The sequence below is a fragment of the Cuculus canorus genome, chromosome 22 (assembly GCF_017976375.1).
Source record: "Cuculus canorus isolate bCucCan1 chromosome 22, bCucCan1.pri, whole genome shotgun sequence".
NCBI classification, from domain to species: domain Eukaryota; kingdom Metazoa; phylum Chordata; class Aves; order Cuculiformes; family Cuculidae; genus Cuculus; species Cuculus canorus.
Window position 1 is genome coordinate 2,722,440 of NC_071422.1, and position 141,027 is coordinate 2,863,466.

The 141,027-nt window shown below is 55.5% G+C and overlaps 2 protein-coding genes and 2 long non-coding RNA genes across 4 annotated transcripts in view; all 4 read right to left on the reverse strand.

Moving 5' to 3' along the window:
• Positions 1-7,229, reverse strand: part of LOC128854297 (uncharacterized) — a 10,458-nt gene extending 3,229 nt beyond the window's left edge. The window contains exons 1-2 of the long non-coding RNA XR_008453322.1: positions 7,013-7,229; positions 2,794-2,920 (exon numbers count right to left, since the gene is read on the reverse strand). This is a non-coding gene — a long non-coding RNA (uncharacterized LOC128854297). The remainder of the gene's footprint in view (positions 1-2,793; positions 2,921-7,012) is intronic.
• A 7,537-nt stretch (positions 7,230-14,766) lies between these two features.
• Positions 14,767-33,616, reverse strand: LOC128854319 (uncharacterized). The gene is made up of 3 exons (XR_008453355.1): positions 33,443-33,616; positions 31,891-31,954; positions 14,767-17,911 (listed from the first exon to the last, which is right to left on the reverse strand). It is a non-coding gene; the product is annotated as an uncharacterized LOC128854319 (long non-coding RNA).
• An 18,007-nt stretch (positions 33,617-51,623) lies between these two features.
• On the reverse strand, positions 51,624-94,940 carry FOXO6 (forkhead box O6). The gene is made up of 2 exons (XM_009565770.2): positions 94,435-94,940; positions 51,624-54,954 (listed from the first exon to the last, which is right to left on the reverse strand). Exons 1-2 carry the CDS (start codon positions 94,876-94,878, stop codon positions 53,542-53,544), a joined length of 1,857 nt encoding a protein of 618 aa, XP_009564065.1. The 5' UTR covers positions 94,879-94,940; the 3' UTR covers positions 51,624-53,541.
• A 956-nt stretch (positions 94,941-95,896) lies between these two features.
• On the reverse strand, positions 95,897-96,546 carry LOC128854298 (homeobox protein engrailed-1-like). Its single transcript, XM_054086494.1, has 2 exons — positions 96,183-96,546; positions 95,897-96,048 (listed from the first exon to the last, which is right to left on the reverse strand). The coding sequence occupies exons 1-2, from the start codon at positions 96,535-96,537 to the stop codon at positions 95,897-95,899; spliced, it is 507 nt and encodes a 168-aa protein (XP_053942469.1). The 5' UTR covers positions 96,538-96,546.
• Between the last annotated feature and the right edge of the window lie 44,481 nt (positions 96,547-141,027).

Below are 141,027 nucleotides of genomic sequence, written 5' to 3' on the forward strand. Positions count from 1 at the left end.
ATCAGCCCCAGGTGCTGAGGCTGTTGTGGGAACACAGCCAAACATAGCCACACATGTACATTCTCATGCACACACATACGACTCCCCTTTGCCTTTGAGTCACCAGCGTTTGAAACCTTCTCTGCCAAGAGCCTCCTGAGACATATTCCCCCTTCTCTCTCTCTCTGCTTCTCCCTCTCTTTCTTTCATACAGGCTAATTTTATCTTCTGTCTTTCATCTGTCTGTGCATCTACGACTCCTGACAAAAAAAAAGGAGGTTTTCACAGATTTTGCTAGTGCTCACCAGCTTTAAAAGCTTTCATCTCCCTCTGACGAGGAGTGCATGTCATCTGCTCGCTCCAAATTACAGCATAGGCCTTCACACTCAATCGGAGCATTTTCTGCCTAATTTCCCAGGCAGAGAGATTAAGTGCGGGCTTGAGGCTTGCCTGGCGTGATCCGCAGAGCAACCCGGCCCTGGGGAAGCCAGGAGCACACCTCACACTGCCTTCGCCAAAGCACAGCCCAGAGAGAAGATGTGCAAAAGTGGAATTTCCAGCAGGCAATTCCTGACCTCACACAGCGCAGGGGGATGCCTGAGCAGGCGGTTGAGCCCTAAGGTTTGATGGTTGGACTGGATGCTCTTTGAGGTCTTTTCCAACCTTGCAACTCTGATTCTAGAAGCTGTGTCCATGCACATGAGGGGCCCAGGAGTAAGAGGAGCTCTGAGCACTGCAGGTTCAGAAAAGCCTCTCTGCACCAAACCCACCCTAGGGCAAGTCCAGTGGGCAATGACAGCTTTTCCGTATGTGCTGGTTTGGGCTGGAATATGGTTAATTTTCTCATAGTACCTGCTTTTGGGCGGGGGTTTGGGTTTGTGCTAAAAACAGTGTAGATAATACAGAAATGTTTTCATTCCTGATGAGCAGTCCTTACACAGAATCAAGCAGGGGACACAGCTGGGACAGCTGACCCCAACTGCCCCAAGGGATATTCAACACCCTCAAATACATGGGGTAAATGTTGGAGTTGTATGCAGAGACAGTTGGACTCAATGATCCTTTCTAAGGATCATTGTATGTTTTTATGATTCCATCATACGTCATCATCTCAGCATATAAACCTGGCGGAAGACGACAGAAGCGGAGATATTTGGAGTGATGGCATTCGTCTTCCCAAGTCACTGTTGCACGTGACAGAACCCTGCTTTCCTGCAGATGGCTGAGCACCCGCCTGCTGATGGGCAGTGGTGAATAAATTCCTTGTTTTTCTTTGCATGCATGGCTTTTCTTTTTCCCATTAAACTGTCTTTATCTCAACCCATGAGCGTCTCACTTTCACCCTGCCAATTCTCTCCGTCAGCTCACCAGGGGGAGTGAGCAGTGCAGTGTTTCATTGCTGGGGTTAAGCCCTGACACTACAACGCTCAGACTGTCTCAGAAGCAGCAGAGAGAGCAGAGCAGCAGATGTGGGTTTAACTCCCAGTCATCTCTGTGAGGTTCTCATAGGGAACAGCTGGATCAGCAGGTCCCAGGTGGCAGTTAAGTGCCACTCTGCCCTTATCACAGAGTACCTTCCCTCTGTCTAATTTATTCAGGGCTTGGTAAGGCAGGAGAGAGGATGCTTGGGGCAAGCAGAGCCTTCAGCTGTGATACCAGTACTGAGGGCATCATTGTGGATCTCCAAAGCCCACCAGCTCTTTCCCACTTCTGGAATGCATCCCATGCTGCAGGCAGCTGCCAGGCCAGTCCCCACCCTTTCTGCCTCCCTGTAGCACCACGGAGCATCTTTTCAGTGCAGGCACACTGTGACCTGGCACTGCCCAGGCAGAGTCCATGGACAACGGAGCAGGTGGCTCATGCTGTCCCTGTGACCCACCACCAAGCAGGAAGGACGCTGTGGTCATCGTGCCCAGTCTTTCTTCTGGCAGAGGGGGCTGGGTGGGTTTAGAGTATATTCATCAGTGTTTATGGCACTAGAAGATGTGCCAAGGTCTCATCATAACAAAATTGCACCAGGGCACGGGTTGCAGAGCTGGCTGAGGACCAGGAGGACTAAGATGACCTTTCCTACTCCCCATCAGCAAACTGTACATGGCCAAGGTCTGACTTTACTCCCAGTGTCCCCATGGTCAGGGGTTGAATTTGGGCATCCCTTTGCAGCCTCAGGGCATTCCATCCTGCCACCTCCACACCTCCCCCAGCTCTCCCTGATAGCTGGGTTAAACTGAGGTGAAACCAATCCTCTATTTTGCAGCCCCTCCTCCATTCAGCTGTGCCATTGGCAAAGACACCTCTCACAGGCAAGGAATTTGGCCCAAATCCCCTTTTTTCTGACACAGCCAGATCTGACAGCAGATTCCAGGCTGTTGATGTTGTCTCTGGGTGCTCTGCAGCTGCACCTCTGGTTTCTACAAGGGTGAGAGCTGTGTTGTCCACACCAGGATGTGCCACCCTTCCCAACAGCCGTTCCTCTCCTTCCAGGGCTGGGTCTCCATGGGACAGGGCTCCAGGTGCCACCTGAGCGTGGGGGTGGAGGCACTCTTTTTTATCTTGGAAGTGATGCTGGTTTTGAGCAAGGCAGAAAAAAACAACATGGGGAGGTCAGTTTAACATGGTCAGATACCTCCAGCCCAGGGACAACACAGCCTCCCAACCATACAACGCCCCACCCAATAACTTTCATCCTGCCCCATGGGTGAGAAGATCTGATCCCATCGCTTTAGGACTTCGATTTGCATCTGCCCCCAGAGCACAGAGATGAGGCTGTGAGACAAGCGGTGGGGTGAGGGCACACACCTAGTGTTCACTCACCTCTCCCAGGCAAGGAGCCTTCTCCTCCCATGGTTTGGTGTCGTGGGGAGACAGCAGCTCCTCCCTCAGCTCCCGACAGGCAGAGCACAAGCTGAGATGGAGTGAGGAGCAGACGGCACGATTAGCTCTGCTCAAAAAGGTCAAAACACTTATCAGACACGAACAGCAAAGCTAAAAATACACTCAGCACCTCCCTGACAATTCTCTCCCAGGGAAGTGACAGCCGTGGTGGGTGGGGAAGGAGGGTGGGACGTGAGTAAGGCTGCTGTGCTCCTGGATGGGTGCCTGGATCAGCAAGGGGGGTCTTCCCCCTTCTCCCATCCCTCTGTGTGTCTAGGGAAGGGCAGGATGATACCACCAGCAGAGGCATTGGAGATGCTCTGAATGGGATGGGTGGGATGAGGCAGGAGCGCACTGATGCTGCAACCTGGAAAGCCAGGCTGAAAGTCAGGCAGTGGAGAAGTTAGAGGGAAATCTTCACTGGAGCTGAGACATCAGGAACCAACAGGACAGAGGGAAGAACAAGGAGATAACAAGATGCCACAGATCATAGAACCATGAAATGGTTTGGGCTGGAAGGGACCTTACAGCCCATCTGGTTCCAACCCACTGCCATGGGCAGGGACACCTCCCACTGGCTCAGGGGCTCCAAGCCCCATCCAACCTGGCCTGGAACCCCTCCAGGGATGGGGCAGCCACCACTGCTCTGGGCAACCTGGGCCAGGGCCTCCCCACCCTCACAGCAAAACATTTCTTCCTGAGATCTCATCTCAATCTCCCCTCTTTCAGCTGAAAATCATTCCTCCTCATCCTGTCCCTGAACCCCCGGATCAGGAGCTCCTCCCCAGCTTCCCTGGAGCCCCTTTCAGCACTGGAAGCTGCTCTAAGTTTCCCTGGAGCCTTCTCCAGGCTGAACAACCCCAACTCTCTCAGCCTGTCCTTGTACAGGCGGTGTTCAGGGCCAGGTTGGATGGGGCTTGGAGCCCCTGATCCAGGGGGAGGTGTCCCTGCCCATGGCAGGGGGTGGAACTGGATGGCCTTTGAGTTCCCTCCTGACCCGAACCATTCTATTATTCTATGCATTTTGATGCTTTTCATCACGGTGCTGCAAACACATCTGCTCACACCTCTGGAGCTCCCCTGCCTCTGTAGTGCTCAAAGCTGTTATGGGAAGGGTATTAGGATATTCTCAGTGTTGTTGCAACTCTTGGCCCTATTTTTTTCTTGAGGTAGGAGCATGTTCTTTCATGTCTCCCTATGCCCCTGTTGTGCCTTAGAACGCAACTTTTCTACCTCAGCTCCTCCCTCAGCTCAGCACTGGGAAGAGCCCCAGAAACAAATGACTCCTCTGGGACTCTCGGGCAACTTGGCCTTCCTGTCCTAGCGAAGAGGATGTACAACCTGCTGGCCTCACGGGTAAAACACAGTTGTGCCTCTTGGGTTTCATATTTAAGGGTTTTTTTTGCTGGCAGAGGATGAGAAGAGGCTGTGTAAGTTGTGGTCAGAGGGTTCTGGGGTTGTTCTGGGCTCGCACATTCCTCTCTGGCTCCTGTGGTCACAGGGAGCCCAGCCCAAGACCCAAAGCCATCCCTCCATCACTGATTCCCGTGGTGGAGATGCCTTGAGTGGGACTGAGGGATGAGAAAGTGGCACTTTCCAACAAAAACTGTTCCAGCTCAGCATGTGGGAACACACAGAGTGGGAAAGCCCTGGGATGCTGGTGTGACACGAGGGATGGGGACCCAGCTGGGATGTGGGCAGCTTCTCCGCATGAATCGGGGCTGCACCAGCACAGTCTGCAGTGACAATGAGGAGAAATGACAGTGCCAATTTGCAGCAGGGCTCCCGAACGCTGTCACTGCCAATCGCTGTCACCGCATAGCCCCAAACACCTCACCTGGGCGATGGTTAAGCTCCTGGTCTCCTGGCCTCATTAGGAGTGGTTACCATCATTATTGCAGCATTTACTCCTGCCCTGCACTGTGCACTGTGCTGGCCCTGCAGCAGCCCGTGCTGCCCCTGCGGGGATGAGAGCCTGGAGGAGATGAGCTGCAGGGTCTCCAGCCATCTCAGGCTTTCCTGGGGTGCTCAGCTGACCAGGACCAACCCCCAAGAGCTCTTTACTGTCCTGGGTTACAATGCAGTGAAGTGGGACCAGCAGCCCTTGTCCTGCTCTCCTCCACGCTGGCACCAAGCGCATCGGTTCCTCCTGCACACAACCTGAAATGACCCAGAGGGTTACGTGTGTCTCGTAGAGAGTAGCACAGCCTCCACGTTCCTCTGACACAGGGTTCACTGGTGTCCCTGAAAGTGCACCCTGGGCTGCCTGAGTCCCTGACACTGTGTTCTGTCCACCTGCAGCTCCAAGGTAGGCATCACTGCTCCCTCCTCCATCAAGGATCTCCATCTCCTAGGAACTGTGGAGCGCTGATCCTGCTGGGAGAAGCATTCCTCAGGGACCAGAAACCAGCCCTCAAACCCTGCTGTCCCCAAGGCCAGGTTCTTGTGTCCTTGTGCTTTAGAATAAATCTTATTCCCACTTACACTCACAACCTTCCTTGTGCCCCGGTTGTGGAGGGGACACAAGGACCTCACTGTGCCATCCCTCTGCTCCTCTCCAGGGACAAAAGCAGGAAGGGAAGCAGTATTTACTGCTTCACCTCCACTTTACCCTTCCTTTAGGCGAGGGCTTTTAATTTCCTTTCAGGGCCAGAGCAGCAAGCATTAAATGATGTCAGATCCCTCAGTGCAAAGCCAGGGGATCCCCCAGCCTCCGGCTAAGCCCTGTTTGAGCGACAACCCAGTACCTGCAGGTCAGAGACCTCCCTGGTGCTGCTGACAGCTCTGCTAAAAGCTCTTTGTTCCTCAGCCCCTAAGGCCCTGCTAAGTGGTGAACAGCACAGAGAGCATCTGTGGAGCCCATGAGGAGGGTGCCCTGGCGGAGAGATGGTCTCTGGGCTGTTTTTCCTGCTCCTCTGAGCAGCGCTGGGCAGCATCACGGCTCACCCTGCCTGCTTGTGGAGCGGTGGCTTCTCCAGAAGCAGGCTGGGCCCTTAGATCAGGGATGGCTTCTCTCCCATGGATGCGATGCTTCTGTGTGGTACTTTCCACGGACGGGTACGCAGAGGAGATGGAGATACCACAGCTAGCAGTTCCTCACCCCACCTTGTCTTCTCTACCCCTCTGCTCCTCTCCCATCACCTCCATGCCCACCAAACCTGTTGATTACGGACATGAGTGCTGCAGTTCCCTCTCTGCAATCACCTGCTTAGTGCTACCCCTCGTGGAGGAGCCACTTGAGAGGAGGTGTGATCAGCCACCAAGCCAGGGCTCCTTTGGTGGGTGTCTACACCTTTAAATCAGGGAAAAAAAAAAAAAATTAAAAAAAAAGAAAAAAAAAATCCTTCGCCTAGAGGGCAGTGGAACAATTTTGACTTTAAAAAGAGAGCGAGACAGAGAGCGAAGTGAGCGTTAACAACTCCTGATCCAGTCCCTGGGCATTCATTAATGTTTCATGGCGCTTTCAATTATTGCCTCCTCTGCCACTGCCGTCATCTGTCTCTTCAAATCGACGGTATAATAACCACTCAAGCAGAAATCCACTCTGCTGTCTGCCCGCCGCTCCCCTCCCAGCCTCTGCAACTCCCTCTCTCCAAGCTTTTCATCTGCGCCTCTCACAGCTCACCCTGGAAATGCCTTTGCCCCTTCCCCATACGTCGCGGGTGGCCTCGGCTGAGGACAGTGCTGTGGGGGGACACAGGGAAACAAGGGTGTCAGACCCCCCTCTTTTGGAGTCAAGCTTTTACCAATTACCTCCCATCTCACATTGTGGGGTCTGTGCAGTTTTGGACCCACGTTCTGGGGCACAGGGGGCATCGGGCATCTCTGGGTGAGCTGCGTGCACCCCAGAGCATCCCTCTCAGCGCAGGGCACATCCCACCCACCAGCTCGAAGGACCCCATGTTCCTGGTCAGGAGACACACAAGGGCGTGCAGGGACCGTGTGTACCACACGCCACGCACACACCCAGCCCTCTGCACCCACACACACGAGAGCAAAGCGCCGTGGAGCAAAGCGGCTCTGCCTGCACAGGCAGCGACAGGCAGGCTGACTGCCTGCTGCGTGCACAGCCTCGGGCTCAAACCCCAGCACATGATTGCACGTCAACAGATGTGTCGCACATCCGTCCTTCCCCTGCAAAATAGCCCCGTGACGCTACCTGAGCCCTTCCAGGAGAGCCCCAAGGTGAGTGTGGGCTCCTCCAGCCACGGCGTGGGAGCCTCTGGGTGCTTGAGGCAGGGGTAGATCGGTTCTGGAGGGGGTTGGCAGAGACTATGAAGCCTCGTCTGTCTGTGCACTCCTCTGCAGGGTGTCCTGGCCCAGCCAGGGGAGGCCCGCAGTGGGCTGGAGATGGGTGAGGAGCACCTGAAGCACCTACTGCTCATTGTAGGTTGTGTGGATTCACAGAGCTCAGCTCAGCCTTTCAGTGCCTGGGTAGTCTCAGATCTGCCAGCATCAAGGCTGCAGACCTTACACAAGCCTCATAAATTTTACTTTTGCCTTGCCTGGTCTTCAGTGCTCACAAACTCAGTGTCCCTGGGACTCCGCACTTTGGCTGAAGGAGCTACAGCCTTCAACTCGGGGCAAGGATCCATGAAGGACCAAAAACTGAGTTCCCAACTACTCTGCCCAGCGCCCACCAGCCTGTCTGGACACATCGTCTCTATCTGGGGTGGGAGGAAGAGCTTGTGGCTTCCACCGCAGACTGCGATGAACTCAAACCACCCTGTTTTGATGTCAGTGTTTCTGCTCAGGAAGACAAAAGCATTTGGCTGAGATGAAGTCATGTCCTTCAATCCCACCCATACATTCACACCTCACAGAGGTGTTGGGACTCTGCATTTTTTACCATTTATCATTTTCCCAGAATGGAAACAGTGTTATGTCGTGGTTGAAATGTCAACATTTCCAGTGGGACATTCCCTATTTAACTGTCCTCTCTGGGCTGGGATTTATTGCTGACAACTGAATCACCCACATCTTTTTGCTATTACCATAAAGCCCTTCTCGCCCCTGGGGTCCTCCCCAGCTCTGGTGTCCAAGTGCTTTCCAAGAGGAATAGGATGCTTGGAGGTGTACCGAGGCCACCTGAGGGATCTGGTGGCAGATGGGCATGTGGAGGATGGTGGCCAGGCTCTGCTTCCTGCAGGAATGTGCTGCCACTCCTCCCCAGGACAGGTTTGCAAAGCAGGCTCCCAGCCCCCTCCCTGATCGCCTGCCACCAGCATTCCCAGCCGCTCCAGCTCTGCAGGGAGGCTGGGAGCACACAGCTCCTTGAAAACTCTCGCTGCTCCTCCCTTCCTCCTCCTCGTCGTGCTGGTTTTCCTTTTGAATCTCGCTTCTCCCTTTCCTGGAACCCTTCTGGCTGGAAGAGGCAAGTGGGGACTTGGCCCGGAGTAGTGGCTGGACCCAGTGCGAGGTGCTGGGATGCACAGGAATGCCCCAGCAGGAGTTTTACTCTCTCTTTTCTTTCTCTCACTCTTCTAAAGAGATTCCGGAGTCCCTCTGATGGGAGCCAGATGTGCCCCAGATGTTTCCACTTAGCAGAGTGCTGGCCTGCCTCCTGCGTGCTCTTGAAAGCTCTGTGTGTGTGTGTTTCGGTGACGTCGGTGCAGCCCTGCTCGCCACGGCGCTCCCACGCACACGCACCGCTCACCCCGCGGGTGCACGGAGCTGCCGGGGGGCTGCACAGACCACCAACGACAAACAGGCAGGGGCAGGTGGGCACAGGGGCGCATTCCCTGGCTTTACTTGTGCACATCTGCATGTGTTCTCATGTGCACATGGCATGGGGAAGCATTCCAACAGGCGTATGTGCTTGCAAACGCACCTTTCGCACCTCCAGAGCCGCTCTCTGTATCATTTCTCATTCTCCACATGCTCATTTCTCTTTCTCCACATGCTCCCTGCACCAGTGTGATCCCTCGGAATCAGAGTGGGCCAAATCATAGAATCCTAGAATAGTTACGGTTGGAATGCACTTTAAAGATCGTCTCGTTCCAACACTTCTGCCATGGGCAGGGACATCCCACTGGATCAGGCTGCCCAAGGCCCATCCAACCTGGCCTGGAACATCTCCAGGGATGGGGCAGCCACAATTTCCGTGGGCAATCTGTTCTGTTCTGGTGTCTCACCACTCTCATGGTGAAGAAATTCTTCCTAATGTCCAGTCTAAATCTGCCCCTCTCCAGTTTGTACCCACTCCCTCACATCCTATCCCCACAATAGGGGAATAGTGAACAGCCCCTCTCCAGCTTTCCTGTAGCCTCTTTCAGGTACTGGAAGGTCACTATAAGATTTCCTCTGAGCCTCCTCTTCTCCAGGCTGAACAACCCCAACTCTTTCAGTCTGTCCTCATAGGGAAGGTGCTCCAGCCCTCTGATCATCTTTGTAGTCTCCTCTGGACCCGTTCCAAAGGCTCCATATCCTTCTTACATTGAGGATTCCCCTGTGACACCACAGACATACCAGCCACGGACACTTTGCTCCATCACTCACCTGCCTCAGAGCATCGTCCAGCCTTCTCTCCCTCCTAACTCCCATGTGCACACAGGATGTCCGTTATTGCAGTCTTTTCCCCATGTGCTCCAGCGATGCCCTCGTGCATTCCCTGGGTGATGAGGGATCAGTTCCCCCAGCCCAGTTCCAGCACTTCCAGCGCTCACTGGGCTGGATTGCCCGACCCTGGGCTTCCCCCCACAGTGCTGCAGAGTTGGGTGGGTTGGAGAGAGGCACAGATGTGGCCTTGCGGTCCCAATACATCAGGGTTGTGACTGCCAGGTGCCGGGGGCTGTTTCCTGGCTGGACCCGTGGTGTGACAAGGAGGGATGGCTCAGTGCCCTGGATCCAGCCCTGCCACCATCAGCATCCAGCCCCAGGACCAATCTCCTTGTTAGGGCTCCAGTTTTCTTCCCTATTTATGGGCTCGTGTTGCCATTCGCAGCTCATTGTGCAGCATAAATTTCAGCGACGCTGGGTGACATTTAAGAGCAGGTGGGTGGGGATGGGGGGGGACAGCGGTGCGGTGGGAGGTGGAATACAAACCCGTCCAGTGATGCTAAACCTCAGATGAACCTGGAGCAACACGCCCAACCCAGGAGCTGAAAGTGACCCTCCGCTTGCCAAGCCAAAGAGCCAGTGTCGATGCCCAGGGGCAAGCGGGAGGTCCCAGCTGGGCATCCCTGTGCGGAGCTGTGTGCACGGGAGGGGGTGGCACTGCCTGTTCCCCACCACCCCCTCCTCCGCTTCTCCCTGCTCACACTCCCCCCCCCTTCCTAATCCCCACAAATGCTAAGATATTTAAATGTGGTATTTTCAAATCTAATCAGCGTTCCAAAGCTGTGCTGCCGCCACTCAAATTTAATTTGATCCATTTACCAGCTTTGTGGTGCATCTAATCAAAGAGAGGGAACAATTAGGTTAATGTCAGGGGTCACCTCGCAGGCTCCTGCGCCGCTCAGCAACAGGAGGCATCCGTGGCGAGGCCAGCCCTGAGGAACAAAAGCATGAGTCAGGGGTCTCTGGGGCCTGGGCTGGAGATGCCCACGGAGATGGAGGTCATCCCGGGTCATGCGGGTGGCTCGGAGGGAGGCAGCCTGGCCAGAAGTGTGGGATGCTTCACCCTTCTTAGCTTCAGTGTGAGTAGAGATGTAGGCTGCACAGGCCAGTATTGAGTGTGGGTCTGCATCCTGCTCCAGACATCTCTTGACCCATCCATTCCTGAGACAAGCTGACTTGGGATGTGCTTGACCTCGGCCAACTGCTGCTACTATTACAACTCCTGACACAATAATCTGGATAAGACAAACTTTGTGTCTCTCCCAGTGTCTCCTCGGATCCTGGTCAGGGCTGGGAGAGGGTCAAGTAGGTAAACCTCAGCCAAACTGTCTCCTACCTTAACCAAAGATGGAGTACAATATTATGCGTGGGGTGAGAGCGCTCCAGGTCAGACTTGGCCATCATGTTTGCCAGCTGGTGATGGGCAAACCAGAGAAGGACCAACCAGGTTCTCAGTGTCAGCAAACCAGACCAACCTTGTGACCAAGCAGTGTCATGAAGCCAGGGCAGAGCACAGAGCCCCTGGGGGCTGGGTACCATTCCCTTGCCTTATTTGGGGTTATAACTCTAAGACAGAACTTCTCCTCCATGGTAGAGTTCATATCACAGGCTTTCTGTGCTCTTCGCTCATGCTAGGATGGGGCTCAGCCCTTCTCGGAAAGGTCACTGGAAAGAGGGAGGGATGTGGCATTTACCCTCCTCAGGTGTAGTCTCCAGTTTGGTGCCAGGCAGCTCTGAAGTGCTGCATATTCCTGAGCCCGGACACATCCAGGAAGAGATGAAGATGAAAGTTAAACGTCTTTGGTGTTGCATTTTATACTCCAAATAATGGCAGAGCAAGGAATGCCTCTCCCCTCCTCCCTGCTGCTGAGCAGCATGCTTTGCCTCACTCCTGAAGCTTCAGCCCATCCCTCACCCGTGGAGATGTCCCGCTGTGTGTGCTTGTTGGGTTTGGCTTCAGCCCCTGCTCCATTCCTGAACCCTGATCTTCCTGCAGGTTCTTTGTGGGGTGGAGGCGATGGACTGTTCGGAGCAAGGTTATGGGGCGGCGAGTGCGATAGGGGCAGGGCAGCAGGACCACCAGCTGCAGCGCTTGGGGAGGGGTGGAAAGAAAAAGGAGGAGGGAAAAATAAACAAACTTCGGGTAGATTTAGTGTTTCTTTTTTTTTAATACATTCTTTAAAAGGCTGAATGAAGAAATGTAGGGGAGGCAGGCGTGGGGGAAGGTAGCACTTGTGATGCCTCCTCTACCCCACTCCTGCTACAGACCTGAGCCCAGAGGGATCCACGCTGGAGCGGCAGCAGCTCAGGAGGTGTCAGGAAGGTTCAGGGCACTCTTGGGGTGTAGGGCTGCCATCCCAACAAGTTTCTGTACTCACAGTCCTCATCACCACCAGAACCTCTCAGAAGCCAGATGTGCATCGCCCTCCTGCTGCAGGGTTGGCAAAGTCTGCTGGGTTGAAGGTTTGGGAGCATCAGGTCTTGAACTTGAAACGGACTGAACAGAAAAACAAGTTTTTTCCCCACTACCCATGGAATTCCTAACCCAAACTTTAATTGCTGTCGTAGAAAAGCCTCGATCCCTCAAAACCATGGGAAGGATGAGAAAAAAAAAAAAGAGCAAATAGAAGAATTGTGAAAAGCTGGGGCAGAAAACAAACCATACCTACAGAAATGGAAGCAAAACTCATCCAGTTTGCTTGCTACAAAATCTGTTATTATTTCAGGATTTTCTTTTTCCCCACAAGAAATCCTCTGTCGCTCCATGAGCAGCTCCAGCACCCTGACATGTGTACCGTGCCAGGGCTTCCTAGCATCCCCTTCCCTAAGCCAAAGCCAAGGAGTTGTCACTCCACTGCTCCTTGCCCAGGGAGCTGTCGCTCTGGAGACGGGCTTGGACCAACTGATCAAGCATCGCTCCTCCGCCCTGGTGCTGGAAGGGTGAGAAGAGGGACAGTAAAACTCAGAGCTGGGATGGAGAGGGGCTCAGCCTGGTGATGCCAGTCCCAAGGAGATGTGTTATCCCTGAGGAGGGAAGGCAGCTGAGTGTGCTCCCATGGAGCTCCAGGATGTAAAGAGCAGATCCAGCATTACCTGTGCTAAATGGGTGTCGGACGGGGAGCTTGCGAGTGTGTCCACACACATCTGGGTGCACCTGGGTGTATTTTGTGTTATCTCTGCCTGTTTTGGATGTCACAGTCCCGTATCAGTACTTGTTGCTCCCATAGGACCAAGCCCACTGAGAAGAAGAGGAGGAGTCAGAGTGGAGGCTCAGGGCTTTAGCACTGTGCCTTGTGACTTTCCAGTCCCCTCATGCCCCAAGGATGGGCACCTGGAGGTTTGAAGCATCTGCATGTGCCCTCCCTTCTCCACCCCATTTAGAATCATAGAATGGTTTGGATCGGAAGGGACCTTAAAGCCCATCCAGTTCCAGCCCCAGCCATGGGAAGGGACACCTCCCACTGGATCAGGGGCTCAAAGCCTCACCCAGCCTGGCCTTGAACACCTCCAGTGAGGGAGCATCCGCATTCTCTAGGCAACCTGTTCCCAGGTCTCACCACCCTCACACGCCCTCCCTCCCCAATGCCCTAAAATCCCTTTTCCCTAGGGTTGTTACAGCCTTTCCTACTGATTCCCTGCTTCCCGACAGCAGCAGGATCTCGGGGACCGGAGCACACGTGCCACCACCCATGGCCCCGGTCCCACATCACCGCTGACCGCCCTGTGCCTGTGCTCCCCAGGGCAGCAGTGTGGCACCTCTCAAAGATGTCCCACCCTGTGGTGGCTTTTCACTCCCCAAACGGGTTGTAAGGATGTTTCTGCAGTGTGTGATTTAAATACACATGCTTTGCAATCTGTTGCAGAGTAGGGTTACTTGGCAAGGCTCCCCTGCCCAGGCTGTTCAGGGACTCTCGGGCTCAGACACAGCTGGGGTTTTCCAGCACAGACCAGGCTTAATGTAAGAGTAAGTGGAGGCAGAGATGTGTCTCGTGTCCTCAGCGTGCTCAGCTGGATGAGGTCCTGCCCAGCACCCCCTCCAGAAACCTGCCACTGCTCCCCAGCTTGTGGGCACCCAGCGGGGTTTGGTGCCTCACCCCACACCCAGAGCGCTGGTGAGGTATGGGAGGTGAGGGAGGTTTGCCCTGGGAAAAGGGGGATTAAAGGCAAACCGGTCACATTTATTCCTCTCGTGGACAGGAGTATGGGGAAGAAACAGTGGCAGGTTGGTGCCAGAGGTTCTGCCAGGACCTCCAGGCTCCTCACTCTCATAGCAGGGCTGGCCAGACCCCATGGTGGAAGCAGGGAAATGTTACTCCAGGCCCTCTCCAATGCGTTCCCTGGATTCTGTGCCCAACAAAACTGGCATTTACCCATGCCAGCACAGCCCACAGGCTTGCCCTGAGCTCTCTCCATCCCCAGTGGGACGCAGCATGGACTTGGGATATCGCATTTAGCAGCCCAGCTCCTCCAGAGAGCATCTCCTTCCCTGAAAAGAGCTGCTCCTCTGAGTCTACACAGCCCCATGCACAGTGCACCCAGGCTGATAACAAGAGCTGGATCTTTAGCCCATTTGCCAGCATGCAGGTCATGGGCCGACTGAGCTGCTCATTTCCTTATGGGCTATAACGGAGCTGGAGCCTCTTCATCCTAGAGAAAGGGGAAACATGGAACTTAGATGCTTGCTAGGGCCACTTGTTATTTAGGGCAGGCATTTTCTCCTTGCTTGTAGCCTCCTTCCACTCCCTCTGCTACCCAGCGGCTCTCTCTACCTCCCCTTCAACCATGGTCTGTGAGTCCAGCTCAAGGCTGCAGTCTCCTTCTTCTTCCCCACCATGAAGATGCCTCTCTCTCAGCACTTCTCACACCCCTGAAGCGAGTGGGTGCTCTATAGATCCACTCAGGGAGCAGTTTCTCACAGGAGGACAGAAAGGAGAAAAGCCAAGGGATTGGAGAGACTGGACTGTCAGGCTGTTGGAAAGACCTGCAGGGACAGGGAGCCACAGGGGTGACTTCCCCAGTAGGATATCTCATGGATCTGGGGACTTGAGAGAAGGTAGCACACACTGGTGGCACAAGGGACCCTCTTCTCTTGTGCCCCAATCCTCTTCTCATCATCTCCCACATCCTCTCCCTGTTGTTTCTCCTGCATGCATCCCTCTCTGACATCCTCTTCCCTCTCCCATCTCCGCAGCTGATCCCTGCCAGGGTGTGCAGCCCTCTCCCACGACACACTCCTCTCCAGCAGGAAGGAATATGGTGAGGGGCCAAGGAGTGCCGCACCACTGAGGAGCACACATAAAATCACAGAATTGTTTGGTTGGAAAAGACTTTTGAGATCACTGAGTCCAACCATACCTGTCCACAACTAACCAGATCCCTGAACGCCTCGTCTGCTCATCTCTTGAACAACTCCAGGTATGGAGAGTCCACGACAGCCCTGGGCAGCACCTGCCAGGGCTTCACCATTCTTTTGGTAAAGAAATTTTTCCTAATATCCACCTGAACCTCCCCTGGTGCAACTTGAGGCCATTCTCTCTTGTCCCATCACTTGTTACTTGGGAGAAGAGACCAACATCCTCCTCTCCACAACTTCCTTTCAGGCAGTTGAAGACAGTGATGAGGTCTCCCCTCAGCCTCCTTTTCTCCAGGCTAAACAAGCCCAGGTCCCTCAGCCGCTCCGCATAACCCTTGTTCTCCAGCCCCTTCCCACCTTCATTGCCCTCCTCTGGATGTGTTCCAGCCCCTCATCCAGTGAAGAGTTCTCCCCTCAGTCTCCTCCTCTCCAGGCACTGGAGGGTGCATCTGTTCACTGTGAGGACATGGGAACAGCATCAGAGAGGTGACACCGAGGGAACGAGGAACACAGAAGGAGTTTAAAAAGCCTGCCCCTCCCTGTTTGGTTGCAAGGAGTTAATACTGTGATCTGTTGCGTGAGTTCTGATGAGAAGCTGGTTGACATGCAGTGCTGGAATAATGAAACGTAATACACATTAATAGGACCTCCCTCTGTGTGATTGCTTCTGCTCCACTAGCCCCATTGAAGATTTCACTTTTCTTTTAACAGTCAGAATAACAGAATGTGACATTAAGTCTTTTACATGCAGCAATTTATTTTAAAATATTGGGGCACTCAAAACAGTATCCAGAATGTTAAATAAGATATGCATGAGATGGAAATCAGAGCAGCACTGCAGCAAGGAGACAGGAGTCAGACAGAGCCTTGTGCAGGCAGAGGCAGCTCCACTTTTATTCTTAATTGCTCTTTAAGGCACAAAGAAATAGCCAAGTTGGGGAGAGCTCTGAGGTACCGAGCATCCAAGCCTCTTAGCTCACAGGTCCAGATGGGAAATGAATGTCCAGTGTGGATCCCACCTCCCCAGCCATCACTGAGGTCGCTTGTGTCACCTGCCTGACCTTGGGGTTGGCTGGGAAGGCTACAGGGTTTGCAGGCACACAAAACCTGGACCAGTGATCTGAGTCCACGGAGTGTCCAGTGCTGCTGGGAGCCTGCGGTTGTGCTTGCAATGAGAGGATCCCTCCTGCTTTGCAAATGCATGCCTTTTATAGAATCATAGGATTGTTTGGTTGGAAAAAAACCTTGGAGATCATTGAGTCCAACCGTACTTGTCCACTACTAAACCATCCCCGAGTACCTTGTCTGTTCTCCTTTTAAACCCCTCTAGGTATGGGGACTCCACCAACCTCCCTGGGAAGCCTCTGCCAGTGCCTGAGAATCCTTTCAGTGAAGAAAGTTTTCTTAAGACCCGATCTAAACCTCCCCTGGTGCAACTTGAGGCCATTTCCTCTCATCCCGTTGCTTGTTACTTGACAGAAGAGACCAACACCCACCTTTCTACAACCGCCTTTCACGGCGTTTGAGGGAGCGATGAGGTCAGCCTCCTCTTCCTCAGGCTAAACAACCCGAGGTCCTTCAACTGTTCCTCATAAGGTGAGCTTCATCGTTTTCTTCATCTTGGAAATGTGGTCACTTCAGTCATGGAGCACATCAAAGCTAACAACCCCACGGAGTGTTGTGAGGCTCCTCAGGTTGGCGTCAGCTGCGAGTGGTGTGCCCTGGCTTTGCTGGTGTTCTTGCCACACTGATCCCACCCTCCAAGGACAAAGCTGGCTCAGCAATGGCACTGAAGCACTGCGAAAAGTCAAAGACACTTTTGCCTAAAGCAGGAACCTTTGGAATCTGCAGGGTTTGGGCAGTACCTCTTAATGTGCCAGATCACATCTTTAGCCCTGGAGACTCTGCCCCATACAGCTCGGTCCCACCCCGTGAGCACTCGGCAGGGTGGTCTCACACCATTGCTTTTACGCTCTCCACGTAGTCTCCCTTTGCTTCTCCATGCAAGCAGCTCTGCCCTGTGGAGCCTTCATCCATCCATCCTCTCACAGGCACCACGCTGGGCTAAGCCCGTTGCTGATTCACCACCAAAGTCTAACACCAACCTGACAAGCAGCAGCTGTTCATGGGGACAAAGACTCCTATCAGCAGTGGTCTGTCCCTCGTTCATCATCTCTGAAGGTGTTTAAAACACAGGTAGATGAGGTTCTCAGGGTTTAGTGGTGGACAGGTGTGGTTGAATTCAATGAGTTCTAAGTTTTTTCCAACCAAACAATTGTATGATTCTATGAAGGCAGAGGGAGTGCAGGGCCCTGGGAAGAGGAGCTGGAGTGTCAGGATGCCTATCAGATCTTCCGAGAGCCGGAGTACATGCTCCCGGTGAGCTTCCCAGAGGCCAATGCACTGGCTGGATCCTGCTCCTCATCCTTCCCTGACACACCAGTCCATGCTCACCCCACACTGCCGGAACGGGTGGGCTGTGCTGAGCATTGCCGGTGCAGCACAGCTGGGTGCATGGAGGGCTGGGGTCCTCAATCCCATTTTTGGGAGCCCTGAGGCAAAAGGGGTCTTCTCCTTCCAGTGTGGTGATGGGTGACAGATGAGCCCATGGAGGAAGGGTTGGGTTTCTGCAGGTCCCAGTGCTGCAGGAAAGGCAGCTTCATGAGTTGTGCGTGATGGCATCACCAGCATGATGCTCTCCAGAGCAATTAGGGGGCTCCTGAGGGAAATACAAGGCACCCACAACCCTGTGCTAGGGTTTAGATCTGAGCTGCTCGCATCCCAGTGCACAACTGCAGCAGGGATTGAACCTTATGTGTCTCTGCCTGCTCCTACCTCCATCCTCAGCTGCTCCTGTAGAGCATTTATTTGCCCCACAGCCTTGCTGGAGCATCTGCAGCTCACAGAATGAGGAGACTGGGGACAGCAGCTACCAGCATCTCTCCCACCATCACTGGTTCCCGGCTTACACAGCCCGGTGAATCCTTTGAAGGACAAGTCCTTCAAAAGCCTCTTTGGCTTCTGAGCTTTCTGCCACGTCTTCAGGTTTATCTCCGGGAGTTTGAGCATCACAAAAAATATTCATTCACCTCTACCTCATCCCTGCCAGACTGAGCAGCAGACACAAGCGAAGCTGGGTGTGATCCCCTGTGGAAGAAGGGCAGAATCAGGAGCTTAGCTGTTTCATTGTGGTTTTTTTTCAAGCAGTACACATACAGTAAAATCATCTTGAATACCTATGGGAGAAAGCCTTGAAGGACACATGAGTTGGACTTCAGCATCCTTTGAACCCCCCATAGGATGCCCATTGATGTCTGCAGGGATCAATGGGGAAATCTCATGCTCTGTTCCACCAGGAGGCCAATTTCCCTAATGCGACTCCAGAGAAAAATGACGATGACATCCCTAAAGCAGACAGCAATTTGCATGTCATCATCTGGCACTGCCCTGCTGAGAGGGGCTGGTGCCACGGGGGGCTGAGTGGCAGGTGCCCCCCTCCCCACTGCTCCATCTGCCCCGCACACAGCATCGGGAATGGCAGCACCTGCTGCCGTGGGTGACGATGGCTTCTTGGCTTCTTTTCCAACACCAAAACATTTCTGCAGGGAGAACTGCCTGCTGATGTCGTTTTTTTCTCCAGAGGCACAAGATTGCAATGATGCTGCGAGTACAGGCTGGGAGAGTTGGGATTGTTCAGCCTGGAGAAGAGAAGGCTCTGGGGAGACCTTAAAGCAGTTTCCAGGACTGAAAGGGGCTCCAGGAAAGCTGGGGAGGGGCTTTTTATAAGGGCATGGAGTGACAGGATGAGGTGGAATGACTTTAAATTGGAAAGGGGAATATTTAGATTAGATCTTAGGAAGAAATTCTTCATGATGAGAGTGGGGAGGCCCTGGCCCAGGTTGCCCAGAAGTGGTGGCTGCCCCATCCCTGGAGGCGTTCAAGGCCAGATTGGATGGGGCTTGGAGCCCCTGATCCAGTGGGAGGTGTCCCTGTCCATGGCAGGGGTGGGACTGGATGGGCTTTGAGGTTCCTTCCAACCCAAACCATTCTGTGATTCTATGCTGCCCAGTCCCTGTCTCCAGGGACCCAGCCCCCACCCATGCATGCAGAGGTCTCCATTCAGCCAGGCTGGAATTTCCCTGGAAATCTTTTCCTGCCAAAACCTTCACATTTTGCATTTGTCCTCACTTGGCCTGAACCCCTGCTTCAAAGCCAGGGCATTTTTCCAGGGAGGGGACTGGCATTCCGCAGCTGGCTCTCATCACCCTGAGAGCTGGGAGGTCCCCAGAGTTTCCACCCCAGCGTGGCAGGACCGCGCATCGAATTAGCTGAGTACCCTCTGCTGCTCCCGGAGCCCAAACCCGGCTCTCATTTGCTCCTGGCCTTTACAGTCCCTCAGCTACTGCCCAGGTGGAGCCTTTCAAGACATCTTACCTGGCTGTGCGTGGTGCCATCACCAGCATGACGCTCTCGAGGGCAATTAGATTGGTCTTGAGGGAAACCAAGAGCACCCACAACCCTGTGTTAGGGCTTGGCTCTGCTCCCACCCCGGTGCATTGCACCAGCGAGACTGCAGCAGGGATTGAACCCCACACGTCTCTGCCTGCTCCTGCCTCCATCCACCTCCTGCCACAAAAAGCACCCAAGCAGCCTCCATGGCTCCAGCCGTGGTAGAGCCCTTCCAAGCACGTTTGGTTTGTGCTAACATGCATCCTCGCTGCCACGCTGTGCCCGTGGCCTTGCTCTTGGCAGACATTGCTCATCCTGCTGGGGTGCATGCAAAGGATCTCACACCATCCCAACTGCTCTGTGCAATCACAAAGAGGCAATGACAGTGTGATGTCCATCATCCAGCCTTTCTCGGAGCGACAGCGGGGCTCCAAGCAGACCCCTATCAGATGGGAAGGAAAGGAGGAAACCAAGACATCTTCCAGGTGGAAGATGGAAACACAAAGATCCTGATACACCCATCTCCCTCTTCCTAGCTCTGGGAGGAGACAACGCAGGGACTCTCAGAACTCGGACCACAGGCCAAACTGCATTTCCCCCTAAACTCCACTATGAAGCCCTGGGACTGTGGTCACGGACACCTGAAGCAAAGCTGAGTTGCTGAGGATGGAGTGGGTGCTCCCTGCCTGGAGCATCCCCTTCATGGGACGGTGGTGAGCTCTGCCCCCCTGATCTGGGGGACATCCCTGCTTGGCTTCAAGTCCTGCAGATTCCAGAGGCAGGCAGCACCTCCCCACTCCTGCAGACCATGTGAAGAGCTGTCCCCATGTGCCCTTTCCTGGGTTAAAGCGTTGCAGGGAACACAGATTGTTCCCAGGCCAGACCCTTCACTCAGGGGTCATGCAGGGCAGTGCTGAGATGGGGCGCCCTGACACCTCCTCCAGCCCCTCACCACAGTCAGCAGGACCATCCCCTCCTGCCAGCACTGACCACACACCTTGCAGGGGGTCAGTGATGTATTTGGATGAGGATCTCTCACGAGATTCCACCCAAAATCTGGTGTCCAGTTCTGGAATCCCCTGTACAGGAAAGACATGGATCGGTTGGAACTGGTCCAGAAGAGGCCACAGAGACCACCAGGGAGTTGGAGCACCTTCTGTAAGAGGACAGGCTGAGAGAGTTGGGGTTGTTCAGCCTGGAGAAGAGAAGGTTCTGGGGAGACCTTAGAGCAGCTTCCAGTACTGAAAGGGGCTCCAGGAAAGCTGGGGAGGGGTTCTTGATCAGGGAGGGCAGGGACAGGATGAGAGGGAGTGGTTTTCAGCTGAAAGAGGGGAGATTGAGATGAGATCTCAGGAAGAAATGTTTTGCTGTGAGGGTGGGGAGGCCCTGGCCCAGGTTGCCCAGAGCAGTAGTGGCTGCCCCATCCCTGGAGGGGTTCAAGGACAAGTTAGATGGGGCTTGGAGCCCCTGATCCAGTGGGTGGTGTCCCTGGCAGGGGATTGGAATTGGATGGGCTTTGAGGTCTCTTCCAACCCAAACCATTCTATGATCTCCTCCCAGTTGCACCCACATTGACGGAGGACTCAGTGCAGCCCCACCATGTGCATGTCAGGCTTCAGCATTCCATTCCCTACTCAACGTGGGAATAAAAGAGGCAGCACCCAACAGGATTGCTCCTGAGTAAGACTCACCTCTGCTGGTACTCCTGTCCTTTCTACCTGCAAGCTGGCAGGTCCAGAGCAGGCGGCTGCCCTCGGGCTACGCATCTGGGAGAGGGGCTGGTGGATGCTGAGCAGTGGGGTTGTCAGCCGTGCCACAGCCCTGACTTCTGTCCCTTGGCTCCAGGGCTCTGGAGCCTCTTCATTTCAGAGGAAAGCCAATCCACCACTGCTAAAGGGGCCTGGGAATTTGTTGGTGTCCTTCCTGCCTCCCCCGCCAGGCTTGTCCCCATGCCAGCTTCACTTCAGTATTATTCTAATTTAGGGAACTGATGCAAAAGGCTGTCCTGGCAGTTCGACTTGGCCAGGACTGGGGTTATTTTAGTTTAGTTTCAGTCATCTGAGGACAGGTCATTCTTTATCCAAGTCTATCTCCACACAGTGAGGGATTGCAGGGGGTCACAGACATCCACGGAGTGCCTTAAAGATAATTCCTTGTCTGAGCCCTGCATTTAGGCTGCACAAAGCCCCTGAGGTGCAGCACAGGAAAACTCCACAGCTGTGATTTTGGAATATTCTCAGTTGTGCATGGACACCCGTGCTTCCTGGGGATGCTCTAGAGCACGTTCCTGAGCCGGGAACTGGCTGACACAAGCCCAGCTAGTGACAGTGCGTCCTAAGCTATGGTTGTGGTCAGCTGCCCACGGTAACGCTGGGCTGCAACTCCTCCATCAGTGCTGCTTTTATTGCCCAAAGTCCTGGCAGGTCTTGCTGGGGGAGGATCACCTTCTGGATGGGTTGGACAGACCTCACTCTCTCCTATCCTTGTGGCTGGGTGCAGCTGGCAGCAGCATGACTGCCCTCCTCTGCTGTTGCCACCCAGCACACGCACGGCCCGGGGTTAAACAGGGGAGCACTATCTCATCCTGTCCTCATACAGGAGGTGCTCCAGCCCTTGGATCATCTCTGTGGCCTCCTCTGGACTTGCTCCAACACACCCACATCCTCCCTGTGCTGAGGCCTCCAAAGCTGGACACAGGGCTCCAGGTGGGGTCTCACAGAGCAGAGCAGAGGGGCAGAATCCCCTCAGTCTGCTGGCCCCACTTCTTTGGATGCAGCCCAGAACGCATTTGCCATCCACAGCACAGTGGCCAAAGGATCCTAAGGGTGATGTTTTGCTACTGGGAAACCAGGTGGCTGCAAGGGAATCAAGACTCAGTTTCAAGAAACATGCTTTTCTCTTGGATTTGAGCATGAGGGTTCTTCCTTCACACACTGTCACATTGTCCTCTTGGAGCAAGCAACCTTGCTCAGCCCTGCTTTTACTGAGCTGAAGCCACAGTTCCCTGAGAGTCTCTGCAGAAAAGGGAAGGAACCCATAGGGTTTGACACCTGCACCCTCCTATTTGTTTCAGGAAGACCTTTGAGAAGGTTCAAAGGACAAGTTTCCTAGCTGAGGAAAGGAGAAAGAATAATGTCATTGCATCCGGGAGGTGCAAACACTGTGGTTTCCTGCAGAGGAAAATTGCACCCACATCTGCAGACATCCAGGCAAGATCTCATGTTGAATGGGGAGAGGCCATAGGAGGTAAAGGCTGAAGCTGCCCAGGGGGACAGAAACATCCCTGCGTATTTGTAATCCTCCAAGGTCCCAACAGTGGCAAGAGAAGATCATGAACTACTGGCTGAAGGTGAACCTGTTTTAGCGAGGTGATTCCCAGGGCGATGGGATGTAACAGCACCACATCCATCTCACCTTAAGGATGACGGAGCCCAGGATGGCTCCCAGGTTTAACACTGCCTGCCCGCACCCAGCGTGTTCTGCAAAGCTCTGCTCTGAAACACCAGGGAACCTGGGAGCAAAGAGGAGGAAATCCCTTAGCACCCACCGTGGGGAACAGGGTGTTTGGGGGCAATTGGGAGCCTGGAGAGCACAACATCCTATAGAGACCTCCTGGAGCTTGAGGGCAACTGGAAACAGGAAGGCACAGCATCCTACAGAGAACCCCTGGAGGTGGTGAGTCCGGGGCTCATGCTGATGTCAAGCACATGGCATCCCCAACTGCAGGCTGGGCACACAACCCAGCCAATGGAGCTCACTGGCACAGGCCCCGTGGCTGCATTCCCTGTCCACTGCAGTCGAGCAGAGCCAAGGTCCAGCCTGGCATCCTATTAGTTGTTAGTGGTGCACAGGCAGCAGCCTAAAAAGGAGCCTCAGCCCAGTCCTGCTTGTTTCACCGGAGCTGGGTGACAGCAGGGCTCCATCGCTCCACGCCTGTGCAGTGCACTCCTGGCCAGGCCCACTTCACCGTGTCCCACAAAAGCGAGTTTTACCCTGAGAAAGCACTGCAGCAATCACAGCTCTGCAGGGGTGGCTGACACCAACCAACAGGACCAAAGAGGTGTCATGCCCTCTCCACCTGCCCTCTCTGGCATGGGGAGCTGCTAGCCTGGTTATGACCATTAGCCTGGGCTGGAGATGCTTTCTCCTGCTCTCTGTGCAGGAACGTGTTACCCTCAGACTTGGGTGGCTGGTGGGGGCATTGCCCTGTGTGTATATGCCCTGACTGCTTTAAATGCCTGCTCCGTGCAGTCATTAGATTATATTTATGGTCCTTGTTAAGCAGCAAGAAAAAAAAAATATCAGATACATGCAGTGAGAACTTGAACTCACTTGGCAATGCAGACAGCAGGCGCCATCTGAACTCGGATCCTTGAACCCACAGCAGCCCTGTGAGGAGCTCTGTGTCTTTAATGGCTGTGCAGGACAGCAGCGGGAGTAAGCTGGGAATGTTCCTGGCAGGGCTGCACAGCCCAGCAGCAGAGCAGCAGTGGGGATAAAGCACAGTCTTGTTCAGCTGACGGAGAAAATGCCTCTCTCTGTGCCCATTCACCATGTCCAGTGTCAGGGTCCACAGCAGGGACAGAGCACGTGTTCCCATCTCAAATGTCTCTCCTTGATTCGGTGCCACGCAGCCTCTGAGCTGCTGGAGGGGTTGATGCACATGAGCCCTACACGGAACACGTCTTGTGTCCTGGCATTCCCTCCTCCAGCCCAGTCGAGGGCGAGGACACCGAGTCCCAAAGGTGCTGTGACTCCTCAAGCTCACAGGAAGGACTGGGCAAGAGCCAGGAGCAATGCTCAGCCCCACAGCTCATAGAAAAATCCCTCTCTTGTCTCTACGCCCACTTGCAACCCAGCAACTCAGTCTGTGGCCGCAGCACAAGCACCGAGGTGGCAGTGCCCACCTCCCTCCAGGAGCTCTTGCAGCGGGAACAGACGTAGCCTCCCCCAGGTCCTGAGCTCCTCAGCGCTGGCTGCAGCCTCCTTGGAGTCTCTCTCTCCCTCAAGTCGTGATGGTACCAAGGAGCAGTGATGCCAGCGTGTGCGGGCGACCTCCCTGTGCCGCTGGGACTTTGTAGCTGTGGATTTGTAGCCTGCTGCTTTCTAGCTCAGCATGGAAGACACTCTACATTTTTTAATTTGCAAAAAAAAAAAAAGCCCTCTTTTTAGTTTACAGGGACAGAAGGGGGACTTTTATGTGCAATCTGCACAGCTCTCCAGAAAGCACTTACATTTATGATGTTCATGAAATTTATAGCCAGTTGGCAGTGCTGCTCTCTACTCTCCTCTCCTCTCCACCAGCCACCCTGGCAGGATGGCAGACTATAATAAGCAAGCCACACATTCAAGTGGCATAAAAGGCATTTCTACAAGTTAGCCTCCTGCCCAGTCTTATAAACTCTAACAAGTCTCTAACAAGTAGGCAGGATCTCTTTATACCCAGGGAGAAAAACCCCTTTCAGAAATGGCCTTTTCACAAAGCCCACACCTATCTTCTAATTAAGGTTAAATAGCTCCATGTTTTCTGGCCAATTTCATTCTTTCCCCTTATTCCCCTCTTAACAAGGCAGCCTTTAAAAAGACATCACTAATTGGTGTCTGCTTCTCACATACCATGCGTGCTTTGATAGTCAGTTAGAAAGCCTTCCTCATCGATCAAACTTCCACTGAAAGGCTGCTAATGTGCTCCATGTGTCTGCCACAGGACAAAGCCAAGTGGCGGGTCCCCAGTTCCCTTCTCCTCCCGTTCCCAGACTCCCTCCTGGGAGCAGGGGGTCCCCAGCCAGGTCTGTCCCCAGTACCCCCAGCCCCAGCCTCCCTGGGAATAGCCCGGCACCAAGAGCGATGCAGGGAAGAAATGACTCGGCGATGTGTGTGGCAATTCGGAAATTAATGGGGAGTGGTTAAATGTTAAGGGTAGGATGGAAACCAGAGCGGGTGAGAGAGCAATTGTCATGCTGATGAGGCTGGAGGGAGGCCAGGGAGCAGTTCTGGGAATCCCAGTCTCCCCAGTGCTTTCTGGACTATTAATTGAAATGTTCCTGGAGAGAGAGATGGAGATGGCGAGGGGCACCGATCCCCTTCTCTGCCCCGGAATGGGTTTGGGAAGGAGTCGGCAGGCTTCCTGGGTGAGCTGTTCCCCCTTCCCTAGTCACTGAAGGACACAGGCTGCGTCTGCAACTGGAATCATAGAATCATTGAAGCATTAAGTTTGGAAAAGACCTCTGAGCTCATCCAGTCCAACCATCAACACAATACCAATATGTCTACAAAATCATATCCCCAGGTGTCATGTCTACATGTTTTTTTAACCCCTCCAGGGATGGAAACTTCACCACTGCCCTGGGCAGCCTCTGCCAAGGCTTCACCACTCTGTCACTAAAACCAGTTCTCCTAATATCCTATCTAAACCTCCCCTTGTGCAATGCAAGGCCATTTCCTCCTATCTTTTGTTACTTGGGAGAAGAGCCCAGCACCCTCCTCACCATAACCTCCTTTATGGGAGCTGCAGAGAGTAATGAGATCCTCCCTCAGTCTCCTTTTCACTGTGCTGAACAGCCCCAGGTCCCTCTTCCACCTCCAGAACCCCTGGGCTCTAGATCCTTCGTAAGCTCAGTTCCCTTCTCCAGATGCGCTCCAGCCCCTCAATGTCTTTCTTGCAGTGAGGCCCCCGGAACAGAACCCAGGAGCTGAGGTGTGGCTTCACCAGTGCCAAGTCCGGAGGACGATCCCTTCCCTGTTCCTGCTGACCACACCATGGCTGATCCAAGCCAGGATGCTCTTGGCCTTGTTGGCCACCTGGGCCACCGCTGGCTCATGTTCAGATGCTGTTGACCAGAACCTCAGGGCCTTTTCCACCAGGCAGATTTCCAGCTGCTCTTCCCCATGCCTGCAGCGCAGCCAAGAATTGTTGTGACCCAAATACAAAACCCAGCACTTGGCCTTGTTGAACCTCATACAACTGGCCTTGGTCCATCAATCCATCCTGTCCAGACCCCTCTGCAGCTGGTGCAGTCTGCAGCTGATCAGCCCTGCTCCAGCCAGGAGGTCAGAGCCACCACAGGATCCACGGGGAAAGCCAGAAGAGATGGTTGTCACTGCAAGCCAGATCCTTCCCCGTGCCTGCTCCTTCACACCCATGCTCCTTCGCCCTGGCCCTGCTCTTGCAGTCCCCTTCCTCACCTCCACTCACTCTTCCAAGGAAGATGCTCTGCCCTGTCCCAGCTCCGCTGTGGCTGTCACCGTGCCGGCTGCATGCTGAATTCCCAGCTTTGGGCAGAACAATGCTCCCATCCCATGCTGCTCCATGAGGTCTCAAGGTGGTTTAACTCTGAGTGGCTGCAGGAGATGTCACCTATTTGTGCTCCTGAGCGAGGGGCCATACTGGTGGGCTCACGTTTGGAGTGACTCATTGCCTTTTCGGAGGAGATGGGAAAGAAGCCCTTAGCAGTGACCCAGGCACTTCTCTCTGGGGAAGGCACCAAACACCCACCTGAGAGAGAAGGCAGCAGGTGGACACCTTCCAGGAGGAGACCGGGCGTGCAGGATCACGCAAGGGCTTTGCCATGGTGCTGTTCTGGCTGCAAACATCTCTTCCCTTTCCCAGCTGTAACTCAACGCTGGCTGCTGTACCTTCCCCTAGAGTGGACTCCTCACTGCAGGTTGAGAGGTCTGTGGTGGGGCTGTTAAGTTAAGCCTGGAAGTGTTGTCTTCCAGCCTGGGCACAGGGGCTTTTTCCTGGGGCAGGAGCCAAGGATTCCCAGGGGAGGCTCAGGAGGGTGGCAGCCAAAACCAGGCACCTCTTTGGCATTGCTATGTGACAGGCACATGCTTGGCGCAAGATGAAGCAACCTCTGACCGTACTGCAGCGACGAGGTGACGGGGTCCCAGAGGACACTCAAGCGCACCAAGTGGTTTTTAGCTTCAATTTGCAACCCTTTGTGCTGCTGGAGCCAAGGAGGAGAGAGATGATTGGCGGCCAGACACTGGCTTCCCTCCCAATGCTCAGTGGGGCTTGTCAACACCATAGGTTGTGCAGATGGAGACTTGCCAGGAAACGGCGTCCCCAAGCCTCCCGGGCAGGCTGGCAGGTGGCTTCCCAGCTCCACAGCCAGAGATGAGGCTGGTGAGATGTGCAGAGCCCTGACACAGTTTTAGAAAGCGTGCTGCATGCTTGCGGCCTCCCTGGACCCCTGCAAGGGATTACCTGGATATTTACAGCTTCATCCCCATTTTTCTGCTCCAAGGCAGCACAGGAGCAGGATCTGCTCTCTCTATCGGGTTTGCCACGAATCTCGCTCCTCTGGCCGGCACAGCCGCCCCAGCAGGTCCCATTCCTGGGCACAGCAGCCATTGCCCAGGCTGATGTGTCTCCACAGAGGGCATCTCCCAGCTCCCCTCGGCAGCCAGCTGAGGTGCAGACAGTTCCATAGGAAGGCTGCCAGGGCAGAGATGCCTTGCGTGCATTTTGGTGGCTCTAGACAACGGATAAACGGCACACCTGCTTGCACAGAGTTCATTGAAATGGCACTGCTGGTGCTGCCGGCGGCCACTCACAGCGGTTAACAGGTGTGAATTGGTAGCTGCAAGCACACATTTTCCACTGCACAGCCCTTTGTTCAGCTCCTGCTGTTACCCTGGCTCCATTCCGGCTGCTAAGCTCACAAATCTCCCCTTAATAGAGAAAGTTAAAGTCTTTCCAGGGTTCAGCTTCCTCAAACAGATTGCACAGCCCCATGGTTCGCCTGAGCCCTTCTGTATCAGCCGGGATCTCCAGTGGCATGAACTGAAGTGGGACTGGCACGTTGCTCTGTCCCCTAAAATGAACAGAGCCCTGAAGCACAGCCAGCTTGGCTCGCCTCCCTCGTGCCCTCCACAGAGGCCAGTACTTTGTTTGCAGCACGTTGCCCACAGAGGAGATAAAGCCATGGCTGAGTTGAAGTTCTAACCTCTGCCTTCCCCTCTCTGCTCTGGGGAGGACAACAGCAGCCAGGTTGCATGGTCTTTGGCTGAGTAGCACAAGCAGATGTTTTGGGGTGCCCTCATACAGACTGGCAGCTCTTGGGGATCTTCTCAAGCTTGATCAATCTGATCAGGAAAACAGGTTCTCACTCAGCTGCCCAGGATTCCGGCAGGACAACTGACATCAGGGCTGGGGATGCCTTTTCCCGCTAATCTCTGCTGATAGAAAGGTGCTTCAGGTAACCTTTACTCTGCTCTTGTGAGACCTCATCTGGAGCCCTGTGTCCAGTTCTGGAGTCCTCAGCACAGGGAGGACATGAAGTTGTTGGAATGAGCCCAGAGGAGGCCACAGAGATGATCTGAGGGCTGGAGAACCTCCCACACAAGGACAGGCTGAGAGAGTTGGGGTTGTTCACCTTGGAGAAGAGAAGGTTCCAGGGAGAACTTAGAGCACCTTCCAGTACTGAAAGGGGTTCCAGGAAAGCTGGGAAAGGGCTCTTGATCAGGGAGTGCAGAGAGAGGATGTGGAACAAAGGTTTTCAGCTGAAAGAGGGGAGATTGAGATGAGATCTTAGGGACAAATGTTTTGCTGTGAGGGTGGGGAGGCCCTGGCCCAGGTTGCCCAGAGGAGTGGTGGCTGCCCCATCCCTGGGGGTGCTCAAGGCCAGGTTGGATGGGGCTTGGAGCAACCGGATCCAGTGGGAGGTGTCCCTGCCCATGGCAGAGGGTGGAACTGGATGGGCTCTGAGGTCCCATAATTATTGGATCTGGACCTTCCCCCCAGCAACCACGTTTCCCCCCTGAACTGTGGGGACCCTGTAGGGCTCAGATCTCAGACTAACTCAGGGGCCAGGGCTACCTGGGTACTTAAGCACCTCATTACATGGCTGAACTAATCCTTCAGTATCAGATGTCCCCCCCTTAAACATCTGTGCTTTAGCAGAGTGGCCACCTTTGTGATACATGCACCACGTCGCAGCAGCTCTGTGGAGGCAAGAGGGAGGCTGCCAGGGGGAGTTTGGATCAAAGGGGTGCTCGTGTTGGACTGTTATTAATGAAGTGCCCGGGGAGAGGTACATGAAACGCAGTGTAGCCCGTCTGCACGGTGCTGGGAGTTTCCATGCAGAGTAATTAAGCTGCCAATAGCAGGGATTTTGAACAAGGGATGCAATTCAGCCGCTCGGCAGAGGTGCCTGATGCAATCCAAGAAGCTCTGGGGGCCCCAAGACATCTCCACAGGGCTGGCAGATGTGACACAGGATCTACGGGAAACCTGTGACCTTCTGGCATGACAGATGGTGGCCAGGTGGGCTACCCCTGGGTGTCTCAGATGGCACTGGGTAACAGCAGAGTGACGCTAAGGGACACACCTGAATACAGAGATACCTGATATGTGTGAGCGTACACCCAGCCCTCTCAAACCCACATTCATTGGAGACATCTGTCCCTCCATGCCTCAGTTTCCCCAGCACTGTTATGTGGCTACGTGCAGTGGTCAGACCACACCATATAGTGACTCAGCCCTCAGCCTCCAGCCCCTCTGCACTCTCTGCCCCACACTCTGCTAAGCTCCTCTGCCAGGGGTGCCCAGCCCTGCTCCGAGCCACCCCTGGGCACTCAATGGCCTCTCTGCCTCCATTAACAATGAGCCTCCTTTCTAAATAGAGGAGCTCCTGCCTCCAGCTGCTGGTTCGTGGTCTGTCTTTCACAGGTAGATTGAAGAGCCCTTTAGTGCCTGGGATTTCATCCCGCTGAAGGCACTTAGATGCTGCAATCAAAACACTTCACGGCATGGCCACTGATGAGCCAAGTGGACTGGGCACCACACGCCTTGCTGCAAGGCTTTCTCCTGCCCTCCAGCTGCACATGGGGCTCATCTCAGCTCTTCCTTCATCCCAGCAATGGGCTTGCCCCTGCTCCGTGGTGATGACTCCTTCACTGTGAGCATTCTGTGCAGCTCATGGACCTCCCTGTCTCACCCATTCTTCCCCAGCATTGACTTCTTTCATCACATAAACGTGGTTCTTGTAGCTCTGTGTGGGACAAGGACTTCACAGCTAAAGATACCACCATCCTCATTCCCCTCTACCTCAGGACTGTTCATGCCCTGCATCATGCAGACGAGGAAACTGAAGCACAAGGAGACCAAAGGGAGCCAATAAGCTTATCGGGAAACTGTGAAGAGCTCCCGATGCCCTAGATCCTTTTCAGAGTCAGCGCAAGTTGCTGTCATCATGCTGAGCTAGAAGGATGTGGCCAACCCACTCGAATCCTGCCCCAAAGCCCTCAGGACATCCCAAAAGTGAAAAAGTAACCCATGAAGGGCACCAAACAAAGTGGGAGAAGGACCTCCTGAAGTGTCACATTCACATGCGCACTGGGTTTCTACCAGCCTCCTGGCCCCACAGTTGCACCAAGGAGGTTCCACCCCTCCTTCATGGGGAAGGAAGCTCTGAGCAGGCCCTAAGATCCCCAGATATGGTCCCCAGCTCACCCTCCTGCACTCCATCTGGTGCGGGACTGCTGGGGGGGTCTGTCTGGGCAGTGCCATCCCCCTGCCCTCCTCCTCCCTTGCCTCCCCACCACTGGAAGAGGAGTGCAGAGTGCTAAGCTCCAGCCTCGCTGCCTCCTTTGCGGAGCCTCCCAAAGTCCTCTCCACCCCTGCTAGTGCAGACACCTCTCCCACCTCCTCACAGACTCAGCTCCACCCCAAGTCTCCCCAACTTCTGGTGTTTGGCTGCCCCAGCTGAGGATGAGGAGGGCCATGAAGCCACCCTGTCATCTCACCCCTGATTGCTCCATTTGCTCTCTACTCTGCATAGATTGCATCATTGTTGTTGACAAGAGCCAGATTTGTTGGTGGACGTGAGACCAGTCTAGCGTCCATCTGTCCTGCCCAGCTCACTGTGTGCTGCAGAAGACACCTGCCTTCACACAGAAGCTCTCTATTTGTGTGGTTTCGATGGTACCACCCACTCGACCAAGGGCTTTTGGGATTTCTAAGGGGAACCTGGGGTTCTGATGGTGGCTCAGCAGAAACCTGCTTTCCCTCTTCCTATATGCACCGAGATCCCAGGAGGTGGGAGAAGGCACAACGGAAAAGGAGGCTTTTGTATCCAAACAGATGCCTTGGGGTGTCCAGGGGCAGCTGAAGCAGAGTGAAGCTCCTTCTGGTGTGACCGTCCTTCATGGTCCAGACAGCAATGGGGAAAGCTCTCACGCTCACACAGGGGCAGAAGCCAGTCTGGGAGTCTGGGAGGAGATCAGAACTGGGGCAAGGTTATCCTGGGGCTGCAACCAGCCGTGATGAGGAGTTCCTGGGGTCAGGAAAGGGCAAACTCAGCAAAAATAAAGAAAGCTGGGACTTCCCTACCAGTCATCTTAACTCCAATTCCCTGCAAAGCACTGGAACAATTAATCACATGAGCTGTTGCAAGCCTGTGGTTGATAACGAGGAAATGAGTAACAACCAGCCCGAGTTTGTCAGGAGCAAAGAGTGTCACACAATCTCATTTCCTTGTACAGCGGAGCAGCATGCCTGGCAGCGGGGGAAGGAGGAGGTGTCACATATCCAGGGATGCACAAGGATTTTGACAGGGTTTCTCAAGCTGTTCTCCCAGGCAGGTTCCGTAAACGTAGATGGGAGAGAAGTCAGACTTCAGGCAGCACAATGTGTTCAGGAAGCTCTGCAGGAGATGCACAAGCTCTTTTACCTGGGGTGCCTGGGGGGTGGAGAGGTCCTCCTGGCTCTGGTATGATTTTCTCTTCATTAGCAGCCTGGGAATGAGACAGGGAAGGGGCTACATGAAAGCAAACCCAACAGTGAACTGAAGCAGGACAGCATGGCCAAGCATTTCCTGGGGTGTTTATGCAGGAGCACAGCCCGTGAGATGCACCAGCTCAGCCCCGGGCTCTGCTGGGGAGGGCTGTCGGCTTTGGGAGCCACTTGTCAGGCAAACGGTGACCTAAATGGACAGACACCAAAGAAGAAAGGGGACATGATGATGCCATGGGCAGCTGATGGACCTGGGGATCTTGATCCAGCCTTGAATACCATGTTCAGTTTTGGGCCCCTCACTACAAAAAGGACAATGAGCTGCTGGAGCTCATCTGGAGAAGGGGAACAGAGCTGGTGAAGGGTCTGGAGCCCAGAGGTTCTGGGAGAGGCTGGAGGAACTGGGATTGTTTAACCTGGAGGAGGCTGAGGAAAGACCTCATCACTGTCTACAACTCCCTGAAGGGAGGTTGTAGTGAGGTGGGTGCTGGTGTCTTGTCCCAAGTGACAAGGCCAAGAATGAGAGGAAAGGGCTGCAAAGAGGAAAAGGCTTCAAGTTGCACCAGGGAAGGTTTAGGTTGGATATTAGGAAAGATTTCATCACAGACAGAGTGGTGAAGCACTGGCAGAGGCTGCCCAGGGCAGGGGTGGAGTCTCCATCCCTAGAGGGGTTAAAAAATTCTGTAGATGTGGACCTTTGGGACATAGTTTAGTAGGCACAGTGGGGTTGGACTGATGGTTGGACTGGATGAACTTAGAGATCTTTTGCGACCCTAATGACTCTGTGATTCAATTGAGACAGCCCACTCAAACAGCCACTTTAGGGACTACCTCTGGTCTCTCTGCACCCAGAAGCACCCACCAGCCCTGCCTTCAGGACCCCAGCCTGGACACTGGTGGCTACTTCTTTTCCTGACAGGGAGAGGCCAGATTCACCCCTGTACAACAGCAAGAGAGCAGGCATTTAGGCAGGGGCTGCTGGTTAAAGCAGTGCTCCCTTGCAGACCTCCAGCCACTCCTAAATCAGCATCTTTCTCCGCCTGAACAACTTCACTTTTGAGCTGTGGGTGCATGAGGTGGAAAGGAGCACACCCATAGTAGTGTTACGAGTGTTGGGTTCCCAGCTCTTCGCAGAGAAAACAAGACAGTTTTAGAAACTCAAATGTGTGTTTGCTCATTGCACCAATGAGCAAAAGGTTTGAAAAAGGATTTCATGGAGGAGGGAGGCTGGGGAGCATCCGTCTCTGCCAGCTGCAAACCCAGGAGAGGCACAGGCGGTGATGGGGGATGTCTCTGGCTGAAGGAGGAGATGCTGGCCAGCCCTGGGATGAGAGCAGCAGCTGCTGCGCGGGGCTGGGAGGAGGCAGCCACCCCGCAGCCCTTCCATCCCAACAGGGCTAAGGGAGCAGAGCTCCTCCACAGCTCTTCATTCCCTCCCCCCAGCTCCTCCGAGGCCATTAGGGCTCTGCGGGAGGGCAGCCATCACCCACCTTGTCAGATACATTTCAGTGCCTCTCTTCCTCCTCATTCCGGTGAAGGGTGCCTGGCACGCAGCCGCATGATTGACTCTAAATATAAGAAGGCAAAACAACCGAAGGCCACCCATGGAAAGCCGCGTGCCAGCTCCTGACAGCACACACATCCTCCTCCCTGCTCATCAGCCCGGCTGACATGACACTTCTCTTTCTCTGTCAGATGGAGGAAGTCAACTCACCGAGGTCCCCGACCGGGATGCAAACGAGTTTGTGCCACGCCAGGTTGCTGCTTCGCAGATGAGCATCTAGATTCCAAGGTGCGGTGAAGGGGAGCATAGCCCCCGAGGAGAGTGTGCACCAGCACCTCAGCGTTTGATGGGTGGTTGGGGACGTGCCACCTTGGATGGAGACATGAAAATGTGTGCTGCTGTCACACAAGGGGGAAAAAGAATGATGGGAGATGAGGGAATGTGGGTATCTCCTATATGAACATCCCAGGAGCTGCAGCCTGCGAGGTAGAAAGGCGCCCAGGGAAGCGGTGGAGTCCCCATCCCTGGAGGTGTTTAAAAGATGAGTAGAAGAGGTGCTTAGGGGTGGTTTAGTAGTGAACAGGTACAGTTGGACTTGATGAGCTGAAAGTTCTTTTCCAACCAAATGTTTCTATGCTGAGAGGGAAACTTGCATGGATCCTCAAGTTTGGTGATGCTGGAGCTTGCAGCGTGGGGACGGGGAATTGGTGGGAATTCAGGAGATATCAACAGAGTGAAATCCACTACTTCTGGAAAGGAAGATCATCCAAAGCCATGGGGTGACCTTAACTGTGCCCCCAGGCCATTGTGGCACAGCTGTGGTTGTGGCTGGTTGCCTGTAGATAGATCGTGCTCACCGTGGCAGAACACGGCAGGGGAGCCGCAGGGTCCAGGTAGTTGTGATGAGAGTGTGTCTGTGCGGTGTCACTGCCTGCACACAGGTGACCCCTGTCACAGAAAAAAAATTCTTCACAGAAAGAGTCATCGGGCACTGGAACAGCTGCCCAGGGAGGTGGTCGAGTCACCTTCCCTGGAGGCGTTTAAGGAACGGGTGGATGAAGTGCTGAGGGACATGGTTTAAGGGAGTGTTAGGAATGGTTGGACTCAATGATCCCGTGGGTCCTTTCCGACCTGGTGATTCTATGACCCCACTGGGCACGGGGGAAGGAGGGGGGAGTGGGGTGGATTACACAGAGAAGAAAGAAATGGGAGCTGATGGGCATCTCTGATCTCACATCTGCTGATACCAACAGCCCTTGGACAACAAAGCGCTGCTGCCTGGTCACCTCACCCAGCAGACACAGGCATACAGCAGCAGGATTTTTGCCCTGGGGACATCCCTGACGTCCCCTAATAAACCCTTCTTCTTGCAGATTGCTGGAGCAACTGGGGCTTGTGGGGTGACTTTGGAGAAGCTGAGTTCTTCGTATCTCACTCAGGTCCAGATGACCACCCAGTATCCAACTAGAGCAGAACATGGGCAGTATTGCCGAGTGAGGCGAAGCTTCTGCAGGAACAAGGAGGACTCATCCCTGCTGTCTGCAAAGAGGAGTTCTTGCTTTGACTGCAGGTTCTTCTGGATGGTCATCCCTGGCCACATGGGTCTGTCCAGCACAGGACTCCATGGGATCTTATGTGCCATGGGCAGATTTTTATCCTTATCTCAAGCAGTTGGAGATTAGAGCATAGAAATAATGGCAGAGCAGTTACTGTGGGGAAACACCTACCAGACACTCGCCAGGCAGAGATGTGTATGTCCTGTTTGTACCCTCAACCTGGGGCAAATGAGGGAGCAAGATGTTCACAGCAGGATTTGAAGGAAGGTTTGGGTATGCTGGAGCAGGATTCGCAGCTTCTCCATTCTTTATTCTGCTTCTGTATCAGCCATGGCATGGGGTTGTCAGGCGGGGGGTGACTATCTTGAAGGGTCCTTGAGGTGCAGTAATGACCCTCTGAAGACACAGAGAAAACATCCAGCATCTTCAGAGCCGCCAGAGCAAGGAGCACTCCCCTTAAATAACATTGACTGGGGCCAAGAGCATGCACAGGTTTTTGTGCATAGTCAAGAACTGAGAAGCATTTTGGCCACCACCCTCACACCACCTGGGCAAACAAGAAGAGTGTGTCTGTGGAGAACCAGAACCTACCCAACCAGAGAGGCCAGACCTTGCTGAGGAAGGTGTTCAGTGATCTCCTGTGTAAGAATTTTATCTGGAGAACTCTTGGCAGATCAGCTGGAGTCTCCAGTAGGTTGGAGTTGGATTGGGAACTGCAGGAGCACACCCCAGCACCAGGCACCACTGGACTGCCTTGCTTGCTGCTCCACATACCCGTGTCCCTGGCCAGCTTGTCCTCCTTCTGCTAATACCCGAGTCAGGTCAGGACTCAAATGGTCACTTGGTGGAGGGGAGAATGACCAAGTCTGTAGAAGAAGGCATTTCTGAGCTGCTCAGATATGGGTGATTGAGTGAACTCCCTGAAAAGGCTCATTGGCTCTGGCTTATAGGGGTTTATTTTCTCACTTGTGTGTGTATATGCAGCAAATGTGAATGCAAGCAGGCATTTAAAGATAAAACTGGTGTTAATAATAACAATTATGATAATGCTGCCACCAAGAATAACAGTGCAAACACTGACAGAGGGAGGGCAGGAGATGCCTGGTTCTAACAAATGTGTGTGCTTGGAGAGCTGCAGCTGGCCAACGGTTCACGCAGGGGCTGGCTGGGTAACCAGGATGCTGCCACCCAAAGCTGTGGTCCTGGGGATCCACGCATGCCCACCACAGCCATCCAATAGTCACAGCACTGATACAAGGCTGGAAACAGGCAGAAATTGTGTCAGCATCCCTGGAAAACTCTGGGATGGATTAGGGCCGTGGAGATGATCCAAGGGCTGGAGCACCTCCCATACGAGGGCAGGCTAAAAAAGTTGGGGTTGTTCATCCTGGAGAAGAGAAGGCTCCAGAGAGACCTTAGAGCAGCTTCCAGTACTGAAAGGGGCTCCTGGAAAGCTGGAGAGGGGCTCTGGATCAGGGATTGTAGGGAGAGGATGAGGTGGAACAGTTTTCAGCTGAAAGAGGGGAGATTGAGATGAGATCTCAGGAAGAAATGTTTTGCTGTGAGGGTGGGGAGGCCCTGGCCCAGGCTGCCCAGAGCAGTGGTGGCTGCCCCATCCCTGGAGGGGTTCCAGGCCAGGTTGGATGGGGCTTGGAGCAACCGAATCCAGTGGGAGGTGTTCCTGGCATGGCAGGGGTTGGAACTGGATGGGCTTTTAGATCCCTTCCAACCCAAACCATTCCATGATTCTAGGATTTCGGGGTGTTGGTGCAGGTCCTGAATTGGAGATGGCCATGAAGGCAGGAGTTGTGCTTGGTCACTCCTGGCTGCGAGGGGCTTTGTTGCAGGGAGGGATGAGCGTGTGTGTGTGTGTGTGTGTGTGTGTGTGCACCAATGAGGGCAAAGCTGGGTCTCAGGCCATTTCTCTTCCCGGAACCAAACCTGCCCTGTCCCTCCCCATCCCAGGTGACTATGTGATCACTCTACAGTTGTTTCCCTTCTGTCTTTTGTCAGCAAGCTCTGTCCTCCCCTGTTGCGTAAGTTCTGGTTCTCCATGGGCACACTATTCTTGTTTACCAGGATGGAGTGAGGGTGGTGGGTCCAAAGCACTTTGCAGTCCTTGACTGTGAACTGAAAGTGTTCTCAGGCCCTGGCAGAGGCTGCCCAGGAGGTGACTGAGTCCCCATCCTTGGAGGGGTTTAAAAGATGGGCAGATGAAGTGCTCGGGGATCTAGTTTAAGAATGGACAGGTACAGTTGAACTTGATGATCTCAAAGGTCTTTTCCAATCTAGAGACTCTGTATGATTCTATATATGAAAACCCAGCACAGGAGATGGAGTTTTACCATCACTTCGGAGCAACTGCGCTTTTAGGTTTCTTCCAAGACTCACACCAGGGCTGCCTCTCTGCATGTGTGGTCTCTTGGACTGTGGAGCACTCATAAATAAATAAGGGGAAAAGTTCTTAATCTTCATTCGAAAGCTCCTGGTATCACAATGAAGCAGCACAAAAGCCATCTTATTAGCCCCAAGTGCAAAATGCTGCCTTTTCTTGCAGAAGCTCATTAATTGCAGGTCACCATTCAACAAGAAAGATGAGGCACTTGAGTTCTTCAGGCTCTCATTAGCCACAGAGCTGAACAGTATGTGTGAAATTAACAGTCACCTGAGTACCTCTATAATTTCATAATTATTAGGCCTAATGGGTTAGTCTCTGCCAAATGGGTTTAACTCCTTCCTCGCCAAAGCAGGGAACCGCACGAGATGCCAAGGTTGGCGTCTTTCATCGGTTTGAGAACCATTTCACAGCTTTCTTGGGGAAATAATAATAAGAAGGGGAACTTTCCAGGATCATGTACTGTTTGCATTTTTTAACATATGTTTAGTTTTTAATTATTCATATCCAGCGCGCCAAGGAAGCCGATAGCCTGCATCCCGGCGAGTGGGTGAAAGAGCTTTCTCTGCAAAGGGATTTTAATTGGTTTTAAAATGTGTTCCACGTGTGTGTTTATATTTGCCTGTATGTGTGAGAGTTGAGCCTTTGGTTTCTCTTCTCCTAGATGATTACATTACATTATTTCCCGTCTCTTACATTTTTATTTATCTTAGGCTTAAAAAGCAAAATCAGAGCTGAGATTTCTGTCTCTGCTTTTGAACTCAAGGATCTTGGAAATGGCTCTGCCTTTTAATGGGGATTTTCTCCTACTTGAAACCAGCTCAGACAAGAAGCCTGAGGGGAAGGCTGCCTCTCACCTCCAAGTAGCTAATTGTTTTCCTTGCCTTTTGTCTCCTATTCAGAGTGTGAGTGCCTCGTGCCAGGTGGGAACATGCACAGCACCACCATCCCCAGTTTGGAGCTCCTTTATTTGGGGAGCTCCATCTCCTCAGCCACACATTGTACCATGTGAGAGATGCACCAGGCATCCCTCTCTACCCCTACAACCTGGGGAAACAGCCCCTTCCCTCACCGGTGCTGCTCATACTGTGAGGATGTCCCTCTCCCCTTATTTCATCCTTGCAAAGACTGGATCCAGGCAGAGGGTGGCTACTCAGACCAGCCCCAAACACACAGCACATTTGGGACCTGTGAATTAAAGCTGTTTCTTTAAAACACCTCTGCATTCACCCCAGAACGGGTCATGCTGGGAATCACAGAGTCGTAGAATTGTTTGGGTTGGAAGAGACCTCAAAGCCCATCCTGTCCTAACCTTCCTGCCATGGGCAGGGACACCTCCCACTGGATCAGGGGCTCCAAGCTCCATCCAACCTGGTCTTGAACCCCTCCAGGGATGGGGCAGCCACCACTGCTCTGGGCAACCTGGGCCAGGGCCTCCCCACCCTCACAGCAAAACATTTCTTCCTAAGATCTTATCTCAATCTCCCGTCTCACAGTTCAAAACCCTTCCCCCTCATCCTACCCCTGCAAACCCCTCCCCAGCTTTCCTGGAGCCCCTTTCAGCACTGAAAGCTGCTCTAAGGTCTCCTCGGAGCCTTCTCTTCTCCAGACTGAACAACCCCAACTCTCTCAGCCTGTCCTTATTAGGGAGGTACTCCAACCCTTGCATCATCTCTGTGGCCTCTTCTGCAACTGTTCCAACAGATTTATGTCCTGAGGACTCCAGAACTGACTTATGGCTCCAGGTGAGGTCTCACCTGAGCAGAGTAAGGAGGCATAGAGAATGCTGTGGTGTCCTCCAAACCCAGGTTATAATCCCCTTTTCCGCTGCTTTCAACCTCAATGGGACCTTTGGCAGTGATGTGAGAACGCAGGCTACATAAAATCCAGGAAGATGTTTAAAGTCCTCCTTAGTGCCTTGTTTTGTATGTGGTATCTCAGCTCTGGAGACTGAAGGTTGTGCTGGTTCTGGCATTTCTTGCTGCATGGCTGGGGATGATGGCAGAAATAGTGAAGGAGAACTCTGGCTTGAAGGGACCCATCCAACAGGGTCCAACATGCTCTCGGCTGCAGGATTAAACCCTGAGAGCTCCTGTTCATCAGTCTTTGTGGCCCAAATGGCTGCAAATGTCTTAACAGAAGACAGCCAAGACCCGCAAGGAGTGACTGTCCATGAGCCAGCTCTGTGTGCACATCTTCCCTTCTCTGAAGGCTTCCAGTATCACCCCAAAGAGGTACGAGATGTCATAGCATGCTGCTGTAGAGAGTATCCACTCCCTGCCTGGAGAAGGGCAGCACCAGCCCCACGTTCTGCCCAACTCCGGCCCACAGTCCCCACTGGCTCTTTCATGGTATCACATTTTAGAAGTCGTGGGGTTTTTGGACTGATACTGCCCTGAAACGTGTTTCATTGCACAAGGGCTAAGTAAAGAGGGCTTGGGGTTTGAATTCCAGGACTGCACTGAAGGTGAGCAGTTGGTAGGACCACACAATGTCTGTGACACAACAAGTTCATGGGGTGCCCCAGGGCTGGGAATCCCGTGGCCGGGTGGTCACGGCACCAGCAGGGGAGAACCCCGGAATGCTGGTTCCCAGTGGGTTTCACAGGACCCTATTTGAGAAGGGAACCAGCTGGGATACCTGCGGGCCATCGAAAAAGAGACCCTGGGAGCCGAACACTTGGATGGACACCAGCATCAGAGCCTGTGAGCTAATACCTTCCTGGCGGCGTTTAATTCCCTGTGCTGCCTGTGCTGGGAGATCAAGGCTGGGAGAAGGGAGGGTCTTGCTTCACTTAGGTGCTGGAGAAATGTCTCCTTCGATGATATTTCACCTTACCTCTCCTTGCCACATCTGTCAACTTCTGCTAATTACTGAGTTTGCTATCACCCTCTGCACTGATGTGAAGGGTAGGAAAAAGAGAAAAAGGAGGTTAAGGGATTCTACAATTATAAATGATGTCTGGCAGGCTAAGGTACCATATAATGCATTATAAGCACTTAAAAAGCTAACCCATTCTGTCTTCTTTCTTTGGCATAAATAATGGCTTTTTTATGAATAAATCATGCAGCCAAGGTCTCTGAAAATAGCAGGAACCTGGAGCAGAATGTCTCCATCCTCATTTTTGCTAGGACAGCAGAGAAGTCAGCAATCCACTCCATCACCCTTGATAAACCAGGGCGAGCGCAACTCTCAGTAATGAAATAGGGAGATAAAGTTTCGGGAGGGCGAGCGGGGCAGGGGGATATTTCTGCCAAAGCACCGATTGCACCCGGGCTCCAAATGAAACATAATGGACTCGGAGGAGATAAGCATTTTTTTTCTGCCCCATGAATAAAGCAAGACCTCATAACTCATAGACAGGCAAAGCTGCCAGCAACTTAAAAGTGCTTCCTTCTGCTTCTGGTTTGTATTTCCTTTTAATGAAGCTCCTCCGAAGCCGAGGGGGGGCTCAGAAGTGGGGCTGGAAGCACGCCCTGCCTTTGCGTGTGTGGAGCCGGACTCGCCGCAGGCGGTGGGGAGGGCTGGGGGGTAGTGGGAGCCACCCAGACCTCGGCACAAAGGGCTTGCAGCTGCGCTGCGTGCGGGAGAGGCTGCCCGGCAGAGAGGGAGGTCTTCCTGCACTCCGAGATGAAGGTTCGAGGGGCGCATGGGGCCTCTGCTCAGCCCTTGCACCTCCTGCACCCTGCTTTGTATCCTCCTGCTTGGTCTCTCCTCTCCGGGGAGGTGGACACCCAACTGTCCCCCCTGCAAAAGATCCTTTCTGGCTCCCAGGTCCAGCAGGAGATGTCTCGCTCTGTCCATCCAAAGGGTGGAGATTTGGAGGATGCCTTGGAGGTCACACGTGGTCTGAGCATCACAGGTCAGACTCCACATCCCAGCCCTGGGTGCTGGGCTCTGCTGGATGCCAGGTTTCCCCTCCAAGTACAACTTACGCTCTGGCTTGTGAGAAGCCAGTGAGGAAAAGCTCATCCTGTAAAAGTACTTCTCCAGAGGGTGCAGGGGTAGGAGTTCCTGCCCGTACTCACCCTGGAATCCTCAACATAAGGAGGAGATGGAGCTGTTGGAACAGGTCCAGGGGAAGCTACAAAGATGATCAGAGGGCTGGAGCACCTCCCATACTACTTGAGGTTGTTCAGCCTGGAGAAGAGAAGGCTCGGAGGAGACCTTACAGTGACCTTCCAGTACCTGAAGGGGGCTAAGAAAGCTGGGGAGGGGCTGTTAACAAAGGCTTGTGGTGGTAGGACGAGGGGCAATGGGTATAAACTGGAGAGGGGCAGATTTAGGCTGGACATAGGGAGGAATTTCTTCACCATGAAAGTGGTGAGACATTGAAACAGGTTGCCCAGGGAGGTTGTGGCTGCCCCATCCCTGGGGGTGTTCAAGGCCAGGTTGGATGGGGCCTTGGGCAGCCTGAGCCACTGGGATGTCCCTGCCCATGGCAGGGGGGTTGGAACTGGATGATCTTTAATGTTCCTTCCAACTCAAACTGTTCTATGATTCTATAATTCTATGACTCTGTAACTCTATGCATCATTCAATGAGGTTGGGATTCACGTCCACCCCAGATCCCCCACGGATCTCCTGCAGGATGGAGGTTGCAGACCAGATCCAGGCTCTCAGCCCACAGCCGTCTGTTCCCCGGCACAAGTCATGACTGTCAGAACCTGTGAAGCACTTTTGGGCCTCCAGGCCTCCCACATCTCTCCGTCATCTCCTGACCTGCAGCACCACAACTCATGATGTGTTCCCCGACAGAGGGACTCCCCGTCACTGCTCCTGCCTCATGCCTGGAGGAAAGCAACACAGGGTTGAGGGCACTGCCCCGAGAATGCTGGATGGAATCGGGGTGCTGGGTGTCACCCCTCAGCTCACGCTCAGAGGGAAGCAGCCCTTTTTCCTCAGTAGGCCACATTTTCATTGCAGCCTTCAATTTCCTCAGGCCAACGGACAGATTTGCAGTCAAATCCTTTCCAAGCACAAGCAGATCCAAGTGACCTCCTTCAAGAGGGGCTGGAGCTCAAGGTAGAGATGAGATTTGTATTTACAAGAGCTTAGCACCTGCCAGCTGTAGCACAGTCACATGGTCTGCACTCCAGAGCAGCAAGTTGGGACCAAACATCCAGTGGTGACAGGGGCAAAGGTGTTTGCTACCAGAGAGCTCTGCCTTGACCAGCGGGTTGTGGCCCCAGAGTTTCAGAGAACTGCAGAATCAAGGAATGGTTTGGGTTGGAAGGGACTTCAAAGCCCATCCAGTTCTACCCCCTGCCATGGGCAGGGACACCTCCCACTGGATCAGGGGCTCCAAGCCCCATCCAACCTGGCCTGGAACCCCTCCAGGGATGGGGCAGCCACCACTGCTCTGGGCAACCTGGGCCAGGGCCTCCCTACCCTCATAGGAAAAAAATTTCTTGCTAAGATCTCATCTCAATCTCCCCTCTTTCAGCTGAAAACTGTTCCACTTCATCCCATCTCTGCACCCCCTGTTCAAGAGCCCCTCCCCATTTTTTCTGGAGTCCCTTTCAGTCCTGAAAGCTGCTCTAAGGTCTCCTCGAAGTCTTCTCTTCTCCAGGATGAACAACCCCAACTCTCTCAGCCTCTCCTCATACGGGAGGTGCTCCAGCCGTCGGATCACCTCCAAGGCCTCCTCTGGACTCGCTCCTACAGCTCCATGTCCTTCGTGTGCTGAGGACTCCAGGTACAATTTTTTGGGGCCCAGCCCAGGGTGCTGGAAGGATTGGAATGAGGATGCAGTGATCATCGCCCACGCTGGGCTCCACAGTCCTGCCCAGGCAGTGCTCTCTGCAGCTCTGCACCAAACCCTCCGCAGCGGCAGCAGCACAGGGCAGGCAGGAAGGCCAGGAGCCCGCAGACTCACTGACTATTAATCAGCCCACCACAAGCCCTGAAACCCTCCTCTCGGGGCCATGGATTGAATTATGGCTGCAAGAGGAGCTGCAGGGCTTGGGCTCTCCAGAGCCGACCGGGAGCTGCAGGGGCTGGGATTGGTGCTTGGGGTGCACAGGTCAGGTCTGGGCAGCTCCCAGCAGCCTGGAAAGGCAGAACTCCAGCCTGTCCTTGGAGGAGGATTAAGTGTAGATGGTGGGGAACACAGAGCAGGAAAAATCTAGGGGGGTTAGGGAGAATGGCTCTAAGAGCAGGGGGAATGGCTATTGGAAAGGGGAAGATTTAGACTAGGCATGATGAGGAATTTATTCACAATGAGGATGGTGAGACACTGGAACAGGTTGCCCAGAGAAATGGTGGCTGCGGAAAGGGGCTCCGGGAAAGCTGGGGAGGGGCTCCTGATGAGGAAGTGCAGGGATGGGACAAGAGGGAATGGTTTTCAACTGAAAGAGGGGAGACTGGGATGAGATCTTAGGCAGAAATGTTTTGCTGTGAGGGTGGGGAGGCCCTGGCCCAGGTTGCCCAGAGCAGTGGTGGCTGCCCCATCCCTGGAGGGGTTCCAGGTCAGGTTGGATGGGGCTTGGAGCCCCTGATCCAGTGGGAGGTGTCCCTGCCCATGGCAGGGGGTGGGACTGGATGGGCTTTGAGGTCCCTTCCAACCTAAACTGTTCTATGGTTCTATGATTCTATGAAAAAACAGTTAGTGAAGTGGTCAGGGCTGTGCTGAGCAGGGCGGATGCTGGGGCGTATTTGCAGAGCAGACCCCTGGCACAACACTCTGCCATCGGGGTCACAGCTGCCCTATTCCCTTGGAGGGAGCTTTGGGAGGCAGCACTGCACCTTTGCACCCCAGGGACACACCTGAGTCTCTCTCTGGTCACTGAGGACCTGACCTCTGGGGACATTATGGGCAGCTTCCCAAGGGGGATCAATCATAGAATCACTCAGTGGGAAAAGACCTTTGAGAACATCAAATCCACCCATACCCATCCACTACAAAAAGGGTAAACAGCAGCTCCCCATGCGTGCACTTACCTGTGCATGCACACACTGCTCAGAGGGCCTCTCTCCAATTATTCTGGATGGTGAGATGTGGGCACAGCCCCAAAGCCACCTCTGTGCGGCTGTGGCACACACAGTCACCAGCACCTTGGTGCCCGTGGGCTCCACTGGAAGTTTGATTCACTTTGAGCTGTGTCCTGCCTTGGCTGCTCAGCAAAACACCCTCAGGGGGCTGCGAGGTGCAACACAGCTGATGTAAAAGAGTCTGTGTCGTGTGCATGTGGGTGCAGGCTCGCCCACAGCCTGTGAGAAGTGTGCACCCCTCCTCCTGCAGCCTCCGCAGGGCGACAGCCTTTGCACAATCTGTGCTCCCGCAATGTGCCTTGCACGTCCCACCGGTACCCGACCCCCGCACACACACGCACACACACACAGAGTCCTGTCCTGCACTCACAGGCTGTGGACAGAAGCTTTTCATGCTTTCCTAAAGCTCCCTGATGCTTTCCCAGCAGATCCTTCCCTCTCTCCCCTTGCTTTTGCTGCAGGGAAATTAAGGTTTCCTGGGGTCAGCACAAATGGCATCATAGGATCCTGGAATGGTTTGGGTTGGAAAGGACCTCAAAGCCCATCCAGTTCCACCCCCTGCCATGGGCAGGGACACCTCCCACTGGATCAGGGGCTCCAAGCCCCATCCAACCTGGCCTTGAACCCCTCCAGGGATGGGGCAGCCACCACTGCTCTGGGCAACTTTGGCCAGGGCCTCACTCATCATGAAGAATTTCATCCTAATGTCTAATCTAAATCTTACCCCGTCCAATTTAAAGCCATCCCCCTCATCCTATCACCTCGTGCCATTGTAAAAAGTCCCTCCTCAGCTTTCCTGGAGTCCCTTTCAGCACTGGAAGCTGCTCTAAGGTCTCCTCAGAACCTTCTCTTCTCTAAGCCTGTCCTCATAGCAGAGGTGCTCCAGTCCTCGGATCATCGTCATGTCCTCCTCTGGACCCGTTCCAACAACTCCATCTCCTTCTTATGTTGGGGATTCCAGAACTGGACACAGGACTCCAGGTGGGTTGGGGAGGCTCTTCCCTCCTCCTCCAGGTCTCCCAGCCTGGTTACAGGCACCACGTCCCATCCAAGAAGGCACAGCGGAGGATGCAGAGGAGGGAGAAGCTCCCACTGCCCTCGTGCTGTCTCATCTGTCCTGCCTGTGCCGGCAGCCCCCAGGCCAGGTGGTTGGTTTGATTCCTTGGGCTTAATTCAGCAAAAGCAGCTTGTGATGTTCCTCCTCCTCCCTGGGGTGGGCTGCTCATTTTTGCCCCACAAGACAATGCCCTCTTTCAAAAACAAAGAAATTATAAAGTACATATGAACATATGGTAACATATATTCTAGGCTGCCTATGTGGCCAATTTTCTGTATGTTACCATATGGTGCAGCGTATTTAGCAAAAATATAACTTGACTGTTTCTCTTTCCATATGGGGATTCTTTTGCCTTAATTAATAACATTGAGCAAAAACTCTTTCTAAGGTTTCCAAGATTTCTGCAAGGGAATATCTTATGACAGACACATGCTCCTCAAGGCTTTCCTCCTTATTTGTCTCTAGCCTTCTGTCCTCATCCTCTTCCGCATGCTCCAAGGGCTTCTGGGGATGCATCTGGGATGGCGGGGAGGGGGCTGCTGCACCCCGGCTTGGCTCTCATCCTGCCAGCACTCATGGGAGCCCTTGTCCTTTCCCAGGACCTGACCTTGAGCTCCAGGGGTGAAGTAGCAATGCGCCTGCAGGCTGGATCCCTCCAGCTCATCCAGGAGCTTTGAGGAGCCCAGATAACAAACCGCAGGGGCAGTGGGGAAGCTGCTGGTGCAGCGGAGAGAGCATTCACTGCCACGCAGGGACTGCTGTCTTCAAAGGAGTGGGAAGCAGCACACTTGCAGCTCTCCAATTAAGCTTCTCAAGTGCCAGCTATCTCATTTAGTAGTAAAATATGTGAAAGCATCCTCCCAGGACAAGCCTGCAGCCAATGGCAGTGAGGTGAAACCAGCCCTGGTTCTGTCGAGGTGGGATGGGGTGGGAAGGGTCAGAGGTGGAGCCCCAGCTGCTGGATACCCTCCTGCTTTCCCTGTCCGAGCCTGTAAACGAAGACAAATCTCTCTGAAGCTCCAGATGTGCCCCTATGCCCCATGGAGCCAGCCCTGACTCACAGGCAGCAGGCAGAACAGAGCTGGTTTGGGTGGGAGTTGGGAGCAGCAGGAGAGATGCTGGATTTCCACCTCCCCACATTCCCTGAGTCTCGGGGGGGGCGGGGGTGGGGGTGTTGCTGCTCTCTCTTTCCTCCCCCTGCACACTCTGAGGGGTGGGAAGGGACATAGGCAGTGCATGGGGTGACTCAGCTTTGCTGGAGGGCTGGAGGGATGATCCCGTCTCTCCTGCTCAGCAGGAGCACCTTCCAGCCAGACACCACTTCCCATGGAGCTGCCCCTGTTCCACCTCCCACCAGCGTGGAGATCTCTGGTGATGCTTTGCTGGAATGGTCTCAGCCTTCTTTGTTTCCCAAGCCCTCTTTCCTACTCCTGGGATGGACAAGGGCAGCGGTGGCTTGCAGCTGGGCGTGAAGGTGGTGGGTGCTTGGCTTTCCCTGCTCTTCACTGAGTGCACCCAGGGCAGCCCCAGTGAAAACCCTTTTGGGGACAGAATCAAGACTTCAAGGTTCATTTAACCAGGACCTCCTCGCTGGGCTGCCTTGGGCGCTCTGGCTCCTCACAACTCAGAGTTCCCCATGACAGAACATTTCTCTCCTGAGGAGGTCAACAGGGATTCTACCAAACCCCCTCTGCCCCTACCCAGCCCATTCATAGAATCATAGAATCACTAGGTTGGAAGGGACCCACTGGATCATCGAGTCCATTCCCTATCCTGCTCCTCCCCATCACCACCTGCCTTCCTGCATCCCTCCCTGCAGCTCTGCACGGATGCTCAAAGGTCCACACTTCTCCTGCTCCTTTGGCAGACCCCCCTCTCTTGGACGTTTTGAGCGTCCTTTGGAGGACAGGTCTCAGGCAGCGCTCTGTGGTGGAGTCTCCATCCCTGGAGGGGTTCAAAACCGTGTAGATGTAGCACTTAGGGGCATGGTTTTAGAAGGCACGGTGGTGTTGAGCTGACGGTTGGGATGAGCTTAGAGGTCTTTTCCAACCTTAATAATTCCATAGTGCAAAGCACATGGGAATTTCCAGGGCCCTGGGAGAGAAGTGAAGGTTGGCCTCATATTTTAAAAGGGGAAGCAGGACGACGTGGGTAATTACAAGTCTGTCAGCCTGACATTGATCCCAGGCAAAATAATGGAACGGCTGATACGGAATGCAATGAATAAAGAATCAGAAAGGGTGATATAATTAATGCCAATCAACAGGGATTTATGGAAAATAGATCCTGTCAAACCGCCTTGACGTCTTTCTTCCTGTTGTTTTGGGTTTCTTTTTTTCTCTTTAAATCCAGGATTACCCAGCAAGAGAGAGGGGTTTGCTGAGGACACGGAGAACAGCAACCGGTCACCTGGTGCCATGTGATGTTTTCTTACAAAACCAGGAAAATCCAACCTCCGCTGTAAGGTGGGTTTGTGCTGGAGATGTCATGGGCTTGGCTGCACAGCAGCAGGCACAAAGTGCCATAGCAGGGTTCCGCAGGGGAGTCTTCTCCTGGCAGATGCAACCAGTGACGGGGAAGATCTGCTGGGATGCTCAAGGTCAGGTTGGATGAGGCTCAGAGCAACCTGATCGAGTTGAAGGTGTCCCTGCTCGCCGCAGGGGGGGTGGTCTGAATGATCTGTAGAGATCCCTTCCAACACAAATCATTCTATGATTCTATGGTATCTGTGTCCCAGCAGGGAGGTCCTTCTAGGAAGTCACCCGTGGGTCCAGGGATGGGTACCAGGGGGGGATTTGTAGAGGACTTCACACCCAGCTGCTGCAGAAAGGACAAAGAACACCAGTGGAAATGGGTAATGTGAATAAAATCTATGTTCCCTCTGTTTTGTGCTCCGGAGTTGCTCCTCCAGAGCCCATGTCTTGTGCTGGGTAGTGTAAGATCTGGGCAGGGATTCTGCAGAACACAGCTGGAGAGTGAAGAGCCTTCTCTTGGTAGAAGTCCATCCTGGTTTCACTCCAGTGAGACAGAAGCCTGCGTGGCACAGACAATACAGAGGAGCGAGGGGCTCTGTGGTCCCCTTTGCCTCCTGGCCCAGCAGTCTAGGAAACCTGCATGATGCACCCACCTCTGTGCTGTGTGCTGAGGGGGTCTCTGCTCCTCCAGACCCCACTGAAGCTGCTGTATCCTCCTCTGCCTCGCAGTGGTAGCTCATGCAACGGTATTCAAGTCATAAACCCCTTTCTGGTGTCTTCTACTCCAGGTCCGATTGCACCAGCCTCAGTTCTGCCTTGCTCCTACAAAATGCTGAGCTAACCCCAGTGTGGAGCCGACCCCTCATCTGCTGGTTTGCTGTGACCACCGCAGCTTTGCCAGCCCAGTAACCTCTGCCAATGCTGCCAGCAGGGATTCTGTGTTGCGTTGCAGGTTTCCTTGCAGCAAAGTGTGTGTTGCTTCATGTCAAGTACATGGAAACACACATGAAGATCCTGGATCCTGGCGTCCTTCCCCAGATAACACCTTGGTCATGCTCCTCTGCCCCTTTGAGCCCCATGGGATTTGTGCAGTGACATCCTGGTGGGCTTTGGAGCTTGCCATGGCACGTTCAGGTTGCTCCCACCTCTTGTGGGCTTAGAACTCAACTGGCACACCCCACCCCAGCCACCCTCCTGTCCCAGGGAGCTCAGCCACCAAAGAGGGACCCCCCCTGGGTGCCCCCCACCTGGCAGCACCCCTGCTCCAGCCCCAGGCTGTGAACTTGTTGGCTCTGCGGCAGCTCCTGGTGCAGGACACACAGCACCATGCCAGGTCTCCCTGTGCCTCAAGGCAGGATGGTGCCCTCCTGCACCCAGCCGGGTTCACTGCAGGGCTGAAACCCCTCTTCCACTGAGCCGCAGCAATTAGATTCTGCACTAACTGAGTTTTCTGATATGCAAGTCTTTAGTAGTTGAACTCCTCCTTCTCCTTTCATCATTTTGTTGAGGTCTGACTGTAGGGACCACCTTACAGGGATGTGCCAGGCCTTTGGGAGCCCCTCCAAGGCATGACCACCCTGCCACACTAACAACGTATTCTCCAAGTCACCGAAAGGGGATGGTCCCGCTCTGCTCTGCACTGGTGCAGCCTCACCTTGAGCACTGGGTGCAGTTCTGGGCGCCACAGGGTAAAAGAGGGAGGCAAAGGAGGAGCAGCTGAAGTCACTGGGTCTGTTCAGTCTGGAGGAGACTGAAGGGACACCTCGTTGCACTCTGCAGCTTCTTCACAAGGGGAGGAGGAGAAGCAGGCGCTGAGCTCTTCTCTTTGGCAACCAAAGACAGGACCAGAGGGAATGGCAGGAGGATCCCAGGGGAGGGTTAGGTTGGACATTAGGAGAAGGTTCTTCCCCCAGAGGGTGGTGGAGCCCTGGAACAGCTCCCAGGGAAGCAGTCACGGCTCTAAGCCTGACAAGATTCCAGCAGCGTTTGGCCAACGCCCTCAGCCCCACGGTGTGAATGTTGGGGTTATCCTGTGCAGGGACAGGAGTTGAACTCAATGATTCTTGTGGGTCCCTTCCAGCTCAGGACATGTTATGATTCTATGAAAAGTCCACCAGTGGTCAAAAACCGGGTGCCTCGAGCCTCCTCACCAGGACTCCTCATGCCTGCACTTCACTACATGGCAGAGACATGGGGGCAATGCCAGACTCAGAAGAGCAGAAAGATACTTCGCCTGCCACACCAGCGAGTGGAGGTGGCTGAACTGGTCCCAGCGGGAGTTGTCCCTGCCCATGGCAGGGGGTTAGAACTGGATGGGCTTTGAGGTCCCTTCCAACCCAACCCATTCCAGGATTCTATGAACCCAGGCTCACGCAGGCACTGAAAGGCAGCAATCCCGCCTTGTAATATTTAAAACGATTTTATTCATGAAAATATGCTGTACAATGCACTATACACAGTTCTTTACATTGCCACATACACAAACTCTAATAGCACGATCAAGAAAGTTACCATTGCCTACGATAGATGCGTGGTGAGAGATGACGCCTGTCAGAGACCCTCCCCCCAAGTCTGTACAGTTATAAATACGAGGGAAAGGACGGACCGCAAACCGCCCAACGAAGCAAACCGGTGGGGCCCCCTCTATGCCATCTCCTCGCTCCGGGCAGGGCTGGGGGGGAGCAGGGCTGGGAGCAGAGGACACTCCTCCCCAAAGGCTGTCCCTGTAGGGTTGAGGGGGGCAGGAGGGAGACAGGGGATGGAGCGGGAGGCTGAAGCCGATCAAGGTGGGTTGAGGTGAGCTGGGGTGGCTCTTTCCTAAAAGACAACCCAAAACTTCGAAGATGGGTGAAGAAAGCCCCGGTTTCCCTTTCTCCATGCTCACAGTGGTGGGAGCCTCCAGGGGCACTGCCTGACCACCCCCAGCCCCGGCACTCCCGTGTCACCACCCAGCACCCCTCGATCCCTCACCTCCGCTCCCCTCTGTCACGGCGGGGCCAGCCCGTCTCGCCTCCCCCTCCAGTCACCCCCCGTTTCCCTGGGGTCCCAGCCGCTTTGGGGGGGTCTCGGTGCCCGCCTGCCGCTGCCCTGCCGTCCCTCGCACCGCACGACGACTGTACACACGACGCTTACCAACACGACTCCACCGCACACACGACAACCCCACGGTCACGAACCACAAAGACAGCTTCGCAATGGGACGTGATGCCCGGGGTGGGGAGGGGGATGCCCGGGGGCACCACGCAGCGGGGCAGGGGACGCGAGCAGGGTGGCGAGGGGGGACAAGGAGGGGGCTTTGCCCTTACTGCTGGTGCGACTTCCCCTCTGTGACATTGGTCAACCCAGATCTGCGACACCAAAGGGGGCTTTTAGAGGGGTCCCTGTACACGAGCATCCCATCTGCAAATGTCCCTGCCTGGAGTGCTGCTGGATGTGTGTCTGGATGCCTGGAAGAACCACTATCCCTTCCCTTTCTCTGTGCTTGGGGGGCAGAGCCCCCCTTTCTCCCATGGGTGCCCTCCCTGCCTCTCCTCCCTCGCAGCGCCTGTGCAGAGCTGGGGTGCTGGGTATTAAATAGAATAACCATTTGCAATCAGTTTTCAACGATTTAAATAGGCCCATAAGGAGAGGTGGGGTATAAAACGAACGCGGTAATGATCCTGACCAAAGAATAATCCTTTTTCTTTAAAAAAAAAAAAAAAAAAGCATTCAAAAAAGATTATATATAATAGAATATATTAAATTCTGTACATGATCAAATAATGTAAACATAATTAATTAACCTGTAAGAATGTCTTGTAGAGACTCTGCCCAGGGCGAAGGTGAACAGTGGCACAAGGGGCTCCTCTGTCACATTTCACCGTGGACACATGGGTCAGGAGAGGAGCAGGAGGTGCCCAACCCGGGGTCCCATCCTGCCCTGGCTTCCCCTGTGGCACGGTGGGACCCAGTGCCCACACCATGGTGGAGGAGGTGGTGCTGAGGCAAGAAGGGAAGAGGTGGGCTGGGAAAAAGGGCTGCTTCAGTGGACTGACCCTTGCTGCAACCCAGGGGCATGGGTGTTAGAGAAAGTCTGTGGCACAGAGCCCTGTGGGACAGAGCAGCAGCTCCCACTGTCTCCTCCCAGCCCTGCCATCTCCTCTGGACCAGCCGTTCATCAGTCCGCCTACCTGCGCCACTCCAAAACCCCGCAGTGGGCAGCTGTGCAGGATGGCAGAGGGTCCCTGGCTCACTCCTGCCCAGCAGAGCACAATGCTCTCGTCCGAGCTGTGCAGGACGGCAGAGGATCTGAGGCGGGTGTAGCTCCCAACGCACGCCAGGACCGCATGTGAAAGGTGATCCCCATCCCCATGAAGCTTCGGGGCGGGTGGGTGTACCAGACTGACTCCTCTTACTGCCACCCCTCCAGACCAGCTCTCCTGTCATCTTGGGGACAGGCAGTGATCCTCTAGGTGCATGCTGGCTGCTCCTGGAGTCACTCCTGAAACAACCTGCAGCCCCCCAGGAGCCCCCCAGCCCCAGCTGTGAACCGCGCAACACCTCTCTGAGCTCTGCATGCAGGGGAAGCAGCGTGTGTCAACTGTGGCCATCGCACCCCTCCCTTCTTCACACACACACATCCCCTGCCTGAAGACATCCCCCCATCATCCAACACCAAGACAAGATGCACAATGGGCAGCCCTCAGCATTGCCCACAACCTCTCTCCTTCCCTCCTTAAGCTCAACTTCGTCTTCCTTCTGATGCAAAAACTTAACGGCAAAAGAGTGCATGAAATCAAATAAATACGCCCCCCCCTCCCTGACCTTGTGAGCTTCCCGGGAGCCTCTGGCATGGGGGACCCATCCCAGCAGCACATCCCTGCAGCAGGACCTCCCAAGCCAAAGCATGTGCACACCCACTTCAGGCAGAGTGACCGTAGCACTTCCAGGCACCTGTGGGCACGCGGGCTGTGGAGATGCTGTCCCCGGGGCTGCAGATTGCATCCCTCCATCACCAGCTCCGCTTGGTAAGAAAACCCACCTGCACTCATGCAAGGAGACCTGCAACGGAGGTGGCTCAGGCGTGTGGGCTTGGCAGAGCTCCGGTCTCCACCAGGATTTAGGGGTACCAAGTCCCCTCTTGCCCTGGGCACAGTCTCCGCTCCTGATACTTTTACTCAGAGGACTCATTTCCTGAGGTGGCTCAGAGCAAAGGGTCCCTTTCCAGTAAGGGATGCCCAGCAGGGGATTCCTACACCACCAGCCGTCACCGCTTTGTCACCCAGCTCAAGGACGAATCAAACCAGCACCATCACAGCAGGGCACTGGGACTGCCTGGAAAGGCTTTCCCTTCCCACTCCCTGCCCTGGACCCGCCTGGCTCCAGCTCCCTCTCCCACCCTCTATCCTCCAGAGGATGCTCAGAGGAGGACTCAGCAGATCGGGCACGCATGGGGGCTGAGGGCCCTACCCCGTCCCAGTAGTTGACCCTATGGTTTGTGTTTCGTGTTTGACCTCAAGCTCAGACCGATGGCTCTGGCCCATCTTAACAAACAAAGGCAGAAGAGAAAGGAAAAAAAAAAGTTAGTCTCAACGTTCCCCTCGTGGCTTCAATGTTCCCCTGGGGCGGGCGTCACCCAGGCACCCAGCTCTGGTTCGTGGGCTGCGGACCCCCTGGCAGCGCGGGCACGTTGAGCCCGTTCTGCGGCGGGAGAGCCGAGTCGAAGTTGAAGTCCATCTCATCACTGTCCATAAAGTCATTCAGGATGATGGACTCCACGTCGCACTCCAAGCTCCCGTTGAACATGTCCAGGTCCAGGTCTGCTGGGAACCTGTCTTGACCCAACACGGGGGGGTGGACGGCCCCCGGGTAGGGGCCCTGCAGCGAATCCAGCAAGCTCATGTGTGCCCCTTGGTTATTAGCGTAGGAATGCAGGTGCCCGTGGTGCGGCATGGCTGTCACGCTGCACGTGTCACTGGGCAAGCTCATAAGGCTGACAGGATTAGCTAAGGCACTGGTGTTGACCGCAGGGTGGTGACCGGCTGGTGACGGGTGGTACAAAGCGTTGCTCTTCATGAGAGAGCCCGAGTGGGACGGGTAGGAGGACAAACCCTGCTCCCCATTCCCGCAGAGCAGCGGGTTGTGTCTGTGGCCACGGGCCGGCACCATGGGGCTGGCCTGCGGCAGGGGCAGGTCCCCCGGGACCATGCTCTCCTTGTGCGCGTAGGAGATGGAGGAGAGCAGGTCCTGCAGCGAGGCGTTCCTGTAGGAGCTGACGGGCGAGAAGGTGGCTTGCTTGTTCTCCTGGATGGTCTGCATGGGCAGGCGACGCATGAGGCTCATGGCCGGTTGGCTGTAGATAGTCCCACAGTAGGTGTTGGTGGCAGCCCCCATGCTGGAGCACTTGGAGTTGAAAGTGAAACTGGAGCTCCGTTGCCGCAGGGCGGCCGGAGGGAGCTGCTGTGAAGGGCTCATGGTGTAGCCATCCTGCAGATCCTCCAGCATGCTCTCCCCAAGGCTCTCGTTCAGGCTGATGGTGCCTGTCAGGTCGGTCAGCCGGGGCAGCTCCACGGAGCAGCGGGCGTTGAGGGAAGGAGACATGGTGCTGGAGGGGCTGGGGTACATCAGCGGAGAGGAGGGCGTTCCGTCATCCTCCTCTAGCTCGTCCGGCTCATGGTTGGACATGATAGGCGACAGGCGCCCACTCAGCGTGCTGGTCGTAGAGTTGGCCCGTGTCCTGAAGTCCGCCCAGGCATCGTATTCGTCGCTGGCGTGGGACGCGGGGCTCTCTGACCACTTGGCTTGCTGGGAGGAAGGGCTGTCCTCCCCACGCTCCTGTGTAACCTGCAGCTGCTTCTTCTTGCTGGCCTTGCCCTTGATCCGCAGGAACTTGCTGTTGTTGTCCATTGAGACTGCCCGCCGGCGGGGCGTCTTCCCCGTCTTGCCCCCCTCGGGGTTCAGCATCCACCAGGAGCTCTTGCCAGTGCCCTCGTTCTGCACGCGGATGAAGCGGGTGTGCAGGGAGAGGTTGTGCCGGATGGAGTTCTGAGGAGACAGCAAGGACAGAAGGGATGGTCAGCAGCCACCACAGGCAGGAGAAGGATGACAGTGCGACTAGAAGGGTACAGGGCATCACAGGGGACCTGGGCTCCATCACCTGGGGCGCAGCTGGAGGGGTTGGGGCTCAGAAGGCTCAGCTGGTGGGTCCCTCCCGCAGCACTGCTGGGCATTTGGGCTCCGGGACCCCATGAGCCATGGCCTTCTGCTGCGCCTATCAGCTACCTATCGTTGGTGTGATTACTGTCATGGCAGGGAGTCGTTATCCTGTGCCCCAGGGACACACAGCAGCCCTGCACCACGCAGGGGTAGGTTTCAGGGGACAGTTCTTCCCTGGCAGAAGTTACTGAGGGACAAGGTGAGGAGTGAACAAAAGCAGGGGCAGAATCAGGACCAGGCACAGGTCCTAGTCTTATCCATCCCTCCCATGCACCCAGTAGAGCCCACTGGGACGCTCCCAGCACAGCCTTGCCCACACGCATCTCTGCAGGGATCTCAGCCCACTCTCCCCACCACCAGGTACCCCACCAGCTCCACAGAGGGATGTCCTTTGCCCACACATAGCTGGGCACCAACCCTCTGGAGCTGGCTCCAAGCCGCTTTCCCTGCCCAGCATCGTTTTACGACATGCTCCCCTCCTTCCTTGTCACCGGGAAGGCAGAAGCGTGAGTGGTGCATTGTAGGCATCACCCCAGCCCAAAGCAACATGTCAGCACCATGCAAAGTGATATCTTGTCCCCAAAATGCCTGTCACCTCCTCCAGCAGGGCTGGAGCCCCAGTGGAGAGGGTCTGGGGCTCTGCCTGCCCGTAGGCTGGTTCTGGTGGCAGGGACAGAGGCACTGACCCCAGCCGAGAGGCTCGGGTACCACAGCATGGTGGGGCTGCAAATCCAACCACAACCGCCGTTGCTCACACAAGGGAATGCTTTCTTCCAAAGACACTTCCAGCTCCCTGCATCCCTATCCAGCACCTCAAGGGGGTTTCCTACTGAGGACAATCATAGAATCATGGAATGGTTTGGGTTGGAAGGGACCTCAAAGCCCATTCTGCCCCACCCTCTGCCATGGGCAGGGACACCTCCCACTGGATCAGGGGCTCCAAGCCCCATCCAACCTGGCCTTGAACCCCTCTAGGGATGGGGCAGCCACCACTGCTCTGGGCAACCTGGGCCAGGGCCTTCCCACCCTCATCGTGAATAGTTTCTTCCTGATGTCTAATCTAAATCTTCTCCCTTCTAATTTAAACCCATTTAACGGCAACACTCCGGTCCTCTTGGCTCCTGCCTTCTGCTGTGGCTTGGAAGCTCACTGGCCGGAGCGGGGATGCCCTCACAGAGGCAGGAGAAGGCAGGGAGTTTGCACCAGGGAACACATCTCAACACACAAATCCCAAGCTGCCACTGCCCTGTGGGGGGACAGGCTGGGGCAACCCTGCACAGATGCCTTCAGGGGAGGAGAAGGGGTGAGGAGATGCTTTCAGGGGAGGAGAAGGGATGAGGACATCTGCCTCCTTGCAGCTGATCCTCTGCAGCTCACACCGCTCCAGCTCCCTGCGCCTCAGTTTCCCCGGGGTCCAGAGAAGAAAGACAAGACAAAGAGCCTAGGGAAGAGCATCCCAAAGAGGCACCAATCCACAGCGGAGACACCAGCAGGGGCTGCCAGAGGGAGGCAGAGGGATAAGGAGAAGGAAGAAACCAAGGTGCTGGGGAGAAAGTTTGGTGCTGTGCCGGCATACAGTGGAATACTAATGAAGAGGCGAGTGAGCTCCAGCCTCATCCATCATATTATGTAATGGCTTTACTTCTCTGCACTTCATTTATTTGGAGATTGCTCCCAGGCTGGCTCCTCGCCAGCAGCCACCAAATCCAAGTCTACAGAAATCAATCTCGCGCTGACTGATTAAGCCGTGTTTAGAACTAATTGCTCCTTCGTGTGTGGGGAGAATAAATTACGGGCTTTAATTTCACATCTTTAAAATGCGACTGCAGGTATGGGCTAGCTGTTAACCCCTTCCTGCACGGCCCCGTGCACAGGTGGAGAGGGGACAAGCTACGACTGGCATGGATCAGGCTGGGACATGCGCTGCCCTCTGTGACAGTGGCTGTTCATCACCGTCAGCCAGAGCAAGCTGAGCACAGGGCCAGCCTGCCTTGCTGGGACAGCTCTCTCTGACCCCCCAAATACGTCTCCCTTGAGCCACGGGATCACCCAAGCTCCCATCTGCTGCCATTGAGTCGCAATGCAAGTGGCAGGGGACAAAGCGTGTGGCTGTCAAAGCAGGAACTACCAGCTCAGCTCCATGGTGCCACCCTGCACCCATAGACATCAACCGAAGGGCTTGGGATGCGCAAGCAGGGTTCGTTGGGGTGATGCTCAGCTGCTGCTGGGCCCCTCATAGGATCAGGGGGACCCTAAATAGCCCTGCTTCCTCTCTGTTGGCAACCCCCAGGTCCCAGGGGGCAGGAGATGCTGCAGGAATCCCTCCGGGGCCAGACTGAGACGCTGTGCAGAGCACAGAGGGAGAGGCTGGGGTTTGAGAATGCCATGGTTGGATGGGGATGACAACCCACACAACCTGCTCCTCTGCTACCGCCTCCCTTCCAGGGCACCCAGCATCATCCAGGGCCTGGTTCGGGCAGGGGACCAGGCTGATGGAGGCTGGTGGGGTCAGGCTGCCACAGCGAAGGAGAGCAGGGGAGGGGAGGCTGCTGCCTCTCCTGCAGCAGAGCTTCATTAAGAGCCAAAAGACAGCAGCAATTAAGTGCAAGGCGCTGTGAGTCCAGCTCTCTCCTCATTAGCACCCCGACGCGCTCGCCTGGCCGCAGCTTGGGGTGCAGGGGGCTGCCCAGGGGCGGGCCAGGAGCTTATTAACACGACACAGGCAGGGACCTGCTTCTCCTGCCACCGCCTCAGCAGCCCCACGAGCACCTGGCGGCCCCCAGCCCCGTGCTGGTGGGGAGCGGTGCATGATGACACACCCCAAAAATGTGAGGCACAGCTCCTGATGCTCCTGACACCGCTCTGTCCTGTGCCCCCCCAAGTCCTTCACACATCAAACTGCACCTCTGCTGGGCTGGCCATGCCCTGCATCCTTGCTGCATCTCCCTTCCTCTCCCTATCTGTCCCCACGCCCCCCCTGCCCTGTCCACACACTCCAACAGCTCAGACCCCTCAGCGAAGCAGAGATCCTCGCAGCATCCTGGCTCCACGCAGCACCACAGCCCCGCGGTACCCAAACCATAGAACCATGGAATTGCTAGGTTGGAAAAGACCTTTGAGATCATCAAGCCCAACCGTACCTGCCCACTACATCCCTAAACACTCAATCTACGCGGCTTTTAAACCCCTCCAGGTATGGGGATTCCACCACCTTCCTGGGCAGCCTCTGCCACTGCCTGAGAAGCCTTTTGCTGAAGAAATTTTTCCTTATGTCCAATCTGAACCTGCCCTGGCGCTACTTGAGGCCATTCCCTCATCCTGTTGCCTGTCACTTGAGAGAAGAGAACAACATCCACCTCGCTACAATCTCCTTTCAGGCAGTTGTAGACAGTGATGAGGTCTCCCCTCAGCCTCCCTTTCTCCAGGCCAAACTACTCCAGCTCCCTCAGCCGCCACTCACAAGACTTGCTCTCCAGCCTCTTCCCCAGCTCCATTCCCATTCCCTGGACACCCTCCAGCCCCTCAATTTCTTTCTTGCAGTGAGGAGCATCACTCCCCAGCACACATCCAGACCGTGCCAGTGGATGACACCCACATTTCTGGCATCAGCCATCACCCTCGTGGCTCTGCAGAGAGGCAGGGGATGCTCTGGGTAATGGAGGTGAGGGGTGGAGGTGGCAACAGGGCTGCCCACATGTTGCAGGTGGACCCAAGCCTGCTCAGCCCTGGTTTACACGGTAAAGTAGACATTAGGCAGAAACTCTTCACAATGTGGATGGGGAGGCCCTGGCCCAGGTTGCCCAGAGCAGTGGTGGCTGCCCCATCCCTGGAGGGGTTCCAGGCCAGGTTGGATGGGGCCTGGAGCAACCGGATCCAGTGGGAGGTGTCCCTGCCCATGGCAGGGGGTGGAACTGGATGGGCTTTAAGGCCCCTTCCAACCCAAACCATTGCATGATATTATGATGAGACTGAAGCCCATGCCAAACCCTGGCCACCAGAGCTGGAGGCTTTGCCAACCTGGAAGACCTCAGTGCCATCGCAGTGCCCGTCTGCCGGGTGCTGCCCCAGCTGGACCCTGCCTCAGGCCTGGACCAGGGATAGAGGGGCTGGTGGGAGCTGTGTGCCCACAGAGCCTTCTCACCCCCTTCTTCAAGGAGCCTCATTGTCAAGGGAACAGGCAGTGTGAAATCGGTCTGATTAGCAATTAGTCCCATTGTAAAAGGATTAGCTGGACCCCATTGTTTGGATGAGTGACTTGACTACCAATTGGTATCTGGCAGAGATGCTGCTGCTGGGAGCGTCTCTGTGTCCTTTTGACCACAGACAGTGTCTGGTGCAGCTGGTCGGCGGTGGGTGTTGGGAGACCCCCGAGACCCGCATCAATGCCAGGCACAAAGGTGCCCATTGCACGATCCCAAGCACCTCGTGATCCCCACTGTCAGCATGTCCTGGAGGTCACCCTTCCAGCCTTGGGGTGCCCGCAGGTTTCAAGGTGCACAGGGGTCTGGACATCCTCCTGAGTGCCCCGAGGAGAGCATGGGGTGGAGGAAACAACTGCAATTCCAGTGAGAGCATTGAATCGACCATCGGAAGAGGCTGCCCAGGGCAGTGGTGGAGTCTCCATCTCTGGAGGGCTTCAAACCATGTGGATATTGAGGTAGGAACTAGATGGTCTTTGAATTCCCTTCCAACCCAAACCATTCTATGATTCTATGTGACACTTTGGGACATGGTTTAGTAGCCACGGTGGGGCTGAGCTGTTGCTTGGACTGGATGGTCTTGGGGGTCTTTTCCAACCTTAGTGATTCCATGAGAGCAGGATTGCACAAGCCCTGGTTCAGGCAAAGCTGGGGAGAGCAAATGAGGGAGCCCTGTTGACCTGTCCCTACCTCTACCACATCCCCTGCACCTGTCTGCTGTCCCCACCCCTGTCCTTGGGCTGTGACCCCTCCCTGCTGCCCTTGTCCCTGTCCCTGTCCCTGGGCTGCCACCCCTCCCTGCTGCCCCCCAACAGCAACACAGCCAGCTCTTGCTCACAAAGACCCCATGCACTCCTGCCAAGCCCCAGCCCCGTGACCAGGATCTGTCCGTCTGTCCGGGCTGCTGTTCCATCCAGCTAATGATCCTGTTACCCAGAAGAGATCCACATGCTGGTTAACGGGAGGAAGCAGCGACAGGGCCACTAACGAGCACCCTGCTGCCTGCTCTTCAGCAGCACCAGGATGGCTCCAGGGGTTAATTGATGCTTATTTACTGCTCACACATAAAAATTGCTAGCAGTGGAGAAAATATTCCAGGGGTCAGAGGCTGGTGACAGCTCCAACAGTTCCTCATCTTAGGAGATGTCGTCCAGGGTAGCAGTGGTACAGGACAACCACTGGTGACAACCCATATTCACCCAAAAAACTGATGCTGCCCATGGGCACCGGTACCTAAGTGCAGGATGGCCATCATTGTGGTCTCTCGGCACCACCCCTGGGGGACAGTGAGCCCTTGAATCACAGAATCATGGAATGGGTTGGGTTGGGTTGGAAAAGACCTCAAAGTGTATCCAGTTCCAACCCCCTGCCATGGGCAGGGACACCACCCACTGGATCAGGGGCTCCAAGCCCCATCCAACCTGGCCTGGAACCCCTCCAGGGATGGGGCAGCCACCACTGCTCTGGGCAACCTGGGCCAGGGCCTCCTCACCCTCACAGCAAAACGTTTCTCCCTAAAATCTCATCTCAATCTCCCCTCTTTCAGCTGAAAACCATTCCCCTCGTCCTCTCCCTGCCCTCCCTGATCAAGACCCCCTCCCCAGCTTTCCTAGAGCCCCTTTCAGCACTGAAAGCTGCTCTAAGGTCTCCCCAGAGCCTTTTCTTCTCCAGGCTGAACAACCCTAACTTTCTCAGCCTGTCCTCACAAGGGAAGTGCTCCAACCCTTGGATGTGTTCTACCCCTATTCCCTGCCATCAGCGTCACCATCCCAGTGTGGGTCTGTCCCCTCCACCCTGCCCGAAGCGGCTGCTGCTCCTGCTGAGCTCATCCCTGCCTGGCGAGCAGACGGCAGCTGGCGCAGCACGGCAGCGCGCCCCACGTGCCAGAGGGATGCCAGGCACCCCAGATGCTCACTGCTAGGACAGACTCCTCATGCTGATGGCAGCCGGACTCCCGCACCATGTGTGAGGCAGGGAGCAGGATGAGACCTTCATCACCTCTGGTGGCTACATCACAGAATCACTGGGTTGGAAAAGACCTTTGAGATCACTGAGTCCAACCGTACCCATCCACTATTAAACCATTCCCGAGCACATCACCTGCCTATCTTTTAAACCCCTCCAGGGATGGGGACTCCACCACCTCCCTGCACAGCCTCTGCCGGTGCGTGAGAAGCCTTTGGGTGAAGAAATTTCTCCTGATGTCCAATCTAAACCTCCCTGGCACAACGTGAGGCCATTTCCTCTCATCCCATCACCTGTCACTTGGGAGAAGAGACCAACACCCACTTCACCACAACCTCCTTTCAGGCAGTTGTAGACAGTGATGAGGTCTCCCCTCTCCTTTTCTCCAGGATAAATGGCCCCGGATTCCTCGGTTACTCCTTGCTGTGCTGCAGCCCCTCTTCCATGGGTGGGGGAAGCAACACAGAGGACAAAACCGAGAAGGCAGCCTGGTGGCTGTAAATCCAGCTGAACGCCTGACAAGGTTCCTCCAGCTCCCTCAGGATGAGACACAGCCTGGCAGTGGCAGCATGACGGGCTCAGGAGGGTGGTGAATCCCCAACAGCTTCTCCGCTGTGAGCAGCCCCGGGGATGTCCCCATGTCCCCAAGGCTGGAGCAGCGCTCGCAGCTTGCCAGGAAGGAGCAGCCCCTGGCACAGGGCTCAGTTTTAACAGCTGCCATGGGCATGGGATGTCCTCTACTCTGGAACTGCAGTCTCTGTCCTGCCCCACAGCACCCCATGCTGTGCCCCATAGTGTCCCACAGCCGTATCTCTGCAGCATCACAGCAAACCCACCACACTGCTCCATCAGCTCTCTGTGGTGCCTCATCGCGCCCCACCTGTGCCCCACGGCTGCATCTCTGCAGCATCACAGATAACACACCGCACTGTTCCATTGCCTCACAGCACTGCCCCACAGCACCCCACACTGTACCCCACAATGCCCCACAGCCGTATCTCTGCAGCATCACAGCAAACCCACTCTGCTGCCTCATCAGCTCTCTGCGGTGCCCCATAGCACCCCACACTGTGCCCCACAGCTGCATCTCTGCAGCATCACAGCAAACCCACTCTGCTGCCTCATCACCCCTCTGCAGTGCCCCACAGCACCCCAGATCCACCCCCCGCCATGCCCCATAGCCCTCCGCCCCTCACACTGTCTTAAGCACCCGCAGCCACGTGGCTCCTGTCTGGCATCTCCCCGCTGGGGACGTGGGGTTGTCCCCCACCCCAGCACGTCCTTCCTCGAGCATCACTGCTGCAGCGGGGCAGGGGGCAACACGCTGCCCCCGGGAAGGGCACAGTGGGGGCAGAATGAGGGTGCCCGCCTCGCTGCCGTGGGGGTCTCGCTGGCGGCTGCCGAGCGGAGGCGAGCGTATTCGGGTCAGCGCATCGCCTGAGCAGAGCCGCTCTGACGCGCTGCTAATTGAACCAAATGCCCATTAGAGGCGTGACAGGCCGTGTCCACGCCGAGCCCCCCTCCCGTCGCAGGTGGCTGACACGCAAGGAGCCCGAAGGCTGTTCAGCATGGTTGGGCCAGAGCATCTCCCGCCTCCTCACGCATCTCGGCCAGCTCCAAGCCCAGACGGCAGCTCATTAGGCGCCAGTAATTACCCCCTAGCGTCTGGGGTTTATGGGGGACCCCATGGTGCAGCCCCACTCCATGCAGAGCCCCCTCCAGCCCCTCTGCATGCCACCCCTCCAGGACAGAGCACGGGCAGAGCCTGGCGAGGGGGTCCAGCCTTGCCCTGCCCCACAGGTCCATGATGCCATGGGGCAAAGGATGGATCCAGGGAATCCTCATGCTTGGAGTGGAGCTGGGAACCTGCGCTGTGGAGCCAGGCAGTGCCAGATCACAGAATCACAGAACTGCTTGGTTGGAAAAGATCTTCGAGATCATCAAGCCCAAGCATACCTGTCCACTACTAAACCACCTCTGAGCACTTCATCCACCAGTCTTTTAAACCCCTCCAGGGACGGGGAGTCCACCACCTCCCTGGGCAGCCTCTGCCAGTGCTTAAGAACCCTTTCAGTGAAGAAATTTTTCCTAACATCCAGTCCCCTGCCCCATGTCCCATTGTTGTTCTCTGGGCTTGGGAAACAGGTTGCCCCAATAGAAGCTCTGCTGAAGGAGGAAACCACCACTGTGACCCCAACCCACCGCCAGGACTCGCCAGCCCCATCCCAAGCCCGGCTGTGGCTGCGTGAGCTCCAGGTTTCAGGGCAAAGGCGAATCCCACCCCTGTTTGGCCCCGTGTGGTCCTCACCACTCCTGCCATGCACCTCCTGGCTGACAGCGGGTCCGACCCCGGTGCAGCCCCCCAGGAACCCTGGCACCGCGCTCCCCCCTTGCTGCCCCTCTGGATTTGGCAGCTGACTTTGTGGTTTGCACTTAGCTTGGTGCCTCCTCATCCTGACCACAGGCTCTGCAAGCGATTCCCAAACCCAGCGGAGAAGTGACTGATGCAAATCAAGCCACGCTCTGCTCGCCGTGCAGCCCTCAGCCGGGAATGCCCACTGAAGCACCCCCGTTCCTCGCACCCTGGCTCAGCGCAGGGACGTGCCAGAGCCTCAGGTGGATGCCAAGCCACGGGAGGATGCTTGGCTCAACCCTCTCTGCACAGAAGGGTGAAAACCTCTTGCAGGGTGAGACCCCCTGCACACCTCCCAGCCAGGATGGAGCTGATGGAGAGCAGATCAGCCACACCAGGAGAGTCCTTCTGCCCAGGAACCATCCCAGCAGTGACACCAAAGCAGGGCACAGCCGAGCATCTCTCTCCCCGCCCTGGTTACCTCTGCTGCCAAACAGCTGGTTGCTACCAAGTTCTGCAATGGGAGTGTTGCCGTTGCCATGGCAGCTGGTTTATTTTAGCCAGTCCCCTTCAAAACCAAGAGCATCCTCCCTTCCCTGGTGGGTCCTGCCCCGTCCCCACCCAGAGGCACCTTGCTGAGAGCCCAGGGGGCACCCGCAGTGTCTGTTCCTGTGGGACAGCCATTTCCCACCATACAGAGTGGACACAGCACCAGCATCTTCTCCGCTTCCCACTACAGCCAGTGAGGTTCACGCCAGCTCAGCCACTGGGTCCTGGTGAGGTGGCTCAGGGGATGGATCGCCCCAGCCCAGGGTGAAGGGGATGGATGGGGACATCAGGCCTGGCACTGAGTGATTCCACTGCTGGAAGGACCCCTAGATGGTAAATTCAGCTCCCACAGCCTGCTCAAAACCACTCTTTGCTGTGGTTTGCTCTTCCCCTGGCCAAACCTTTTGTCTTCTCCTGACGGGGCCAACACAGCCCCAAACTCATTGTGACTTTGCTGTCGCCCTGCATGACACCTTCTCCTCCAGCTTTGGTTGTTCCCAAGCTGGATCAAGACAGGAGGGGCCAGAATCACAGAATCATAGAACCAATTGGTTGGAAAAGACCTTTGACATCAAGCCCAACCTTACCTGTTCACTGCTAAACCAGATCCCTGAGAACTTCATCTACGCAGATTTTAAACACCTCCAGGGATGGGGACTCCACCACCTCACTGCGCATCCTCTGCCAAGACCTGAAAACCCTTTCAATGAAGGAGTTTTTCCTGATGTCCAATCTGAACCTGTTCTGGTGCAACTTGAGGCCATTCCCTCTCGTTCTATTGCCTGTCACTTGGGAGAAGAGACCAACATCTCCTTTCAGGCAGTGGTAGACTGATGAGGTCTGCCTTCAGCATCCTTTTCTCCAGGCTAAACACCCCCAGGTCCCTCAGTCGCTCTTCATAACCCTTGTTCTCCAGCCCCTTCTCCAGCTTCACCAGAAGAGCTGGTCCCTAGGCTGGACGGGAGAGCTCCCATCGCCCTGCGCTGCCTGCTCCAAGCCCTGTCCTGCCAAGAGGAACCTCGATGCGTAATGCAGTAACCACACTGCATCCCAGCAGTGCCTCCATGAATCCCCCAGCACATCCTGCTCCCCAAACGGCTCATTAGAGCACACCAGGGCAGCAGCTAACGAACAGGCACTTGTGCCCAGGAGAGCGGGCAGGGAGAGGGTAGGGAGCACAGGGAGCGGGCAAGGAGAGGGTAAGGAGCACAGGGAGTGGGGAGTGGGCAAGGAGAACAGGGAATGGATGAGGAGAGGGTAGGGAGCACAGGGAGTGGGCAGGGCTGGCAGCCCCGGGTCCCTCCTGTGGGAGACCAGGGGCTCAGCAGGCAGTGGACTGTCACTGTCACTGTCACCCTCCTCGCAGTCCCCCTTGCTGAGGCACCCCCTGCACTTTTGGGGTGCATAGCGCAGGGCTCAGCCCGGCTATGGATGCTCCCAGCACCCTGCAAGCAGCGCTGCACCTGAGCCTATGGCAGGCAGGAGCTGCACAGCTGCAATCATGCAGTGGTGCATGCACAGATCCCGGCTGCTGGCTCGCCTTGGCACTGGATGCCACCAACAGACATGGTCCCCACAAACCAGGGCTGGTGCTGTAGCATGCCCCGACGCCAAGGTGGCCCCACACAACCCCTGGCTATGGGTCCCTGCCTGCCGGCTGCACCCTGATGCCAATGTGGGGCTGAGGGAGGGCAGAGGACAGACAGGAGCCTCTGCCCACCTCCTGCCCGCCCTGCCTGCCTCCAGCCCAGCACATGTCCTGTATCCCTGCCCTGAGATGCGATGCCAAAAGAGAGAAGGGGGGGAGGTACCAGACCGGCTGTGGCCGCATGTTGTGCATCTCCAAGCCCTGGCACGCTCGCCTTCAGGCTGCAGTGGAGCCAGAGGCTGCTGAGCCACCTGCCCCGGCCAGATGGCAGGGGGACCTCGCGGTGCTGCCGGGCACAGCACTGCTCAGGGAAACTGTGCCAGACCCTGCTGCTCTCCCTGCTCAGCCCTGGCCCCGCGCCGGTGCTGAGGATGGGCTGGCAGCCGGGGATCGCTGTGCCTGGGGTGAGCATGGGGTCGGATTCTGCCCCCTATGTAGCACCCTATGAGAGCACCAGGCTGGCGCAGCATCCCAGACAGCAGCACCCAGCCAGTCCCAGCATCCACACAACCGCACACAGCCAGAAACCACCTCCTCTCCCAGCTCCCCAGAAAACACCATGGCATCACACCATGTGCCAAGAAACCCCCCCCAGCACAGCTCCCCAGCAAAGCAGAGCCTGTGCACTTCCATCCCTGAGATCCACACAGTGTGGCCATGCCGTCCCTCCACACAAGTCACCCCAGAGCTGGATAAGGCCTGGATAATCTGGATAAAAACCTTGAGGACCCTCAGGGCAAGACATGAGGTGCCGGCATAGCCAGAAATGCTCTGCTTGGCACCTGCACCCAGGTGAGACATCATCCCCCTGCGTTTGGGGACAAAACACCCGCTCCCAGCCTGTATGGACCCCACTCCAACGTACAAGACCAGGTGGGCCACCTTGGAAAGACCCTCTCCACCATCAGCCACTTACCCAGTAATGCTCTAATTACACCCCAGAGCTCACCACCAAAATAGCTGCAGTAAATCTCTTGGAGCTGCCATGTAATTTTTGCATGAAATTACAGTATTTTTTCCCCTGGGTTCAATTTCCTCCACACCAAGTTCTCACCGCAGCCAAATAATTAAAGCAGCTGCACTCCCTTTTCCTTGGGTACCGATTTAAATCCCTGCTGGCTGCTTCTTCTCTTCACTGCCCAGTACCGGGGCTGTGGGAAACCGGGGACAAGGTGTGACCCAGCACCCACTGCCCTGCCTGTGCCCACCCAGAGCAGACAGGAGCTGCTCTGGATCCGAAAGCAAAGCAGATCAGACCCCTGGGAGACTCAGCACACACAAGGGATGCTCAAGGCTCCCCAGGCAGGATGCTAACCCCCCTGGGAGGGTCCAAAGCCCATCAGGTAGAGGAGCTGGTTGTTCTCGGGAAAGAAACGACCTGCCTCCTCTTCATCGCCTGCTGTCCACAGGAGGAAGATGAGGGAAGCAGCAGGGCTCAGCCTGCACCATTCTGCTTTACAGAACGGTGCTGGGGCACCTGTGGGAGACAACTGTCCTGTGTCGTGCTGTGAAACCCCATCACTGGGTCTCCAGGCTGCCTGGGAGAGATGGTAGAATCATAGAATCGCTTGGTTGGAAAAGACCTTTGAGATCACTGAGTCCAACTATACCTGTCCACTACTAAACCATCCCTGAGTACCTCATCTGCCTGTCTTTTAAACCCCTCCAGGGATGGGGACTTCACCACTTCCCTGTGCAGCCTCTGACAGGGCCTCTGAACCATTTCCATGAAGGAATTTTTCCTGATGTCCAATCTGAACCTGCCCTGGTGCAGCTTGAGGCCATTCCCTCTCATCCTGTCACCTGACACTTGGGAGAAAACACCAGCACCCACCTCACCACAGCCTCCTTTCAGGCAGTTGTAGACAGTGATGAGAGAGACACCTCTCTCAGCCTCCTTTCCTCCAGGCAAAACAATCCCAGGTCCCTCAGTTGTTCCTCTGTAAGAGGAGCTTCACCTTTTGCTTCATCTTGGAAACCTGAGGCCATTCCCTCTCATCCCATCACACAGGTCCCAGCACATGTCACCCTCGTACCGCTGTCCTGCCCGAGTGCACCCACCACATGCAGCACCACGATGAGCTGAGCCACGGCAGCAACCCCAAACCCTGGCAGGGTTTGCATCCAGCCCCATCCACCCTCGATCTCTTCGGTCAAGGCTGCCCTCTTTTCAGGCTGTGATCTACACCAGAGCTGGACTGCACCCAAAAAAACATGGAAACTGGGCACGGAGCCATGCACTGGGGCACACGTGTCCCCGACGACTCGCTCTGCTACAGGTATTCCCCACCTGTCCCAGGGCACCCGCCCTGCAGGTATGCTAGAACATCAGCGAGTCCCTCAGCTCTGGCCAAGGGTCCTCTGAGGGGCCCATGGAGCAGAGCCAAAACCTTTCTGATGGGCTGAGTCCTAGATGTGCATCCAGGACCTCAGTGGGTTTCTGGAGGCTCCTAGAGTAGCAACGGGCTCTCCATGCTCTGCAAACTCCCTGGCAAAGGCAGCAAACCCTGGGTAGATGCATGGAGACACAAAGCAAACCTTGGGTAGATGCATGGAGATGCAAAGCAACTCCTGGTGAGACGCATGGAGAGACAGAGCAACCCTAGGGAGATGCATTGAGATGCATCTCAGGGCAGCCCTTGGAGATGGGGGAGTGGTTTCCATGCATGGAAAGCTGCCTTTTGCTTCTAAAACACCTCCAGAGGTTTCCCCATGCCACCAGCAAGCAGGGATGGCAAACTCTCGGGAGCACCAGGGTGCTCATCCCTGAGGTGGATGGGGACCAGATGGGCTGCCAGGACATCAGCTCCATCCCTGCCTCAAACGCCTTTGGCTGAAAGATGTTTCATGGATTTTCTGATTAAAAAAAAAAAATCGGATTGCTCAAGAAAACAAGTATTTGTCCTCGTTTGCAGGTTTTAGGTCCCAAAGGTGGGGCAGGGTGGGGCTTGGTGACGCAATGCCTTTGGGTGAGAGGAGGAAATATTTGTCATGGGGACCTGCTGTGCAGCACAGAAATGTTGCAAAAAAAAGCACTGTTTTAAAAGCCTCTGTGAAAATAATGAACAGTTTCCACCCAACAGCAGTGCCAGGTCCACCTGCTCCCGCCCACAGCTCCCCTGCCCGTCCTGGCAGGCTCCTGCTGTCCCCACCACACTGTCCCCTCACTGACACTGCTCCGTACCCCAGCCCACAGCACCAACTGCTCCAGCCACCCCACCCAGTTCAGCCTTGGCGCATCCCAGCATCGTCCGGGCTGGGACCAGCCCTGTCCCCTCCACTGGTGCCAGCTGGCCCCACACCAGCTCTTCCAGCCGGAGCACCCCACGCCAGCACACGGGAACCCTCCCAAACCCACGCAACTCCTTTTGTTCCAGTTCCAGCTTCAGTTTTGTGTGTGTGCACAGGACACGGAGCACACAAAGCCCCCTGTCACTGGCACAGCCCACCAGGGACTGGCAGGAAGAGAAGACTCCATCCATGGTTGCCCACCTGGCAGGAAGGAACAGATGAATGCCTGCAACCAGCATCCAGGCTGGCAAGGATGGGGACATGGAAGGTGGTGTTATGAGCCGTCACCATGTCCCTGCACAGCCAGAAGCACAGCAAACAGCCTCACGCCGATCTCCCTCCTGGCCCAGGCAAGGTCCTGATACCCCACCACAGGGGAGGTCTTAAGAGGCAGCCCAGAGATGCTGGCATGGCTGAGATGTCACCGAGTGTGGTACTGACCCAAGAGCCATCAAGCACCTTCAAATCAGCCCATGCAACTCCATTTTTCCCACTTACAGCTTCATTTTTGTGTATGTGCACGGGACACGGAGCGCATAAACTCCTGGGACTGGCAGGAACCAACAGTTGCAGGAAGAGAAGACTCCATGGCTGCCCACCTGGCAGGGAGGAACAGATGAACACAGCACGCCTGGAGCCAGCACCACGCAAGGATGGGGACAAAGAGGCAGCAGCGTTAGTCACCGTGTCCCTGCGCGGCCAGGAGCTCAGCAAACACCTCCCACTGACCCTCCTGGCCCAGGCGAGCCCAAAGGCACCGGGTCCTGATCCGTGTTCCTTGTTCCCACCAAGGGAAAGGCAATCCAGAGATGCTGAGCTGTCACCAAGCGTGGTAGCGACCTGAGAGCCACCAAGCACCTCCGAAATAGCCCTTGGAGAGCAGCCCTGTCCCCCAGGTCACACAGCGCAGGTGGGCTGGAACAAGCTGGGGGTTGGAACTAGATGATTTTCAAGCTCCCTTCCAACCCAAACCATTCTATGACAACAGCAGGCGAATCGCTGCCTGCTCCCCCCACGCAGGTGGGGAGGCTCAGCCGCCCGCGCCGTGTGCTCACACTCTTGCACGCACACGCGCACCCCGGGGTGAGACGCGTCGGGACGGCAGCTCCCAGAGCCTGACGTGCCTTTCATGTTGCTCAGGCAGCCGAAAAGTCTCACGGTCTGTGCCTGGGGCTGCACCGCGTGCTCTCCAGCCGCACGCATACCCCGTTGGGAGAGACGGCGAGGCACCGTGGGGGCAAATGGAGCCCCGTGGCCCTTAAGCATCCTGCACAATGTGCTTCTCGCATCTCGGAGCAACCCCCCAGCACATGCTCGGTGAGCCAGAGTCACGCAAGCCGAGCAAAGTCACCACAGAGCCCCAGGGATGTGGGAAGGAGGGATGCTGCCCCCACCCACACAGCCTGGGGCAGCCTATGGTCAAGGGAAACTGAGGCACAGAGGGGGCTGGGACAGAGGGAGCCGCTGGCAAAGCTGCTCCACAGTCATTGCTCCAGGAATCACCTCTGCCCTGGCCACATCTGCCGTCCACTGCATCCCAAGACACCCAGCCCACGTCCCAGGGCTAGCTCAGCCCTCCCTGACCCCGCTCACAGCTTGCAAGACCCGTGGAGATGGCCAGGGGGGTGGTGGGACCCAAATGTGCCTTGTGCGTCTCCCTGAAGGGTATCAGAGAATCACTTGGTTGGAACAGACCTTTGAAATGATCAAGCCCAACCATATCTGTTTCACCACTAAGCCACCCCTGAGCACCTCGTCTGCCGACTTTTAAACCCCTCCAGAGACTCAACCACCTCCTGGAGCAGCCTCTGCCAGTGCCTGAGGACCCCTTCTGTGAAGAATTTTTCCCTGATGTCCAATCAGAACCTGGTGTAACTGGTGCCTACTCCCTCTTGTCCTCCTTGGTAGAAGAGACCAACACCCACCTCACTACAACCTCCTTTCAAGCAGCTGTAGACAGTGATGAGGTCTCCCTTCAGCCTCCTCTTCTCCAGGTTAAACAGCCCCAGCCGGGTTCCTCAGCCGCTCCTCTTAATCCTTGTTCTCCAGACCCTACCCCAGCTCTGTTCCCTTCTGTGGACGTACTTCAGCCCCTCAATGTCCTTCTTGGAGCAAGGGGCCCAAAACTGAACCCAGGATTCGAGGTGCAATGAATGGGAAATGGCCCTGGAGGAGAAGAGGGATGGGGTCCATCCCTTCTCTGCCCTGCTTGTCCCCAAGGAGCACCACAGCAATGCCCTGTGGGGGCAACTGGGGAGCACCGGCTCCCAGCCCCTACTGGATTCCCAAAAGGAGCCAAAAGCAAACACGCTTTTGGATGGGAGACGGAAAAAGCTCCACCTTCTTGTAAGGGGCAGAAAAATCAGCCACTGGCCCAGGGGTGGAGGAGCTTGAGCCCAAGCCCAGCCGGTCCCACCGGGATGTCACCAGCCTGCCGCAAGGCATCTCCTCTCCCTGTCCCCCACCCAGGGGTACAGCGTGCACCCACCACACCCATGTGCACCCCCAGTAATGCCCCACAACACCCACACCCCCCAAACCCAGCCTGCAGCTCCCCCAAACCCCCCACGCCGTGCCCCACATCGCCGGCAGGCTCAGGCGCGCGCCCCAGCACGCTCGCGGGCTGCGTGGTGACTCAGCTGACCCCCCCGCAGCAGCTTGCTTTGCACCTGCTAATTAATTACAGCCTCACCAGCACCATCCCGGCGTGCTGGGGGCTCACCAGCCTGTGCTTACCCACACGGAGCCAGGAGGAGGGGGTGCCACCCCCAGGCACATCAGTTGTCCAGCCAGGTGGGTGAAACCTTGCAGGGCAGGAGGCTCCCACACCCCAACGCTCCCCACCGATGGGGTGCACAAGCTCCACCAGCACCCTGCACCCTCTGGGCACCCACTGAGCCCTTTTTTGGCCGCCAGGCTTCCCACACAGCCCTGCCCACATCTCCTGCCACCACAACTGAGCAAGGTACAGGACAGGCTACAGGCTCCCAGTATCACCCCATGGGCTCCTGGTGTCACCCCACAGACTCCTGGTCTTTGAGATCATCAAGTCCAATTGTACCTGTCCACTACTAAACCATCTCCCTAAGCGCCCCATCTGCCCATCTTTTAAATACCTCAAGTGACTGGGACTCCACCACCCCCTGGGCAGTCCCTCCCAGTGCTTAAGATACCTTTTGGTGGAGAAATTTTTCCTGATGTCCAATCTGAACCTGCTCTGGCACAATTTGAGGCCATTCCCTCTCATCCTGTCACCTGTCACTGGGAAGAAGAGACCAACACTCACCTCGCTACAACCTCCTTTCAGGCAGTTGTAGGCAGTGATGGGGTCTCCCCTCAGCCTCCTTTTCTCCAGGCTGAACACCCACAGGTCCCTCAGCTGCTCCTCATATCCCTTGTTCTCCAACCCGTTCATCCAGCTCTGTTCCCTTCTCTGGATGCACTCCAGCCCCTCAATGTCCTTCTTGCAGTGAGGGGCCCAAAAGTGAAGGGGGGCAACACAAGCTGCCAGGACACTTTCTTCTCAGGGCTTTCATCCCAGGATGGGCTAATGGTGAAGGGCATTTCCTGGAAGAAAACAGCCCCAGGACCAGCATGGAGTGGGATGCTCAACACACCTCACTGGTGCCCTCCTGGAGCTCAGCACCAAAAGCAGCTGCTCAAGGGCGACCAGGAGAGGGAATTGCCGATTGACCTGGATGGTCTCCAGCTTCCCTTGGCTGTTCTCAGTTCAGAACCTTGACTTCCAGCATCCCAGCTGCAGTCCCCAGCCCTTTGCATAGGGACGGGGTGGGACACTGAGCTCTGCCTCTCCTCAGGCCATCCATCCTCTGGGCTCCAGGAGGACCATTAGGCACCTTCAGGGTGCAAAGTACAGACAGAGCTCTGTTTGCCAGGCGAGGCTGCTGCTCCCCAAAGGCTGCCGAGCCACTTCCCTCATCTTTCCACCCATGGGTCTCTAAAGACCAACCCTGGAGGCACCAGGCTGTCCCCAGTGCTCGGCCACAGCCACCCAAAGCCTGGGTTAAAAGACGGGTGGACGAGGTGCTCAGGGATCTGGTTTAGTAGTGGACAGGTATGGTTGGACTCGATGATCTCCAAGCCCACCCGTGCTCTCTGTCAGGTGGCAAACGGGCGGGAGCAGCAGCAGGAGGTGGGTGGGTTGAGGTCCTCCTTTACCTGCCTGTCGGAGACAGCTCCCGGATGCTGGGTTACCCGGGAAACCGTGGATGACATCGCAGGGGAGGCAGGGAAACTCTGCCCGAGGTGTTCGGGATGCCAGCTCCGTTGCCAGGGAAACGGCGGGTGACATCCCGCAGGTAAGCGAGAGTGGACAAGTTGGAGACCCCACAACGCACCCTGGCTTTGCCTGCCTCCTCCTGCAAGGGGGTCCCTGCCCTGTGCCGGACAGGCACGAGCCCTGAGGGGTGACACTGGGGACAGATTCCCCCTTGGCCACCCCCTGAGGCACTGGCAGGTAACAATAAGGGAGGTTTTATCCCTTGGGGACACCGATCACCCCACCTGGGGCTGCGCTGCTGGGCTGGTGGCAGCAGGGACAGAGAAGCCACTGTGCCCTGGTCCCAGCCGAGTGCTTTGATGTCTGTTACCCCTCCACCGCTTGTTACCCCCCTTCACTGCTTGTTACCCCTCCTGCACTGCCTGTTACCCCCCACACCGCCTGTTACTCCCCCGGCACTGCTCAGTCGCTTTGTCCCCCCCTCAGCAGTGCCCAGGATTGCATCCCCCTGCCTGCAGCTCCCCAGCCTCAGCCCATCCTTCACCGCTTTGCTGAGGCGGGGGCAGTTATCCCACCCCATGAAGGGGCAGTTTGCTCCCTAACAGCATTCCCAAGCTCCTTTTGGAGTAATCCCAGTCTCTGCTTTTCCCCTCCAAGGGTTCAGAAGCATCGGGGACCCCCCAAGATTATCCCCTAAATTTGACAGCTGTAAATCCCAGCTGCCTGCTCCTCTCCTCACCCCCTCAGGATGTGCTGTTACCCCAAGCAGGGTGACACCCCCTTCTCTGAGCCCTCTTTGAGCACCCCGGGTGGCAGGAAAGCCCCAGCCCATCATGGTGGTGTCTGGGCTGCGCTTGCACGGCTGCAGGCAGGGAGAGAGCTGCAGGGATGCTTCCAGGCCAGTATAAAACCAGTATGACCAGGAGCAGAGGTGGTGGAGCCACAACAGGGGCTGCTGGGGGTGAAAATGCTCTCTGCAGCCTTTTCTCCCCCCACAAGGCAGCTCCGAAAATGAATCAGCAACCAAGCACAAGCAGCCTGGGCAGGAGGCAGACACAGCCGGGGAGGCAGCAGAGGTCCCCTAGGATGCTGCAGAGCAACAGGAACACAACAAGCCCTGTCTCAGGGGGGTTTGGCCACCTGAGATGGAGCAGTTTGACCTGTAATGGCAAAAATTACATCAGCCTGATCTGCTGGTGCTGCTCGAGGGAGGATCCAGCCCTGCAGCACCACATGCTGAGCCCAAGCGATGGGTGCTGCAATGGGGCTGGTTCCATCCCTGCCAGCAGGACCAGGAGCGGGTGGAGATCACAGAATTATGGAATGATTTGAGTTGGAAGGGACCTCAAAGCCCATCCAGTTCCACCCCCTGCCATGGACAGGGACACCTCCCACTGGATCAGGGGCTCCAAGCCCCATCCAACCTGGCCTGGAACCCCTCCAGGGATGGGGCAGCCACCACTGCTCTGGGCAACCTGGGCCAGGGCCTCCCCACCCTCACAGCAAAACATTGCTTCCTAAGATCTCATTTCACTCTCCCCTCTTTCCGCCGAAAATCGTTCCCCCTCATCCTCTCCCTGCACTCCCTGATAAAAGCCCCTCCCCGGCTTTCTTGGAGACCCTTTCAGTACTGGAAGCTGCTCTAAGGTCTCCCTGGAGCCTTTTCTTCTCCAGGCTGAACAACCCACAAGCCACGATGCTCCAGGTCAGGGCATGCAGCATCCTCAGGGCTGTTTTCAGACCTGTGGGTCCCTCTGGAGCAAGAGACCCTGAAAACCTGACCTGCCTGCAAGCCAGGAGCAATGCCACAAGCTACTGCATCCATGCCACCAGCGGGGTCTTGCCTCTCACTGCAGCAAAACTTGGAAACACTTGGACACTTGGAAACAAAACCACCAAAAAAAAATGTGTTTCAGGGGATGAGATCAAAATTTGTCCTAGAAGGCACAGGAAGAACCAGTGTCTGGACCAACAGGAACAAATCATAGATTATGGAATTGTTTAGTTGGAAAAGACCTTTGAGATTGAGTCCAGCTTTTCCTGTCCACTACTGAACCATCCCTAAGCACCTCGCTTGTCTGTCATTTAAACCCCTTCAGGGACAGGGACTCCACCACCCCCTGGGCAGTCTCTGCCAGTGTCTGAGAATCCCTTCAGTGAAGAAATCTTTCACAATACCTCCCCTGGCACAACTTGAGCCCGTTCCCTCTCATCCTATTGCCTGTCACTTGGCAAGAAGAGACCAACACCCACCTCACTACATCTTTTCAGGCAGTTTTAGACAGTGATGAGGTCTCTCCTCAGCCTCCTTTTCTCCAGGCTAAACAACCCCAGCTCCCTCAGCCATTCCTCATAAGACTTGTTCTCCAGCCTCTTCATCAGCTTCGTTGCTCAAATTAGCCCTGGACTGCCCTGGCCTGAGCCACAGGGTCTGAACCCCATGCACAGCCCTCCCGGTCACTAATTTTTAGGTTGTTCCAGTGGGAGCAAGGGGATGGAGACTGTGGCACAACTGGGGAGACATGGGTGGGAGGCTGGGAAGATGGGTGGCATACAGGGGACACGGTGCCGAGGAGGGGGACGGAGGGTGCTGGGGCACAGGGAGGAGCTGTAGAAACAACGGGAAGCCACACATCACTGCAGGAAGGCAGCTGCTCCCAAGTCCATCCCAAAAAGGTCCATCCTGAATGGCCCAAGCACTTTGGGTTGTGCCTCAAACCTCCTTAACGCCTCCAGCAGCTCCATGAAATCTCCAGGCTGTGGGCACCTGCCTGTGATGCCAGCACGACCCCATAGCCGGTGTGCCAGCAATCCCAGCAGATCTGGGGGGGGCTGGGACACCCCCTGCCCGCTGACCCCCCAGGGGTGCTGGCAGCCCTTCAGTCATCTGCTTTCCCCCCCCCCAGCTCCCACGCGCTGCCGGCCTCCCGGCTTCGTGACACTGAGCTTTAATTGAATTAGACGCTGCTGCCTGGGCAGCGCAGCTTGCAAACCATCCTCGAATTCCTGGGCACGGCGCCCGCTCGCTGTCTACAAGCCGGCCCCCAGCCTCCCCCCCAACCCCATCCTCCCCTCCTCCAGGATGACCCAAAGCCCAGGGGTGTCCGAGCCCCCCGAGTGGGAGAGGGGGATCCGGGGGGGTTCAGTGGTGCAGATGCTCAGCCCGGAGCGAGCGATGCAGTCGGACGGCACCGAGCGCACGGGAGCCCCCACATCTCTCCCTGTTGGGGTCAGCTGCATCACGGCGGCCGGCGAGCCAGCCCGTCCCCACGCCAGCTTCCTCCGCTACAGAATGTACCGAGGGCCCCCGCGGCCCCAGCCAGGGACATGATGTGCTCCCCGCTCCAAGCCCTGTTTTTCCTGGCGGGGTTCCTGCTCCGCTGGCGGCCAAGCACTGTCACTCAATGCAGCTTTTGTTCGCTCCCCGCTCGCCTCCCTTCACACCTCCATCCCACCCCTCTGGACCCGGTCATGATCATCCCAGGCCATGACCGTGCCCTGGCCTCTTCTGCAGCTCCATCGCCTTCCCCACCAGCATGGCCAGGGCTGCTGGCAGGGATGGAAGCAACGCCATCCTTGCTGGCAGGGGAGTCCAGCATCTCCAGACCTGCAGGCATCACTGGGAACCTGCCAGAGCACCAGCTCCCAAACACCATCCCCCAGGAGGGAGGACATTGTGCCCCTTCTCCTGCCCACAGCCTCACCCTGCTGCGTGTACCGACTTACAATAACAGAATGGCTTGGGTTGGAAAGGACCTCAAAGCCCTGCCAGTTCCACCCCCTGCCATGAGCAGGGACACCTCCCACTGGATCAGGGGCTCCAAGCCCCATCCAACCTGGCCTGGAACCCCTCCAGGGATGGGGCGGCCACCACTGCTCTGGGCAACCTGGGCCAGGGCCTCCCCACCTCCATAATGAAGAATTTCCTCCTAATGTGCAATCTAAATCTTCCCCTCTCTAATTTAAACTATTCCCCTCATCCTGTCCCTGCACTCCTTCTTCAAGAGCCCCTCCCCAGCTTTCCTGGAGCCCCTTTCCATCCTGCTCTAAGGTCATCCTGCAGCCTTCTCTTCTCCAGGATGAACAACCCCAGCTCCTCAGCCTGTCCTTGTATGGGAGGTGCTCCAGTCCTTGGATCATCTCCATGGCCTCCTCTGGACTTACTCCAACAGCTCCATGTCCTTCCTGTGTTCAAGACTCCAGAACTGAATTTGGTTAACGGGTCCATCCGTAATTCACCTGCGTGCGTTACGTGGGGCGCAGGGTACAGCCCAGACACCCATGCAGGGCTCAGCACCGCGCCAGCCTCATCGCTCCCCACACTGGGCAGCGCTGCTCCCCTCCCAGGACCCCCAAGGATGCTCAGTCCCACTACCATAGGTGTGAAGCCCATCTATGATGGGGATCTGGAGAGCACAGGGCACGGAAAGCACATCCAAGTTCTGACACCCACTGGAAAATGTGAATTTGAGGTCCAGCACAGCCACTTATTTCAGCTTTCCCAATCTTTAAACATTTCCTACAGTACAAGCACAGTAATCACTTTCAACCCAAGCTGCCGATATGACGTTTAACCCCGCGGGAGCTGGCTCCTGGCTGCCCAGCGCTGCTGGCTCCCCTGCTTTCCCCATTCAGCCAATTTGTTATCTGGGCTGGTTGACCCAAATTTGCTTTTCCTTTGTGGAAAAAAGCTCCTCACCAGCAAACATCGCTCAACTGACTTGAAAAGCAGCTCCCCACTCCCAGAAGTGACCCCAGAAGTCATCCCTATGCCCGACAGCTTGGCACAGTAAATCTGGTACAGGGATCTCAGTGCCGCACACACAGGGCGCAGGTACCAACACACATCGGGATAAACCTCAAACACTCAGGCACAGCTGGGCACGAGGCTGCGCCTCCTGCCTCACAAACCCAGGCTGAAAAGGGTGAGGATGAAGAGAAATCACATCCCTAGGAGCACCCATGCAACCGCTGCTGCCTCCCCAGCCCCAGCAGGGCGCATCCCTCTCCCGGGACTTGGCAGGGAGGCAGAAGGGATGTATTTGCCCAAGCAAGACGCACTCCAGCTCCAAAATCACCAGCAGGTCTGGCTGCCGAATTGTAACTCCTTACACCAAGCCTGCAAGGGGCAGTTGGCCAATGGGCTGAGAGCCCCCGGATCTGCCATCCTGGGCAGCCAACAACGATGCAAACCCTCCCTGTGACAGCCCCATCGCCTCCCCAGCTCTGGCATCACAGCAATCACCCAGCAACACTCCCTGCATCCCTCACACCCCTGCCCACAGCCTGGGACCAGCCAAACCTGCCCCCACCCCAGCACGGTGCTGGTTCAGCCTGGTGGCATCACTCCTATGTTCCCAAAGCCTCTCTATTTTTGCCACCTTCTTTTTTTTTTTGCCGCTGCTTTCTTCCCTGGCAGCAGGAGCGGGGTCTTCCCTGCATCCGTCTGTCGCCGCAGGGGCATCAGCACCAGGGCTGCAGGGAGCTCCCCGGGGAGAAGTAAGTGGATCAAAGGGTTTTAGCAGCAGACGGCTCCCAGACAGATCTGGATCATCTTCAAGGCGGCCACTTGCGGCTACAAATGCACTTTCCGCCTGCAGCTCCCAAGCCAAAAGCTTCACACCGGTTTTATTGTATTTAACCCCTCGCTGCTCCTGGCTTCGCAGGCGCTCGGGGACAGGAATTAGGGTCCTACAGCCAGATCCCAGCTGGATGAGGTCTGCACCCCCTCTGGGGCAAATCCAGCCCCATGGTTATGGCCAGAGGGACTGCGGGTGCAGAGGCTCCTGCAAAAACCAGGGTGTCCTCAGACAGGCAGCAACGCAGCTGAAAGAGGGGAGATTGAGATGAGATCTTGGGAAGAAACATTTCACTGTGAGGGTGGGGAGGCCCTGGCCCAGGTTGCCCAGAGCAGTGGTGGCTGCCCCATCCCTGGAGGGGTTCCAGGCCAGGTTGGATGGGGCTTGGAGCCCCTGATCCAGTGGGAGGTGTCCCTGCCCATGGCAGCGGGTGGGACTGGATGGGCTTTGAGGTCCTTTCCAAACCAAACCATTCCATGATCCTAGGAACACAGCCCACTCATCGGTCCTGCCTGCTCCACCATGCCTGGCACCAGAACAAGGAGGAAACTGAGGCACGCAGCACAGGGCGGCAGCAGGGAGGATGGCGATGTTCCCAAGAACACACACACCAACCTGCTCCTCCATCCCCCGGCATGTGACCAACACCTCTCTGTCCCACCCCACCATCCTGACCACCCTGTCCCCGCCTTTGTGGCACCCCCAAAGCCAGGCAGTGCTTGCCCCTGGCAAGGAGGGGAGCCCAGGCAGGGAGAGGCTTTGTTGGAGTAATGATGCTATGAATTATTCAGAGTGTGATGATAATTATAGGAGCCCCCCCCCCGGTTCTTCTTGTTCTCCAAGGCAGGAGCAGGACTCGTGCCACAGGGATGACTGGGAGCAGGGAGAGGGACTTGGGGTTGTGTCACCATGGGGGTGCCCAGCGAGGCAGGAGGGGACCCCCCCGCACCCTGACACTGCTGAGGAGCCACTGGCCAGTTTGGGCAACTTGCTGGGGCTTTGCTGGTTAAACTGGGAGCTTTGGGGAGCCAGGCTGACCCCGCTGCAAGCACTGCCCATGTTGCATCTCTTCTCGATGCCCTCATCTGCTCCCCCCCACGCTCCCCAACCCATCGCAGAGGATCATGACCCCAAATGTCCCAGCACTGCACCCCACTCCTCCCACAGCGCCGTGCCCCACGTCTCCCCATCCTGCTCCCCAAACCCCAGCAGTGGGGTCACTGCCCAATCCCCCCAGAGACCAGTCCCTGCCTGCTGGGCACACGGGATGGGCACAGAGGTTGCTGCCAGGACCGCGCTGTGCATCCAGCGGGACCCCCTGCACCCCCTCACAACAGCCCCCGCCGTGAACCCAACGCGGAGCTGCCATTGCCGTAAATCCTGCAGCCTTGCAGCCACCCCCAGGGCCTGGCAAGCAGCCGCCCCGTACAGCCGCTCCTTGGCTGGCGTGCTCAGGCTCTGGGATGGAGGAAAAACAAGAGGGGAGCAGCCAAAAACCACGCGTGGAGGGCAAGAGGATCCTACCACCGGGATCCCAGCGCTGCCTGGCTGGGAACAGGGTGTGGGAAACCTGGTCCTGGCATGTGGGAGGACACCTAAGGACACATTGCTTGGAAACCAGGGGTGCTGTGCAGGCACCGGGAGCCCTGACAGGGCTGTGGGTGGTGCCATGGGGTGGGAGAAATGCGTGTGCCCCACAGCAGTGCCCCGATGGCAGCAGGGAGGTGGCTGTACCACCGCTGAGCAAGCATCTGAGTGTTGTGTCCGGCTATAGAATCCCCAACAGAAGAAGGCCATGGAACGGGTCCAAAGGAGGCCACTGAAATGATCCAAGGGTTGGAGCACCTCCTGTACAAGGACAGGCTGGGAGAGTTGGGGGTGTTCAGCCTGGAGAAGAGAAGGCTGTGACGAGACCTTAGAGCAGCTTCCAGTGCTGAAAGGGACTCCAGGAAAGCTGGGGAGAGACTTTTTACAAGGGCCTGGAGTGATAGGATGAGGGTGAATGGCTTTAAACTGGAAGGGGAAAGATTTACATTAGATGTTAAGAAATTCTTCGCAAGGGGATAGAGAGGCCCTGGCCCAGGTTGCCCAGAGCAGTGGTGGCTGCCCCATCGCTGGAGGTGTCCAAGAGATGGATGGTCCACGTTGGATGGGGCTTGGAGCCCCTGATCCAGTGGGAGGTGTCACTGCCCGTGGCAGGGGCGTTAGAATTGGATGGGCTTTGAGGTCTCTTTCAACCCAACCCACTCCATGATTCTATGATCTCCCTGGCACAGCTCAGCAGGTGAGGAGAGATCCATCCCACAACTCCAGAGAGGTCTGAGGCTGCTCCTCCTCGCTCATCCCATGGCACGGCATAGTCAGCTCCCCTCAGCCCAGCATCCCACATACCCGCCCGGCATTTTCCTATCACGCTGAGGGCTGCTGTCCCACTCACATGCATTTGCCACAGTTGTCAGCAATGACTAAAAAAACCCCAGTTCTGCAGGCTTGGCAGCGCATGGTGGGAAAGCGGGGCTATCGGGAATGCTTTCAGAACACCCATCGCACCCAGTGCAGAGGTATGCTGGGACCCCCACCCTATCCCAGCAGAGGGTGGTCTCCAAAGGATGGCACTGCACCCCCAGATCCATGCGGATGCGCATCGCGACAGCTCGTGCTGGTGCACGACGTGGAGAGGGGACAGGGTTCCACCCAGGTGATGCATTTTGGAGTGACATCCCATAACCCACAGAGCACGGAGGGGTAAGGGAGGCAGAGCCAAGTATCATGGGCTGGTTGGCATTGGCCTGGGAGTCACAGAATCATTAAGGCTGGAAAAGACCTCTCAGCTCATACAGTCCAACCCCCAGCGCAGCCCCACCGTACCCACTAAACCATGTCCCAAAGTGCCATGTCCACACGCCTTTTGGGATGGAGACTCCACCACTGCCCTGGGCAGCCTCTGCCAGGGCTTCACCACTCTTTTGGTAAAGAAATTTCTCCTAATATCCACTCTAACACTCCCCTGGCACAACTCGAGGCCACTTCCTCTCATCCTGTCACTTGTTACTCGGGAGAAGAGACCAACACCCACCTCACCACAACCTCTTTATGGGAATTGCAAAGAGTGATGAGATCTTCCCCTCAGCCTCCTCTTCTCAAAACTAAACAGCCCCGGTTCCATTCCTCATAAGGTTTGTTCTCCACACCCTTCACCAGCTTCATTGTCCAAAGACGGAGCTTCCCAGTGGCCAGGATGCACTGGGCCAACTGGGAAACCCACCGAAAGGCAGGTGGCAGCGCCCAAGCTGTGATTCCAAGGAGTGGACCTCAGCATGGACAAGGATGCACGGGTCGGAGGATTGAGGGATGGCAGCTCTGGGAAAAGCTAAGCCCATGGCACAGGGTGTGAGGGCTCCCTCCTGCCTGGAACCCCCTCCTCTGCACTCCCTACCAGCCCCAGCAGCACCAGGGGAGCAGAGAGGGCATGGCGGGTGTGGGAGCTGCAGGTATGGGGTGAGCTGGAGAGTAGGAGGGTGGTGGGGTGCAGGTATGGGGTGTCCAGAGAGCACAGATGGGTTTCTGGGTGTGGGGGTTCAGGGTAGGGAGCACAGAGGTGATCCAAGCTATGTGATGCACAGTGGGAGGGGGGACAGAGCTGCAATAATCAATGGCTGGGGGAATTGGGGTGCAGGGTGCGAGGTGCAGGGTGCAGGATTTGGGGTATAGAGTTTGGGGTACAGGGAGGAGGATGAGTGGTCGAGGGTGCAGGAGAGGGGTGTGGGCTTTAGGGATCAGAGTGAAGGGGCAAGGATTGGGGATCAGGGTGCAGAATAAGGGGAGCAGAGTAAGGGGTGCAGGTTTGGGGGCACAGATTGCAGGGTATGGAGAGCAGAGTGAGGGGTGCAAAGTGCAGGGACTGAGCACCAGAGTATGGGGAGCAGAGTACAGGGTGCAGGGTATGGGGTGCAGAGTGAGGGGTGCCAGGTGCAGAGTGCAGGGTATGAGGAGCAGAGTGTGGTCTCTGGGGAGCAGATTGTGGGGTGAGGGTGCAGAGTGCAGGGTCTGGGGAGCAGATTGTGGGGTGCAGGGTGCAGAGTGGAGGGCCTGGGGAGCAGATTGTGGGGTGCAGAGTACTGGGTGCAGAGTGCAGAGTCTGGGGAGCAGAGTGTGGGGTGCAGGGTATGGGGTGTGGGGTGCAGGGTATGGGGTGCAGAGCGCAGGGATGGGGAGCAGAGTGATGAATGCATAGTGCAGGGACTGCGCAGCAGAGTACAGGGGATGGGGAGCAGAGTGCAGGGTGTGGGGTGCAGAGTGCAGGCGTGAGGAGCATAATGAGGGGTACAGATTTGGGGGTACAGGGTGGTGGCCTGGCACCCTGCAGTGCCACAGGGGGTTCACTCAACGCGGGACCCTGTGTGCCTCAGGCTGACATTCCTGCTTCTCCGCCTACAGCCCACAGCCCAGCTGCACCGCTCCGCCTTGGCACACCTTGGGGCCGCAGCTCGCCAGCCCTGCCCGGGCACGCTGCGCTCCCTCTGCCAACCGTGCCGGCCACGCGCCAAGCCTGGCACAGCTCCCCGTCACCGCTGCACCCATCCCAGTGCCGTGCGTGGAGCCCAGGCACGTCACCAGCCACCTGGCATCATAGAATCATGAAATCACAGAACAGTTTGAGTTGGAAGGGACCTTAAAGATCATCGAATTCCAGTCCTCCTGCCAAGGGCAGGGACACCTCCAACTGGATCAGGCTGCTCAAGGTCCCATCCAACCCGGCCTTGAACACCCCCAGGAACAGGACATTCCCTGCCCCATCCCTACCTGCCTGTCTCCACGTGCCCAGCCCCATTGCCTGCCGGAGCCCTGTGGGCTGCAGGCAGCTGAAAGAGAAGCACACTGTGCGCAACCCATGTGCTGGGTGGGCGATGAGCGGTCCCCACACGCAGACAGATGCATCATTCATTGATCAAGGGCAGCACAAGGAGGAAATCCAGCATCCTCCATCCCACCACCTATTTGGTACCCACAGCCCTGTGGATGCTGCGAGAGGCATCAGCCGGGAGCCGACATTCTGCTGCTCATATTCTGCGAGGGTGGGGAGGCCCTGGCACAGCTTGTCCGGAGAGAGTGGTTACCCCATCCCTGGAGGGGTTCAAGGCCAGGTTGGATGGGGCTTGGAGCCCCTGATCCAGTGGGAGGTGTCCCTGCCCATGGCAGGAGGTGGGTCTGGATGGGCTTTGAGGTCTCTTCCAACCCAAACCATTCTACGATTCTATGATATTTGCCTCAAAATCATGAATCCAGCGGGAAGCAGAGCAGCCCTGTGGTCCCCAAAGACCCATCGCTGGCAGCCGAGCCCCTGCCTTTCACCATGCTGAGGTGAGCGCAGAGCAGTCGCGCTCCGTCACCACGTACACGTGTTCAGCACCCACCGTCCCGCAAGAAATCAAACCAACGGCCTTGCAATTAATACCTGCGATGGAAGAGAGCTGATTAGAATAATCGGCACAATAATTGGGCTATACCTAGGAAAGGATGTAAGCAGATAGCCCTGCAAAGGAGACTCTTTGTCTTTGCTTGTTGTTGTCTCTCCAGCTCACAGGTAATCGCCAGGAATGGGCAAACCCCCTTTTAATGGACTCTTAATAACACCGTTAATTTCCCTTTGCAAGGAAAGTTTTCCAAACAGTCAAAGATTCAAAACAAAGCAATGATTGTTCCTATTAGCATTAAATTCTACTCTGGGAGAGAGAATAAATCAAGCAAGGGGATTCAATTCAAAACAGAACTATAAAAAATCCAATAATGATTTTTTAATATTAATAAGAAAAATATATTGTTATGCACCCTTAGCATTTAAACTTCTAATCCAATCAGCGCAAAGTGCAGAGATAAATCACAGCCGCAGAGGAGAAGGGAACAACCATCAAGCAGGAGGCAATAAAACGCTGTCTTACATCCCTGGGACAGGCAGGGGTTTGACAGGCTCAAAAAAAAACCCCAAATTTATGATCCTGTCGGGTTGATTCCTCCCTGCAGCCCCACACGTGCTCTCCACCTGGGCAGGGAGGGTGCAAGGGGCAGGCAGCTCGCAGGCAGGAGGTGACAGAAGCATCGTGGCTGCCTCAACCCATCAGCGTGACCGTGAGGAGCTGGGGACTCACCCTTCGTCCTGCTTAAACCTGCTCCCCACTGCTCCCAGCAGCTCCCAGCAGCTCCCAGCAGCTCCGACTGGCTGTGCAGTGGCTTAGGATGGCTCCATGGCCCTGCGCTCACAGCGGAAGGAGCCAGTGGAGCAGCTGCTGAAGAAGGTCCCAAGCAGGGTCCCAAGCAAGCATGGTCCTGAGCAAGGTCCCAAGCAGGGTCCCAGTCATGCTCTCCCTACCTCTCCCATCCTTAGAGGCTGCACCAGGCACACCCAGTCCTGCACTACCAAACTCATTCCAGAGCCCAGGAAGGCTCCAAGAGTGCTCAAAACATTGGCACACACTGCTGCGGTGCCCAGTCCCACCAGGATGGAGCCGATGGTACCCACACGGCCTCCCAGCTCCCCTCTGCTCCCCGTCCCTGTGTGCAAAGAGACGATGGGCTGACCTTCCCACCACACAGGTTCTGCAAACACGGAGCAGCGAAGTGCGTAGCCATGTAACCCCCTCGCAGAGGCAGCCGCCAGGGCCACGGTTCAGGAATAATCCCAGTGAGGCTCCCCCCGCGGCTCACGCCGTGCATCCTTGTTGAACTCATTACAGATAATGGCCCCACAATTCACGGCGGATGCAGCCGGGCTATTCCCTCTGATTTATCCACTCCGGCAGATGATGCACAGCCGTGAGGTGCAGCAGCCAGCCCTGGTGAGCAGAAAAATGCCACAAACTGTGGCCAGCGGGTCTAAACTCCCCTCCATTCCCCCAAACTGCGAACCTCAGCGCTCCTGCCGAAAGCAGCTACATCCAATGGGAGGGAAAGCTGAACCATGGCAGCGGGAAGGGAGAGCAGCAAAGCACCTGCAGCTGGCAGACCCAGCCCTGCGACAGCCGAGGACAAAAGAGATCTCAGCCACGCGGGGAGTTCCCGGCCGTCTGGCAAACTGCTGACGCCATGAACCAGGGCGAGAGGGCATTTGGGGACAGGGGGACAGACACACTGCTCCTGCTCCGGAGCACCCTAGGGCTTCATTCCCACTGGCTGAGCTTCTGGGGAGGCTGATAAGGGGGCCAAAGGATTAATTACAGCTACTACAGGTCCAAACCTGACACGTTGGGAGCATTTCTGCTCCTCTTTAGCTTCGGATGGTTTGGGCAGAGGTCAGGGAGCAGGAGCCAGGCTGGTCCCCATGCTCTCTAGCCTGGCAGCTCTTGGGACCCATGCAGCCAGCTCCCATCTCAGGGGAGCAGAGGGCTCCCAGGACCTCCTGGCACATTGCAATACGGTTTAAGGCCAAAAAAAAGAGGCAATAAATCCCTCTGCCTGGCTTTTGGGCTCTCCCACTGTCAGCAGCCGAGGCTGAGGTGCTTGCACAGTCCTCAGCATGCACCGACAGGCGGCACCGGGAGCATCACGCCTGGTGCATGGTCCGACCAGATGGGTGGTCTGGAGGCTCAGCCCTGCATCGCAAGGAACCCCCAAAAGCCCAAGAGGTGAGAACCCATCTCCCTCTACTTCCATACTGCCCTGCCAGCCCTGCCAGCCCGGCTGCTGGAGGAGATGCAGCAGCTGCCAAGGTGGAACAGCCACCAGCGCATGGGACCATGACTGGAAAGCACTTGGGGACCTCAGAGAGCGAGCAAGGACGCCGCACACAACATTGCAGGGCTTTCTCATCGGACTCTGAGCAAGATCCAGCACCCCAGTACCCAGCACCCATCCCTCACAGACCTCGGCAGCGCCAAAGCTGGGCATGGAACTGGCACAGCCCCGCGAACGCCCATCTCCTCTGTACCCCAGGGCTGGCCCTGGCCGCAGCCTCCTCCCAATCCCGCAGGATTGGAGTCAGACTCTCTGGGAGACACAAAGGCTGCCCTGGGGAGGGCGAGGGTGGCTGGCAGCGCCGCCGTGTCCGACCGCGGGGCCGGGATGTGCCTTCCCAGGGGCACTCAGGGGTACCGCCATAGGGTGGGCAAGCAAAGGCAGGGTTTGGGGAGTGGGGTGTGTGTTGAACTTTTGAACCAGCAGGCAGGCGATCAAGTGCATTACCTTAACACGAGTTAAAAATAACCGTCTCGTCTCTTGAAACGAGCCTGTCTGCAATTACAGCTTGGCATGTCTGCTCCGGAGCGTCCCCAGGCTGGCACCGTGCCAGGTGGCTCCCAACAACCCTTGCCTTTCTTCTCCTTCTTGGGGTTGTTTTTTTTCCTTTGCTTTTTGGGGAGTTCTTTCATTTTTTTTTTTTCGCTTTTCCCTTCCCAGCAAATCAAAAGTGGCTGCTCCTTGGGCTTCCCATCGCCTGTCAAACCACAACTAAGCCTCCAAAAGCACCCAGGTCCCCACCACCCATCACAAGGCAACACTGTCCCCTCCCAGCCCTTGGGGACACGGGGATGCTGCCACCAGCCCATGCTCCCAGGAGAACCATGCAGCGGCGCCAGCCAGTCCAAGGCTCCTTTGAGGCTCCTTCCCCGCTCTGCCCTCGCACACCCAACGTGCATCCCGCTGCAACGTGCGGGGGTGAGCGCACGTGTGCCGTGTGTGCTCGTGCCGTGCCCCGAATGCACAGGCGTGTGAGGGAACGCGTGCAAATTCCAGCGTGCGTGCACAGGCGGTGGATGCCCTGCAGCATCACCGCCTGCAGCTCCACGTTCTCTGCCCAGCCCAGCGGGCAAGCTCAGGCATGGGGTGCCCGTCCTGGCACCCCTACTTGTCCCTGTTTGCCAGCATCCAGGGCTGTTTCAGAAACCCGTGTCCCCAAGGGACAGAGTGGCAAGCTGCGTCACTGCTGCACCCCTGGCTTGGGGGGAGCAAAGCAGGGGAGGCAGCGGGGATGGGCATCAACCCTGGAACTCATGCCCAGAGGGCCAGCAGGCAGCAAAGCCCGGGAGCCTCCCTGCTCTCAAGCTCCGACGGGCACAGCCAGGGGCATGGTGTTCTGGGGAGGGGAAGGATGAGCCGCCTCCAGAAAAAGCAGGCATCACCCACACGGACCCCAACGTCACTCCATCCTTCTGCTTCCCCCCCAGGCAGACGCCCGTTTCTGCCGCAGCCCCTCGGAACAGCCAGCAGTCCCCACGGAGCTGGACACCCCACAGCAGGCGGCAGCTCAGGATGCTCTGGGATGCTGGAGCATCCCTGCTGGGAGGGCAGGGCTGCTTTGGGGCTCCCCATGCCCCCTCCCAGTGCCAATCACCTCCTCCTCTTCCTCCCCGCTGTGGGTGAAAGCAAGCTTTGTGCCGGGGGCTTTCAGTTCTCCTGGCTGGCGCCCAGCCAAGGCACCACATAATAATGAACAGATGCTGTCCAAAATGAGCTTCAGCGGCAGACAGGCGAGCTGCTCCGCGTGTCCTTCCGTAACCCAAAGTGCCTTTCACCTCGGCACTAATCAGGCACCTTCAGCGGGAGAGAGGAGCCGATGGGAAGCATCGGGCTAATTAAAAGTAACGCAATCAGGGTGCAGCGAGCCCACTGCGAGTGGGTGCAGGGCAAGGGCAGGGCTGGGGGGCAGAGCAAGGGGAGACCCCATACCCAGGGTGAGGGCACGGCTGGGGTGCAGCGGGTGGCAGAGCAAGGGGGAGACCCCATACCCAGCTCCAGAGCATCCCCTCCAAGGGAGGACTCAGAGCATGGTGGCACCGGGGCTTGGGGTGGACCCCGGGGATGCAGAGATAGCCTGGACCCTGCTGCAGCGGTGGGAAGGGACGTTCATCCCCTTCCTGCCTGCTTCCTCTGTGCGGACACGGTGGTAACGGGGTCCAGCCCCTTCCCAAAGCCCAAGCGACCTCCTGCCATCACAGACACCCCAGTGAGGATCCCACTGGGATGGGAAGTCGAACCAAGGAGCTCTAGCTCACTCCCACATCATGCCCAGCCCAAGGCACCGAGGACACTGCATCCCTGCAAAAATATCTGTGAAGCTTTTTAAGTATAAAGCCAAACACCAGGAAACTCATTTCCCAGCCCGGGATACTGGTCCTCCCATCACAGCATCAGGCAGGTGGGAGGGTGGGATGCACACAGGGACCCGCACGTGGGGACGGACGGAGGCAACGCTGGGCTGTGAGTGCTCTTCTAGCCCACAGGATCTTAACTGTAGTTTATATTCCAGTGGTTATTAAAAATAAAGGGGGCGGGGGTGGTGGGGAAGCTAAGAGCAGAGCAAGCTGTTCATTTGGAGCCTTTCCCTTGGGTTTAATAAAGCCCCACTCACTGCTGTAGTATCATTTTTATGCTATCATAAAGCTGGACCATTTAGCAGGTTTGTGTTACTTCAGCAGTTAGCACTGCATGAAAAGTGATTCCAGAAGAAGGGAAAGGGGGGGGGGGTGGGGGGGGTGGAATTAGAAGGAAGATGAAAACCTCCAAACGGAGAGAAAAAAAACAAGGCGGGAAGAAGGAGAGAAGCCCGGGCGATCCCTCACAGCCACGCTGGCAGCACACATCGCAGCAGCTCCGTGGGGAAGCGTGCAGGCTCCCCATCCCTGTGTGAAGATGGGGACAGGCGAGGAATCCTCACTCCAGCCTCAGGATGCCAAAGGGATGGGTAGATGGGCGAGGCCCCACCTGTGCTGCAGGAAAGGGGCAGGGTGTCCCCCTACATCAGCGAGACCCCAAGGGCATCGCACACATGGGGACCAGAGAACCAGGGTGTTATCCTTATTTAAAGGACGGATGGATGAAGTGCTCAGGGATGTGGTTTAGAAGTGGGCAGAGACGGTTGGACTCGATGACCTCAAAGGTCTTTTCCAACCAAAGGTTTCTATGATTCGCTTGAGGGATGGAGCCGAGGGGCTTCCTAGGGTGAAGGAGTCCGAGGCTCCCCGTGGCTCTGCTCAGCTCCCAGGACAGCCAGGCTCCCCCAGCGCCTCTGCTCCAGCCACGGGCAGTTCTCCGGGGAGCATCGGGCTGTCGGTGCAGCTGGAAAAATCTCCATATATGGAGAGGATGGGGATACGGGAGCGGAGCTGAGCCAAGTCAAACCATCCCACGGGAGCCCTGACCCACGCTCAGCCCGCTGCCAGGCAGCCACGCACACTGCTAATCCCGGTGGAAATGGGAGTGAGCCCACCATGCGACCCCAGAACACGTCACCCAAGAGCCATGTCACCCTGCCCTCCACATAGCTCCCTCCTTCGTCGCTGTCCCACCTCCCCACAGTGCCACCCGGTCCCTCGCTGGTGCCCAAGCTGCCCTCTGCCAGCAGAAAGTTGTCTCCATCAGTGCCAGGAGCTGGTTTTGAGCCTCTCCATCTGCACCGGGCAACTTCCTCGCAGATGTAGGAGCCCCCATCGGAGAGGGAAGGGCATGGGCTCAGGCAGCGGGTGGCACCGTGACAGAGCTCCTGCCGTGTCTATGGGGTTGTTCTCTGCCTCCCTTTGCTCGCCCAGGGGCAGGGATGTCCCTCGGGTGTCTCCGTGCCCTGCAGGGAGGTGAAGGATCCAGGTGCGCCCCAAACCCTTGGGCAGCAAGAGGCACTCACACCTTTTCCACTCCTTTTTCTCCCTGATTTCCATTTCCTGCCAGGCGAAGGTGGCACGTGGAAGGGGTGCCTCTGCACAGCCCAGCGCTCCCAGCTCGCAGGGGACAGCAGGACTCGACAGCCCCAATCCTCAAAATGAGAGCAGCCAGCACGGTACCAACCCAGGGATATAAAAAAGAGGAGGAGGTGTAGGAGAGGGCTGGGAAATTAAGGTTTTCAGCGCTGTCAGAGCCACATCAAACAGGCATCCACTAGCTGATTGCTTGATTGTTATATTTTGGATGTCAAACTGGAGCAAGCAGAAACCTTTAAAATGCATCAGTGCCGCTGCCTTTTTGATGGAGGGTGTTGGTTTCCCATTAACAAGTGGAAAGCGTGAGCTGGAGCAGAAAACTTCAAGCGCTTTGGAATTGATAAAATAACAACTCCCTAATTAAGCAGAACTGTCAGTCAGCAGGCGCCTGCTGCCCTGCATCGGGAAGCAGCAGCAGCTCCCAGTGCACGAGCCTAACGTGTTGGCCCAGCCCGCTGCGGCACGGGGAGCCCCGTGGGGTGCTCAGCGCAGCGGGCAGTGGCAGATGGAGCACCCCCTCATCCTCCTGCCTGGGTCCTGGCCCTGATGCTAAGCATAGATGAGCTGTTTCTATGCTCTGCCTCAGTTTACCTCACCATAAAACCATGTAACGCACCCCACAGCTTGGCAGGGAAGGGGAAGACTGACCCCAAAATACAACCTGCGCCTGCATCTTTCCCCTCCTGGAGGTTCCTGGGCAACAGATCTCTGACGGAGACTTCGGACACCACGGCCAGGCATGGGTGCAGCATCTCCATTTCTGTCTGGATGGAGGAACGGGTCCAGCTGAGGGAGGGCAAAGGGGTTTGGAGAAGTCCTGCCAGACCCCACGAGGATGCCATGCCCTTAGTCGGGCTCCCCGACCTCCTCAGTCCCACCCAGTTCTCCCTGGTGTGGGGAGGCTGCAAAGGAGCTAATTAAAGGAGCAACCTATTAGCGGGGCCTCCCCTCGGACACTGCTGTGCTGGGTAATGAACCGCTTGAAATCCATCATGCTTCTCCCAGGCCCGGTGCAGGAGGACACGGCATCTCCGGGGGCTCTTTAATAACCCACCAGCAGCTCGTTACACCAGGATCGACTGCCCAGCACCTCAAATGCTCCCGCGGCACCACGAGGTGCCAGCCTGCTCCGGGGAGGGATGCGTGGGGACACCCAGGGGGTCTCAGGCAAGGGACAGCCCAGAAGGACAGCCAGGAGGGACACGGGGCTGCGGGGAAGGTGTTGAATCCCCGACACCAAGCGAGACCATCAAGCAAAGGTGGTCTGCACACACCGCTTCGCAGCCTGGGGCGATGCCAACCCCCGCTGGGGACGGGCACCGGTGGCATCAGGACAGACCCCGGGTGCAGGCAGGTGAGGAGGGCATTTCCCCAAGTGCTGGGCAGTGAGGTTTAATCCCTGGTGCCAAGGAAACGGTGCTCCATTTCCTTAAGCTCCTGGGGCTTCCAGGAGGGAGCAGCAGCGCCGCCCGGGCAGCAGAGCCACCTGCCCGCAGCCTCGAGGGCGAGCGGCACAGCCACGGCGGAGCTGCTCCAACCCAGAGAACAGCCAGGAAGGTGGGGAGCATCCCAAGCCGAGGCACCCCTAGGAAAGCCCACCCAAGTGAGCGCCCCTTGTAAATGTCCCTTCGCACCCAACAGCAGCTGGACTCCAAGACTGTCCTTCCCCTTGGCTCATCACACACCAAGAAGCCACCAGGGATGCAGAAAGGCACCAACCAGTGATGGGGTCCCCATGGCAGCGCCCTGAGCAGGGACACAGGTCAGGGACCATCCCTACCCAAAAGGACACCAGGAAGGACGGCAAGGGACAGGGCGGAACACCCCACGTTGTTCCCACATGCTCCCTGGTGGAGGCTTTCCCAGGAGAACCTGTTGACCCTCCCATGGCTCTGGGACACACCAGAGACTTCCCAGGTGATAGCTGACATGGGAAAAGGCCACTCCTGCTCTGCCGGGAGGATGGATGTCCTCGAGGGTCGCCTCCACCAGGCAATGCTGCTGTCACAGCCTGTTCTCACCCAGGGGCCAAAAGCCAGTGCTGGTGTAGGCAGGACGGGAAGCTTCTGCCACCTTGCACACCTGCATCGATACACCCATGCATTGCCACTGTCCCCTGGGCAAGCCCTGGCACGCCCAGAGAGGACACTGGTCACTCCTCCGTCCCGTGCAAGCCGTGAGTGGATCAAAACCCCACACTCGCCTGTGACGAGGACGGCTGCTGTTCCCACTGTCCCCAGCCAGGGTCCTTCCCACATGGGGAGAGCTTTGCTCAGTGGCTTTAGCTCGCGTGCCAGCACCAGGAGACACCAGCATCCCCTTCCCTGCTCCTGCCCGGCCACGGCTGGGCACACAAACTTCACAGCTCCATCTCCTTGCCCTGGGCTGCCCTTCAGGGGCACCTTCAGGGGCACCCAGCCAGGGGGGTCCCAGTCATCCCACACCCCCAGTGACACACGCGGCTGCCTAGGAATCCATGCGCTCCTCATCCCAGCCTCACCAGAGCCCTGACAAACCTGCCGTGTCCCCAAACCCCACCAGTGGGTGCCTCACACTGTCCCCCAAAGGGTACCAGTCTTGGGGAGACCCTTCTCCCGCAATACACACCCAGGGCCATGAAGGTCTCGCCCCAGTGGGGGCTTCACCACCCACAAAGGTCTTGATCCTACACAACCACCGCCTCCTGCGCCCTCCGCAGCCCCCAGCACCCATCGCCAGTGAATCTCCACACCGGGGGCCACCGGCTGTCCCCCACCCACCCGTCACCAGTGGAGCAGGGAAGAGAGGATGCACAACCTCGATGAAACCCCATGCTCTGACCACCAGTGCTCTTTGGCCCCAAAACAGCCCTGTTTGCAACCAAGGATCCCCCGAGGTGGGCCAGCTCAGGCCACCTGGGTGACAGAGCCAGGGCGCACGGTGCCAGGACCGCAGGCGGAATTAGAGCCCCCAAAGCCTCGTTACACACTAATCACGCTGGAGGTAACAGGGCTTAGGGTAGGGCTTAAGAGAAACCGTCTCCTTTTTACTGACACCATCTGGACATGGACAACCTCATTCCCCTTCCGAGCACCAGCCGGAGGGGCAGGGGCTGCTGTGACCCCCCCCAGGACCCTCGCCCGGTGCCAGGACGGTCGGTGCGATGCAGCCGCAGCTGGCACCAAGCAAGAGGGGGTTTGCTCCGCACACCCGGGATCTCCAACAAGCCCAGAGTGCCAGGCGGGAGCAGAGCCAGGGAACGCCAGCGCTGAGCACGGGGGTCCTGGTGACCCCAGGGAAGGTGGGGGCTGAGATGGGGCGGATGCGCTGGGTAAAAGTGGGTCCTTTACCCAGAACTGGGTAAAAGCCAGCCTGGAGACACCTGGGGACAGCACTCCCTGGCACGCCAGGGACCTGGCACGGCTGGGGTGCCCGCAGGCAGGGACAGGGGTGGTGGGATTGTTGTTCACTGGTGCTCCCAGGCTGGTGGGAGAGTGGGATAAACCCCCTCCCAGCTGCCATCCCCTCTCCCTGACCTCGCAAAGGACGATGGTGGCTCCCACTCCGGCAGCGGGTGAACCGGGGACAAGATCATCCCACTTCCAATGCGCAACACCACAAGGCACCTGCTCTCCCCAAAACTTGACCAAATCCTTTTCCCCTCACAACCACGAGGAAAGTGGGGATCCCTCCCCAGCCTCACAGTTAGGGGCAAACTCCAGCTGCCCCAAAAGAAGCATCCAGAGCCCCAGGAGAAACATCCATCGAGCCTTTGGGAGCAGGAGGGAAAGTTGTGCTGGGTTTGGGGTCAGGGGTGTTGGGTACCTTCCATCCAGCGGAGCTGTTGCTGTCTCCTTTATCCTTAAAGTAGGGGACGTATCGCACCATCCAGTCATAGATCTGGGAGAGGGTGAGGCGCTTCTCAGGCGAGCTCTCGATGGCTTTGGTGATGAGGTCGGCATAGGAGAGGTTACCCCAAGCGTTCCTTCGGGACGTCTTGGCTTTGCGGAGCTGCCCGATGTCCGTGCCAGGGGGTGGCAGGGGGGCTGCAGCAGCGGCTCTGCGCTCCACCTGGGCCACCGTGTTCTCAGCTCCTTCTCCGGTACCCGTTGGCGCTGCCAGAGCCGGGGGTCCCCCTGCCGAAACCCCATCCTCTTCCTCCGCCGCGAAGTCAGGGTGCGGGAGAGGCCAAGTGCAGGACCGGGGTCGGCTCTGCGGCTCGAAATCCGGGTCGATCTCCACCTGATGCGCCTGGAGCTTTTCTTCCATGGTCCCACCCCCACACACACACACCAATAACCCCCTCCGCGGAGTTATGGTGGGTTTCCACCCCAAAAAATAATTAAAAAAAAAAAAAGAAAAGAAAAAGAAAACACAAAACCCCAAATACAAGGGGGAAAAAATAAAAGAAAAATAAGGGGAATAAAAAAAGAAAAATAAGGGGGGGGAAGAAAAATAAGGGGAAAAAAAAGAAAAAGAAGGGGGGGGGGAAAAAAAGAAAAATAAGGGGGAAAAAAAACCCCGAAAAACAAGAGGGAGAGGAGTGTGAAGACGGACCCCAAGCTGGGTTGGAGGGGAGGAGGGAAGGAGGAGCCGCTCCGGGTGCCCGGTCCCGGCAGCCCCAAGTCCGGATCAGCTCTAGGAGGCGGCTCTGCCCGGTTCCACGCTGGGAAACCGGAGGCTACCGGGAGAGACGAGCCGGGGCGGCCGCTGCATGGTCATCGGTCGCCTCTCCGGCCCCGGGTTGGTTTGGTTTCTGGGGTTTTTTTTTTTGGTTGGTTTGGGTTTTGTTTGTTTTTTTTTTTTATTACCAGCCGCGGAGCTCCGGAATCGTTGCCGGCACAAAGGGCAGCGGGGAGGCTGCGGGGAGCGCCGCATCCATCGGCGGAGGATGCACCGGGGCTGGCACCGAGCGCTCAGGCAAGAGAGGAGCCACCGGGCGGGTACCGAGAGGTCAGACGGCAAGAGATGCACCGGAGCCACCGGGCTGGCACCGAAACGGAGTCACCGGGTTGGTACCGAGAGGTCAGACAGCAAGAGATGCACCGGAGCCACCGGGCTGGCACCGAAACGGAGCCACCGGGCGGGTACCGAGAGGTCAGACAGCAAGAGATGCACCGGAGCCACCGGGCTGGCACCGAAACGGAGTCACCGGGTTGGTACCGAGCGGTCAGACGGTAAAAAGATGAACCGGAGCGACCGGGCTGGCACCAAGCAGTCAAGGCGGCAACAGATGAACCGGAGCGACCGGCAGATGAACCGGAGCCACCGGGCTGGCACCGAGAGGTCAAGCGGCAACAGATGAACCGGAGTCACCGGGTTGGCACCGAGCGGTCAGGCGGCAACAGATGAACCGGAGCGACCGAGCTGGTACCGGGCGGTCAGGCAGCAACAGATGAAGCGGGCGGCATCCTCGGTCCCGGGCGGGCTGTGGGGCACCTGGGCGGGGAGAAGCGGGATGCGGGGGGGGGGGGGGGGGTGATGATGATGCCGGGCGGGGGCAGCCTCCAGCGGGGCGGCTCGGGGCCGCTAGGTCCTGCGTTGCGGCGGAGCCATGCTGGCGGCACACGCACCTGACAGCACCGGGGGCTTCCCCGCCCCTACGCCCCCCCGCTCCGTTCCAGCCGCCGCGCCCCCGCCCGCCGCCGCCGCCGCCGCCGTGATGCCGCCACGGCGCGGGCGGGCCACATGCTGGGGCGGCTGCAGAGCGCTCCTGTCCGGTCCCGGCGCTCCCCTCCCCTCCGCCGTGCCCGGCCCCGAATGCGGGCGCCGCCGTGACACGGGGGGAGGGCCCGGAGGGGCGGGAGAGGGGCGGGGAAGGGAGTGCCCCGGCGGGGCGGGACGGAGAGGAGCTGCCGGTGCTGAGCTCCCGCCTTGCACCGAGCTCCCCGTTGGAGCCGAGACCCCCGTCTGCACCGAGCTCCCCATTGGAGCCGAGCCCCCCTCGTTTGCACCGAGCTCCCCACTGGAACCGACCCCCCCCCGTTTGCACCGAGCTCCCCCCTCTTGCGCCGAGCTCCCCCCTCTTGCGCTGAGCTCCCCTCCTTGCACCGACCTGCCCCACCTTGCACCGAGCTCCCCCTCTTGCACCGAGCTCCCCCCCTTGCACCGAGCTCCCCTCCCCCTTGCACCGAGCTCCCACCTCTTGCACCGGGCTCCCCCCGTTTCCACCGAGCTCCCCCTCCCTTGCACCGAGCTCCCCTCCTTTGCCCTGAGCTTCCCCCCCCCGCCCCGAACTTGCACCCCCGCACCCTGGGGTGCAGACCCCGGCCCCACGTGCGCCCCGGGCGCCCCCCATTGTCGCGGCGGAGCCGCCGCCGCCTCCTGATTGGCGGGAGGCTCCGCTCGGACACGCCCCCCGCGCGCGCCCATTGGCTGCGAGCGCGAGGGGCGTTCCGCGAGGGGAGGGGGAAGTGGGCGCTCCTCGCCGGTGACGTCAGGGGCGCCGGCTGCACCCGCGCGGCGCCCCGGGCAACGGGGGCCACGCCCCCTCAGTTCTGACCACGCCCCTCGCCTGCTCTGACCACGCCCTCTCAGCGCTGTGCTCTTAGCTATGCCTACCAGCAGATCACGCCCAAAAGCCGTGAGGCCACGCCCCCTCTGCGAGGCGGTCACGCCCCCTTCGCTCAAGCCCCGCCCACATCCCCGGGTTTGGGCGACCCCGCCCTGGGTCCTAGCGCCCGGCTCCCGCCCTGGGGTCCCTGCCCCACTCCTTCCCCACCCCCGGATCCCCCGGTGTTGTCACCGCAGGGGGATGCGGTTTCAGCCAGGTCAAAGCCACAGATGCCCACCATCCCACTGGTTCCATGCAGGGCTGGGGGTCCATGGGAGCCTCTCTGCTGCCCCACAGGCACTGGGGTGCAGCCCCGGCCCTCCATGCACCCCCACACCCCCATGGCTGCACCCGCCTCCCCTCACATCCACGAGGCTGCAAAGTCCCCACTTAGAATCATGGAACGGTTTGGGTTGGAAGGAACCCTAAAGGCCATCCAGTTCCACGAATGCACACCCCCATCCATAGGGGGTTTGGTGAAATGAAGTTGTTTTTTTTTTTTTCCTAGAGAGTGGTTGTTGTGAATTTGAAATGAAAAATGAATGAAAAAATGCAGTCTTCTCAGAGGCACCCAGAGAAAACAGTGCCACGATTTGCAGGTCGGGTGTGCTGGGTTGTTTTGGGAAGCTCCCACCTTCGAGTCAGTGGGGTCCATCCACACAAGGGCTGCATGAACCTCGATTTCGCTGTTGTTGTGCGGTTTACTAGAATCATGGAATGGTTTGGGTTGGGAGGGACCTCAAAGCCCATCCAGTGCCACCCTCTGCCATGGGCAGGGACACCTCCCACTGGATCAGGGGCTCCAAGCCCCATCCAACCTGGCCTGGAACCCCTCCAGGGATGGGGCAGCCACCACTGCTCTGGGCACCGTGGGCCAGGGCCTCCCCACCCTCACAGCAAAACATTTCTGCCTAAGATCTCATCTCTTTCAGCTTAAAGCTGTTCCCCCTCGTCCCGTTGCTGCACTCCCTAATCAAGAGCCCCTCCCCAGCTTTCCCGTAGGCCCATTTTATGTACTGGAAACTGCTCTAAGGTCTGATCTCAGTCTCCCCTCATGCACACACCCATCCCTCACCCCACACCCTCTGGGGACGGGGTGCCAGCAGCAGCTGTGTCCCCCCTCCATCCCCATCGCACCCGCCTTGCTGGCCCTGGGGACATGGACACTGAGATCACGGGTCACTCTGGGGCTTTGTCACCCCTGCTGCCACCAGCTGTGCCTGAAGCAGCATTTTCAATGCCCCAGTCGCGTGCAACACCACCCGTGGTCCGAGGGGACGGGCTAAGGTTACCCAAGCAACTGAGAAGCTGATGATTCCAGCCTTGAAGTGTTTGGCCTGACAGCTCTAATAATATAATAAAGTGTAATATAATCTAATAAATAGAATGTAATATAATAAATAAGTGTTACAGGAGGGACCTGACAAGTGCTGTCTTTCACCAACCTGCAGCGGTGGTGGCGGCTGCTGATGCCCACCCTGCTAGCAGGGGGCTGTGATGTTGTGTTCCCCACCCACTTGCCACACAGACAGGGACCTGCTGGCCAAGCCCCACATCTACTAGTCCAGCTGGTCCAGGCAGGTGAGCCAGTCCAGCACCAGACAAGCCCTGGCCAGCCTGGCTGCAGCCACCGTGCCGTGCCAGAGCACCCTGGGGACAAATATGACCCCAAATCTCTCGACCTTCTGGACCTCAGATTGAAGGCTCCACATCTCCCTGTGCCTCCCTCCTCCCTGGAGCGTTTCTCCTGGGATCTAGCCCAAATCTTCCTTGCTGTGGTTTACACCCATATCTTAATTCCCCTACCCTGTGAGCCTGGAGGCAGAATTGTCCCCTCCTCTCTCAGCAGCCTTTTGCCCACTTGGAACTTGGTGGTTCTACCCTCAGTCTCACCTTTATGAGTCAAAACTCTCCCACATTTCTCACCTGCTCTTCCAGCGTTGTTTTTCCATCCCAAGCTCAGCTCCCAGGTGCCGAGCTGAGCACGAGGGTCATAGCCTGGACAGTCCCTCCCTGTCCAGTGCTGCCCATTTTCCCCAGCAGCATTTCTCCTCCTCTGCTGCAGTGGGTGCATCGCCCTATGATCACCCCGAGCCACCTCCTCCCTTGGACGACAGCGCTCAGACCTCCTTGTCCATGCTGCCGGGTCACCCCAGTGCCTGGTCAATCAGGAAGGACATGGATCTATTGGAGCAACTCCAGAGGAAGTCTCAGAGATGATCCAAGGGCTGAAGCACCTCCTGAATGAGGACAGGCTGAGAGAGTTGGAGTTGTTCAGCCTGGAGAAGAGAAGGCTCTAAGGAGAACTTAGAGCAGCTTCCAGGATGGAAAGGGGCTCCAGGAAAGCTGGGGAGGGGCTCTTAAGGGAGTGCAGGGAGAGGATGAGTGGGAATGGTTTTCAGCTGAAGGAGAAGAGATTGACATGAGGTCTTAGGCAGAAACGTTTTGCTGTGAGGGTGGGGAGGCCCTGGCCCAGGTTGCCCAGAGCAGTGGTCGCTGCCCCATCCCTGGAGGGGTTCCAGGCCAGGTTGGATGGGGCTTGGAGCCCCTGATCCAGTGGGAGGCGTCCCTGCCCATGGCAGGGGCTGGAATTGGACCTTCCAACCTAAACCATTCTATGCTTCTATACATAATGCTGCAGAAACCTGCTGGTGTTGCTCACCTGCTGCCTCAGTTTCCCCACCAATAAATCAGTATTTACCCTTGCAGACAAGGATGGCTGGTGGTGGTGAAGGTGATAGGCAGGTGTTGCGTGGCTTTGTTCCTTGCACCTAAAAGCAATCAAAGCTGCCCGGTACTCCCATGCTTGTCTTGCTTACGGTCTCACTCAGCCCTAACGGTGTGGAGCATCATGTTTCTGGGTGCACATGGCCCCAGCCAAGGCATCTGCAGGTCTGGGGTGCACAGAGGTGGGTGATCAGCCCTCTATCCCGCAGCAGCAGCAGCAAGGAGCTGGTTTCCAGCATCACCTTCCCAAGCACCTGGTTAATTATCACTTAACCGCCTGGCACCAGGCAGGAGCATCTCTATTAAGGCAGCTGCACGCTGTCGCTGCCCTCGTTAAGCAGCAGGCCCTGCTGCTCATACACTACTTTATGGTCAGAGACAGTTGAGGAGCAGAGCTGGGGGACCCCTCTGGTCCTCTTTGCCCCATGCCAGGTGCCTGCACCCTGTGTGGCCATGGAGAAGGAGGCAGGGAATTGTAGCGTAAGCGCTGGGATTTCAGGAATTTTTATTACTCAAAACCCTCCCCTGTGTCTCATCCACTCCTCTCATCCTGGTTTTCTAAAGGCTGGGAAGCAGCGGGTCTGAGGAGGGTGGGAGGAAGAAGAGCAGAGCCCAGCTGCGCAGGGTCCCAGCAGCTGCAGAGAAAGGGGTGATGGGGATGTTTGGGGCTGCAGGGTCCAGGCTCACACCTCTCTCCCACCACAGCCAGCTTAGCCCTTGCCTGGTGCAATTCCTTGCTCGGTCCTTTCCCTACCAGCTTCCAACAGTGCTTGGGCAAAAGCATCCTGCAAGACGTGGTGCTCCCATCCAATCATCCCAGCTCCTGTAGGCCCCAGGCTCTGGGACAGGAGCGAATTTGCTCTTGATGATGATGGTGTCACTCAACACCTTGGTTTATCATGTGAAGGTAGGGACAGGGTGCTTACAAAGATGTGTCCAGCTTCATTAAGGTGTTCAAGGTGGGAAGAATGAGGCTGAAAGGGAAAATAGGAGCTCAATGGGGATGGAGCGAGCAGGACCAGCTCTGATATCTCCTGCCACCCATGTGTGAGCTGCTCCTTGCACGTGAGGGTGGCAGGACGGGGAGTTGTAGCTGTCCTGTCCCAGCATTGTCCCTCAGAAAGATCCATACCCACCATCAGCAGATGGATGCTCTGGTGCCTTGGCTGCTGCAAGTCACCTGCCAAACTGGTCTCAGGATGATCTGAAGAGGAGAGCATCCAGCGTGTAACACGCTGAGCCCCATAGCATTCTGCCACCCAACCCCAAAGGGCAAACCTTCCTTGAGATGGGGAAATTGGGACAGTGGGGTCTGGGCAGAGGTGGACATGGGCAGAACCACGGACAGGAGGGATGAAGGGAGAGTGGCCAGTTGTGTGTGTGTGGAGGAGGAGCAAGAGGAGAAGAAGGAGGAGAAGGGATGCTGCTCCAGGTGTTTCCTCATTACCTGGGTCATGGGCAGGGTGGTGCAGCCTAAGTCCTTGGTCTGCCATCTCCCCTGCAGCAGAGACAAGGTTTGGTGTCCTTGTCTGGTTCTGGCCTCTCCTCCAGTCCTACCATGCCAGCAGGACCTCCATCTTCCCTCCACCTGAGTCATTATAGAATCTTAGAATCATAGAATGATTAAAGCTAGAAAAGACCTGTAAGACCAAGCACAACCTTCAGCCCAACCCCACCATGCCCACTAAACCACATGCCAAAGTGCCACATCTGCACATTTTTTTAACCCCTCCAGGGATGGGGACTCCACCACTGCCCTGGGCAGCCTCTGCCAGTGCTCCACCACTCTTTCAGTAAAGAAATGTTTCCTAATATCCAATCTAAACCTCCTCTGGCTTCAGACCATTTCTTCTCTTCTTATCTCTTGTTACCTGGAGGAAAAGACCAGTACCCACCTCACCACAACCTCCTCTCAGGAGCTGCAGAGATTGATGAGGTCTCCCTTCAGCCTCCTCTTCTCCAGGCTAAACAGCCTCATGGCCCTCAGCTGCTCTTCATAATCCCTGTACTCCAGACCCTTCAGCAGCTTCCCACAACACCCCTTGCAGACCCCTCTGCCCCATTCCTCAACTCAGATTTCCACCTGAGGGCTGTTTCAAAGCCTTCATCTCCTTCGCCAGCCCTGGGCGATGCTCAGCAGCTCCAGGGGCCAGAGCAGCACCCCATGAGGAGTGATGGAGCTGCAGGAGCCAGCGCAGGATCTGAGGAGAGACCACGCTGGGCAGTGCCAAGCGGGAAGGCAGATGGGATATTTGCCCATGCAAAACAACCCCAGCAGGCTCCAAGATCTGCATTTGTGACCAATTTGTCTCAGTGCCAAGGAAAAAAATCTAGCTTTCAGCATCGCAACAGAGGGCACCCAACTGCTAGGACATCCCTCTGGCATCACGGTCCGGATGGGTGAGAGAAGAATGAGCAGCAGCCAGGGTGAAGGGAGCACCTCCTGGGTGCTCATCCCACCCTGCCGCCCATCACCCTCACCTCAGGCCACCCCACCAGCTCCCTGATCCCAGCGGAATCACCAGGCAGGTTGTGTGCTGAGTTGGGAAGCCTCAAGCAAACCCCAGCAGCGTACAGGTCATCTGCTCTGCACTGAAAGGCAAAGCCACGTGCGCAGCACGTCCTGGTGATATGAAAATTCACCCGATTACTAATTCAGGCCTTTGAAATGCCCCATGTGCCGATCCAGGGCTGTCTCCTCGCAGAGCGCCTGGATGCCACGGTGCAAAAGGATCTCAGGTAGGGTGTATTAAAAAATACTTTCACGGCATGTAACGTGGAAGTGAAGCGAATGAAATCATAAAGTCAAAGTGAAATATTTTTACTTTCAAGAAATGAGCTTGGTGTTTTGACATGTTCGGAATAAACATTTTGACACTGCTGAAACAAGAAAGTCAAAGTGATTCTGCTAGGCTTCTTCCTGGAGAAAATGGCACTAAAACTGGCAACTTCCCAGGGAAAGAGTTGATTTCAATAAAACCTTGTTTTCTGATGGAAAACCCTTCCAGGCAATGTTTTCCTCCAGCCTTGTGCAGAGAGAACCTGAGGAGAGACCTCAGTCACCCCCTTGCCAGGCATCCAAGTCATAGAATCATGGAATGGTTTGTGTTGGGAGGGACCTCAAAGCCCATCCAGTCCCACCCCCTGCCATGGGCAGGGACACCTCCCGCTGGATCAGGGGCTCCAAGCCCCATCCAACCTGGCCTGGAACCCCTCCAGGGATGGGGCAGCCACCACTGCTCTGGGCACCCTGGGCCAGGGCCTCCCCACCCTCACAGCAAAACATTTCTTCCTAAGATCTCATCTCATCTCAATCTCCCCTCTTTCAGATGAAAACCGTTCCCCTCATCCTGTCCCTCCACTCCCTGATCCAGAGCCCCTCCCCAGCTATCCTGGAGCCCCTTTCCATCCTGGAAGCTGCTCTAAGTTCTCCCCAGAGCCTTCTCTTCTCCAGGCTGAACAACCCCAACTCTCTCAGCCTGGCCGTGTATGGGAGGTTTCCCCGAGCTGGAGGGAAAGCTGCCTCCATTCTGCCTGGCAAAGAGAGAGGTGGGGAGGGATGGTTGCACCTCCACACACATTGGGGTTGGATTCTCCAGTGTCTTGTAAGGGCTGATGCTCAAGCCTTAGTCCAGAAGGGAGCACAGGCAGTCCAGTGGCAGCAGGGTTTGTCCTTTCCTTCATGTCCGTGTTCATGCTGGAAACATTCAAGGGCAGTTTGGATGGAGCTTTGAGCAGCCTGATAGAGTTAAAGATCCAAGGTTGGACTGGATGTTCTGGACCTTCATGGTCCCTTCCAACCCAAACCATTCTATGACTCTACACTCACAATCACCTCAAACCGAGGGCATCACAGTGGGGCTCAGTTTTAGTGTTTTTATTTGGGAAAATTTCAAGAACAAACTTTTTCAGTTGGAAACCAAAATCACTGTGTTTTGAAGGGCTGGATTTTAGCTGAAAAACTAAGCCATCACTTTCGGAACAGTCTCGTGTAGCTGGGTTGAGTGGAATACCAGTTGACTGGAAAATTTCTGATTCACCTTTCGTTACTCTCTCAATGATAAATTTTGCTCCAGAACAGCATTCAGAGGAAAATCTGCTCTTTAATAATGGCAAAACTCAATATTACTCTTCACTGATAATTCCATGTGATCAAACACACCTTTGCTCAACAGGAATCAGTGCAAGACATGCAACAAATTCATGGACCCTCTAATCTCTCCTCCTGGCATGGGTATCATGGCTAAACACGAAGGGAGTAAAATTTCTCCAACCCAAGACACTGTTTTCTCACCAAAAGTATGCATCAGATTCTCTGGGATCAGCATCACCCTGACAGGTCATGGTCGTTTGCCACAGTCTCTGTCTCCCCATGCAGACTTCTCCATCATTTAAGTGAGAACCATTTGGGCAAGACAGAAGAAGCCTTCTATCTAGGCTATCTTCTGGGCCATCTTCTAACCAGCCTAGAGAAGAGGAGGCTGAGGGGAGACCTTATCACTGTCTACAACTGTCTGAAAAAAGGTTGTAGAGAGGTGGGTGTTGGTCTCTTCTCCCAAGTGACAGGTGATGGGATGAGAGGAAATGGCCTCAAGTTGCACCAGGGCAGGTTCAGACTGGACATCAGGAAAAAAATTCTTCACCAAAAGGCTCCTCAGGCAGTGGCAGAGGCTGCGCAGGGAGGTGGTGGCGTCCCCATCCCTGGAGGGGTTTAAAAGACGGGTGGATGAGGTGCTCAAGGATCTGGTTTGGTAGTGGACAGGTACAGTGGGAGTCGATGATCTCAAACATCTTTTCCAACTGAGTAGTTATAAATGATTCTAAGATATCTGAGTGGGGTGTGATTGACTCCTAGCACTGGTGTCCTGCAGGTGAGGGCACAAATCCCTTGCCAGACTCTCATGTTTCGTGTGGGTGCATGCACGCTGCCAGCACCCATGCTGTGCCAATCCCTATGGGAAGCATTTTCTGGCAGCTGAGCTCCTTTGAAGAGCCCCTTCCACCTCCCAGATCCATACGTGGCGGGGGGTGTGTGTCTCATGTCCCTGTGGTCTGCTTTGCCTCATGCCCTGCCAAGACCCTGCTGACCTGCAAGGAATCGCTGGCATCAACCACTTTCCCCAGTGTGTCTCCTTGTAGGTGCTGTCAGTGGCCAGCATGGAGATCAGCAAAAAGCCTCCTCAGCCCCATCACCTCTCCAGGCATCACACCAGTGGGTCCCGCTGGGCATCCACAACGCCATCCACACCAGGGGTTTGGTTACCCCTGGATCTGCAAGCCTGATTCCTCAGATGAAGATCAGTCACAGCTTCTTCAATAGCTTCAACCCCTATTTGCATTTAGAGGCGAAAACATCTCTCGCAGAGGTTGCATGTTAATGCAGCATCCAGGAATCCCTGCATGATCGCTTCCTCGTTAGTCTCATCTGCCTGAGTGAACTGAAAACTGTTAAACACATTGAGTGTGTCAGACCCGATATTATCAGAAATAAGACTACCTTTTGCTGGCACCCACGGCTTGCAGACACACAGCAAAGAGTTATTTAAATCTTTTCCAGCTGTCTCCCATGTTTCCAGAGAGGCTCAGCTCTGACAGGTCTTTTAACCCTTCCCTTCCATTGAGTGATGTCATTTTGGTTTGCTCCTTCCTCCCCTGGGCTTCAGGAGTCACCATTGGCCTTGCTCACCTCCCCGTAGTTCAATCACCCCTGTGGGCTCCTCTCCACCGGCATCACAGATGTCTCCCACCACCACCCTCCACTTTCCTGGTGGATGAGAAGCTCAACACGAGCCATTAGGGTGAGAGAGGGACTCTGCCCCTCTGCTCCACTCTGGTGAGACCCCACCTGGAGCACTGTGTTGAGTTCTGGAGTCCTGAGCACAGGAAGGAGATGGAGTTGTTAGAGCAACTCCAGAGGAGGCCACGGAGATGATCCAAGAGCTGGAGCATTTCCTGTGTGAGGACAGTCTGAGAGAGTTGGGGTTGTTCAGCCTGGAGAAGAGAAGGCACCGAGGGAGACCTTAGAGCAGCTTCCAGTGCTGAAAGGGGCTCCAGGAAAGCTGGGGAGGGGCTCCTGATCAGAGAGTGGAGGGACAGGATGAGAGGGAATGGTTTTCATCTGAAAGAGGGGAGATGGAGATGCGATCTTAGGAAGCAATGTTTTGCTGTGAGGGTGGGGAGGCCCCAGCCCAGGTTGCCCCGAGCAGTGGTGGCTGCCCCATCCCTGGAGGGGTTCAAGGCCAGTTTGGATGGGGGTTGGAGCCCCTGATCCCGTGGGAGGTGTCCCTGCCCATAACAGAGAGGTGGAACTGGATGGGCTTTAAGGTCTCTTCCAACCCAAACCATTCCATGATTCCTGATGCACCCAGCTGCCGCCCTGGCTGCAGCCCGTGCTGACAGCCCTTGACACCTGCACTCAGCCCCCTTTCCTCCAGTTCTGGATCCTCAAACTTAACCCTGTGCTTCACATTTCAAATACAACCCCCAAATCCTCTCGTCCCCCAGCCCGTGGCTGTGCCGTCCCTCCCCACCCCAGCTTGGCGCTTTCCCCACCGCCTCCTCCTCGGAGCGGGGCTGCGTGGCTGCCTTCCCAGAGCACAGACTGAAAACGCTGTTTCGTGAGCCTGCCTTGGAACTGGAATCAAGAGTAAAACCTCAGTTTGCGTGGCCAGCATGTTTGAGAAGGGCCATCTGGCTGGGCTTGCTGTCCAAGCTGAATTTTCTGGATGGTTTTGAAGGTCACTGAGCAGGGACTAAACGCGCTTCCGTATTTTCACATGTAAATACCTGCATCTCCAAGGAAAAGAGCAGGAGCACACGCCTGCGGATAGGGGCTAGGCATGCTCAGCCCGTGGGCAGGGGATGGGGCAGGACCCCGGAGCGAGGGAACAGGGCTGTAGGAGCATGGGCAGGCACACACACGAACACAGACACCTGCTGACACCTCAGATGTGCAATCTCATATCCACTCCCGTGTGTGTCTCACACGTGTGTCCACTCACGTCTTTGTTCGTGCACACATGTGCCCACTCATGTTCATGTCCATGCACACATGCGCACACGCACACACACGTGTGATTCCTTGCAGCTCAGCAGGGTCTTGGCAGGGCGTGGGGCAAAGCAGAGCACGGGGACATGAGTCTCGCACTCGCTGTGGATCTGGGAGGTGGAAGGGGCTCCTCCAAGGAACTTAGCTGACGAAAAATGCTTCCCCTAGGGATTGGCACAGCAGGAACCTGCACCCGCCTGCACAAGCACAGAGGCCCTGGGTCTTCCCACTGGGATAGACTCCATCCCTGAGCCCGGCTGCTCTGGCAGCAGAACTGTGCCCCCTTTTTGAAGCAGAGCTCTTGTGTCTGTGGGCTCCAGAGAGACCCTGGTGTCCTCAAAGCAGCCCGAAGAGGACTGGAATGACCCAAGACTCTTGGATGCCCCTTGCTCCAGGTCTTCTCATGCCCTTCCACAGCCATGCAGCACTGCACCAAGATCCAGCAGTCAGCACCCAGCTGCAGCGCTCAGGACCTCCTCCCAGCCACGCTGATCACTCCATGGGGATAGCCAGCTGCACGCCAGTCAGACAGGACCAAGGCTCTCTATCACTTTCCTGTAGAGCTCTGGGTCCTGCTGCCCCTTGGTGCTGTCCTTGTGCCTACATCACACCAGCTGTGCATCCCAGACACCTGCCTTCATCTCTTGGAGAGCAAATGCTCCTGGTGAGCAGCTCAGTCATCAGCCAGGAGTGAAGCACACTTTGTGTGTGTGGGGCAGGGACCCCGTGACGGAGGCTGAGGTACAGCCCTGCTGTCACCACAGTGAGGGAAACGTGGTTTTTATTAGCATGTGCCACAAGGCATGGGGGACAGCGTGGGGACAAGCGTGAGCCTGGATCAGTGTCTGTCCTTCTCAGTATTGCCAGCTGAGGTTCCCTCCACCAAGGGCACAAACCTGGCTCTTACAGTGACCACAGGAGCCTCACCCTATCACAGCACCAGACCCAGGTGGGTCCTACATCCCTGGGGTCACAGGGAGCTGAGAGCATTGCTGTACCAGCACTGCACTGATCCTGGGAAGCTGAATGGGAGATTTGCCAAGATCCTGAGCTCCTGGGTCTCTGGCAATGGACTTATGCCCATGCCCCATCCCACACAGTCCCAACCAGTGCCCCTGCTTGCCCTGGGCAGCCCTGCTTCGGGTGCAGGGAGAGCAGGAGACAGCAGCAGGACAGGGCATGGATGGGAGAGCCCATCCAGAAGCAAAGCTGCAGCTGGTGATGCCGCAGCACCAGGTGTGCCTGCAGAGGAGATGGGACTGAGCTGGGAAGACACAAGAGGGCCAGGTGCTGGAGGGCTGGGTGTATCCCAGCACCTAGAGACCCTCTGCCATGCCTGGGGATGTCGGGGGGCTGTGCGTGGCCGAGACACACACCCTCCCCAGGCAGCCCTGTGGCTCTTCCCCTCATGCCAGTGCTCCCAGCCTGGAGACTGGCTGCTTGGTGGATGCCCACAAAGTGTGGTCATGCCCAGGGCAGCCTCCAGCTCACCAAATGGCACCCCAAGACTTGGACACCCCAGTTTTGTCCCAGTGCATCTGCACCCGAGCCTGGATCCACTGGATTCCCTGGCACTGCACAGCCCCTTGTGCTGAGTCGCTATGTCCCGTCCTTTTCCCAGTTGGATGAGTAGCCGGTTCATGCTTTGGGGGCTTCTCATCCATAGCTCCAAGTGCTCCGAACTGCAGCCAGAGCTTCAGTAGGCAGAAGTGCTGCTGAAAGGCATTTCTTGCCTCCAGACCACACGCCTGGACTCGTGCTGGGGAACATCCCTCACCTGCCAAAGCCCCACCTGGGGTCGTAGAATCATGGAATGGTTTAGGTTGAAAGGGACCATGAAGGTCATCCAGTCCAACCCCCTGCAGTGAGTCAGGGGTCCCTTCCCACCAGGAGCCCATCGAAGCCCTTTCCCATGGGAGCTTGGCTGCCAGCCGGGCAGTACCTGCACCCGTGTGGGAGGAGAGCAAGATGCCAAACGACAACGCAGGCATTGCCAGCCTGGCTGGAGCACAGGGAGCTGCAAACTCCAAGTGGAAAACAGCCGGTGCAAGGCGGAGACGAGGGTGCGGCTGAGCGGGTCAGCGCAGGACCCGCTCCCTGCTCTACTGTGCCAGAGCTTTGCCGGGAAGCCTTAGGCGGGTGCTCACATCTCTGCGAGCCTCACCCCGCAGAGCCGCCCTGGGCAGGCAACGCTCCCTCCTACTTCATCCTCCCTGCTCAGCCAGGCCTGCGAAGGCGCTGTCAGAGGGGTTTGCTGGCCGCAAGCCCCAGCGGCCATGGGCAAGGGTCTTGGAGCAGCCCCAGGGCAGGGGCGCCAAAAAATATATCTCCAACCTGTGGAAAATTCCAAATGCCTTTTTTTTTTTTAAGGGTTAAGTGAGTTTTGGTTTTTTCCCCTCATTTCTGCAGGTATTTGTCAGAGGATATTTTTAAACGAGTACAGCATTTAACCAGCACAGCTTCCGAACGCCTGTGCTCCAGCATTCCTGCGGCTTGGGCCAGTGGGGACCTGCTGACCCGGCCAGAGAGGTCAGCCGGGAGAGGACGTGCAGTTCTCTGCCCACGGGAGGAAGAAACACCAGGCATTCCAAGAGCACCGGAGGAGAACTCTGCTCACTCCAAAGCAAGGCGCGTCTCCTGCTCCGGTTGCTCAGCCGTGCACAAGGCTCCCGTCCCAAGGCATCCCAAAAGGCGAGCCCGTCCGGCAGCGAGCCTGGCTCCCCACACCCTGGCTGACACGTGGCTCTAAACCCGAGGCTGTACTCCCCCGACAGCTCCTCTCCAGCAGCTTTGCAAATAAATAACACGGCCTGAGCCCTCGAGTCGCGGCGTGGGAGGTCCCACCCTTCACAGAGGAGCCCAATGGATGTGGACACCGGCTCCATGATCACCTTGCGGACAGCCGGGTCACTTGGGCCACTTGCTTTTTGCTTCCAGCCTGCAGCCATGCAGCCATTGGGCCTTCACCAACTCCTTCCCCTCATGCCTGCCTCAGTTTCCCCTTACCCTAAGGGTACAGCTAAGCTGTGCAAGGGGTGGTGTGGGAGATGGGCACGGCTGCAGCACACAGGGGTGGCAGGTGAGCTGCTGGACAAGGGCAGGAAGGGACTTGTGACACCTCATCCTCAGACCATGCGCACTCCACATGGACACCAGCACTCGCTAACTCCGACCCATGCGATCCCCATGCAAACCCTGGCATACCCTTGGCAGCCTGGCACACGGAGAGGTTCTGCAGCAGCCCGGGAGAGGAGCAGCACCAGGGTGTCAAGGACGTGATAGCAGAGGGAAGGGTCAGGATGGCCCAGGCTTCCCAACCCAACCTTTGGGAAGCGCTGCCTCCAGCCAGCCTCCGGTGGGAGTCTTTTGAGGTTGGATTTGAGCCCATGTTCCGCTCTCCATCTGTCCTGCTCCCATGCGGAGGGCTGGTGGCCAGTTATTTCTGGGTTATGGGCTGCAGCCAAGGACCAGGAAAGGTGGGTGATGTGGGCACTGTGTTTTGCCCGGTCCAGAGCTCTTTGCTGGGAGTGCAGCCACGGGGAAACCCTTCCTGGGGGTGGTGGAGTAACTGCCCTGATTAGGTGGCCATGATGTGCCTAGCGCAGGCCCTGGTGAACTGACACAGTTACTAGAATAATTTAGATTGGAAAGGACCTCAAAGCCCATCCAATTCCACCTCCTGCCATGAGCAGGGACACCTCTCACTGGATCAGGGGCTCCAAGCCCCATCCAACCTGGCCTGGAACCCCTCCAGGGATGGGGCACCACCACTGCTCTGGGCAACCTGGGCCAGGGCCTCCCCACCCTCACAGCAAAACATTTCTTCCCAAGATCTCATCTCAATCTTCCCTCTTTCATCTTAAAAGCTCCAGGACATCTCTGGCCACACCAGCACCACAGAAGTCTACTTCCACTTGCCATGGACATTTGATAGAGTGAAGGAGGTAAATTAGGATCCAGGAGACGACTTCTCCCCGAGCCAACTGTGGACCTCTCCCTGGGGTCTGGCACTTTGGAGGCGCGTTGTGAGTGTATCTAAAGGCTGTCATTTTATGCCTGTTTGTCACCAAACAACAGCGGAAACCTAGAAATCCTCAATGGCTGGGCTTTACGCGTGGTGTTCCCAGGGATTTTTCTCTCCCTAAGGCTGCATTTCCCTAAAAACGTCCCTCTTGCCCATCAGGAGCTCGGCCGGTTTTGGCATTGAGCAACAGTCTGTGTCAAAGTCTGCTCTTGTCAGCAAATCTGGATGAATGATCTAATCATCTGCAGGCCTACAACAAAATGGATGTCTTGAGCCTCCGATGCATCGCAGGCACGCCAATAGCTTTGCAATTAGCTGCTTAAAATCTGGACCATCTACCGAACTCTTCAAGCACCAGCGAGTATGAGATGAAGCGTTCCAGTGCCAGGTAATCTGCGTTTAACTGCTGCACGCACCACTACCCTGAGCTGTAAAGGTCGGCACTGGGCTGCTGTCAACAAACTGGTTAAGCAACGCGTGTGTGATGAGAAGTTGGCAGTGAAGGCGTGGGCCAAAACTCTTGCCCCAGCACTGAGCACCCATCTCAGGCTTTCCTGCAACCCCCTGCCCTCTCCAGCGTCCTCCATAGGTCCAACAGCTCTCAGCCCCTGCTCAGCAGAAGATCTTATCCTGGACCAAGCAGGGCAACATCCCCACTCCTCTCGACATCGTATGGGATGAACCACTCCTCCACCGCATGTGACTCCACCCCAACACCCACCTGGTCCCTTCTTTGTGTCAGGAGACTTTGGGATGCGAATCCACAGGCAAATCCCTGTCCATGGGCAGGGTTAATGTGAACTACATCCTCGCTCAGGGGAGCCACCCATGAGTGCAGACATGGGCAGATCCCTGTTGGTGACATCTCAAGAGGTCAGCAAGTCCATCAGTGGAGAATTTGTTTCTCTTACGAAGGTCAAAGCAAAACCCCTCCCATTTCCCTCTTTATTTTAACAGAAGATATCTGGCAGTGCCAAAACAACCCTATTTGTGGTTAGGTAACACAGCTGAGGAGAAACTCAACACTATACAATTGATGTTACCTTCTCCTTGCAAGCTGAATCACACCTGTGTGGTGCTGAAATGCTGCAGGACCTGTCCTGCTTCCAGGAGATCCCAGCACACGGCAAGAGGCAGGTGATGGGTCCAAAAAGAAATAGGGAGCCCCAGGAGCAAGGATCCCTCCAGATCATCTCCTTCGGTGTGCTGCACAGAGACACAGAGGACTCTGAAGGAATACAATGGGAAAGCTCAGCAGATAGCTATAGGCCTTCAGCAAGTGTGGAAGGACACCAGAGAAGAAGACACTCAAAGTGTTTTGTCTGTTGAAGGTGGCGTGGAAACCTCTAAACTGTGATAATAATGGAAGTTCACTGTATTTCACCATGCAGACATGAGAGAGCTCTGCGCAGACCTCACCTCATCGTTGGTAGCACCATCAGCCTCCTAGATATTTGCTCACATATTAGAGGTACCCCAGTTTGTACTGGTTTAGGGGGACGTTGTCCCTGATGTTGTCATAAGAAAGACGGGCATAGAGCATTGGAGCGAGTTAAGCACTTTGTTCTGCAAAAAAAAAAATCATAGAATCACGGAATGGTTTGGGTTGGAATGGACCTCAAAGCCCATCCAGTCCCACCCCCTGCCATGGGCAGGGACACCTCCCACTGGATCAGGGGCTCCAAGCCCCATCCAACCTGGCCTGGAACCCCTCCAGGGATGGGGCAGCCACCACTGCTCTGGGCAACCTGGGCCAGGGCCTTCCCACCCTCACAGCAAAACATTTCTTCCTAAGATCTCCTCTCAGTCTCCCCTGTCTCAGCATCAGCTAAAAATGCACATCAGGGGACATCCATTATCCCCCTGGGCGATCTCATCACAGCCGGTGCAAACAGAGCTCTGTGAGCACCTGAGAATGTATGGAATGAGCACATGCGTTTGGAGTTCGAGTCCATGCCCATCACAGTGACCAAGTCCCTTTGGTGCAACGGTGCCTGCATCCAAGCAAGCAGGTGCCTACAAAGCAGCCTGAAAGAGCCAAGAAGCTCTCCAAATGCTTTCAAAAGTGGCCCTGCAGTAAACGCCATCCGCCTCGTGTGCAGGACGCTCTGCCTGTTCATGCAGAGAGGTGCTGGCCCCTTGCCAGGGCAGGGTGGTGCTGCACTTTCTCTTTTCCCTGGAGCGGCTGCAGCCAAGATGATTTCTCCATGCTGAGCATCTCCACCCTGGCTGGTGTCACGTCCTCCCACTTCCCTGGGGAGTCTTTCGGCGGGGTGGCAGGTGTTATGGGTTTGGTGTTGTCCCAGAGAGGAAAAATCATCTCCCTGGACTGTCACCTCCTTTGGACATGGTGTTGACACCTTTGGTTGCTGGTCTGTCCAGCCAACCTCCAGGTTGGGGCTTTGAGCCTTCTCCTACCAGCGTTGCCACCAGTTGTCCTTTGAACCTCCCATACAGCCTTCTGTGGCCATCTCCTTGTGTGCACAGCTCTGTCTTGATGAGAAGCCATTCCTGGAGACACAGACCATGCAGTTGGAGGTGTTTGTGAAGGAGCTGAAGCGTTTGGACCTCCCTTTACTCAACACTCATTAGACTGCAGCCAGTGCTTCATCTGGTTCTACCAATGGACATCAATAATGCAGAGCAAGTTCAGAGGAGGATGCCAAGATGGTCCAAGGGCCGTTGTCGGGGAGGCTGAAGGACCAGGTTTATTCAGCCTGAGGATGAGAAATCTTCAAGGGAGCATCTTCAAGGCCACCTACAATGAGAGAAGGCAGAACCAGGCTCTTCACCTCTGTCCACAGTAGGACAATGAAAGACACCAGATATGAATAAAAGCACGTTTGGACTTGATATAGGAGAAATTTTGTTCAGAGTGGGGAAAGTCAAACATCATAGCGGGTTGCTCGGGGAGGCTATGCAGTCTCTGTGCTTGGAGGCCTTCGAGATCCAAGTGGTCTTAAAAAAAAACTCCCTCAGCAACCTAGAATGACCCTGCCTGGAGCAGAGTCGAACAGCAAACCTCCAGAGTCCCTTCCACCCTGAATTTTCCTATCGTACTCTGTTGCTGCAGGTGGTGGTGGGTTATTTTTCTGTACAGCTTTTCCCTTATTACATCTTCTGTCTAGATTCCTCAAAAAGCCGTTTCACTGTTGAAGGAATGTCTTGGGAACGGCTTTGTGCTTTCACTTGAGAAGCATTCAAGATTGTTTCCATTTCCTGATGGCTTGGGGGATTTTCCACACCCATGATTGATAACGTGCCACATACAGCAGGCCCTGCACAGGCACCGAAGTTGCAAGGAAAGCAACTCCAACCATCAGAAACACCACAAAGTAAGACAGTCCACAAACACACAACTGCCCCCTGTTATACAAAATCAGGCTGCGAGGTACTTGATTATGAGATCTCAGATTATCAGCAGGTGCTTCTGCCTTGTTCAGTGAAAGAAGAATGAGTCTTGAATGAAAAAGCTGCTCAATCATTTCTTTTCAACCTAGAGGCTGAAGAAATCCTTTGATTGGAAAGAAATTCTTTATTGTCAATCTTTCAGCCTGGAGATTGACTGGACAGACCAGCAATCAAAGATGTGTTTATTCAGTTCAGGGGATCCTGGGCTCATTCACATCTAAACCTTGTGCTGGTCAAGGTGAAGGGCCCTGTGTCACCAGTGTAAACCAAACAGGAACCACCAGCAACGCATTAGCAAGGGAAACAGTCAAATATAGCAGAGTTTCCCTGCCTTCCTCCATCCAACCATAGAATCACAGAATCACTGAATGATCTGGGTTGGAAGACACCTCAAAGCCCATCCAGTTCCAATCCCCTGCCATGAGCAGGGACACCTCCCACTGGATCAGTTCACTCAAAGCCCCACACAGACTGGCCTTGAATGTAAGTGGCCACCTCTGATCATCTCATCCCTATTCCACCACCCGTCTCCCTCTAGAAGATGATTCTTTAATCCAGGGATACATCCTGGGGGGCTCCTTAGGAAGCATTTGCAGTGGAACAGGACTGCAGGGCAGTCCCATGCAGAGGATCTGGCTGTGTGAGTTGGAGGAATGCTGCCTCCCAGGCGGGCATCACTGAAAGGATCAAAAGAACTGTAGAATCGTTAAGGTTGGAAAAGACCTCTCAGCTCATCCAGTCCAACCATCAACACAACCCCAGCATGCATGCTAAACCATGTCCCTAAGTGCCACATCTACACTCTTTTTGCACCCTTGCAGGGATGGAGACTCCACCACTGCCCTGGGCAGCCTCTGCCAGGGCTTCACCACTCTTTTGGTAAGAAATATCCAATCCAATATCCAACCTAAACCAACCCTGGCACAACTTGAGGCCATTTCCTCTCACCCCACCATTTGTTGTTTAGGAGGATGGACATCATTGGTGCCTGTGCAACCTGACACTGGCATCTCACTGACAGTTCCACCCCTTGGGCAGAGCCTCGTCTCTGGGCACACAGGAGGGGGTCCCATGGGGCAAACTGAAGCCAGGGTGCTGAGCTGGGCCGTGCTCCTTCCTCTTCTGGCTCAGCAGTGCTTTTCCCGGGCTGGGATTCCCAGTGCAGCCCTGCTCCGGAGGCCAGGCTGGAGCCTGCAGCTGTGCCAGCCCTGTGCAGCTGCACGGGCACCGCGCTCACCGTGAGAGCATGCGTGAGAGCGTGGGACCCGCGTCTTCCCTGCTTGGCACCCAGCCGAGGAGGCCAGATCAGGGCAGGAGCCAGCTGTCTGCTCAGAGCAAGGAGCAGGCAGGGAGCTGGCCTCACTCTGCTCAGCAGAGAGCGATGTAAACACTGCTGGAAGGCTTCCAGTGAAGAAAAAAAAAAGGTGTCAGTGAAAACTTATTATGCCAAGTGGGCTTCCCTGGCACAGAGACTGGGCTGGGCAGCTCCCGTCTCTGCAGTGGTCCTTACGCTGTGCCAGGCGGACAGGCACGGAGCAGAGCCAACAGCAGGCAGAGCCGTGGGATAGGCATTCAAGGGATGCAGCTCCCGGCAGGGGTCAGGGAATGGGGGACCCGTAAGGCCAGCCTGGCTCTGCCACAGCTTGTAAATGCTTTCTAGTCCTCAGCATCATAGAATCACAGAATGGTTTGGGTTGGAAGGGACCTCAAAGCCCATTCCATCCCACCCCCCCCCTACAATGGGCAGGGATACCTCCCACTGGATCAGGGGCTCCAAGCACCATCCAACCTGGCCTGGAACCCCTCCAGGGATGGGGCAGCCACCACTGCTCTGGGCAGCCTGGGCCAGGGCTTCCCTACCCTCATGATGAAGAGTTTCTTCCTAATGTCTAAAAATGTCCAATCGAAATATTCCCCCTTCCAATTTAAAGCCATTCCTCCCTTATCCTATCACTCCAGACCCTTGTAACAAGTCCCTCCCCACCTTTCCTGGAGCCCCTTTCAGTACCAGAAGCTGCTCTAATCTCTCCCTGGAGCCTTCTTTTCTTCATGCTGAACAACCTCAACTCTCTCAGCCTGTCCTCATACGGGAGGCGCTCCAGCCCTTGGACCGGTTTTCGTGGCCATCCTCCTAGCAGCAAAGGAATAAAGCCCTTTCAAACACGTTGCTCCCCTGGAGCTTCTTTCTGTCCTGCACACATTCTGCCTATCCTGCCTGCCTCACCCCATGTGGAGCCATCCCACATGCCCAACTCAGCCAAGGGGGCTCCCAGCACCACCACGAACCCCAGCACTCACTGCTGGCCTGGTGGCGCCCCCGTAACCACTCGTCAACCCTCCACCTCCTGGCTGGAGGACAGGTTTTTCCCTGGAGGCAAGGTGCTGTGCCCAGGATTGACCCTCCATGGGGGCAGACTGGAGAATGGCTCCAGCTCCTGCTCCATCCCGCTCTGTGTGGCTCAGACCAGCTCAGCCCTTTAGGCTGCTCAGGTCTGCGTTGAAATCCTTCCCTCCATCATCTGCAGGTTGGTAACAAGAGCAACTGAGGTGTTTTCTTACATGAAGGACCCCTGGGCAACCTGATCCAGTGGGAGGTGCCCTGCCCATGGCAGGGAGGTGAAACTGGATGGGCTTTGATGTCCCTTCCAACCCAAACCATTCCATGATTCTACACCCCACCATGATTTTTCTTTGCAGGTGTGGGCATCTCCTACCTGTTTCCATGACCTTGCATGCTGAGCACCATGTCCCTGTCATGCTCCCACAGAAGGTGTTCAGGTGCCTTCTGAGATCCAGAAATGCATCAGTGCTATTGTAGCCCCACACATCCCCCCTATCCCAGGTTTTATTCCAATAACTTCAGACTACTCTTCATCCTTCTTCCCAAAACTGCAGGTGTTTCACCAGTTCCTTGCTAAAAAATGCCACCTGCATCTCTGGTAGAAGCACCGATCCCTCCACTCCCGGCACCTTCTGCTCCGAGGAGGCTCTGTGAGCCCATGCAGTGCTGTCAGCCAGGAGAGCTGCAAAAAGAAACACCGATAGCATCTCCTGCACCAGCCTGGCTGCCCCTCCATGCCCGGGGGCAGCGGTCCAAGCAGCCCCGGGAGGATGGACAGACCCTGAATCAGCCGAACAGATGGGCTGGGATGCAAGCAGCCAAGAGGCCGTGTAAATACATGCCTTGTTGGGAGGACAGGGTTCCCATCGCTGAGTATCTGGCTGCTTGGCTGTGTGTGTTTTGTAGGCAGGGGAATGCCTGGCTGCTAATCCCCGTAATCCTGCTCTAGGCTGGGGTCATTTAACAAATAAATAAGTGGCTGAGTGCACTTTTTGGTCCATCTAACTCAAGTGCTGGCCTCAGACGGGGAAAGGCGGAACCACGGGAGCCTTATTTACACTGATTTTCATTAAATATGCTGCTTGGATCAAGGAATTAAAGGACTACATGGAAAGGGTAACCTGCAAATCAGGCAAGGGCATCCCAGCCGGCACAGAGGATGTAAGGATCTGATCAGCCACTGGCCTGTGCTTTAACCCCTGTTTAGTGCCTCATTTTCATATTCAAATCCAGTGCCCAGCTGTGCATGCAAATGAACCAGGCTGCTGCGCTTAGTTTGGAAAAGTTTGGGCAAAGAGTGGAGCGCCACTTGGTAAAGGGTCTGGAGCACAAATCTTACAAGGAGCATCTGAGGGCCCTGGGGTTTAAGAGGCTGAGGGGAAACTTTGTCACTCTCTGCAGCTCCCTGAAAGGAGGTTGTGGTGAGGTGGGTGCTTGTCTCTTCTCCCAAGTAACAAGTGGTAGAATGAGAGGAGATGGCCTCAAGTTGCACCAGGGGAGGTTAGATTGGATATTGGGAAAAATCTCTTTGCCGAAAGAGTGGTGAAGCCCTGGCAGAGGCTGCCCAGGGCAGTGGTGGAACCTCCATCCCTGGAGGGGTTGAAAAATTCTGTAGATGTGGAGCTTTGGGCCATGATCTAGCAGGCACGGTGAGGGTTGGGCTGATGCTCTTAGAGGTCTTTTCCAACCTTAATGGTTCTATGATTCTATAATAAACACCCAAACCATATCCCAGTGCAGGATGGAGAGCAGAAGGAGGACCCTCCCTCGGGTTGTTTTCCCCCTTGGGGACTCAGTGCTGGAGCATCCCATGAGAATGGCAGCACAAGCATGCAGAAAGCAGCCATCAGGTGGATAAGAAGGAAAGTCTTCCTACCCCAGCAGCTGGAAAGCATCGAACGGGTGCTGCAGTGACCTGGGTGCAGCCTGCAGAGGCGTCTGCTCCACTCAGCTGGGGCAGAACCTACTGGTGTACCACATGGACCACAGTCTGGTTGGTGACACAGCTTTGTTCAGCCTCTCCCCTATGCCAGAAAAAATTTGTGAGGAGCAGCACCAGATCCAGCTGACCCATTTTAATATTACAGAAGAGAATGCGTAGTTTCCAAAGCAGCTTTGCCTTTGCTCTGAGGAGAGGGGCAGCCGTGACCCTGCGCTGTGCCAGAGGCAGCCGGAGCCTGAAGGGACTTGCACCGTGTGCATCAGGCACCGGCAGTTAAGAGCCAAGTTTCTGTGATGATCTCAGGGCCAGATTCACAACAGCAGCTGCTCTCAGCCGGCGGGGACACACACCCAGCCTGCTGAAACTGGCAGGAGGCAGAACCCAAAGGTTCCTTTACAAAAAATCCACCCCTGGTTGTCGCAGCCAGAGACAACCTGGCTGCTTTGCCTCGTGTTTCTAGGTGCCCTGGTAGGGTGTCGATGCCCGCGTCCACCCATCCCTAGTGTGGGAAATGCCTGACCCAGATTCAGGGCTCATTAGCAAGTCAAGTTCCTCGTGAAAAGCAGGTTCTTGACGCTACATCTGGCCATGAGTAACTCCACATGGTTGCACAACTCCTGCTTGTGCCATCTTGCTTCCCTTTCCATTCTGACGAAACCTGAAGCTCAGGCATCACCATCGGTTGCTGCTGGCAGGTCCCTGTGGCACGTGGGTAATGCTGTACTCAAGACACCTGCAGGACTGTGGCCACCAGGTTTCCCAGACCAGGAAAACTTGTTTCCCAGGTGAAACATCCTTATGAAGAAGACCTGACTCTAAATACTTTTAAACTCCGGCTAAAAATGAAGTTGGCGGCCCTTGCTCGGTCTTTGTTTGCAGGGTGACTTCTCACTAAAGACCACAAATGAGTCTCAGAGCTGTTCTGCTGCAGGTTGGTCACTGGTCTGGGGCTGTCCTGGACCATGTTGGTGTAGGGCGTAGCAAGCACCAGAGAAGGATAAGGTGGTGTTGGGATGTACTTTGGTGTCAGGCATATGGAAAAAATGTAGGGGTGGGTGGTGAACGAGGATGGGGAACCTGCTCTTTGGAGTTTACCCTGAATTCTGGCCAGATAGAACCGCCACATCTGTGCCAGATGAGAACATCTGTGCTTGCTTTGGACAGCGGTGACTATCCTGGAAAGAGAAGTTCCAGCAAGATCAATCTGTCCCAAACCTGACAGGCAGGAGGCACCGCCTGGGCGATGCTGGCAGGAGGGGCAGTGGGCAGAGGCACCACTGAGGGACAGAGCACAGTGTTTGCTCCCCTCCTCTCTGCCAGTGTCTGGGGACACCTGCAAGTCCCACATTGTATCTGATCCCTCATGTTCATTAGTCTAGCACGGACTGTCACATCTACATCCCCTCATTAATGAAACATTCACTGTGTTGTCCACAACTTGCATCAATTACCCTCAGCAGTCACGGAATTGTGGAATGGTTTGAATTGGAATGCACCTCAAAGCCCATCCAGTTCCACCCTCTGCCACGGGCAGGGACACCTCCCACTGGATCAGGGGCTCCAAGCCCCATCCAACCTGGCCTGGAACCCCTCCAGGGATGGGGCAGCCACCACTGCTCTGGACAACCTGGGCCAGGGCCTCCCCACCCTCACAGCAAAACATTTCTTCCTGAGATCTCATCTCAATCTCCCCTCTTTCACCTCAAAACTGCTCCCTTTGTCCTATCCCTGCTATCCCTGATCAAGAGCCCCTCCTCAGCTTTCCTGGAGCCCCTTTCAGCACTGAAAGCTGCTCTAAGGTCTCTCCACAGCCTTCTCTTCTCCAGGATGAACAACTCCAACTCTCTCACCCTGTCCTCATTCAGGAGGTGCTTGAGCCCTTGGAACATCTCCATGACCTCCTCTGGACTCTCTCCAACAGCTCCGTGTCCTTCCTGTGCTGAGGACTCCAGAACTGGACACAGGGCTCCGGATGGGGTCTCACCAGAGCAGAGCAGAGGGGCAGAATCCCCTCCCTCACCCTGCTGGTCCCGCTGCTTTGGATGCAGCCCAGGACACGGTTGGTTTACTCTCATCTCAAGCAGCACTCATGCAGAGCGGGTGTCCTGCACCAGCAGGCTTTTCCCCCATCCCCATCCTGAGCCCTGGAAAACAGAGTCTCTGACATGGAAATTCTGGAGCAGAATCTCTGAGCAGTTTTCACTTCAGGGGCACCAAAAGGCTGCAAGAACGTGTCCCCCCTCCTCACTCCCACCAAGACCAGAGGCAGGCAATCAGCCTTGCACCATGCGCTGCCCAAGCAGACAGGACACCTTGCAAAGGAAATCTATTTCCTTGCACAGCAGCACCTGCCGACCGCAAACCTTTCACTGCTGGGTGATTTAACTCCCCTTCTGCTTCAAATTAGGGAATAAAAAGCAAAAGTTTTAATGCAATGGAAGCCAGCACAGCGACCTCGCGAGTTGTTAAAATTTAAAAAGGCAACAATAAATCTGCTGAGCTGAGAAGAGCTCTCAAAAAAAGGGATAGATTTGTTTTCTCTTTATTATCTTCCAGGTGATTTTCAAGGCTCGCTGGTATTTTATTTCTTGTTAATTGTTCTTCTTTCTGAAGGAACAGCTCGGTCACCTCCCAGACCCTGAGCCAGGCATGAGCAATGGGCAGGGCAAGGTGAGAGCTAATGCCACTCCTGCCTTCCTCGGGGGAGGCTCAGCCTGGGACTGGGGCAGGTGCTTTTTCTTGCCTTCTTCCTCCCCCCCAGCTCAAACCAAAAGGTTCAAGGTATTGTGTCATTAAGAAGACAGAGCCACATTTCACAGAAATGCATATTTTTGAGCCGTTATCAGTGACTGGTCTGAACCCTGACCTTTCCTGCTGCCGTGGAGGACCACACAGCTCACCTATTCCTTTCTTCAAGGGTCCGTGGAGCTGAGCATGCCTGGGAAGACCTGAGCGCTCCAAACCCTGCAGGACGTGGTTTGATGGAACCCAGCAAGCAGTGAGCAGGCAGGTGCCCTGCGGGGATGTGGGTACAATGCTGTCCTGGCTCAAATCTCCTCACCCTACCCTTTCCTCTTCCAGTTCTGCACGCGGTGGTTCCCCACGAGCCAGAGAAGGGGACAGCTGGTAGGAAGAAACTCAAGCTCTGTTTGGGATCTCACCCAAGGCTTCTGAGCAGCAGGAGGTAGCAAAGCAAGCTGGGAAGAGAACGGCGATGCTGAAGGCTGTACTCATATATTTCTCCTCCTGGGAAGATGCCATTCCTCCAGCACAGCTCTTCACTACTCCCTGAGACCTGACAGCAGAAGCTGGAGCGTAATCTTCAGCAGCAAACCTGTACAGAGCACAGACCTTCAGGTCCCACAGAGCTGGTCCAGAACTGGTCACCTCAGCCCTGGTCACAAACAGAGCCCTGCGACGCAGACAAGGCCAGAAAGGAGAGAGAAGCTTTGGAGGGGTGATGGGGAAGAGCAAGGAGAAGGTACCTGGGGACAGGAGTGTGTGGAGTCTCACCACTTTCTTTAGGAGCAGGAAGACAATTAAAAGTTCACCAGAGGTTGAAAACCAGGTGGCTTCAGGGTCTACATCAGTCTGGGGCCAAAAGTCAGAGTTTTCTGGAGGAAACTGGCCCAAAAGGCACAAGAATGAAAGATCTCATGTGTGTGATTGCTTTCATGGCCTCATGTATATCAGAAGATCCGGACTTTCAAGTCTAGATGGAGAAGTGGTTACTCACAGCACTGCCCAACCTGCAGCTCCCATAGGAGTGCATCGAGGTATCTTCCTGGAGTCGTTCCTGTGAGCATCTGACAAGCAGTTAAATAACATTGCGAAGAATTAATCACAACCCCAGGGATTTACGAGTGCTCGGCTCACCACAAGCACCAGGAGAAGCTGCCAGCAGCCCTGAATTTTCAGTCCCAGGGAACCCCAAGTGCCAGCACAGCATGACAGGGTGTGATTGGAGATGGCATGATTAGGTACGCGCAAGAAGCTCCAATCACGTGGCTCACTTCCATCCCAAAATTCCCCTATAGATACACCCTCCATGCAGGAATTGCCCAGGGAGGAGAGTGAGGTTTGCACACATTGTGGGAAGAGCCCAGCACAGCAGAGCCCAAGGGCAGAGCACTGCACAGACTGGGGAAGTGGTGAAACTGCTGCAGAGCGCGGAGGAATCTGCACAAGTTTCTTCAGAGGATGCTGCTCACAGGCACACGCATCTCAGAGGGGTTCTGTTTGAAGCTTCCAGTCCGCTGCAGATAAAAGCCTCCCAAGTCAAGGACCTGCCTGCTAGGGCAAGGCCAGGATGGAGAGCAGAAGGTGCCACTTGACTGGGAGGTAGCTGCAGGTTGTGACATCCCCATCAGGCTGAGCAGGGTTCTGGGCTAGAAAAAGAGGGAAAATAAGATGTGGGCAAGGCAGGAGGGAACAGAAGGTTAATCAGAGCTGGGGATGGGGAGCATCACTGAAGCAGACCTCCAGCAGTGGACCCCACCCCCTGTCCCAGCTGCCTTTCCTGCCTGAGAGCTCCCTGATGTCTCTGTGCTCCTCCTGCTACTGGCACTGAGCAGCTGGAGAGCAGTTCTTGGGTCCATCGCTGAGCAGTGGTGAATCAGTGCGTGGTGTAACACAGTCCACAAACATGTCTGGGGTGTCACAAGGGATGGAGTGAGAAAGAGGAGATGGGAAAGGAAGAGGAAGAGGGAAACATGCAAGAGAGATCTTGTATGGCAGAGGAGAAAAAGCAGAGCCAGGTCTTGGTGGAGGAGAAATTTGTGATGCTGCTCTTCCAGCACTTACCCTGCGCCCATGAGCAAAACAGGGCTGTCCCAACTCTGGACACTGTTCAGAGAAACAAACCCCACAGCAACGGCAGACCCAGGTCTCCTCAGCTCATCCCAGCTGGCTGCACAGCACCATCCCTTGCAACCCACTCAGCCAGCAGCCCTGGTCCTTCCCTGGTGGACACCTGGAACCCACAGCGAGAGCAGGGGGGTGTCAGGCAGGGTGTCCAGTGCTGGCCATGCCAAGCCCTTTCTGCAGAGACCACGGTCCCTCTCCTGGACTTAGAGTGTGTAAGCAGTTAAGAAGTGATCTTGAAGAAAGGACCTATCCATGAGCAACTGATCCCGGTGCCATTCCTGCCCACCCAGATGAACCTCGCTGTCTCCCAGCTCAGCTCAACAGCTGCCGGTGTGGGACTGCAGGCACCTCGCTGGGATCAGGCACATCCCGTTGGGTGCTGGCAGGGTAAGCAGCAGTCTCTCTTGATAGAGTTTCCACCTTTTCAGAGAGCGTCTTGTGTACACTCAGACAAATGGGATACAGCACTCATAACTTCTTCTACAGTGAAATGTTTCATTTTTGTCACGAAACACAGCCTGTCCTAGCAGGGACCCTTGGATTGAAGTCCAAACAAGCTCAGAAGGGGTGCAGAAAGCAGCAGTGAGCAATGTGGCTGTTGGCTGCCCAGCTAGACCTGGCCGGATCCCACCAACTGGTCAGTGCTCTCCCCAAGGTGACCTTCCTACCATCACAGGGTTCTGGCCGACTCCGGGCACTCCTCGCACGGAATGGCTTTGCAAAGCCAGTCAACAAAACCAGTGCAGAGAACGTGGTGCTGTATGTGACCGAGGGCAAGAACGGCTGATTTAGGAGCAAGTGACACCGGGGCTCAAATAAGAGTCCTCTGGTGGAGAGCACAGCAAGATGAGCGAGGCCCATGCACTTAGGGCTTATTTCAGAAGTACAAGTTGGGGTTGTTCAGCCTGGAGAAGAGAAGACTCTGAGGAGCACTTAAAGCAGCTTCCAGTACTGAAAGGGACTCCAGGAAAGCTGGGGAGGGACTTTTTAAAAGGACCTGGAGTGATAGGATGAGGGGGAATGGCTTTATATTGGAGAGGGGCAGATTTAGACTAGACATAAGGAAGAAATTCTTCACAACGGGGGTGGGGAGGCCCTGGCCCAGGTTGCCCAGAGCAGTAGTCTGCCCCATCCCTGGAGGGGTTCCAGGCCAGTTTGGATGGGGCTTGGAGCCCCTGATCCAGTGGGAGGTGTCCCTGCCTATGGCAGGGGGTGGAACTGAATGGGCTTTGAGGTCCATTCTGACCCCAACCATTCCACAAATATGCAATTCTATGATTTTAAGAGTTGTGCCCTGGCCCCACCAGACCTGGTTCTCCCTTTGGTGTCCGTTACCCTACACACATGTTGCTCCCAGATCAGCTTTCTTCTCCCTTTACCCCCTGCCTCCTCCTCTCCAAGCTTGCATCTCTGAAGGATGGGCCCTCGAGCCCTTCCCAGGCATGTGCACACATGCTTACTTCAAAAGATGGCCAGAAATCCTTTCCCATTGCAAAGAGATTCTGGTTACCAGTGAGCAATCCTCTTTTCATTCAGCCTGTGAATCCCCAGAGAGTGATGCCTGGGAAGGTCTTTTCTGGGCCAAAAATACATTTTCCACTCATTTTTTCTCCTTTTTTAATTGTTTGTTGGTTACTCAGATTAGTGCCAAACCCCAGCATGTAAAACCTACCCCTGTCGACTTTTACTGCCCAAAAGCTCTTCCACAAACAGTGGGAGAGCACAGCGCGCTTCATCCAGAGGAAACTTGGATTCTACCTCTGTGGATACTCCAAGCAATTCTCTGAAGCGAACAAAATCATCGCACGGTGATGCCCAGGGTAAAATGCCAAGAAGTGATTCCTTCCTAACTTTCTTATTCAAAATGCAAGTGGATACAGTCCTGGGAGCCTGCTGTCATTGCCCCTGCTTTGGGTGGAGGGGTTGGACTGTACAACCTCTAGACCTCCCTGCTGGCTTCACTCCTGAGCCAAGGAGCACAGCCCAGCATCGTGGAAGGAGCAGCTCTGCTGTCCGTACGTGCCCCACTGCCCAGGATTAGCTCCTGCCCATTGCAGCATCACATCTGCTGCCCCTGCCCACGGCAGGGGTTGGAACTGGATGATCTGTGATGTGCCTTCTAACCCAAATCATTCTAAGATTCTATCCCCTCACTCCGCTGCCAGAAGCAGGGAGGGGACCAGAGCCAATGTCTGCCTGGCCCCTACGGTGATGAGCAACCCCTTCTCCTGCCACTTGACTCAGCCTTCTCACTGGGGAGATGCCAAAGGATAAGCACAGAACCATCCCAACCATTTCTGGCAGGGGACGGCCCGTGGAATGCAGCCAGCAGCTTCCCTGCTCTGGGGACTGATGTTCTCAGTTACAAGGAGGCATCAGCACACGTGGAGCACTTTGCATGCCAAGGTACAGCGGCAGCAGCACAAGGTGTGCCCAAACCTCCATCTGCAGTGGCTCTCCCAGTGCCGCAGACTGCTCCAGGGGCTGAGCTGTTCCTCTGTCCCATGAGGTGTATGAAGAACCACCCACTGCAGAGCAAAACTCCAGGTTAAAACCCACCGCAATCACTCCCCCTCCACTAACCAGCTCTGTCCTCACCCATCCCGCAAGCTCTGGGCAGGTCCTTGTGTTACACGTGGGTTAGACCAGCGAGGAGATGTCCTGCCAAGGACCAGGGACACTACGTGCTGTGACGTTGTTAGTCTGCACAATCTTGGACTCGGAGTTTTCTCCTTTGCTGCAGTCCCGAGTCTGCAGATTATATAAAGCCCCTGGCAGGGCTGAACATTCACTCATCTCCCAGAGTGAGCCAATCTGGATTTTTACATTCGTATGAAAAATTGATCAGTTCCTCGCTAATGCTGGGAAGTCAAATTCTCAGATTGAAAAGGGCACCGAATTTTATTTAGAAGGGGTTATTTTCATTCGCAAGCTGTGTCATTAAAAGCTTCAGAACCTGACAGCAAAACCTGGTAGCACCTCAGCAGATAATACGCAGTTTGTGCTGCTCGGAGGCAACTGTGCCTCTTAACCTGCTTTTCCCAGGCGATCGCAGAGTGGTGTTATCTGAATTTCCCCCAGCCAGGCAGTTATCTGATGAGAGAGTCCTGAAGCTCTGCTGCTGACTTCTTAAATAATATCCAGAGCTGCTTATTGATTGTAATGTGCCCCCTCCCGCTGAAGGGCTCGGGTGTAATCAGTGGCTCTGTGCAGTGTCACACAAGTGCTGCTGAATGCCAGCGGAAGATCCTGTTGCCGCCTGGCTCGAGCATCTTGTCATCAGCGTCTGCGTCCCGCTAACATCAGCCCCGCATCCAAACCTCTCACCCCACAAGCCTTTCTCGTCCCTCCATGGGGGACACGGGCTGAGGAGGCAGAGCGTGGAGGAGGAAGAGCATGGAGGAGGCAGAGCATGGAGGAGGCAGAGCATGGAGAAGGAAGAGCATGGAGGAGGCAGAGCATGGAGGAGGAAGAGCATGGAGGAGGCAGAGCATGGAGGAGGAAGAGCATGGAGGAGGAAGAGCATGGAGGAGGCAGAGCATGGAGAAGGCAGAGCACGGAGGAGGCAGAGCATGGAGAAGGCAGAGCACGGAGGAGGAAGAGCATGGAGGAGGAAGAGCATGGAGAAGGAAGAGCATGGAGAAGGCAGAGCACGGAGGAGGAAGAGCATGGAGGAGGAAGAGCATGGAGAAGGAAGAGCATGGAGAAGGCAGAGCACGGAGGAGGCAGAGCATGGAGGAGGAAGAGCATGGAGAAGGAAGAGCATGGAGAAGGCAGAGCATGGAGGACGAAGAGCATGGAGGAGGCAGAGCATGGAGGAGGCAGAGCATGGAGAAGGAAGAGCATGGAAGAGGAAGAGCATGGAGGAGGCAGAGCACGGAGCAGAGATGCTTGTTGCACTTGCGCACAAAACCAGGACCATTTGTCCTATGCTGTGGGTGATAGGAAGGGCTCTCTCTGCCATTAGCAGGTTGTGGAGCCATCACCGCTCGCTCTGGACAGCCAGAGATGAAATGCTGCAGTTCTTCATCAAGTGGTGCTGCCTGGGACTGGACATCTTCTTTAAGACAGGCAGAGGGACTTGAGGCCAGGGTGATGGGCTCCAGGCTAGCTGGGGTGGAAACGTGGGTTACAAGCATCCTGTTTTCTACAGCAGTGGCTGGGGAAGGGAAACATCCTCTGGAAACCATTACATGAGCAGCTTTCCGAAGAGATGTGTGCTGGGCCAAAGCTACCAGGACTCCATCCTGGCCCTGGAAACAGTCAGCCACACACAACAGGGATGGCCTGCCCAGAGAGCAAGAAGTAATTTTGCCCACTACTGTGAAGCTGCAGGTGGCCTCCCAAAGCTCATGACCTCGTGCCATGACCCAGCTCCCTGGTCAGGGACCCTCAGTGCCGAGTCCTGTTGGTCTCTGACTCTTGGCCAAGGACACACACACATTCCCTGCCTTGTCCAGAGCACCAGGTCCTCTCCCTGGCTTCCAGACAGCTCCATCTTTGGGCTCCCCCTGTTTATTTTCTTGTTTCTGGGCTGGGAGAAGGTGACAGTGAAAGCTGAAATTGCCAGGGAGTTACCTGATTCCAGAAACTGAAGCTTTATGCAAAGCACCAAATGTTGCAACAGAATAAAAAGGTTTTGCCCGTGTTTTCACTCCAGGAATGCAAAAGCCCCAGGGGATGTGGGGGAGATGGCAGGCACAGGAGCCAGGTTAGCTGGGACCAGCCTTCCCCAGCGCGTACACGTATGTAATGGAGTGGCACAAAGGCAAGAGAGCTAAATATTAAACCCTGGCAGATCGAGCCAGGAAAGACTTGGAGGAGCAGCTTGCTAATGGTGTAAAAGCTGGTAATAAAAGCTTTTTTCAAATACATCAGAAGCAAAGAGCCTGCCAAAAAGTCTGCAGAGCCAAGAGATGGTGAAGATGTAAGAGAAACACTCTGTGAGGAAAAGGTCACACAGATGAATTATCTGCACCATCGTTCGCAGCAAAGACCCTGAGACAGAGCGGTTCTGTGGAGATGGGGGTCTGGGGTGCATTTCAAACTGAAGCATCCATCAGGAACAGGAGCAGATCACCAGAAGCAGGTGGATTTATTTAGGGAGATCTGAGGAACCCAATGGTGAAACCGCTGAACTCGTGAGCTACTGTTGTCCTCGATACCGAAGGAGTGGGGAGGACAGAGGTGCCACGTCCTGAAAAGGGCTCTGGAAGGGATCCAGGCAGGCAGACCAGAGCCTGGCTTTGCATTAGGTGGGGGCTGCAAGGCCTGTGGAGAGCTACAGTGCTGGTTTATTATGCTGAATGACTGTGGTGGGTCAAAACAGACAAGTTTTAAGCACGTAGAATCGTAGAAACAAAGAATGGTTTCAGTTGGAAAAGACCTAAGATCATTGAGTCCAACCATCGATCCAGTCCTGCTAACTCTGCCACCAACCCATGTCCCAAAACACAACATCTACTCATCTTTGAAAGCCCTCCAGGGATGGAGACTCAACCACCTCCCCGGGCAGCCTCTACCAGTCCGTGACAAGACTTTCAGTAAAGAAATTACTCCTAATATCCAAACTAAACCTCCACCTTGAAGCCATTTCCCTTGCCCTGTCACTGGCTACCAAGGAAAGGGACCAACTCCCACCTCACTGAAACCTCCTTGTAGGTAGATGCAGAAAGCAATGAGGTCTCCCCTCAACAATGAGGAGCTGGAAATGAAACTACAGATGAAATTCAGCATCAAGGAATACAAGTCAATGTACCTGGGAAAGAACAAGGCACGCATGCGTGGATGAGCTCTAAATTAACTCATGTTATCATGGAAAGCAGGCAGAGGAGAGCTGCAGAATGGAGAATGAAAACATCGGGTCAACACCCAGTGATGCTCCAAAAGTCAAACTGAAGGAGAGGACCCAGAGAACCAAACACAACACATCATTGCAACCATATGATCCTGCAACTGATACCTACAACCCATCTCTGCCACCAAAAGGGGAGATACAGATGTTGAGGGCACCAAAAAGCAGACCTGAGGATTAGGGGAAAGACTATCTTCACCCATGTGGAAAGAAATCAAGTCCCCTTCAGCACAGGGAAGGTGTGAACGAAAGAGGTTTGACAGCAGTTTGTAAACCCATGGGCAGCACCGGGAGAGGAGCAGTGGGATTTCTGACATTGCAGGAGCTGAGGTCACCTCGTGGGAAGATCAGGTCAGACCAAACCACCTGTAATCACCTTGTGGGATTCATGGCCACCCGACACTGTGGAACCAAAAATGTTTTTTGGGATTAGGCTGGGGTTGGGAATCATAGGAGCAGAGGATCACAGGCAAATTTGGGCTGGAAGGGATACCTGGTGTCTGTCCAGCCTCCTGCTCCATGCAGGACAGGTTTCAAAGCTGCAGTAGGTTCTTAGGGCCTGATCCACTGAGTTTTTAAAGACCTCTGAAGGCAGAGATGATACCTCCCTGGGGCACCTGCTACAGGATGCACTGCTCTTGTGGTGAAGAATATTTTCCTCACAACCACATGGAAATTCATGTTTTGTAGTCTTGCCCATTGCCTCTGGCCCTTGCCCGGTACATCTCTGATGTGAGCCTGGCTCCATCTTCTCTAAACCATCCTTTTCCAGCAGCAAAAGACAGTGATTTTATCCCTTCTTCTGCAGTTTTCTCTTCTGTGAGTTGAACCAGCCTAGTTCCCCGCACTGAGCATCATTCATCATGTGACTGAGCCCCCTGACCATCCTTATTGCCTGGTCCACCTCTCTTGTGTTGAGGGTTCAAACCAGCACTACAGAAGCACCATCACCAGGGTTGGACAGAGAGAAACAGTCACTTCCCCCAGCCTGCTGGCTTTGCTCTTTCCCGTACAGCCCAATATGAACTCAGCCTTCACCACTGCAGGGTTGCAGTGGGGAGGAGAGATCCGTGCATGCACGCATGCAATCACAGTCTCGGTATTTTGCGGAATCAAACCCTATAACCCAAAATGAGTTACAAAGCAGGTATGTTCAGAAGTTACAAAGCAGGTATGTTCATCAGAAAGTCCAGAATCTATTGCTACAAGAGCACAACAGAAAAGTTTCCGGTCTCCATGGTCCAATTCTTTCCCAGGGCATTCATCCATGGCTGTAATTTTGCAAACCCCAGCTCCTGACAACTAAAGAGATATCAAACCTCTGCCCAAAGAGTGAGGGTCTGCAAGTGGAGGGGAAGAGATCCAGGATCTCCAGTCATATCACTCACTCGTGAGCCACAGAGGCTCGCGAGAGAATTAACAAACCACTTGAGTTCTTCGTTCTTTAGGCTTATTTTCCTGATTGTTTCGCAGGACACTGAAACACCCAAGCCCTGCCTCGAGAGCTTGGAGGCACCACGCAGCAGAGCTCTGTGAGCACATGGACAGAGTTTTGTGGTGTGGTTGTTCTGGTAGCAGCAATGTGGTTTCTCAGTTGGGGTCTCTCTTGGCAGGCACGGAGCTCTGAAAACACACTCATGGGTACAGAGCAAGCACAGGAGCTCCATCTAAGTCTGGAAGTCCAATCCCTTCTCATGATCGTCTGACTCCAATACCTACAGCCACAAGAAAAAGGTGTAACTTGCAGCAAAATAAAATTATGTGTTACGTGCTTGAGCCAGAACAGAGGTTTCCATCATGCTCAGGACAGCTTTGTGCTGCCCAGGGTGGAGGCACCAGCCAGAAGCACCTATCCCTGAGCGATGTCAGGAAGATAAAGGGTGTTGCTGACTTTCCAAGGGGACTGGATAGGTCCCTGATCACAGACGAATCCCTGCAGATCTTCTGGGAGGATGAAAAAGAGGTGAGAAGGGTGAGAAAGAGGTGAGAAGGGTGAGAAAGAGGTAAGAAGGGTGAGAAAGAGGTAAGAAGGGTGAGAAAGAGGTAAGAAGGGTGAGAACAGCACCAGGCTTTTCATTCGGGTTGACCAAGGACATCCCTGCCAGCTGGGACCAGAGCACAGGGGTCAGGACCGCAGCTGTTGTGCAGGGAGCAGAGTCCAGACCCAAGCTGCTGTGCCAAACAGCTAAGCTGAAGGGTAGTGAGCCTGTGCTGAGAGGCGCCAGTGCAAACCACAAGAAAGCCAGGCTGGGCATCTTTGTAGCACTCCAAGCTTGACAATTAATGCATGCAAGCCACTGAATTACAGGCTGGAGACACTGGGAGCCCAAATGGCAGCTAACGAGCGTTGCTGATTGGCTTTCCGGAGGCCGTGGAGACACAGACACTTATTCTTAGAGACAGGGATCCCAGAGGGACCCCGGCGGACACAAGAGTCTCTCCCCACAGCTCTCACATCCTCTCTGTCCTGGCGCTGGCAGCCGTCACGTGTCCCCTCCATCAGATGGGGAGCGAGGCAAGGACACAGGGAAAAGCTGGCATTCAGCCCTCACCCCCATGAGTCTGAGCAGCCTGAAACATCCCAACTAACTTCATCTCCTCCTTTCATGCCATCTATCTCTACTCTAAAGGGCATAACTTGTCCTTGTGAGGGACAGGGTGCAAAGCAGGTGTCAGTCCCCTAACTGCCAGGCAGAGGTCGAAGGATGCTGCTGCAGCAGTGGCTCTGGAGGTGCAGACAGAGTAGGAGAGGTGGGACAGCGGGGTTTCCTTAGGGTAGATCAATGTCCCAGAAAAATAACCAGAGTATCCAGGAATCACACAAAAGCATCACATCAAAGCCTCACACATGTCGGTGCTTCCAGACACACGATCCAGCACAGGAAGGTTTTTACAGTCAGTGCATGTTTCCCATCACACAACCAATTAATTGCTGGAAGTATCTAAATCTCTGGTTTTCTCTCCATCTCACCAAAACAGACACCACATGCTATTATCATTCCTCTTAGCTCCACGCTGGATTTTTCCTCCCTGATTATTTCTGAGTTTATGCTCTCCAAGCACCAGCCAGGCATCAGCCCGGCACCTCGCACTGCAGGTTGGCTCCAGCACTGACTGGAGCAACCAAGGGCAACCAGGTGGAAAATCCCTCCCTGGATCCAGAACCACTGCTTCAAGGTCAAGGCTGCCGTGTCCAGGTTAGGGCCGTGGCTCTGGGAGGACTGCAGCACCTTGGGAAGCTTGGCTGGATGAACTGGTTCAAACACTGGACCAGAGCAGCCCCCCCTGGGGCAGAACTGGTCAACCCAAGGCACTCGTGAGAGAGAAAGATCTGAGACTCTCACAAAGGCATCTCTAGAGAGGAATGTCTGCAGGGGAGGATTTATTCACCAATGCAGTAAGCAAATCCCCAGATCCCACCACTGAAATGCAGGACTGGACAGCTGAAGATGGCCCCAAATGGGATGTCACGCCTCTCAGTGCTAACAGCACAGACATCATAGAATCATAGAATGGGTTGGGTTGGAAGGGATCTTAAAGTCCACCCATTTCCACCCCCTGCCATGGGCAGGGACACGTCCTACTGCATCAGGGGCTCCAAGCCCCATCCAACCTGGCCTTGAACCCCTCCAGGGATGGGGCAGCCCCCACTGCTCTGGGCAACCTGGGCCAGGGCCTCCCCACCCTCACAGCAAAACATTTCTTCCTGAGATCTCATCTCAATCTCCCTTCTTTCAAATGAAAACCATTTCCCCTCATCCTGTCCCTGCACTCTTTGATCAAGAGCCCCTCCCCAGCTTTCCTGGAGCCCCTTTCCATGCTGGAAGCTTCTCTAAGGTCTCCCCAAAGCCTTCTCTTCTCCAGGCTGAACAACCCTTACAGTCTCAGCCTGTCCTCATACAGGATGTGCTCCAGCTCTCGGATTATCTTCATGGCCCTCCTTCTTCCCCATTGCTATTGCTTTCCCCTCAATAAATTTCACCTCTGAGTGATCCTTGTGCTCCCAGTTTCTGGCAGATGTCTCTGAATGTCCCAGAGGCTACAACGATTTGCCAGTTTCATGATTTTAGAAGGGGTGGTACAAATGATAGAGAAGACTGGTAACTGGAATAGATGACCATTAGAGGTCCTTTCCATCCCAAACAGTTCTATAATTCTATGAAGAAATGGTGGGTTAAGGAGGGCACGAGCTCATCCCGGGGCCTGTCCCAGTGGGTGGCCCACAAAGGCTCTACTTCAGCAGTGTGGGGGGTGTTCATGGAGCAAAACCACGACCTCCAGAACATCAGCCATGCAGCACCAGTTGTCATAGAATCATAGAATTTTTTGGTTGGGAAAAACCTTTCATAAAGTCCAACCGTAACTGTCCCCTATTAAACCATATCTCCTAGTACTTTGTCTGCTCATCTTTTAAACGTCTCCAAGGATGGAGACTCAACCATATTCCTGTTAGAAAAAGTCCCAGCAATCAATGCAAAGCCACGAAGGTCCTGGCTGATGTGAATCCAGACCCATCAGCAAAGCCAAGAACACACTTACTTGCAGAAGCAAAGATCAGCAATGGCCAAGGTTAACAAGAAGCCCATCCAGGCAGGCTCTTCCCTCTGCTCTATAGAAGCTGCTCAGCTCAGAGGGACCTCATGGGGTGACCTTCGTTTACATGGCAGGTGGAACGGGGTCCCTTTTTGTACACAGGATTGGACCGATCTAGACATTTCTCTTCATTTTCATAAGGAGAGGGAGGTTGTCCCCACCTTCTCCCGGGCAAACATCTTGTGTGCAGGTGTTAGAAACCTGCTGTTTCTCCACCTCAGGAGCGATCATCTCAAAAGCAGAGTTTCCAAACTACTTTGAGGTAATGATTAGATTGTTTCAGGATGACAAACCTCCCTGGAAAAGTTACAAGGACAGTTCATTGGCACTGGGTCAAAGCTAAAAAGCACTGGATTCAACAACGTGGCCAAAGGAGAAAGATCCCAGCGAACACGTATAAATCAGACACGACGGTTGTTTCTAAGAAGATGTAATTCAGACAGCCTGACGTTACAGTATTTCCTGGGATAAGCTGCCTGAAAGGAGTTCAGGAATCTCAAGTATGGGTGATGAGAAATTATCTTGGAACCAGCATATTCACTTTATTGAGAACAGTGGTAAGGTGCTCATAAATCTTTTGAAGAGCATTTCAGGTGCTTTTATGGCGCTTGCATGGGATTTATTGCATATTTTCAGAAAAAAATAAAATTTAAAAGGACATTGTCAAGCACTTTTTATAGCTTTTATTTATCTTTTAATCTCCATTGTTTGCAAAGCCCTCCTCAGAGCTGGAACATGTAATTCTGCCCTGTTAAATCCAGCAGACAATGAATTTTTCTTTCTGTTGTGCTGAGCAGAGGCAGAGGTGGTGGGGCTGGAGCTGGGTAGAAGTGTGCTGGGTGTCCCTCCTGCAGAGACAGAAGAGCACCTGACGTGGTCCAGGGGCTCCCTGCAGCCTACAGGCAGTCGGCGGGCTGGATTTCACCCTGGGGGGTAGCAGGTATCTTTCCCATTGTATTTGAAAGCCCATTTTTTCAGTGGTGTTGAAAGAACCCCCAGCGTATCCCAAAGGCTGCCTTGGCAAACCAAGCAGATAAGGACTGACGATGCTTGGGGCGTTCCTCAATGCCAGGCACAGCGCTTGGGGAGGGGAGAGGCTGATTTTTAACTGACTCCACCAGGACCAACACTGAAACCAAACTCAAATCATACCCAGGCTGAACATTCCCCAACTCCAATGGAGATGTTTTCCAAACCTGCAGCACTTCTGGCCAGAAACACAACCCCAGAGCTTTGGCTCCTGCAGCCTTCTTTGGAAAGCTTGAGTTTACTTAGCCTTCCCTGGCCTTCCTGTTAGTAATTGAAATGCTGCTCTTGGGGCCAGACACGTTGTGCTGGTGTCTCCTCCGCCTGCTCCCATGTTGCAGCACTCCAGGACAAGGTTGGACCCCAATGCCACACACCGAGGTCCAGGAGCCTCCAGTAGGGAAGAGACCAACAGAGCGAGCAGCTTTGCTGTGCTGCAGGCAGAGAAGAAGCTGCTCACCACGGCTCCATCCTCCTGGCAGGGATGAGATGCTGAGGCCGGAGGATGGAGTGGGAGGATGGAGCAGAAAGCACCGCTTCCAGCTTGACTCCTTCATGGACCCGGCCAACCCCTTCCAGCAACCGTTTCCCAGTAACACTCCCTGGAGTCTCTGCAAAGAGGAAAAAGTTAAGCAGATTAATCAGACAAGCCTGGCTCTTTTCCCCTTTCTTTGTCATCATTGCTGACCCCTCCAGTTCTGTGGGGTTTTTCTCTCCCTCTCTCTCCCATAAGATGCTGTTCTGCCTTTAAATACTTAATGGAAACTCATAAAACTATGTAGGAAACTGGAAAGAGGTTTCTTCTTGAAAGAAGTAAAGCAAAAAAAGTCTTGCTTGAGTGATGCAGAAAAAATAAAGGAATAAAGGAATCTAGCGAGCAAGCAGGGAAACAAGCAGGGAAGGTTGATTTCCACATGTCCAGAACATTTGCTTTGCCAGAAACTCTGTGACCATGAACATCAGGATTTTCAAGGTTTGTTCCAGACAGCCCATGAAATCAAAATGACAAAAATGAGGTCTTCCATCTCCAGCCATCTATTACCAAAGATATGGTTTGCTCTGAGCAGAAGTGTGTGACATGGAAACCATCCCTCCTGTGGCCAGTACACTTTTCCTACGAACAGCTTCAGCTCAGAAGGATCAGGATGCAGGAGGAGGAGATGCTGAGCCCGGCCATGCAGACCTGGAGAAGCCACCCTCCTGCTGCAGTGCCTTTTTCAGCAGCTGGGCTGCAGGGAAGCAGAAGCTGCTCCCAGCTTCTCTTCAGAGAGGATGCTTTGATCGGGTTTGTTATCAGGACAAGTCCTTGATAGACATTTCTTGGGCCACTTCCTGCCAAGGTAGGGCAGATGATGCTCTGACCACCTCTGCCCCAGCCCTTGAGAACTGGAGCCCAGAGTTCAATTCTGGAGTCCTCAGCACAGGAAGGACATGGAGCTGTTGGAGTGAGTCCAGAGAAGGCCACGGAGATGATCCAAGGGCTGGAGCACCTCCCGTACAAGGACAAGCTGAGAGAGTTGGGGTGTTTCAGCCTGGAGAAGAGTTGGCTCAGGGGAGACCTTAGAGCACCTTCCAGTACTGAAAGGGGCTCCCGGAAAGCTGGGGAGGGGCTCTGGATCAGGGAGTGCAGCTAGGAGAGGGTGCAGGAGAATGGCTTGCAGCTGAAAGAGGGGAGATTGAAACGAGATCTTAGGAAGAAATGTTTTGCTGTGAGGGTGGGGAGGCCCTGGCCCAGGTTGCCCAGAGCAGTGGTGGCTGCCCCATCCCTGGAGGGGTCCAAGGCCAGGTTGGATGGGGCTTGGAGCCCCTGATCCAGTGGGAGGTGTCCCTGCCCATGGCAGGGGTTGGAACTGGATGGGATTTAAGATCTTTTCTAACCCATACGTTTCTGTGATTCTATGATTCTATGTCTGTATATCAAAGCAAATTGCAATAAGAATGTGCTCAAACTCCAGCCCATGGATTTCTCCTTTCCCGGGGCACCAGGGCACTGAGCCCCAGCAGCTCCTCAAAGAGGGCAGGCTGATGGTTCTCGAGCTGCAGGTATTCGGCTCACTTCTGCTTGTGAAGAAGTGGCCCTGATGTGTTTTCTTTGTGTGTGGTGTTCCTCAGCTCCGACTTGCTGAAATGCTCCTGACAGAAGAGCCCTGGGGCTGGTGGCATCAATTTCCCAAGCAAGGGAAGTCTCTCCTTGGAGTACAATCACAGCAGCTAAAAAGCTTCCTCTGCAGGTTCATGAGTTTGTTTATTTCTGTTGCCTTTTATCTATTCACTGATCTATTTTCTTGCATTTTCCACAGTGTCATTGGAAGCTGAAGCTCACAGTGGGCTCAGCAATTAGTGGTAGCACAGAAATATAAGGCAAAAACAAGTATTGCTAATGAGCTGACACATTAAACAATGAGTCACACTTCCATAAGGAGCCCAAATCGAGTTATAACCCTAAATAAACAAGCTGTGAGAAACAGTTTACAAAATATGAATGTGTTACTTATTTAACTGCTGTTGAGAAGCTGTGATCTGAACCCTGAGATGTATTTAAATATTGGAAACAAATATTCAACGTGTGGTTTATCAGACCAATGCAGTTGGCCTGGATGGACCCTGCAGCCACACGTGAGTATGGAATCATAGAATCACTAAGGTTTGAAAAGACTTGTAAGCTCATCCAGTCCAACCATCAGCCCATGCCCACCGTGCCTGCTAAACCATGACCCAAAGTGCCGCGTCTGCATGGTTTTTGAACCCCTCCAAGTATGATGACTCCACCACTGCCCTGGGCAGCTTCTTCCAAGGCTTCGCCACTCTTCCCATAAAGAAATTTTTCCCAATATCCAATCTAAACCTCCCCTGGCTCATCTTGAGGCCATTTCCTCTCATCCTACCCTTTGCTCCTTGGCAGAAGAGACCAGCACCCTCCTTACCAAGAACTCCTTTCAGGAGCTTCAGAGAACGATGAGGTCTCTCCTCAGCCTCCTCTTCTCCGGGCTAAACAGCCCCAGGTCCCTCAGCCACTCCCAGAACCCCTCTACTCTATACCCTTCCCCAGCTCTGTTGTCCTCCTCTGGATGCACTCCAGCAACTCAATATCTTTCTTGTATTGAGGGGCCCAAGACCGAACACAGATTTTGAGGTGCAGCCTCACCATCGCCGAGCGCAGGGGCACAATCACCCCTCTACCCCTCCTGGCTACATCATTATTGCTACAAGACAGTATGGGCAACACAGGAGGCTTTGAGGTTGTGTCCTTCCCCACCTGCAGGAGGACCAGGCAGGGGCTTTCCTGCATGAGGTGGTGGAGGATGAGAGCCAGGAGACTCTGCAGGTGGGAACTTCCCTCCCTGCAGAGATAATGCCAGCAGTTTGGGATATATCAGACCCCTGCAGAAAGCCATCGCAGGGTCGGGCAGAGCTCTGTGATGTTTCATTTTGCGACCTACAGGCAAAACTAAGGATGAATGGTTCCTCCTAAATCATATCAGAACCTTTCTGTTTTTTCCATGGCAATGACAAAATGAAGCATTCTGAGTTCACCTGAAATAATTTATTTCATTCCACAGAAAATGGATTTGGGGTTTATATCTCTTTCTCCTCTTGGATTTCCTTTCATCCTCTCGACATGGGCAGCTTTAAAAGAAAAAGCCCTCTGCAGATATAAAATCAAAATCCTACATTTCCCTCCCCGTGGCCCACTCTGCTTTCAGCCAAAATGATTTGTTGAAGAGCAGTCAAATTCCAGACCTTTCTCCCCCAAATGGCACTGAGAATTTCTTATTCATTGAACTGGTCCTTATCGCTCCTGCACTGGGAGACCACAGGCTTTTGGCAGAGGCAGAGGTCTCTCACTGCTCACCCACCCAGCTTTGGCATTGCTGGGATATTATTCCATCTGAGGGCAAATTCTTCTTCTGAATCTCCTCATACTGATGTTCGCAAAACATGCGCTGGATCAGCAGCCGTTTGCAAGCTCAGAGAAGTTCACACACAACTGCTCAGCTGCCACTTGTGCCCTGGAGAAGACAGAGAACATCCTCTGTGCATCCTGGTAAGGAAGGAACAGGGACGGTCATCCCAAAGTCAGCTGTGGGCAAATCTCCTACCAAGTGTGTACAGAGCCTGCCCTGAGATCAGCTCTGCTGGAACAACACGGCTCTCCTGCCATGGAGGAACATCCATGGCATGTTTGTCCATTCACCATCAACTTCTTTATATGCTCTCCACCTTTTCTGGTCCACCACAAGCAGGGGACCAGCAGGCTACAGATTGCTTTGCACAGGAAACTCGCTGATTCCTACTCCTGGCCACACACCCAGAGCTTCACAAATGGGAATGAGGAGGGACTCCGACACTGTGAGGGCATCATGCCCTGTTCACAGAATCACAGAATCATTAAAGTAGGAAAAGCCCTCTCAGCTCATCCAGTTCAATCCTTCCTTGCCTACTAAATCATGTCCAAAGCACTACCTCCATACACTTTTAGAAACCCTCCGGGAATGGAGACTCCATCCCTGCCCTGGGCAACCTCTTCACCACTCTTTTGACAAAGAAATTTTTCCTAATATCCATTCTAAAACTCCCCTGGTGCAACTTGAGGCCATTTCCTCTCGTCCTATGCTTGTTACTTGGGAGAAGAGACCAACACCCACCTCAACACAACATCCTTTCAGGGAGTTGCAGACAGCGATGAGGTCTCCCCTCAGCCTTATGTGTGAGGAGCGTGGAGGTGGCTGATAGACCCCAGGCAGGTCTGTGTCAGGTGCCTCCTCCCCTGCTCCAGGGGACCACAGAAGCCTCTGATGCTGCACAGAGAAATAAGCGGGACTGGGACACCGTCCCTGCCGTGGTCCAGCTAGAAATTCGAGGCAGACCGATGTCTCTTCCTCCATCACTCCTGCTCAAAGTCTCTAGAGGTGCGCAAGGACAGAGCAGACTGAGAGGGGATGGTAATTCCCAGAGGGAATTTGTGGAGAGGAGATGTTATTCATCCCAAGGAAAGGACAAAGTATGTACTGGAGAGGGTCCAAGCCCTGATCACCTCCAACCAGGTCAGCAGCAGGTGGTCGGAGATGCAAGGCCAGCACTGAGACATCCTTTCCCACACTATTTTTCCTGGCAATGATTCAGGGAACCCCAGGGTTCACACAGCATTTGGGTCAGTCCAACAGGTCCTGTGGCAATCGCTGGTGGCCCTGTCACCCAGGAATTTGCCTGACCTGTCTTTCCAGACATTTAGAGTTTTGGTCTTCATGACGTAGTGTGGCAATGGGATCCAGAGTCTGATTGCACAAAGAGGTGTTGCTGAGGCATCTATAGGAATGCTGGATGTGGTGTTGGTGTCTGGGTGTTCTAGAGGTCGTGGAAAGTATGTACTGGAGAGGGATGGTGTTTCCCTGTCCTCCAACTCGATAGTCAAAGCTCCCCTGAAGACAGAAATTGGGAATTCCCAGCCTGCAAGTGCCGCCAAGGGGGAAGAAGGGTAACAGGGTTTGTGAACATAAAATCACAGAATGTTTTGAGTTGGAAAGGACCTCAAAGCCCATCCAGTCCCACCCCCTGCCATGGGCAGGGACACCTCCCACTGGATCAGGGGCTCCAAGCCCCATCCAACCTGGCCTTGAACCCCTCCAGGGATGGAGCAGCCACCACTGCTCTGGGCAACCTGGGCCAGGGCCTCCCCACCCTCACAGCAAAACATTTCTTCCTGAGATCTCATCTCAATCTCCCCTTTTCAGCTGAAAACCTTTCCCCCCCACATCCTCTCCCTGATCCAGAGCCCCTCCCCGGCTTTCCTGGAGACCCTTTCAGTACTGGAAGCTGCTCTAAGGTCTCCCCTGAGCCAACTCTTCTCCAGGCTGGACAACCCCAACTCCCTCAGCCTGTCCTCATACAGGAGGTGCTCCAGCCCTTGGATCCTCTTCATGGGGATGTGGGGATTTGGGGGTGCTTCAGCTGTGCCCCCTTAACAGCAGCGCTGAACCCTTCCCTGCAGCATCCTGCTGCTCTGAGGCATCCTTGACAGAAACTGGATGAGTT

Coding starts and splice junctions, on each gene's coding strand:
- FOXO6 (XM_009565770.2), bottom strand. CDS start 94,878: ATGGAAGAAAAGCTCCAGGCGCATCAGGTGGAGATCGACCCGGATTTC. Junction 54,955..94,434: donor ACAGCTCCGCTGGATGGAAG/GTACCCAACACC, acceptor CTGTCTCCTCAG/AACTCCATCCGGCACAACCT.
- LOC128854298 (XM_054086494.1), bottom strand. CDS start 96,537: ATGGGGAGCTCGGTGCAGACGGGGGTCTCGGCTCCAACGGGGAGCTCG. Junction 96,049..96,182: donor GAAGCCCCCGGTGCTGTCAG/GTGCGTGTGCCG, acceptor CTCCCCGCCCAG/GTGCCCCACAGCCCGCCCGG.